At 45.3% G+C, this 121,896-nt stretch overlaps 1 protein-coding gene across 1 annotated transcript; it reads left to right on the top strand.

Moving 5' to 3' along the window:
• Nucleotides 1–307: 307 nt before the first annotated feature.
• Nucleotides 308–71,398, top strand: SLC12A7 (solute carrier family 12 member 7). Its single transcript, XM_082316688.1, has 24 exons — nucleotides 308–500; nucleotides 17,120–17,214; nucleotides 19,101–19,223; nucleotides 21,574–21,720; nucleotides 22,472–22,526; nucleotides 24,649–24,779; nucleotides 30,496–30,737; nucleotides 33,190–33,401; nucleotides 37,601–37,768; nucleotides 39,192–39,290; nucleotides 40,031–40,088; nucleotides 42,592–42,766; nucleotides 45,873–45,991; nucleotides 47,710–47,808; nucleotides 49,740–49,859; nucleotides 52,057–52,161; nucleotides 54,457–54,625; nucleotides 57,457–57,652; nucleotides 57,983–58,152; nucleotides 58,303–58,434; nucleotides 60,129–60,236; nucleotides 65,550–65,731; nucleotides 69,859–69,992; nucleotides 70,446–71,398. Exons 1-24 carry the CDS (start codon nucleotides 383–385, stop codon nucleotides 70,535–70,537), a joined length of 3,249 nt encoding a protein of 1,082 aa, XP_082172814.1. The 5' UTR covers nucleotides 308–382; the 3' UTR covers nucleotides 70,538–71,398.
• The last annotated feature ends 50,498 nt before the right edge of the window (nucleotides 71,399–121,896 follow it).

Raw genomic sequence — 121,896 nt, 5'->3', positions numbered from 1 at the left:
CTCGACTCAGGGCAGACACCTCTTCCCGGCAACGCCCCGGCGCTCCTCTTCCCCTCCCGCCGACGAGCAAAACCTCCCACCGACCTGCCTCCGTCCCGAGCTGGAAGTTGCGCGTATGTAAATCAGACCTAGTCACAGCACCCCCTTCTTCTTCTTCTTCCTCCTCCTCCTCCTCGGCCCCGGGCCCCGGCCTCTCATTTCGGAACGGCGGCCGCGGCGCCGTCAGTCAGGCGGTGAGGGGGCGGGGGCCGGCACCGAGACAGCGCCCCCGCCCCCTGCTGCGTGAGGAAATGGCTCTCACGTGAGGGAGGCGGCAGCGCCAGGCTTACCCTGCCCGCTGCCCGCGGAGGAGGCGTCAGCGGGTCCCGGGGCGGTCTGCGCCATGCCGACTAGCTTCACGGTGGTGCCGGTAGAGGCGCAGGGCGAGGAGCGGGGGCCGGCAGAGCGGGATGGGCAGCGGCAGGAGGAGGAAGACGACGACGAGAGGGACCGGGGATCCGGTGAGACAGGGGGGAGCGGGGAGGTGCCGGGGGCAGCGCCTTAGGGCAGCGCCGGCGCTTTGTGTGCGGGGCCGCCGCGTGGGGCGGCCCGGCTCGCCGCCGGGGGGCTCCTGTAGCCTGTGGAGAGGCCGCATCGCCTCTCCGCAGCGGGCGGTGCCGGGGCTACCTGCCCAGGTGGAGAAGCGCGCCTTGGGGGAGGGCGAAAGTCCGGCGCCTGGGGTGGCTGAGGGCTTGTTTCTCTTTGTTTCCATAAGCCGTCGCCGCTGGCCGAAAGGAGGAAGCGCACCCGGGCGGCTCCGGCCGGAGGAGCGGAGCAGCCCGGGGGCGGGCGCGGCGCCCGCCCGGGCGGTGTGGGGCGATCGGTCTGTCTCCCGCTTGTAGAGGGGAGCGGGAGTAACTAGTGCAGCTGGCAGTTCGGCAGGCAGTCGTAGAAGCTCTATTTAAAAGCCAAGTCCTGCTGGAGCTCATTAGAGAGAGAGGTAGGAGGGAAGATTCAGACTCTCGAGAAGAGTACAGTCTTAACCTGGCTTGCTCCAGGTGTTTGTCCAGCCGTGTGCTTTTGCACCAGCGACCGTGCCTTGGGTTGAGTAGGTGTTTGCTACCTGATGGCGTGGTGTTAGGAGCCTTGCTAGGCCTCGCCCCTGAAGCTTCCTGAGGGAGCAGAATCAAGCCTGAGGTGGAGCTCGGGCATCGCGAGTGGGGGTCTGGTTAGGGCAGCCTCTTCTGCAGCGGGATGAGTGGTTCTCAACAAGCGGTGGTGGGGAAATGAGTGCTTTTCTCGCTCGGATGATAAGGCACTGCTAGGAAAGCAATAGCTCTTTCTTCCTTTGGCTCAGAAGCCCTTAACACTTCCTCTTTCTGAAGAGTGTTGCAGCGGCAATACCAAGTATGGTGCTTAAATCACTGCTAGCAATTCCTCATAATGGTGGCTTCTGCTTTTTGTGGTATAAGTCACAGATAAATAAGGCTAATACCATGTGATATGGGATGTGAATGTAAAGAGATGAAAACAGATACTTGACAAACCTAATATATTTACATTATTTTAATTTCTTTTTGCATAAAGATTCCCTGCTAAGGAGGAAGGTGATCCAGTAAAACACTGAGCTGACAAAGTTGGGTTGTTTTCCCTCCGACCTTTCTCTCCTCAAACCCCTACCTGCCCGTAAAAGATATATACTACATGTAGTTGCATTTCCTTTGGTAATGTGTTCCAAGTGTTCTAATAACTACCACTTTTTTTCCAAACTAAATGGAATAGGAAAAACAAAATAGTATGAACTGTGGCAACGGTTTGTTTCCTGTACTGGATGGATGACACCAGTACAGCATTAATCTGTTTGGGCAGTTTTCCTTATGGTAGAAGAGCTAGTCAGAAAGGTATGGAGTGTGGTGTTTCATCAGATGGCATCTCAAAATACTGAACGTACGTACAGGCATAGTTAGACAGGAGTTGTTAGACCATGTGTATATACGAAGCATCTGGAAGGCTTGGAACATTTGGAAATCTTGGGAGGTGAGGGGAAGAGTGGAACTGGCACTCTTGTAGTGGCTTATTTCTAACCTTCAGGATTGTGATCTAAAAAAAAAAAAAAAAAAAGACTAATTCCTCATGTGATTAAGTAGAATTTGTGTGGACTAGCAGTTATATTTGCAAAATATGTTTAAATTGTCTACTGTTCCGGATCTATATCACTTGAGAGGATGAATTTATGTATGACTTTCCTGTTAATGTGCCTGTAAAATAGGGAGTAGACTGGAAAACACTGAAAAGAGAAAGCATTGACTTGTAAACAAGTATAGTCAGAGAGCTCTGACTTAATTAAGAGATTAAATGCTATACTTGGAGACAGAGGTTTGGGAGGTGAACGACATATTTAATGTTGCCTCTGGTATTATATGGATGTTTGTGGTATGTAAACCTGTAATGTATAAAATTGTTAAGTTAATGCTGTGTAATCAAATAATTCTCCTTGACTCATTCTTCTGAAAACTTTGAAGAATTCTAAAATATTACTACAGCTAAAAGCTGTTGTACTTAAGCCTATCTAAAAACCTGCTGCTCAGAGAAGGAGCGCTTGCCTTTCCCCCTGCTCCAACCTTGAGAAAAAGGCTAAGGAGTAAAACATTTCCTTCCCTGCCCTCCTTCACATTGCTGGGTTCCCTTCCTTTTTCCTACACTGGACCTTGGTGCTCATCAGGCACTTCACTGGGCTGGTTCAACATGCTAAACTGGCAGAAAACTAAACAGAGGGGAAAAACATGCTTTGTCCCTGCAGAGGGAAAAATGTGCTTCCCCTGTTTTGGAGTTGATGTGACTGAGTGCTGCAAAAAGTCTGAGAATGGCTAGAGTTGTGTCAAGGTGGGAGGGAGGTAAAGCTGAGAGTGGAGATGGAAGTAAAAAAAGAGGGAGAATGGAAACTTCTCCTTTGACTCACCCTTGGCCTGTATAGATCAGCTATAATATTGTTCCAATTGTTTAGGAGTCTAGAATTTTATCAGTTTTGATTGAATTGTCTGGCTTAAAAACCAAGTGGTTGTTCTGGAATTTCCTTGACTGCACTAGTACTTTTTTTTTAAAAAAACAAAACAAAAACCAAAAACAAACAAACAAAAAAACCAACAAAAAACCTCCACCAAACCCACAATGCTATAATGTAGTTCTGGTATCTTATTAGCAAGGCACTTATCAATTATTCTGTGCATTTATTCCTTTTCACACATTCTTATCTGTACTCATCTGTGTGATAATGGAGCTGGGATGTTCTTACTCTGTGCTCTTTACTCCTTCATAATGATCTGAAATTCTATAGCCTTGTATTTTCTGGTTAGGTGACACCCTCACATGTGTGAAGGAGGGGAAGACTTGGGTGAGTGGCTATTTGGCTGGATTATAGCACTGGCCAAAGTAGTACCTGGGAAGAGTAGGGAGGCAGAGTGGAAATTAATGCTTGGATGGAACAACATAGTTGAGGGTCAGAGCCTGCTGACTCAAATAATGCACACATGCTTTCTGCTACTTTGTGCCTGTGTCTTTTAATGTGTTTATAATACACTACAAGAGAAACTTAGTCAGGAAATAGTAACTGGTTGAAGAAGAGAAGGAAAAAGGAGTCTGTTGTAGTCAGTAATGGAAGTTTTATGATAAATTCTGGCTTTGATTTGTGTTGGGTTTTTTGTTTTCTTCACACATATCAGTAGTGACTGTCTATTCGACAGACCATCAAAACTTTGTAAAATTGACCAAATCTCTATTTCATTAGCAGCTCTTCATGTCAGGTGTTTCAAAACATAACTAGTATTTTTAGCATCCCATAGTATTATTTGCCTAGCCACAGCAGTGTCTTATTTAGAAATCAATACGAGAACTAACTCCTACAAAATCTTTTTTCAAATTGAAGACCCTCAAATACAAGGAATATCAATGACAAATCTGGTCATCTACTAAGAAGTCGTCACATAACTAAAGAAGCACGAATGTAGTGAATTTCTGTAAAATGCTAATTCCTGGAAAACCAGAAGATGGTTGAGGCAGGTGTATATATATGCAATGGAGGGAAGACAGGCTAATCTCACTGAGATGTCTAGTATATTTTCAGTCAGCTTCTGCTCAAACACAGAACCAGTCTGTAGTTCAGAACTTACTGTACAGAAAAAGACAGTATTACATGTCCCCTTTATCCCATTGCAGTTTGTCCAGTTTTCTGTACTCTGAAAAAATGCAAACTGATGCCTTCACTTTTTTTTAACTCCACAGGTTAGTTATCCCTCTCTGCCCTGTTCATGTGCTTAGCCAGTAGTGTGCACAGCATTTCCCATACTGGCTAAAGGCTCAGGTCTAGGGATATGCATGGGAGCATGGGTTGGCAAATATGGTACCGTTTTCCACATGCTCTTCCAGGCTCCAACAACTTGTGGGCCAGAAAAAGATGAGCCTTCTATGAAATTGGATTTGTTTCTCATTTTTTGGTGAGTTTAGATTTTTAAGTTCTAAATTTGTTTGTATTCTAAATACACTCAGTGAATTTCTCTTCCATTCTCTTATACAGTCAGGAATTAACATATGTTTTTGGCACCTCAGAAACTGTGGCAGTAAGATCTGCTGCTCAAAGGCAAATTACCTCTTGTTTGTTTGTTTTCTGATTCAGCCATCAGATTAAAGGCATCAAATCATGCTAGTACTTGTCAGGTGCTTCTCCAGATCACTCAAGGTTTTTATAAACTTTGTCCAATCTTAACCCTATCACCTTTTTTTCCAAACTGAAGACTCTTATTTAGCCATTCTTTACGTGGAAGCTATTCCATACTTATTGATCTACTTTCTTTCTTTCTCTGAACTTTTTCTACTTCTGTTCATTTTGAAATGGGGGAAGTTCTAGAATTGCATATGCTAATCAAGTTGTGAACAAACAGTGATTTCCATCTGCTTCCCCCCCCTCCCCGTTGTTTGTCTAACATGGACTTTTTTCCCTTTTCATTCCTGATGTTCAGGCTGTGGTTTGAAAAGCAATTATTGAACTAGTGCTTTTATGAAACAATCATAACCAAAGTATCTTATTCATGAGAGGTAACGATCAGTTGGAGCCCAACTGGTTTAGGATTATTTTCCTTCCTGTATGCATATATCTACTCTTAAATTTCTACATCAAATTTTGCCTGTTGGTTTAACGTTCATTTAGTCTTGGAGATTGGCAGCCCTCCACAGTTGGCCTGTGCCTTTACTATCCTAAATAACTTGAAATAGTTTCAAACTGTCACATCTCTGGTCACCTCACGTTTTTTATTTTTGTTGCTGTTTATTAATGTGTGGAACAGCATGTGTCCCAGCAGAACTTCAATGACCATTTCCATCTCTGAGAGTAGACCGTATTTGTCTTCTATTTTCTTACTCAGTTATTTACCTATGGCTTATCTAATATCTTCTCTTTTATTCTATGGCTGCTTTATTTCCTTAAGTTTGTTCAGAGAAGGACTTAATCAAAAGTCTTTTGGAGATCTTGGCAGACTGTATAAATTAGGTTTCCATTATCCGTGTGGTTGTTGATTCTTTCAAAGAACTCTTCTAGGCATGTGAGACAATCTCCCTTTACAGAAGCCAAATTAGTTATCCTCCCCCACCACCCCAATGTCATATTGCATAATACAATCCTGGAATGTAAAATATTATTCCTTTTGCAGATAAATGCATATCTGACATTTGTTCACAGGCATGGGAATTACACATAGGGATTTTCTTTGCTCTGAGGTGCGTTGGCTGTCCAGGTCAACTTCTGCTGTATGCCTAGCTCTGCCGAAGCGCTCTACTTGATCCTTTCATGGTTTAATACAGCTATATGTATCACTGTGAATATAAGTGTTTCTGTTGGCTATTGATAGTCCCAAGGGAAATGGGGGCAAATAAAGGAGGTAGTTAAGGATAATAAACTAAATAACTTCACTGTGGAGTAAGTGGTTATTAGCATTTTGTAACTGTTTAAACATTTCTTTTAGGCTGTTGCAGTTTTGACCTTTTTTTGTGAAGGAGAGGATCTTAATGCTTGAAATGGAAAGAAAATTATTATTTTTACTCCATTGTGTTAATTTCATGTGAATGAAATGCTAACATTCTCTTACTGTGCTTATTGCCAAAGAGCTAACTGTAAATAATGCTAGTCATAAAACAACTTTAAAGTAGAATATTCCAGGAGAAGGTAACATCAAATATAGTGATATCAACCCTTATAATTATAACTTCTCTGATCCTGTAATGAAAATATTATTACTGAGATTTTTGATCTCTTATTGCTGATTTTTCTTTTGGTGATAATACTTTTACAACCGTCAAAATGTGGCAAGTAAAGATCTTCTGGTCTGTTCTTTTACTGTTTTTCATAACAAAACTTTGCTTGTACTGTTTTGTTATCTTAGAATTTTAAGATGACTGTTATTGTGTTAAAAGCTCACAGGTAAGCACTGTGAGGTTGCCTTCGGTAAGGGATATAGTTTGTTAATGCATAGCGGATTTTATTACTTGCTGCTGGGAAAAAAAGTATTTCTATTATTTCTAGTGCTACTGTTTGTGAACTGGTTTAGGGAGCCAAATCGGCAGGAAACTAGCTATGGCAGAAAACCCATTGTTTTTAAAAAGTTGTTTTAAGAGGCTTTATTTCCTTGAATGAGCTCATTGCAGAATAACAGTGTTGTTCCACCCCCACCCCAACACAGAAAACCACCCCTTTTGGCAGGACTGACCTGATTAACTTTTCCTGCATCTTTGAACTATGTTGTTGCTTTACATAAAAATAGATACCAAAGCATGGGCAATGAAACAATTAGCGCTATTTGTATTTGTTCTTTAGACTAATGAACTATAGAATGTTATCACAGGGGACTTATTTTCTGAATCCGAGTAGAAATATGAAAGCTTGAGGGTTCCCGCCTTAATAAAATGTGTTGCTTGGTTTAAATGAATTCTCCTACCAATTTTTTTTCTCCACACAATCCTGTGGCTTATATGGTATTTTTTGCATAATCAGATAGTATTGCTTTTCCTACTTGATTTGATGTACCAGTTGAACAAGGAGCATTTCTGGTACACACTGTTATTTGTATGCCATGGCTTTGTGAACTGTCCAGACCATAGCTAGCAGAATTTTAATTCTGCTGGTAGTGTAGATTATCCTGTCAGGTTTCTATTTACCTTCCCCTACCCCAAGGTAGTATAGGTTTGGAATATGTTTTCCTTGGCTCTTTGCACCTTTGAAACAGTGGTGACAGCAAAGACAAATTTGGTGGAGAAGGTGTCATCACTCTCAGCAGTGGTTGTGAACACTTTTTCCTTCCCCGCTGAAAGAAAAATACATGGTGAAGTGAATTGGATTTATATGCAAGGTTTTGGTAGCAAGGGGGCTGCAGGGATGGCTTCTGTGAGAAGATGCCAGAAGCTGCCTCCATGTCAGATAGAGCCAGCTCCAAGATGGGCCAGCTCCAAGATGGACTCACTGCTGGCCAAAGCTAAGCCCATCGGTGATGTTGGTAAAAAAGGGTTAAAAAAAAAAAAAAAGCTGTGCAACATCAGCTGGGACAGAGAAGTGACAATATGTGAGAGAAACAAGTATGTAGACACCAAGGTTAGTGAAGGAGGAGGTGCTCCAGGCACCAGAGCAGAGATTCCACTGCAGCTTGTGGTGAAGACCATGGGATGCAAGTTGTCCCCCTTGCAGCCCATCGAGCAGATATCCACCCTGCAGCTCATGGAGGACCCCACGCTGGAGCAGGTGGATGTGCCCTGAAGGAACCTGCAGCCCATGGAGAGCCCACACTGGAGCAGGCTCTTGCCTGTGGAGAGGAGTCCATACTGGAGCAGGTTTTCTGGCAGGATGTGTGACCCCATGAGGAGACCCATTGTGGAGCAGTGTGTTTGTGAAGCACTGGTGACCCCATGGAAGGGACCTGTGCTGGAGCAGTTCTTGAAGAACTGCAGCCCATAGGAAGGACCTTTAGAGAAGGTAATGAAGGACTGTCTCCCGTGGGTGGGACCCCACGCTGGAGCAGGGGAAGGACATGAGGAGGAAGGAGCGGCAGAGGCAGCACATAATGAACTGACCGCAACCCCCTGTGCCGCTTGGGGGGAGGAGGTGGAGAAGTTGGGAGTGAAGCTGAGCCTGGGAAGAAGGGAGGGGTGGGGGGAAGGTGTTTCTAGATTTGTTCTTTTTTTTCCTCATTATCCTACTCTCTTATTAATTGGCAACAAATTAAATTAATTTTGTCAAGTCTGTTTTGCCCATGATGGTAATTGCTGTTCTCCCTGTCCTTTTCTTGACCCACAAGCTTTTTAATCTTACTTTTTCCCCCTGTCCTGCTGAGAAGGGGGAGTGATAGAGTGACTTGGTGGGCACCTGGCAGCTAGCCAAGGTCAGCCCACCACATGAAGTCTATGAAAAATGCAGTCTCTCTGATTTCATATGCAAATTTTCAAGTAGTTGCAAAATTGGATGAAGTTTTGATGCACTAGGTTGTGTAACACTAGATTCTTGCTGTGCTGCCCTGACCCTGCTTTACAAGAGGTATAACTGTTTCTTTGGCAGCTTCTCAACCCTCAACATTGCTATCCTTGAGTTTTAGGGCATCAAAAGTGTTACCTGCTTATTTTTAAAGATCTGACAGTAATCCTCAGAAATGGATTCATGAGCAGTTAGCAGTGTACGAACTTAAAGATGGTCCCTGAATAACTTTGCTCTTGAATCATAGCTATAGGAAAGCATGGCTTAATAATGTCTGTGTCAATTGGACAGTATTTATGATCTGCTTCCTGATTTTGACAACTAGCATTCTTAATTAGTACCTTAATTATCTGTATCCTTTAGCTAACTCATAGCAACCAAAAATAAGCAGCATTCAACCTGTTTAGGAAATGATTCTGGGAGCCTTTGGGAAGTGAGATGTTGAGTGGTAACTGCTTTGCAAAAATTAGTTGGTTTTTTTTTTTTTTTTTTTTAAACTCTTGTATCTTTTGAAAAAAAAAATCCTCTCTCTTTCTGGAAGAAGAAATGAAAAACTTGTTCTGTTTCTTGCCTTCTGACAAGGGGCACACAAGTTTGAAATTTAAAAATTAAAAGCATCTTCTTACAAGCTTACTTTTTGAGGACATAAAACCTTTCAGCAGATTAATTCCAATCTTGAAGAATAGGAAGCTTGTGTATTTTTCTTCTAGTTTCAGAAAGGAAAGTTTAGAACATCCTTGAAAATATGTCAGAACTTAGCTTTGTTACCTGTAGAACTGTCCTGATAGAAACTTACCAGGACATAAACAACCTCATAACTTGTTGCCATTGATTAGTGACCAGTCCTATCTCTATCCTTCTGCTGGCCTTTCTTGCTTTGTGGAACATCTGCTGACAGCTTGCACAAGCCAATTTATTTTGCGAGCAAGGAACAGGAAGCTGTCCCTGGGGGGAAAAAAAAAAAAAAAATTGAAAAATCAAAATGAGGAGGTACAGAACTTTGCACAGTTGACCATGCTTGTGGCATAGGTGTTAGGATCACAGAAAAAAGTAATTTTGGATGCAATTCAAAGATTTGACCGCAGGAACTAGTCTGTTCTAAGCAATAACATCAATTTAATAGAACTGAAACAGTTTGTTTGAAGTTCTTTAAGGCTGGTATAGAATGTGTGAATTAGATTAATGCATAAACTAGAAAACAGTGATATATCTAATTTGAAAGAGAATTAACAAATTATGCAGCCTGTCTTAGAGGACCCCTTTATAATTTCAAAATACTTCTTTTTAAAAGGAGTGCTTGCAAAGTTACTAGAATTATATTTTAAAGAGTTTATCTGCTACATCTTAAGTACAATTAATGTAAGCTCTTTCTACATAAAATCAATGTTTAGCAGCTGTACTTATGGTTAGCTTGCTTAACATCTGCTAATATGTACTTGATGCATAAAATTGGCAATTTTAATAGTAGATAGATCTTTGGAATAGATTAATACTACTTGTTGCTAATGTGTACTGATCTGCTTAGTGGAAGCATTTTAAAGTGAACCTATTTGATGGAAAAAGAACTTTAAATGTATTTATTATTAGGTGAAGACGTGGGATGTTTTAGTAACTTGATCCTGCCCATTTCACTAAGTATGGTGTTTGTTGCTGACAGAAATCCTCCAGCTTAATTCTCTTTAGAGTTCTGTGACTGTAGTTTGGCTGTGTCATGTGCAGGCTTCACACTGCATGAAGCCTTAATGACTTGTTTCAGGATTAATCCAATACTAGTAAGAAACAGGATTTGAGGTCTTACATAAAGCTGGGAGGAAGCAACTGTCAGTTTCCTGTTTTAATTCTTGATACGTGAAGAATCAGCAGAGGGGAATGACTTGATTTTCCTTAATAATGAGTGAACAAGATTATGAAGAAAGTGGGCCAAATCCAAGTGAGTTTCTTTAAAAGACAATACTGTGGTTCTAATGACTCTTTTATTGAAATAGTAGGTTCAGTAGTTCCAGCTATATTATAAAGAATTTATAAACAGCTTTTGCAGTGTGTTTTCATTAGAAGTAGGCTGTGCTTGATTATAATGGTAGCCTAAGTAAAGGAAGACTAAAATTTAGTGATGTTGATAAGGTAAGTGATGGATGTAGTATTAGATTCCCCCATTATGTAAAGGGGTTTACAAGGAGCTTAAGTACACTTTGTTCTCCTTTTCAAGATAACTTACATAAATTGCGCTAGTCATTGATAACAATAATGCAAGAAATTGGTGATATAGTAAATATATTTAGACATTTCTTTACTAAAAAAACCTAATAACCTGCAACTTTGAAGTAGATTGCACTGAATTCTTAAACCCATCTGACGCAAAAATCCAGAGGCAAGATGTGTTCAAACAAGGTTATTAATGCCTTTTCATAATTTGGATTAAAGCAAGGTAGTGGCTTTTGAAAACTTAAGTTTATGCTAGAGCTCTAAAAAATACTTCTATATATTTTTGGATTAGAAGTGGTAAGAAATTTAATTTTTTTTTTTAAGATTGAGTTCTCTTTAGTTGCCTGCCAATCAAAAATTTGAACATATAGGAAGTAAATGTGCATGATAAGAGAAGATAGAATTACAGTTTTTGCCACAGGCAGCTTTCTTGGATGTGACACTTCTGTACATCAGCTTTAGTGACTATGTATTTTTACCTAAAAATTTATTTACATGAACAGTAAATGATCGTTTACCCTTGTGCAAACAGGATCTTATCTTCGTATTCTCAGTTTGTAGTGGTTTGTTCTTAATGTGACCAAATACTAACTTAATGAAAACGTTACCGTAGTTTTTATTAAAAACTGTTATTTTTCACCTGTATCTGGCTAACTGGAACCTACTTCAAGGTACATGAACTGTGATTAAGAGTTGCCCTTTGGAAACTATGAAAGGTTAGGACTTTTTTGTGAAGTATTCTTCAACTGAGTTCTGCTTTAGGCAGCAGCGTATAAAGTTAGAAATTTCTAGTGGGAAGCAAAACTTTTTAGTTTTACACATGTGCTTGTTTAGAGAACAGCTATACCTTATCATAGCCAAGCTATCTTATTTGAGGCCATGTGGTTCAAAAGTTTTAGATCATTCTCACTTCTTTGAACACCACCTGTATTCTTTTGCCATATAAAAGGAATCTGCTTTTATTTTTTCAGATAGATGTTAAACTGTTACAGCATGACAGGAGACAGATGCTTGCCTTTTTTTCTGGACAAAATGTGTTTGAATACAAAGGCAAAAAGGAATATTTCTTGAATGTGGACAATAATGACAGACATAGTGTGGGACGGTGAGGAAGCAGTGAATCTGGAAAGGATTTAGGGGTCAGACTGGAATAGAATGGCATGAGCTTGGTTTAATACTGTGGTAAAGAGGGCTAACATGATCCTTGGAGTAGAGAGGTGATGATTATACTTCTATAAATAGCATGATTGAGACTGGTGTTAGAAGCCTGTATTTGATTTTTAAAGTTTGAATGGGTTTTTTTTGCATAACTTAAAAACTGGAGAGAATGTTGCTACAAAAATGATTAAAGGCTAGGAAAATGTTTTATGAACTTAACTGTTCCAGTTTTTCAAAAAGAAGCTTGAGATGATTTGATAAGTATAGTTACCTTGACAGATAGAAAATACTAAGTGCGAGTGGTTAAATTTGGAGGGTGTTCTAGGATGTTACAGCTAGACATTTGAAAGGAGCCAAATTTAAATAGAAGTAAGGAACAACTTGTTGGAGATTTTTTCCAGTAATTAAAAAACCCTTAATCTTTATAGATAAATTGATAGGCTTTTTTTTATTTCAGCTCTGAAAACATCAAGAGACACCCTGGTCAAATCTTAGTGTGTTTTTTCAAAGTTACAGAGCCTAATGCAGAAATTAAGTTCTGCAACTTGTGGAAAGACAGGAAATCAGATTAGATGGTCCAATATTTTTGTCCTTAATCTCTTCAACAGGCATCCTAGTGCAAATTTAGGATCACTTAAACGATCATTTCCTTCTTCTACCCCAAGCCCTGCTCTACCACTTTCCCTAGGACAAGACATCTGTTATGCATTTTTTTTTTTTCATACTCTACCTTTTTTGATTTGGAGGGGAACCAACCACGGTAGTTCTATGATTTAGTAATACTGGCATCAGTGCAAAGGAAGTGGTTTTGTTTACACTGATTGCTCGTTCCTACACTGATGGTGTCTCTAGTGACAGCACAAGCATTTGTGTAGTGAACACACAAGCTTATCTGGATTAAAAGTAGCAGCAAGAATAAAAACAAAAGCAAAAAAACCCTCTCTCCCAACTCAGCATTAATCACACACCACTGTTAACATTTATAATAAATAGTTTTGTTTGCGTGAAGGACAGTGTGATACAGGGACACAAATGGGTGAGTAGTAAGTGTGAGAGGGGCATGAGAGGGCCACCTCTTTGGTGGAAAAGGTGGTTTCTGCCTGTTTAAGCTATCCTGTTGGGTTCTGTCTTACATTGTATAAAATGGGCCAGTTTGGATCAGCTTAGAAATTTTTAACTGGTGACATACCTTAAAGTATTCTACCTGTCAGTGTTTGTGAGGATCACTGCTCTGAAACTTCTGAGGAATATGAATTTGAACAAAGTGCTGTCTTTTGTCTCTATGACCAACACTTTGAATTGTGATATGCAGACATGTTTCTGATACAAGTTTTGTTTGGTGTGTGGAAATGTTAATAAGAAATCATCTGATTGCATTGGCAGTTCTAAACTTGAAGCTAGCACAACTCTGGGGTGGTTTGTGATAACTTGTGTGGGTTACACTGCATTGGCAGTTAGGGAGCTGGGGTGTATGGGAGTGCACATTTTGATCATCTGCACGAACACTCTGAATATTACTTCCCATACCCGAGACGTGTCTCCTGCCTTCGCTGTGTGCAGCTGTATATCTCATGTAGAAAAGAAAATGTGATTTGTTGCAGCTAATTTCCATGTAAATATAGCTACACCCATCACAGTGCTTGCGTATCTGTAGAAATCAAGAGTAGGAATTTTTGCATGTCCTCTCAACATAGAAAATACCAGACAGGCTTCTAGGAAAGGTACATTAGTTATGGCTTTAGTTTGTTTGCTGGTCCATCAGTAAGCACAGAGTTGTGCTATGGTATGTGAATATTCCATAGCAGATTAAAAATAGTAATTACAATAACTTCAAAAGAATATAATTTTCAGAGGGGGAAACAGATTTCTTTCTAGAGCTTAGGATTTGATCGCCTTATGTTGGGTGGAATGGAGTGTCACATCAGCAGGTGGGGTTTTTTTTGGTGTGTGTCATAAGACAGAGCAAACATACCATAATTAAACGCATAGAAGAATTTTTTGTTGTTTTATTTTGCCTTTCTCATGGACCTTTTAATACCCGTGGTGGTCCAAGATGAAATACTGGCTTGGATGGACTACTAATCTAGTCCAGATTTAAGATTTTTGCCTGTAAACCCTCATAACTTGAATTACTTTTGGAAATCAAGGAACAGTAAGTATAGATTTTTGGAGTGCTTTAATTGGATTCCAGAAGACATGTGCGGCTTAGAGGAATGTCTAAAATGACATTGGAAGTTACGATTTTTATTGTATGTTTAACTCTCCTCCACACCTGAGAAGAGCTTGAGTTGACACAATTGGAAAGAAGCCTGAGGGAAAGGCAATTTGTTTGTCAAGCACAGGAACAGGCTGCCCAGGAAAGTGGTTGAGTCTCCATCCCTGGAGGCATTTAAAAGATGTATAGATGTGGTGCTTAAGGACATGGTTTAGTGGTGGACTTAGTACTGTTAGGTTAATGATTGGATTCTGATCTCAAGGGTCTGTTCCAACCTAAATGGTGCTATGATTTTATTATCTTTAAGCTTCCTCATAGAACTCAAGAGAATAGGGTTAAAACATAAAGCTGTAAATGCTTTGAGACTTACTAGTAGAATGAAGTACCTATTTCTATATTCCATGTTACCTCAGTGGAAGCAACTGAAATAGTTTTTTTCTATTTGCTCCATTCCACTTGGTGCACCAGAGATGATATTTACAGTGTTTGTGAAATGTGTAAATCCTGTCTTTTTTGTTTAAGTTCTGGTTTTCTAATGAATCCCTTCTTTTGAAGAAGGTATGAGCTAAAGTTTGGGATAGTAGCTTACTGCGCTAACCTAACCATAGGTGTTGGCTGTGTGATGAAGTCCTAAAACTAGTTCTTTCTGCTGGATGGTGTAATACATCTCAATTTAAGTTACATGTTTGTAAGGCTCACTGTATCTCTAAGCATACTGCCAAAGGTGTTGTTTTTGTAATTTACAGGTAATATGATTTTGTTGGCAGCAATACTGAAAACTCAGAGGAGCTTGAAGGTGTTCATAATTGTAGGATTAGTCAACAAACTGCAGATGAGAGAGTACTTGTTGGTATATTTTTGTGGTCACTTTTTCAGTATTGATCCTCTTCCAAATAAAGTTAAAATAGATAATGCTGATCACATCAAATACTAGAAAAATGCTGTACCAAACATTCACAAAATAGGAAAAGAAACAACTGTATTAAAGAAAGAGGAGACTTCTATAGAGTCTGGTAGTGACAGGCTATTTTGAAGACTAGCATTAGAAAGCTTTAAAATAGGTAGAATATTGGTTGGAAACACTGAAAAATTATTTGAAGAATAGGAAACTCAAGTTCTGTGTTTTTCCATTTGAAGTCTGTTAGGTGCATTTGACAAGACTTGTTTGTTAGAGACATTGTGCTCTGAGCTTTTTCCTGTTGGAGCAAAGCCAAGTAACTTTGTTTAGAAATACAAGCATATAAAGGAAGACTTCACTATTCTCCTACCTACCATTTAAAATACTTAACGTACAGTGCTGAGATGCTGATTTTTACCTCCAGAACTGGTAAGACAAAACTATATCCTTTAACCTCAGAACTGATCCACGTTATTAATTTGGCTACCCTTTTGATGTTTTGATTAGTCTAATGATACTCACTGAAGTAGTAGCTCCAGTGACATTATACTCTGTATGAACACAAAATAATACTTGAAATTCCCCAGGTCACTTTTTTAAGAGTAATCCTTTCTGAAGGGATTGGAAGTACCCTGAAGGGAGTACTAATATTTAGCTAAGAAGTACAGCTACCAGCTGTCAATAGGCAAGAAAGTCAATAGAAGTGTGGTCTTCACAAGGCAAATATGAAGCAACCTTATTTTTATTTTAACTTGGGAATGTGCCTTGTAATGAACGCTTTGTAAAAACTTCAGCAACAAGAACTTGGTCGTTTCAAGGAACGGAGCTAAAAGAAAAACAATGTCCCAAAAATCTTGGGAAGAAAGTGCAATTGTTGGAGGAGGGGGACCTAGCCAGGCTGTAGGACTTGAAGCAACAGGGCACCAATTATAAACTGTAAAGAAACAGAAAAATGAAAGCTGGAGGATATGGATAGAAGGAGATATATTGGATAAGAACAATATTTGTGGAAGAATTCATCAACAGTTCGTCTCTGCATTGTGGAATTAATTCTAGAGTCCTAACTGAGTCTCTTATGATGGTATGTGGCTTCTATGTCATGATACCAGTAAGTAAGTAATGCTATGGAGAGTGGTAGGAAATCTGTCACTCATCTGCTTGAGGGACCAAGATCTATTTCTTTCTTTATTGCAACCAAGATAATACTTTGTGCTGAGACTGGTGTCCATGTTTGCAAGAGCTTTGTTTTGGGACTTCATGTGGGGAGAAGTGTCCTGGAGGGGGGAGCGTGGAGGACACAGGGAAAAGAGTACAACTTGTTCTCCAGCTTAATTCTGTAGTGAAGAGACTGTGTAGGTGCTATTGCTGTGACTTGTGAATATAAGGGCAAAAGCACAGACAGGCAAAGTGGCATAGGCAAGGACTTGAGACTATTTGGAAATGCCAGTGCTGTGTCAGTATTGGCATGTAACAGCTTTTGTATTGTGTGGGCTGGAAGGCAGTGAAAGTGATGCTTGGTTTGTTTTTTTTTTTTTTTGAGAGGTGTGCCAGAGCAGGTTAGGGGAGCTATAGCTTAATGAGGTTGATATTTCAATAAGGAATAGAATAAATATAGCATGTCATGGAAGAGTCCCCATAACCTTTACAAAATAATTCCTTTTACATTGTTTGTTCATAAATTCCCGCCTCAACTACTGGAGTTTTTTTGAGAGAGTCAGTAAAGTAATGATAGGTAATCATTAAAGTAATTAATGTTAAATCAAGTAATCATTAAAGTAATTAATTAATCATTAATGTAATGATAGGTTGGGGGGGTTTGTTGTTGCCCATAAGGTTTATGTGAAGTTCTATTATCAAGTCTTTTTAAGTAAACTAGAAAGATGGGGTAGGGGAGAAGGGAGACATCAGTATATGTATTAGAGAATAATAAGTAATAGTTAAGAGGCAGAACACTATACAAAGATTAGACTGTTAAAGTAAACTTAATTTCCTTAAATGTGGACGTTGAGTCCACGTGTCTGGGGACAAAGACAGTGTTTGGCACCCACCTCCAGTGTTATCTAGAACCAGTTCTTAAACCAGTGTCTTCTGACTATTCCTTTTATAGTATACCTTGTCTTTTTTTTTTTTCCTTTTGTTTCTAATTGTTACACTTTTCCACCAGGGGATGGGATTGCCAGGGAAAGTAGTCCATTTATTAACAGTGCAGAGATGGACAGAGGAAATGTGTATGAAGGAAAGAATATGGCGCTCTTTGAGGTAAGTTAAATAGCCCAAAAATGTATTTAACCTTCCACTGAGGCTCTGGTAGTAAGATGAAAACAAGAAAACCCCTGTTTTCTTTCTCTCTTGAAATTTAGTGGAGGAAAAATCAATTTTGATAACTTTTCAGTAGTTTGGTTCCTGCTAACATTCCATTTCAGTGGGTTTGAACGATGTAATAAAGAAAAAAGCTAAGATTTTTTTTTTTCTTCTATATTTTAGTTTATCAGTGTAGGCAAGAACAGTAAATTTTGGTATACATTGATGTGAAGATAGGAAATAAGGCTTCTTGCATTTAAAATTTTTGGACTAGAATCTAGAAACTGTTGTTAGAGAAAGCTGCTGAAATTTAAATCTAGTGGTTCTAACAAAGCAGTATCCAGTTTTAAAATGATTAGCAAATATGTTGAACAGGAGAAACACAGACTTCTCTTAAAGCAGCAGAACTATAAAACAAACTGTGATAGGCCATGACTTAGTTATATTGTCCAATTACAGTGTAGAGCATACCATAGCTATTTCTACTTTCTAATATAGACATCTACTTTATAATGCAATTTTAATAGCTGTTTAATTCACTGAATTATTGCAATAACTTACAGAAAAAAAGTAGTGTATTGATATGGTATATTTAAGTGCCACTTTTGCAATGAAATAGTATTTTTAGTAAAGTTTAACCTAAGTTGTTCTGCTCTACCAGCATCAACTAGTCTTGCTTTAATGCTTCCTGTTAACAATAAACAAGGTCCTTCCAACATTGTTTACCAATTGTTTACCATTGTTTACGGCCATCTTGCCGTTGCATTCTACCCACTATTTTCTTGTCATCCTCTTGTGCTCCTCTCTTCTTCTCTGTGCAAAGATACTTGAAAGGGACATGATCTTTCAGTTCTTTCTTTCTGCATGACCCAAATAATGTATTTTTACTATTTTTCACTAAGTCTTAGATGATTGTGCTAAGGATTGAAGTAAGGTCATTAATTGTCTGTCTTTGTTATGTATGGAATTTCTTACTGTTTATTGACAGAAACCATGGTAGTGGAGATTTGTCAATGAATTTCTCTCCTGCAAGCTCTATTCCATAAAGCAATGTCCAAAACTTCCTGTTGTTCAAATTAGCTGTTGTATTTCTCAGTGTGGCACACTGACAAATTGGCCATAATTTGTCCCTAATCTCCTTTGAATACATGCTTGCGTTAGTTATTTTGAATGGTGGCTCACATTAAATCCTCAGCTGCTGGTATAATGATGATTGTCTTTTACATATCTCAGATTATAGACCATACTGTTATCGTGTCACCTTGAAAGCCTTCTAGTGACTTCACCACCGTTGCTATTGTAGTGGTGAATCTTTTTTGGTAGTATATATGTCTCATAATATGTTTCCTATGATCTCATTCTTCTCATGTTTTCATGAAATATGTAAGCCTGCAACAGTAAGCTTGAGAGTGATCCTTAAGTATCTTGGTGCTTGAGAGAATCATTTGAAGCCACTCTCTAGACACAAGCAAGCTGCTGGAAAAACACCCTAATGACTTGACCCTGCAGTACAATCCACTAAGAACTGTATTGTGATAGGAATAGATTTGTATACTTAACTGTCCTTCTCTAGATTTCTCTTATATTCCAGCTGTACAAGCTACGTATTGTAAGATAGTGTAAAAAAAAGTGAAAGAAATATTGCAAGATAGCCATGTAGTGTTAAACTTCTAGAAAGATTTAGAACTCTTGTTGGTTGAAAGCTGACTGGTATTTTGTCATGATAACTCTTGAATTTGGGTGAATCAGGGCTGACCTGATGAGTAGGTGTTTGAAGTAGTATCATAAAATCATGCCTTTTAAAAAAGCTATTTAATAATGCAGTATTCTTAAAATCCCAACAGGAAGAAATGGATAGTAATCCCATGGTGTCATCTCTTCTTAATAAATTAGCAAACTATACTAATCTGACTCAAGGTGTGGTGGAACATGAAGCAGATGAAGACAGCAAGCGAAAGGAAGTCAAGGTATTTAAACTTCTAATAAGTTATTGAGACAAAGCTAGCCATGAAGAGGAGCATTTTTCAACTTAAACAGAAAATATGTGGATGCTTAAAAACAGGAACAAGATTTGTAATACTGTGTTTAAAACTGAAGTGTTTGCAGTAGGACTTGTGTTAATTCAGTTTTCTTGTTAGCATGTTTTAGCAAGATCTTGCTGTAAAAGCCCTAGATAAAAAGCATGCAAAGCTAGGACTTATTAAAATTTTAATACTTTTAAATTTAAAAATGCTAGAGCTAGTGTTTTTAAAACTTAATGGACACATTCCAAGGAAACATTTTATTGCATATCTCAAAAATATCATATTTATCAGGGGGAGGGGTGGGGTGGTGAAGAAAGGCAAAGGCTCTGTTTGGCACATCCCTAAATACACTTGCTAGAAGACAGCAAGTGAGTTCTTCAAGGGTTGTCTACTGGATACCCAAAGTGCCTATTTAGGCCTCTGTAGAAATGGAACGTATGCAACAGTTGGAGTCTGCAATGAGATGTTGGATTGTTCCCTCTCCGAGCAGGGAGCTGTTTCAGAAGGAGAAAGCTTGGATCAAAACCATGGGACCTGACAGAGTACAAGATCTCCCAGGCAAAAAGGGATGATGAGCTGGAACTGGTTGAGCATGGTGACTAAGAAACTTAGGGTAGATACTGGGAAAAGGAGAGTACTGGGTGTCACTTGTCTTTGTGTAGGAGAAGGGGTGCTGCTACTGAGTTTGTGTGCTGAGCCATGGAGAAAGGAGGAGAAGCACATAAGAATGAATAGAAGGAAATGAACACGTAGCAGAAGAGACGGGTATGAAAAGGCGCTTGAAAGTAAGGTTAGAACTAGAGCTTGTTTGATGGGAAGAGAGGTTTATGGTATAGTACCTGAATATTTGCAATAGAACTGCATTAGTTTTGTTTGCATTAGGGCTTGACTAGTATAGGAAGTTGGTACCGGGACAATGGGCAAGGGTGAGGGATGAAGTCCAGCTGTCTTAGCTTTTTGCTTATCCTGCATTTGTTTGTGTGGGGGGGTTTCTTTTTGTTTGTGTCATTATGCTTGTTCTGTATTTGTTATCATTTGAAGATACAACTTGAGATATGAGAACCAACACTGATCAACTCACACTTTCCTTAGTGTGATCCCTGTCCTCTGACCAGCTACTGTGCAGAGGTTTTTGTTAATGCAACAGCATTAGTCCCCCTGGAACTGACTAGCCAAATGAACACAATGTCCTCGCTTGCACTTAACTTCGTTTGAGCACCATCTGGTGGCCTGAAAACACGATTTCTATGCGTGTGTCTCTTTTTTTTTTTTTTTTTCCCCTTCTGTTCCATGTCTGAAATTAATTGATGGTTAAGTAGTAGCCTGGCAGAGTAGGATTTTTAATGACGTAATTGAGACAGTAACATTGATGTTTCACAGGGATATTGCCCAAGATGCTAAAAATAAAGATTATAGTCTAAATGGCATTCCATGGTTCCTTGGAATTGGTATTGGATTTCCATGGTACTTGGAAACTTAGTGTTTTCTTAATATTTTTGTTAACTTATAAAGCACCAATGTTTGCTTATTTATTTAGATTGATTGCCTTTTTTCACAACCTGAGTTGTAACTTAAGAAGAGCTTCTGTATCTGGAAACCTACTGTGTATAACAATTGCTTCTAAGTTGAGTATTTCAAGGCCTGATTTCTTAAGTGTAGAAGGCTGGAACTTTAATGATGAAGGCTGAATGCTTTTGTGTGTGTCTTTACCCATGATGATCAGCAGCAAATAAAAAGTACAAACAAATATACTGTGTAGTGGCAGATTTTACAACTTTTGCAAAATCAAATTGTAGTCAGCTCTGCATTTCTTCTGGCCTTGTCATAATACCTTGTCTGTCTTTTTTTTTTTTTTTTTTTTCCTAATTGAAAACACTTATTGTTGAATATAATTTTGTGGGCCAGCTGCAGGGCAATTGGTGATCAACTTTTTGCAGAATATATTTGGTATTTTAATTATGGCAGTAACTGCTCTTCAATGGCAGTCTGTAACTGGTATTTCAGAAGAAAGTTTGTAAAGTTTCAACAGATAAAGGGGCATCCTACCCCTATCAAGGTTTCATTATAATTCCTACGGAACAAGAAGGTTTGCTGTCACAAATAGTCTTCTGTCTTTTCAGGAATCTTTCTGCATAAATAGCTTATGAATATTTGTAAATCTGGACACTCTGAAGCTACCATTCGATTTCACTTGGCATTTGTTCATGGAGGATTTGTGATGTTTGCGGAAGAAAGTGCTTATGGACTTAAATTGTTTAGTGCAAAGGAATTAAACTTCTGACTCTGTTCCCAGGTTCCACGTATGGGCACTTTTATTGGTGTATATCTGCCGTGCTTGCAAAACATCTTGGGAGTCATCCTTTTCCTACGTTTAACATGGATTGTGGGAACAGCTGGAGTTCTCGAGTCTTTCATCATTGTGTTCATGTGTTGTGCTTGTGTAAGTTAACCTTTTTCTTTACTGTTGGCCAAATCTTCTGTTACAAGAGTACTACTGCCTTCTAATATATGAGTAATAGAGAAAGATTTCTCCATAATGGTTAAGTATCAGTGCAATTGAGAGACATGGGGAAATATATATATATATATATAATATATATATATGCACTGAGTGTCATGTGTCATTCTAGCCTGTATGGAGTTTCTTCTGAGTTGATCACCATAAGCTTTTGTTTGAAGTATTATATGGTTTTTATTAAATCAGCTTTTAGCAAATATTTCATGATTTACATTGAAATCTGAACTGTTCTGCTTTTCACAACTTCAGAACAAACTGAAATATAAACTACAAATCAAGCCACAGAATTATGTCCATAAATTAATGTTTTGGAATGTGAGACCACTAGTAGATGATACTGTCGTAACAATGACACTTGATCAGTTTGTCACTACTATTTAATTGGAATAATGAACATCTTATTTCAAGTATATTCAGTGGTCTGTGTTCTTCCAGTTCTTTTTAAAGACTGTCTGAACTATCTAAATTAACTGAATCTTCTACTGAAAAATTTAATACTTAATTTATATGGATATCCCTAACCAAAGATATGATTTTTGGTTGCTGTAACATCTTATTTAAAAAAAAAATAAAAAAATAAAAAAAATCCTAGTTTCATTTGATCACTTTGTCTTGCCCCATCTTTCAAAAAACTTTCAGTATTTTAAATTTCCTCTATTTTGTCTTTCCACAGACTATGCTAACTGCAATTTCAATGAGTGCAATAGCAACAAATGGTGTAGTACCAGGTAATGAAGAATTTTATATTAGATGGTGAATGGTCAAATGATGGAAGTTTAAAGCTGGGATAAGAAATTACTGTAGTCTGAGATACCAGAAGTAATGCTTTTGTCAAGTGCATACTTTCTTTTAACTGATTTATAAATGACTTTTTAAGGTGAGATGCAATCTTCTAGCTGGACCTTCTGGGAATTATGAACTGTAGCACGTTTTTGTCATCATCATTTGATTCTGCTTGAATGAAAGATAAGATGTTTATAATTTGAACTAATGGAGACTTGGCTTCATGCAAAGCAGATATCTTTACAAATTTACAAATAAGGCTGCTCCGCACCCCCCCCCCCCCCCCCCCCGAATTTGCCTAGGCTCCATTTCTAAACACTGGAGTTTAGTAGCTATGTTGTTTTCTGCAAGAATAACAGGCAGTCTGCTGGTAGAAATCTTTTTCTATATAAGCTCATCTCCTTAAATTTTCAGGATAAATAGATGAATTTGTTCCTCTTCGATTATGAAGCCAATTTTTTTAGATGCAAAATCAGTTAGCCTTTGAAGCTCTTATCCTTTTCATTTTATCAACACATTAATTGATATCATCAGTGTTCAGACATTGTTATGGACTCTGAACAGTTTAGCTAATGAAGTTAAAATAATTCCTCGCTTACAGAGCTTCTCCAGCTTAGTAAGGGGTTCCAGAACTGATGCATAAGTTGATGGGCAAAAGTAAATGCTACAACCTGTGCAGGATGTAGAATAATTGCATTTCATGGATACAGTACCATAAATGAAATATAAATACAATAGAAAATTTTGTTTCAGATATTTATATTTTATAATGAAATGTAGTTATTCTAATTATTTATTTTAGTTATTCTGGACACTATTCTGCTCTTTTCCCCACTCATATTTTTTAAAGCTCATTGTAAAGGTTTTGCTTAACATCCAAGTGTCACAGAAATCTTTGAAGTTGGCAGTTCTTACACTAGACAAGTCTTCATTTTCACTTTTTTTTTTGTTGGTGCCAGTTTGTTAGAGAAATGTTGCTTCTGCTGGAATATATGGAGGAGGCAGAAAGCACAGATAGGAACTTAGGATTGAAAGAGACCATCTGAGCAGCAGGATCTTGTCTCTTGCTGTTAAATGCAACAGCATTATATTTAGTAAAAGGATTGGTGATGCATCATAAATTTTTTTTGTTAGTTTCTCATTTGTTCATATTGAAAAGCAGCTTCAGACTCTGCCTTTTGATTAGACATGTACTACTTATTTGCAGACTGATTTTTATACAAGGTGGGTGTATGTTTATTTAAAGTAAAGCACTTCCTTTCTCTGTCTCCTCTTTCTTCCTCAGTTGTCATGAGTGGGACAAACATCATGAATTTAAGGTGGAGAGGGAACCAGAGAGGAGCATGCCTTGAGGGGATTGGAGGGGCAGTCTAGATAAAGAGCTTGAAACTTAGAGCCTTATTGAAAGGGAAATGGTACAGTGGAAATGGGAGGGGTAGCTTATGACTTAAAGAAAGATGATGCATGTATATGGGAAATATGAGTGGGAGGAATTGAAAAATTCAGGGCAAAGTGAGTAGTATATGAGTAGACAAGAAAAAGCCATCACTACCTAACACTTTTAAATGGTACTGAAAAAAATACTTGCAGTGAAAGTGATAATGGTTTCATGTACAGGAAAGAAAGAATGCATGTTAGTGAGACAAATTCTGTTTTGTCCCTGTGTCACAAAGAAATCATTCTGGAAGTTTATTGTTTGATTGTGAACAGCTTGAGGTTAGAGACTGAAGATTGATTCACATCTCTTTATATCTGTATATCCTTTTCTTAATTTACTTTTAGGTTGTTTACCTTGTGGATTTTTCCTCTTTTTCTTTGGTGTTTATTTTCTGTTTCCCAGAAAATGCACATGGGGATATTCACTTTGAAATGTACTTTCTAACTGTCTAGTTGGTATAGACAGTGAATACAGTTTTGGTATGAACATGTCAATGGAGATGCATGCAGTAGTTATCTTGATTATGTTGACTGAACGATGCAAATTTTTGTTCTCCACTGCTGTCCTTAATCTCAAGGGCTGGAGTCTTTTTTTTTTTTTTTTTTTTTTTTTTTTTGTTAAATTCACAGCTGGAGGCTCTTACTACATGATTTCAAGATCTTTAGGGCCAGAGTTTGGTGGAGCAGTGGGACTTTGTTTCTACTTGGGTACAACCTTTGCAGGAGCAATGTACATTCTTGGTACCATTGAAATTTTATTGGTAAGTACTAGTTTCTCTTAAGATTAAATGTATTTGGGCTGTTTTGGGAGATCGCTGAGGAATGCACTTGGCCTAAAATGCATTCTAGTGCTGTGATTTTTTTCATGTTTTGATGCTGTATTTCCAGTATGTTAATATTTATTCTTACTCGTGACTGTTTGAAAAAGTTCAAAAAATTCTGAACAACACCACAAAAATAAATTAAAGGCTGTTTGATATAAGTTTGTTCTACTTAAAGTAGGAACCAAACAGAATTTGGTAACTGACCTTTATGAATTTTTACCAGATACAATATATGTGTTGTCACCTTTTCATAACATGTTCTGAATACCAAATGTCCCATAAATTATTCCTGTGCTACTGTATGCCTACAGAGTTGCAAGGAAAACTATATTAATTTCAGTAAGACATAGCTTTAGTTTTGGAATTTTAGGTATAGGACCAAATTGGAGATATAAACTGGAGATGAAAAATAAATAGGAAATATTTCAGTAGATTTTGCAGAAAAGAACATCAGATCAACAGGTAGGCTTTGGAGACATGTTAAGTTGGTACAAAAATCACTGAATTTAATCTTAGAACGACAACTTTGGTATAAAAAATGACAAAAAATGCCACAAGAAATGATGCAGTCCTTAGTGAAATGTCACATTAGATTGCAGATTAAATCGTAGTTGACAGTGCCTATTTTCAGGGCCTCTGAAATGTCATATGGATTTATGATGCTAAGTCAGTTATTTTAGTTTTTTTTAAACAAATAGATTTTTTGTAAATGTGAAGGAAGGAAGTTATTTTTTAAATGTTTGTCTGCATATGTTTATGGTGCACCAGAGCAAACTTACAAAAGATTTGGACCCTAAATTATGGTGCTTTTGTGTTGTCTGTCCTCCTCTCCTTTTCCAAACAAAAATGCACAGATGCACATAACACTTCTTTTAGGTCACCTTAGACTTGGAATTTAAAAACTAAAGATTCCATCTTGAGAGTCAGGTTTTTTTGCTTTGGAGTCTCCCTTTTCTTCAACTCTGAATGACGTCTCACTCATATTTTTTTTTTTTTTTTTCCTTTCATCTAACATGAGAAGATTTTGATTCCTTTCCTTGTGACTCTCAAGTTTTACCATGAAATCCACATCCTTGTTATTACCCTTTTTTTTTTTTTTTTTTTTTTTTTTTTTTTTTTGTGTCTTCTTGCTGTAACTTCTCAATATATATCTTGTTTCATTTTTCCCAGGCTGTATGCCTTTGAGCCCTGAATCTTTTAGTGAGCTCTTCAGGGTAGCTGCCACTCACTTTCTATCTACTGGAATTAATTTTCCATTTTACTGTTCTAGTTTTGAGATCGTGAGTATAAGATTTTAAATCTGGCAACTACTTTATAGTAAGCAGTCAACACACCTAGGTGGCTCTACATTTCTGTTGAAATTGCTGCTTACTCTAGGTAAGTATGGCATAAGTCCTTTTAAGCCATGTTTTCTTAAGGTCTAGGAGGATTCCTCTCCTTCCAAATGAAAGTCTGTGGGCTTGGCAGCAGACAAGCATTCCCAGGATAACTCACAGAAACTTTTCAGCTTCTACAATGCTTGGCACTGTCATGTGCACTGGGGAAAGCTGCTTCCCGATAAAAGGTTATGGAGAACATAAAGGGCATATCTCCTGTGAGGCAGGAATTAAGGATCTATCCCACTTGCTCCTTTTCAGACTACTGGCTTTGAAATTTTATATTCATAGAATCATAGAATGTCCTGAGTTGGAAGGGACCCACAAGGATCATGAAATCCATCTCCTGTCCCTGCATAGGACAACCCCAAAAATCATACCGTATGTCTGAGGGCGTTGTCCAATTGCTTCTTGAATGTTGTCAGGCTTGGCGCCATGACTGCCTCCTGGGGGAGCCTGTTCCAGTGCTCCACCACCCTCTGGGTGAAGAATCTTTTCCTAATGTCCAACCTACAATGCCCCTGGCATGTCTTCCTGCCATTCCCTTGGGTTCTATCACTGGTTGCCAGGGAGAAGAGATCAGCACCTGCCCCTCCTCTTCCCCCTGTGAGGAAGCTGTAGACCATGATGAGGTCTCCCCTCAGTCTCCTCTTCTCCAGGCTGAACAGACCAAGTGACTTCAGCTGCTCCTCATATGGCTTCCCCTCTAAACCCTTCACCATCTTTGTGGCTCTCCTCTGGACACTCTCTAGTAGCTTCGTGTCCTTTTTGTACTGTGGCGCCCAAAACTGCACACAGCACTCAAGATGAGGCTGCACCAGTGCAGAGTGGAGTGGGACAATCACCTCCCTCGACCAGCTGCAATACAGTGCTGGATGCACCCCAGAACGTGGTTAGCCCTCCTGGCTGCCAGGGCACACTGTTGGCTCATGTTTAACTTGCCGTCGACCAGAACCCCCAGATCCCTCTCGGTGGGGCTGCTCTCCAGCCTCTTGCTCCCCAGTCTGTGTGTACATCCAGGGTTGCCCTGTTCCAGGTGCAAAATGCAGCACTTGCCCTTGTTAAACTTTTATATGGTTGGTGATTGCCCAGCTCTCTCATTTGTCCAGATCTCTCTGCAGGGCCTGTCTGCCCTCCAGAGTGTCAATGGCTCCTCCCAATTTTGTGTCATCAGCAAACTTAGATAGTAATCCTTCAAGTCCTTCATCCAAGACATTTATGAAGATATTGAAGAGCACTGGCCCTAAGATGGATCCCTGTGGGACCCCGCTAGTGACTAGTTACATCCCCCGATGTAACCCCATTGAGCCTGACCTGTCAGCCAGTTGCTCACCCATTGCATTATGTGTTTATCCAGATGTATGTTGGACATTTTGTCCAGGAGGATACTGTGAGAGACAGTATCGAAGGCTTTACTGAAATCCAAAAAGATTACATTGACTGGCTTCCCTTGGTCAACTAGGTGGGTAACCTTGTCATAGAATGAAATCAAGTTTGTCAAGCAGGACTTTCCCCTCATGAACCCGTGCTGGCTGGGGCCAATGAGTGCGTTGTCTTTCAGGTGTTTTTCAATAACTCACAGAATAAACTCCATGATTTTGCCAGGCACAGAGGTGAGACTGACAGGCCTGTAGTTACCAGGGTCATCCCTCTTGCCCTTCTTGAAGACTGGGACAAAGTTTGACAGCTTCCAGTCAACTGGGACCTGCCCAGATTCCCAGGAGCGTTGAAAAATCATTGGGAGAGGTCTCACTATGACATCATCCAGCTCTTTCAGTACCCTTGGATGAATCCCATGGGGCCCCATTGACTTATAGGGATCCAGCTGGAGCAGCAAATCCGGCACAAGTTCGGGGTGGGTTGGTTGGTTTATCATTCTCACAGTCATGGTTCTCTAGCCCAGGACTCTGGGGGTCCCAGAGCCCATCATCGGTGTTGAAGACCGAGGTGAAGAAAGCATTAAATGCCTCTGCTTTTCCTATGTCCCTCTTCGTGAGGTGACCATGCTCATCAAGTAACGGGCCAATGTTATTTCTGGCCTGCCTTTCACTATTAGCAGTACTGGCCAGCTTCGGCTCTAGTTGAGCTTTGGCCACATGTATTTCCTCTCTGCAGTAGTGAACAGCATCTCTGTAGTACTCCCATGTTGCCTGACCTTGCTTCCACTGGCCATACATTTTCTTTTTTTGTCTTAGTTCTCGCATAAGATCCCTACTCAGCCAAGCCAGCCTTCTACCTTGCTTGCTTGACTTCGGACATTTTGGAATTGCCTGCTCCTGTGCTCTTAGGAGGAGGTACTTAAAAAGTGACCAGCCCTTATGGACCTCAGCACCTTCAAAAGTTTTTTCCCGGGGACCTTACTAAGTAGCTCCCTGAGCAGCTGTTATTCCTGTACAGATGCTGTGGAAGACTGCACGTATGGCAGTGGCCCAGCTACTGTGGCTTTGCCTCATCCAGGAGGTGCCAGACAGTTATTGGTCATCATATCAGAGACTGTGCAGATATGCACAGGAGGTACAATAAGGAGGAATTCTGAAATTACTTACTGTGAACCATGTCATAAATTCAAAAAAGCCTGGATTTGAAATTAGAGACAGTCCTCACTCACTACTGCTAGCTTGTGAGATCTGATCTATATTAACGCTAGCACCATGTCACATTGTGAATTGAATTTGGTGCACTGTTCTCCCTACTTAAGTCATGCGGGTTTTGTGTATTGCTAATAAACATATATGGGGTTCAGCTATGGAATTCAAGGTAAAGAGCCTCCCAGGATGTCATATCTTGGCAGATGATCTCAGAAAAGACCCCTGTCATAGCCACAAAAGGCACAAGTATTGGTGTTTGGTCTGTTTTTCGTTTGTTTGGTTGTTTTTTTTTTTTTTTTTTTTTCTTCCCCCTCCTCCACTAAGAGATGGATTATTTGGAGGGGCAGAAATTAGTTGTCTGCCTGTGGCTTTCCCCAGCGAAGGCTGTGAACAGCAGGGCAACAAAGCACACAATAAAACCTTCTGGAGTACCTCCATAGAGAGCCTGACACTTCGGCAACATCACAGTGTAGGATTTTCTAATAATGATATGTAAATACACTATCTGTAATCAGTTTTTCATTTTGCTTTTTTTGTTTTCTTTCATGGTGATGTGAACAATTTTTATCTCTTCTAGCATTCTAGTAAATATTAATTTACTAGATTTAAATTTAATTTAAAATTAATTAAATTTAAGTAAAATTATAGTGAAGTATTGTCTATGTCTATTATTGGATTTTGGTTCTGAACATGTCAGGATAGCCTCCTGCTCAAAGTTTCTTCCTGCCTTAAGAAGTTAGATTATTTAAGAATAGTCAGTTTAGCAGTTGTTTTGAAGGAGTGGAGTTGCCTCAAGCCCCAGTACTCCCCTAATAGCTAAGCAGAGATTTTTTTTTAGTAAAGATGTTAGAAGAAGGAATAGAGAGATCTTTATTGTGTAGTGTAGTACACAGATGTCTCAGAACTATTGGTCAGAGTTTGTCTCTTCATTTGCATTTATCCGTATAAGTCCTATAACCTGTGTTTCCAACTTCTTTTCAGGTAGAACCTAGAACAAAATCATATGAAATTGAGATCTGTAAGAGAATCCTGTTTGAAATTACAGTAGTTTAAATTGTCTGTTTTAGCACAGGACTAAGCTTTGTCACACTAACCTTAAATTGTGCTGTTGCAACTTCAGATTAAAAATTAAGGTAAACTCACCATAAAACATTTTTCAAAGTATGATGTTTAAGGTATCTTTGTTTGAATTTTATGAAATATAGTGCAGGGACTATAGTACTGGAAACATTTTTTTATTATGCTTTTGTTTGACTCTTCATATTTTGTTTCAATCAATGGAATTATCAATCAGCAAATGCTTCAGATGAATCTAGGATATATGTTTTGAGCTAGGTTTTGGTTTTGTGTTTTTGTTTTAATTTTTGTCAGTACCTTCCCCTCCAGGTCCTTACTGGTTTTTCCTGTCTGGCAGAGACATGAATTTGAGGAGTGGAAATTCTTAAAGGGGAGAGAAGAGGCTGGATCAAAAGCAGTACCTCACTCTCAAAACTAATTTTTCTTCGTCCCTGCCTCCCCCCTTCCTTTTACCTCTACACTTTCCAAACGCCCATGTCATCTGGTTGAGCTTGTTTGTGAAAGAGTAAAACCGATATTGTAATAGAAGTTTAGATTTTGAAGTTCAAGTAAATGATTTCTTAATAAAATGTTTGTTATTACATGTATGATAGTTGGTCATATCTCTTGCAGACCTACATTTCTCCAAGTGCTGCTATATTTAAAGCAGAAGAGGCTGGTGAAGAAACAGAGGCTATGCTGAACAACATGAGAGTTTATGGAACATGTATTATCATTCTGATGGCCATAGTAGTTTTTGTGGGAGTAAAGTATGTCAACAAACTTGCACTGGTCTTCCTTGCCTGTGTGATTCTTTCAATCATTGCCATATATGCTGGAGTTATTAAGACTGCTTTTGACCCCCCTGACTTTCCGTAAGTGCAATATCTTTAAGTAGTGTGGGTTATTTAAAAAAAAAAAAAGTAGTGTGTGGAGGGAATAGCTACTGTAACCATTTCATGCTTTAAGCTAAACTTCAAGCACATTGGCTTCAATGGTAGGTTTTATGTGTTTTGCGCAATCATGTGCTCATTTGTTATTCTGAGTTACCTATCTGAATCTTTCATTGTTGATAAGACATGATACTCTGGAAAATGTTCTTTGGTACTTAAAGTTACTGCCTGTTATTCCATCCACACCTAAAGACCAGGAAGGTGTTTTTTGCTGACAGTAAATATAGCTGCTTTATCTAAAGAATGAAACTAAAAAACCTATAGAATAAAGTAAAAACTTCAAGAAAACATTGGAGCTATGAACCATAGTTAAAACTTTTTGTTATGAGGAAATTTTTGAAACTTCCATTTCTTCCTACTTAAAACAGAGACACTGCAGTGTTAAACTGACTTGTGTTTGTGAAGGCTTTCTACCTTCTTGTTAATAAAATCGAATTTTATTTTTGTCACACATGGCATATTGCTTCTCAATGCCTTTAGCTTGTACCTCTCTTAGCTCACTAAGAATTATTTCTTTTGTCCAGTTATCAGTATGTGAGTAGCATTTTTGTGCATCTTTTTCTTTTTGGAGAGAAAACAATGATACTGCTTCACACACAAACAGAATAGCCTGGTAACTTTTGTTATGAAGTGCCATCTGTTCTGCAGGACTGAAGTTGTTCTTTGCTTTATGATTGTTACAGATTCCATAGTACATTGAAGTGTTGATAATTGTGTTATGAATTGAGCATTAAAGCAGTATTTGTGGACTGTACTGTAAAATGATATCAAGTCTTGTATTGAAAAAAATAAGTGTGTTCAAAATTGACATTTTTCTGAAGAAAACTTGCATTTCTAAGGCACTGTAACTTCCAGTAGGGAAATACTTAAATCTTTTAGTCACCTATATAGGTAAAAGAGGGTTTACCTGGATATGTGGCATACATAAGACTTATTATCAAGTTCCTGGAAACCTTATCTGTGGCTGCTACTGTGATATATTATTGTTTGGGGGCGAGAGGGGGAATAAAGACAGGTTATCTTCCAATAAATATAATTGTTCGCATTTTGGCCAGTCTGCCTCAAAATGGGAAACTCAAGTGTGGTTTTATATTATGGTAAAGCTGATCTGGTGGTGAGCTGGTCACCAAAAAGACCAGTTTCCACTTAGCTGGTTAGTTAGGTTGGCATCACTAACCTCCGTTAGGTTTGGCCATTTTATAGATGGTAAAATAGCTTACCTCATGATCTCCAGTTTACTCAAACAGGAAGAAGTTTCCATGGGTTGAATCAACTCACCCTGCTGCTATAGGGTCACCAAATCAATAGCAATTAAAAAGAAAAATGAGCAAGGCAAATGGCAAGATAATCTTTTTAAGCAGCAGCTTTCTCTTAAACCTGCTCAACTTCCGTGTGATGCCATACCCTGAAGCTGTACTGGTGTCCTGTACTCTTCTCGAGACATCTGCTCTTAATTGCTATCAGAAACAGGATATTGCACTAGGTCAATATTCTGCTTGGCTTAGTATACTTGTTCTAATGCCAAGTGCTATGTTTTTACTGTTTGTTATCAACTTCTTAACTGAGCTCCTTCAGAAGTATTAGATGTGTACTATGTCTTCTTTGACTAATCTGCCTAACACGTTTTATTTGATGTTCCTTTTTTTCATCTTCATAGATACTATATAAAATCTAATTGTTAAGCAAGCCTGGAATAGATATCTCCTAAACATATTTTTTGTTGCTTAGCAAAGAAATGGTCCTAGATCCTTAATATTCTTTGCTGTTAGGAATTTGCTTTTTGCAAACTGTTCTGTTCTCTAACTTTCTTTCATTTCTGAGTGTTTTAATTGCTTCCTGCTACATGATTCTTTGATTTGTAATCCTATCAGTGTTTTCAAATTTTGCTGTTTAACCCTTCTGGCTTATTTCCTACCTTTTGGATTTTAATATTTTTGGGGGCCATCTAAAATATTTATTTGCTAGAAAAGGGCGTGACATACTTGCTTAATCTTACTTTTGTATTTTCTTGATCAGGCTCATTGTTATATTAAGTATATTAAGTATTACTTAATTTCACTTTTTTCTTGTAGGACTGAATGAATCATGATCTCTGTTATTTAGTGGCAAAGCTGCTTGAGTTGACTGTGTTTTCCAAAGAATAAATCGGAAGGCAAAATAGCTATTAATACCTTAAAGTAGAAATGTTTGATTGGTGTTTTAAAGATTATTGCTGAGTTTTATATGCAGACTATATACTGTTTTAGTAGATGTAGTATAGACCATAAGATAGGTACTATAAGTAACAGGTTTCTGAAGAAGTCTAACAGACAAAAAATGGCTTAAGGCACAACGCTATATTTAAGAATCACTGCTTTTATTTTTTGTTTTATAGTATCTGTCTCCTTGGAAACCGTACATTGTCAAAACGCAGTTTTGATGTCTGTGCCAAATTTACTGAAAGCAATAATGAAACAAAGACTACAGCTTTGTGGCGCCTATTCTGTGATAGTTCTTTGCTTAATGCTACATGTGATGACTACTTTAGTCTCAATGATGTAACAGAAATTCAAGGGATTCCAGGAATAATGAGTGGAGTTCTAACTGGTAAGTGGGAAAGCACAGTGATTTAAAAATTTTTGGACAGTATTAATTTTGCCTGTAGTATTCAGTGATGTAGTGGTCTAGCCTGTCACTACTGCTTTAGCTCTAATCTGTTTATGTGAAAGTTTGCTACCTGGAGCATGCTTTCTCCTATAAAGTTTCCATCTGGTTTTAGAAGCTTAGTATCAAATGCTTTAATTTCCCGTTTATCACAGCTGATTTTTTTTAGGTATTTAGCTCTTTTGTATGCCAAATACACTTACTGAAATAAGCTGTTCATTAATACATTCTCAAACTCTCCTGAGGGAGAACTTGTTTCCAATTTACAGGTGGTACATTGAGGAATGAAGTCCTGTGGCTTGTCCAATGTAATACAGCAAGTTAGTGATGGGTTTGGAGAAAAGCAGTCTTTCTAGCTTCCAGTCTAGCATTTGAACAGGAGAAGTTCTACAAAGTGTATAGATTTTCTTCTGTTCACATTCCTGTACAGTTGTGGCAGCTTGGGATTCCAATTGCACTGGGTCATAAGATTCATTTTGAACATGTAATGAATTGTATTGTATACAAACAAAGAATGTTTCTGGGGATGAAATGGGTGTTCTGATACCTCTCCCCTGCTTTCCCTTAAAAAATAGCATTTGATTTATATAAATATGCAACTCTACATAGGGACACGAGGCAATCACCACTGCCATAGTAATTCAGTTTAAAATATCAAATATAAAGTGTACAAATACATAAAAAGATACTAGATGAAGTATAAGCTTCTTGGAATCTAAATTTGTATGTTTAAAAAATATCACTCCATTTCCTTAATGAAAAATTAAATTACTTTGAAATGTTTGTTGCAACAAATATGACTTAGCGTTTGTGGTAAATTATAAAATGCATAGAACAAGCATATCTACAATTTTTCCTGAATATGTTTACATTTCCTGCCCCAGCTCAGAAGACAACTGTGTGTTCTAATTTTTTGCTGTAGTGGAAGCTTTAAACTGCTGGTTTGCTTTTGGAGGTTTCAGGCTGAGTACTAATTTTTCTTCTTTTGGAAAAATGTGCTCTGGTTCTGTTCACTGATTAATATTTCTTTGAACTAGTACTACTGTATAAAAGTGCATTTCACTATTCTACTGTCAAGTAATGCTAAGATCTCTAACAACCATTGAGAAGTCTGCTGAAAGCTCAGCGTGAGGGATACACCTTCTGGTGTTCATTGCTTGATGCTTACCTCTAGTGAATTTCATCGATTGCTTTCTGTTCAGTCACTGAGTCTGATATGGTTTTTCCGTAGTTCTTTGCGGTTGTTTTTGCTTCTGCAACTCTGAATAACTGAATATTACCAGTAAGCTTTCTCATCTTGGTACTAGCTCTCTTTTCCAGGCTGTTTGAGTGTACTGAAAAGCACTGGTTACATCCTGCTACTGATCCTTGTGGAAGTCCACTGATGGCTTTCCTGCATTACAAAAATGTATTTACTTTTACCCTTACCTGCTGTTTTCTATCTTTGAACCATTTTTTATCTGTGTGAGGAGTTTTCCTCTTATCACATGGCTACTATAGATTCCTTAGGTGAGGAATCTTTCAAAAACATGGGAAATCCAGGTGGACTGAATTAAGTGGATTGCCTTCATTTATGTTTCCCTCAAAGAACTTGAATACTTCTGACAACTTTCTTTTACAAAAGCTATGCTGAGACTTCCCCACTTCCTCAAATCTCAGGAAAAAACTGTGAATAGATGCTGGTTTTGTCAGAACCCAACACCCATGTGTTTTGTGTTTCTATCCGTTGCTATTGTTGCTATCAACTGTTCATGTGCAGATGCTATTTGTGAGCCTTTAGTTTCCTGATCTTTCTGAAACTCTCCTAAAAAGTTGTCCTTACGTTTGTCATATTTCCGTCCTTGGGTAGCAATACAACTTCAGGTAAACTCATAGTTAGCACCTTAGGTCTTTCAGTGTTGGGGGTTTCAGGCTGAGTACTAATTTTTCTGCTTTGGGGAAAATATGCTCTGGTTCTGTTCACTGATTAACATTTCTTTGAACTAGCACTACTGTATAAAAGTGCATTTCACTATCCTAGTGTCACGTAATGCTAAAACTAAATTAAGTGGATCACCTGTCCTGCTTGCTGAGTGTGAGCACGCATTCTGATACCTAATGTAAGCTTGAACTTGACTGGCAAATATTTCTCAAGGAGAATTTTCCTCCACTGATGGTGTATGTTCTGCTTTGTGTGAAAACTTTGCAGCTGCAGACTTTTCTTGAGCTGTGGCTGGGAATACTCAGACACCCTGCCTGGGTGTCTCAGGAGGCGTGTGCTAGGTCCTCACACCATTTACTGGGCACTTGTGTACAAGAGATGCATATTTACTGTATACCTTCCATGAATGTCGTCCTAACAATAATAAATCATTCTACAAATAGCTGACCAAACATGCCCGTGAATGTGGCCCTAACAATAATGAAATAATTCTGGAAATAACTTTCATCAACATCATTCTGCTTAATGGTAGCGTGTTGCTGGGTTAGATGCATTGTACCAGATCTTATTTATATGTTCCTAAATGTTGCTAGAGGAGCCTCAGTAACCCATGAATGGTCCTAGAAGGGAAACCTAGCTCCCTGCAAATGTCTGGACTCTTCTGAAAAGTGACTCTTTTTCCTCACCCTAACTTTCAAGTCCACTTGGATTATTGCTTTTGGGAAAAGGAGCATAGGAAATTAGTGTAGCAAAGCTCTGTGTGACATCTTAAGAAAGGGGAAAGTGATTTCTATTTTACAAAATCTCTAAGCTGATTTTACCCACTCATGCTGGCATGCACCCTTCCACAATTAGAGTTGTATGAATTGGAGTGCTCAGGCCATTGTCAGTTCTGTTGTCGTACTGAATAAAGGACACAGGCTGTTGAGTCCTCATTAAGTATTTAGTGCTTTTGATTGGCAATGGCAAACTGATTTCTGGACTTTATTTTTATGCTCCATAGGGAGTATATGCTAATTTGGACATCTTGTCTTATTTTATGTCACTCCTCAAATCTTTGCTAAAATTCCTGAAATTACAATTCCTTCTTTTCCTTAACTCTTCTTTTTATGGCTTTGGTCTTATCTCTAGATCAGTTTGTTATTCCTCTTCATTTGAATGAACTAATACACACAACATTCTGTAGCAATTAATACTTACTTTCCTTTTAAACTTTGTTCTGCTGTCTCTTACGTTCCTCATGCGTGCTTCCATATATGCTTACCAATTGTAAGATTTCTGTTACAAATCTGGATGTGAGTACCCTATCTTTGGCCTCTTATGGAGATTCAGAGTCAATCTCCTATTGTGCTCAAGGTAAACTTTTGCTATTGTGAAGGATTAGAATACTGTACTTAATTCCCTTAAGTTGTACTGGATGGCTGAAAATTGGCTATCAGATCCATCATCCTGGAAGTCCATGGGAATTGTTTATTTCTGTGGCGTAAAATCGTTTGGCTCTTCGACAGTGATAGAGAGTATCTACTTTGTTTCCTCACATGTGATAAGACAACTTGTCTCATTTTAAAATAAGAATCAGTGTTGGATGTTCTCACCATCTTGTCAACGGGCACAACCAGTGTTTCCACAAATGTAAGCATTCAAAAGCTACTGGTTCTTTGACCTGTCAATCTTCATCGAACAAGCATCCTTAGTTTGTTGGGGAATTTGAGCCACATTCTGCTGTTTTTTGCTTGCTTTGTTTTTTGTTGGTTTTTGTTTGTTTGTTTTTTAATTTATCAGTTCTCTTCTGGAGTCTGGTTACTACGCTTTTGTTACCGTGTGGAATACCTTCACTGTGAACAGCTGAGTGCTGAACTATTGTCCAGGGTTATTCCGTACAGCAGGTCTCAAAGAACTCAAATTACTGCTAAGTAGCATTTCTTTTTTGACCTGCTCCTCAAAATATAAGAACAAGAAATATGAATATATGCTAAGATTGCCTGAATCTGGAGATAATACTTTCCTTATTTTTTCACAGTACATCCTGATAATACATCTATATGTCTGCAATGTAAGTGGACATTCTACAAATACATTAGAATTTAATTCTATAACTAATTCTTGTATGATGCATCCCATACACTACTGCATTTCTACTGACATACAGTGGGAATGTCCACCACTTACAATTGGTATTCATCGTATTGTTGCTGCTCTTGGTTTTTTTTGCCCCTTGTAGATAATCTTTGGAGTACCTATTCAGAAAAAGGATCAATAGTTGAGAAAAAAGGTCAGCCATCAGTTGCTGGATCAGAAGAGACAAAAATGAGTGGACTCCCTTACGTTTTTACAGACATCATGACCTACTTCACAATGCTTGTAGGGATTTATTTCCCATCTGTGACAGGTAGATACAACTCTTTTTTCTTGAATGTACTTATAGCTGAAAAAAGACTTTTGTGTGTGTGTGAACATTTTTTTGATGACACACGATATTGCTGGTCTGTGTGTCCAAGTTTTACGTAGCGAAAACTTTCTGGTGCTAGAGAGACAGCGGGTGGCTCGTTATTTTAGGGGGTTATAGTACTTAAACAAGGAATCGGTTTAAGTGCTATTTTCTATGTCTGGAAAGAAAACAAAAGCACCATGTGTTACTAAATGCTTATTCAAGATGAGATGCATACCTTTAAAATATTTTAATCTTCAAATGCATGAGAGAACAGTTTAGTTTTTAAGTATTGAGATGATTGTTTCAGGTATTTAAGCCATGAACTGCCTGTGATTTGTTTAAATGTCCAATTTTTTTTTTTTTTTTTTTTTGCAACTGTAACTGGTAGAGACTTTTTTGTCAGGCTTAAAGGTTAGATTAGTTGTATATCATTTTCCTCAGGTCACATTCGACTGAAATAACCAGAGACATTTTTCTTCAAAACTCCTAGCTTAAGCAATTGTAATATCAAGTAACAAAACAGAACTCTGATATGAAGTTGCAGCAGTGTTCACTAATAGAATACCAGGTGGCGATCTGCCTTCGTATTCTTGTCCCCCACTTTTCCCATTTCTCTACTTCAGGCTCTTTTATCAACATCTCATCATATCTGAGCCTGTGGTTGGGGTTTCATTGTATTGAGTTTGGCAATGCTTTTGCACTGGAATGTCTTGACATTAGCTTCCATGTTTTTGCCTCCAACAGTGGTCAGGGCAATTCTAGGAAAGATGGCAGAATTAGTCAGTAATTGTATGTTTTTGTTTTTGTTTTTTTTTTCCCTCCTGTCACTGTATGTACTAGAAACTATTTTTGTTCTCTTGATAGATTCAAACAGGGATGTGTACGTGTGATTTCCTAACCATTCTTCTTGTATTTCCTGGCTGCTCCTTTCTTTTTTGTTTCTATATCTTTAGTTTATTGATTTTTCTTGCATGTCTTATTATGTATTGTCTGTTTAGTAGAAAGTTAGTGCATTTGGTCACAGTGGCTAAAATTGCTAAATCCACATTAGTTTATAACCTCCATCCCCAGCATTTTGCTACTACTGTAGAGTTGCCTCTGAAGTTATATTTGAAAAATATTTTTTTCATGTTTTTGTCTGTCTCTTTCCTGGGCTGTCTGGAATTTGTTCAGTCAACAATGGGTGGTAACACAAATTTCTGAATAAAATGAAGGTATAAATTGAGGATTTGTGCAGAATTACAATACATATCTGTAGCCTGCTCCATTGGTAATGGTGTGTTAAATCAGGCTTAAAGTTAAATGTTCCTTTTCTATTAGTTATTTACATGGAGTTAATATTAATTGGTTTTATGACATATAAACTTGGTCTCTTTTTAAGGTATTATGGCAGGTTCAAACAGATCTGGAGATCTTAAGGATGCTCAGAAGTCTATTCCTACTGGAACAATTTTGGCAATTTCAACTACGTCTTTTATTTGTATCCTTTATGCTGTGACTTTTTTTTTCTAGTGTGTGTTCTGTAGGTATAACAGTATAGGTTTTTTCATTGAAAAGTCATTAGAGTTGCCCCGAGTATAAAATGAATGAAATCTAAACTGAAAAGAAATATTTTGTATTTGTCTAAAATATAATATTATTTCTAAATATTATTAAAAATAGCTCAAATTTTATTTGTATATATATTTATATAGAGAGAATATTCTATATATGAATATATATGTGCTTTAAATTCCAAGATATAATTGGTGGTTTTAGTGAAGTTTTTAGTATCATGCTTCAGTTGGCAGATTGCTTTGTTGTTACACTTAGTACGGTACACTCAATGAAAATCTTAAAGCAAACTACCAGCAATAGAAATTGTTAGTCCTTCAATACCTAGAAGACACAAATACTTATTTGTGTGAGAAAATACCTGTTCTGTTGCATAATGTATGAACTGGCTACTTCCAATACTTCACAAATCAACTATGCATCAAATGCAGTTGTAGAGAACATAAACTAAAAAGTTTTAGCAGGGAAGAATTAAAAAAACAGCCACGAAACAACCAGAACAAAAAACCGAAAAACAACAACAACAACAAAAAAACAAAACCCAAAAACCCCACCACTTCATTGTCATGGACACTTTCATTTCATCCCTAGGTGAAAAATGGTGGCTTTTCTCTCTCTATGTATATGATTATTATTAGTGTAATCTTCCTTCAGTCTCAGTAATAGATCTCTCCTGTATAGTGTTGTTTGGTGCCTGTATAGAAGGTGTGATATTGAGAGATAAGTAAGTCGTATTCAACTTCTAATTTTATAGGGAGTATGTATGATCATGGGTTATGTTAATGGGACTTATTAACGGCTCTTCTGGGAAATATCTTTGTGATATATTTTTTCTTTTGCTTAGGTTAAAACTGGAGAGAAAGTGTATCTGTTAAACTGAGATGGCTGCAAAAACTGGTCAGGTTGTCAGGCTGTATCTCTTCAAGAAGTAGAAGCAGAATCTAACATTTATGTTTGAAGTGGAACTGCCCCTAATAAAACGTTCTTGAGAAAGAAAATCATAGTTGCTATTTATGGAGCTGATGGGTGCGGGTAAGGGGAGTGGTACTACTTTGGGAGAAGTAATATGCTCCCTGAGGAACAAAGACAGAAAAAGATTTCTTAACATTTACAGGACAAGGAGAATTCATGAGAGAGACTGCAATGCACCATCAGGCTTATAATTTCCACTGGATTGTATGACTGTGTTTTTGTTTTAAAATATCAATTGTAGATCAGGAGTCATGTCAGTTTTCACCCATGTAATTGCCTGAGGATATTTGAGGCACAATATGAAGCAGGAAGGGAATAAATGTAATGGAGTTAAGCATGAACAGAATCTCCAGATTTTGATAAATTTTCTTCTTAGGAGAAGTTAACCAAGATGAATCTGTTGGTGGGTTTCACATTTTTGTTTCCTTGCTGGTGTCTGTTTCTCTTTTCTGCTATGGCCCAAGTATACTTTTGGTGATGAAGCAGTGGCATTGGGGTATTGTCTCAGCATCATCTCCGTCACCTTTCAAACATCTTATTTCAAAACACAATCTTTTAGCCTAGAAGGAAAACCATAAGTTAAAAGCTGGATTCCTATCAAAGCAAGAAGCAGCAGAGGATCATTTTTACTTTAAAATGTTATTGCTGCATTAGCGAAAATCTCCAATTTAATTTTCTTCAAAATAAATATACAAACCAAATCAAGCTGATGCTTAAGAAATAGTAAATTGGTTCTGAATTATAAATTAATGCAGAGCCAATATCTATAAACTCACATTTTTGAAAGTGACATATTTGAAATTTACTGGGTGGGGGGGAATTTTGCAAGGTGTGAGGGCACGTTATCTGTCACTAGAGCAGGATGCATTGTAGCAAGAGCATGTTCTTTCGTTTACACTGCTGCCAGTTATTGTTTGGCTGAAATCCAGAATAACAGTAAAATATATGGATTTTGGTCTGGTTTGAAGACTTTTTTTTGGGGGGGGATTTGTTTTTGGTGGTTTTTCTTTTTTTCCCATTATGGATTGCCATATCTGCCATGGGGAAAAAGTAGGTAGGTTTCAGTCTTTGATCTTTTCAAGTTGTTCCTACTCCATGTTTAAATAAAACACAGGCATTAGAATTTACATCAAGAATGAATGTGCAGCTGTATAAATGTAGTTGTAGAAGCATAATACCTTTTTTCTCCTATATTTTTTTAAAGGGCATGGTTTTCCATTTTTCCATCTGCTGAAAATAGTATGTAGCCATGCATCCAAGCTTGGGCATATTCAAGAATTTGAACATTGGCTTATTATATTAACCTGATTACTATGTTTCTTGACCCTGTTTAAGAGCAAGTCTGAAAAGAGATAAAGCATTTAATTTTTCTTCGTTTGTAGCCTCTTCTTTTCTTTGGTGTTTATTTTGAAAAACACGAAAACAAAATAGAATCATGGTATCATAGTGTAGATAGATAGTCTTAAAATTGATTTTGGCCGCTTACTAACAAAACTAAGATGAACTACAAGTTTACTTACTTTTAATACAAAAACATCAGTTTGGAGGGGGCAGAGCGGAAGAAAGAATCTTTTTGTAGTTTACCCAAGATGTCCATACATGAACATAAAGTTAATTATCTAGGGGAAAAAAAAGCAGCAGTGGCATTGGATGGGACACTCAAGATTGTAATGAAAGCACCTCTTCCTGACTTCTACCCACTTATTTGCCACAGTCATTTAAAAATTGCATCAGGTAGCATGACAGTCAGAAGGTGTGTGGATAACTTCAGAAGGTTGTGTCTAGTAGTTTCTGTGTTTATTTGTCCATATGTCAGTGTCACACTATTAAAAAGAAAGGCTAATACTTTGTTTAGCAAATCTCCTACTTATGCTCCAGGGTATACATGTATTACTTGTAGAACAGACTTTGGCAATCTAGTTCTTAGCAGTCACAAGGATCTAAAGGATGCATATGTAAATACTTCTGCTATTGCTGTTAATTCTGTAAAGTTTGCCAAGATACCTGATAATTGCTGCATGTTTGTTTAGAGGCAGCACTTATAATGAATCAATTATAATATGTTTTCTTTAAAACAGCAGAATAAAGAGAAATTGGTTGGTTGGGTAATCCTGTAGCGCATACTGTGACATGGTGTTTATTGTTGAAAAGTACTGTTGTTCAAAAAAATTGAAATGTGGGTGTTGAAGCTATAGTAAAAGTTATTTTAATGCTAGCTGATTTTTTTTTTCTTTTGTTTTTTCCCCTTCCCTAAGGTTTGGAGAAGCAGTTAATGGAAATCTAGTGGTTGGTACACTGGCGTGGCCTTCTCCATGGGTTATTGTGATTGGTTCATTCTTTTCAACATGTGGTGCTGGTCTCCAGAGTCTCACTGGTGCACCCCGTCTGTTGCAGGCCATTGCAAGAGATGGCATTGTACCGTTTATTCAAGTGAGACTTTTTTTTTTTTCTTTACAGTACTTCAAATATGGCTTATATTTTTGACCAAAAAAATGAGGTATTATTTCTGCTATTCCTATAGAACTGTGAGGAAAAGATTTGGAGCTCTGTTCTAATTGTGTACAACAATAGATCAAGCTATTGTAGGACAAAGTTTGAAATTGGATATTTCTGTGCAATGCAATTTAATTATTTTTCTTCTTACACACAAAAGTTAGTGGTTCAAAACTGAGAATATAAGTCTTCTAGAAATAGAAATAAATTAACTAAGATGCACCTAACAACTGAATTTCTTGATTCCAGGCTGTGTTTACAACTTGTGTTTGTGATCAGGGTTGATCTAATCTCACTATGGAACTGCATGATACTTCTCGTATCGTAGAGCTACAATTCTACTTTTTATTCATTTTTGTGAACTAAATGAAGTCAACAAAGATGTAACAATAGAATTCTATCCCATGACTCCAAAGATTAAGATTGTTCTGACATCCCTATGCATGTTTTAAAAATAAATAAATCAGATTTTTCTCAAAGGAAGTGAGTAAGGGAGCTGGCAAACAGAAGAAAAGAGAACTCTTGCTGGAAGATACTTAACAGAATTGGTGGGCTGCATCTGCAAAAACTAGACAACTAGACTTGAGTTAAAAAAAATAAATAAAGTTCTAAAGGATGATAATATCTAGAGAGCAAAGCTGTGATTTCTGTCGTGAAGTTTGAAAGCTTACCTCAAATTGCCAAGATAATCAACAGTTGTACAGCACAATGATAACCTATCAAAAACAGGTTCAAGTATAAAAAACAGGATTATGTCTAAGTAACCATGAATATTTTGGGAACAGAGTTGGGAGACAGTTGTCAAATATTCTTGATCAGATGTGTGTTCTAGGTCACTGTCTCACATCTGAGGTTGATATAGTATGTTATGTTAAAAACGCACTATTATTCTTGGTGAATAACTTAAGACTCTACACAGAGATATTTATAATCTATCTTCAGTGAGGGCTAGGTATACAATAGCAGCAGTCGGGTTTGGTTCCTGAGTTTAGGGAAAGCCTACAATGAGTCAACACATTGATGTGTGACTTGAGAAAATTCCTCAGCTAGGATGTGCCTAGGACTATTATGAATGATGGGTTAGCTGGAGAATTTGAGTGGGGTTGGGGGGGAAGCATCTGAGGAGGAGGGAGACATGCACATGTGTGGGAATGGGAAAATAAGAGAGGAAAGGACTTGTGTGAAGAGGGAGGAGGAGTGCACAGGCAATGGGTTAGAGGAGATGGTTGGAAAAGCTGAGAAAAGCAAAATGGAAGGGGTAATGCTAGTGGCTTTGGGGGGGGTGGGTTGTCTTTTGTGTGTTGTAGAGGGTTTTGTTGTGTGGGTTTTTTGTTTTTTGGTTGGTTTTTTTTTTTTTTTTTTTTTTTTTTTTAGAGGCAGATCATACTGCTGTTACCAACTTTTTTATCAGTCTTTAATCACGTGGTTCCATTCCACTGCTGCTGCTTCCCTGGTCTGTCTGCTAGTGCCTAGTCTCAGTAGGGCTACATCCTTGATATTTTCTCTTAGGTCCTCTTCTCTTGGGCTGGAGGGGAGAATAGTCACTGGAAATGTACATTAGTATTGCTGCTGGGAGCAGGAGCCAGAAGAGTTAATGAATCAAGGAGTAAACAAGTCAAAAAGACAGCAGCTGCTGCTTCTGCAGCCCCTCTGCTGCCTGAATGCTCTGCCAGCAGCACTTGCAGCAGTGCTACTGCTAGCAGGAAATGCAACTGCTGTATCTGATTCTACTGGCTTGAGGTGCTCTGCACCTACAGTATTGGCAACCTGTTCATTGAGAAAGTTACATCAGCATTCCCTTGGTTTAGGAGCATCTTTTCTACTAGGGGTGGAGAAAGATGGTGAGGATGTGTAAGAATATCAAACACGCTGCTCCTTTGTTTCACATTTGAGAGGGGTGGCATGTTCCCTGACTTGCAAGACCTGTATCTGTAACTGGAAGTAAATACACTAAGTATGCTGGGGTGGGGATACGGAGTCATGATGGTGTTTGACTTGTGAGTGGGAAGGGGTTGTAATGCAGTAAACTGTAAATGCTTAGTTGTATTGAGAGAGACAAATGAAAAATTCCACTTTTGTCCAAAGTAAAAATTTGGTACTTGGTGAGAGGGTGATAGTATGATTCTGTCTTATCAGGGTTAGATTTGAAAGGAGTGAAGAATCGGAAGGAAAAAGTTTACGTGATTTGGGAAGTGAGGGAAAGGGAATCCAGGAGAAGCAGGATGTTTGAAGAGGGATTTGAGACTTGAAAAGTGCTTGCATTTTTGGAGTGATATAGCTGCTGCATGGACAGTTAAGGAAACTAGAAAAAAAATCAAGAGACTTGAAACATGAGCAGAAAAGATGTCATTTTAATATAAGGGAAGGAAGATTGATGGATGACAGGAAGCTATGGGAAGAAAATGGTATAGAGAACGAGTGAGGTGAAGAACCTAGACACTTGGAAAGGAAGCCATTATGGAAAATGGGAGCGAGGGTTTAGTCTTTATAATTGTACGGAGGAATATGGAGGAAAATAAATACGGCTGGAACTTCAGGTGAGGCATTTTGCCACCTGTCACCAGTGTAGCTTCTCATCAAAGGAAATTACCACATGCAAAATGATTTTTGGTAGGGCTCTGTGCAGGATTGTAGGCTTGCTTAGGTCCTTTTTAAAGGTCAATATTTATGCACATAAGTACTGAGTTGATGCCTGTTTTGTATGTTACAAAAAAATACTACCCTCAACTGTATTAGCTTTTTATAGACTAAGCATAAATCTCTGCACGTGGACTTTAAGTTACTTAAGATTATTTCAACAGCAACTGCAACAGTACTCTAATGTTATGTGGTCATTGCTTATTTTAGTAAACATTTTAAATAGTGGAAATGTGTGTTTTTGCACTTTTGTTTGTGGCTTTTTGTAGTATGGATTGCTTCATTTTCCTTTGTAACTAATGACTGGTTTTGGTTCCAGTTACGGTTAGTTAGTGATCTGCACCATATTTCATAACCGTATAATGAACAGCTTTCCCTAATCTTACTGTTTACTGAATTGAACTAGGTATTTGGTCATGGAAAAGCAAATGGAGAACCAACTTGGGCTCTGCTCCTCACTGCTGGTATTTGTGAAATAGGAATTTTGATAGCCTCATTGGACAGTGTAGCACCAATTCTTTCCATGTAAGTATGAATGTGGTAGTTTGTGTTCTTAAATTAAATAGTATTTTATTTTTAAATTAAGTCAGTAATGTTTTTCTTTTTGAAATAATACATGCTAGACTTTGTCTTCTAACAAGTTATATTCCTATTTGATCCTGGAGATAATATGAAGCTGTCATGGTTTAACCCCAGCCAGCAACTCAGCACTACACAGCCGCTCGCTCACTCTCCTCCAGTGGGATGGGGGAGAGAATCGGAAGAGTAACAGTGAGAAAACTCATGGGTTGAGATAAAGAGAGTTTAATAGGTAAAGCAAAAGCTGCGCACGCAAGGAAAGCAAAGCAAGGAATTCATTCACTACTTCCCATGGGCAGGCAGGCGTTCAGCCATCCCCAGGAAAGCAGGGCTCCGTGACGTGTAATGGTTACTTGGGAAGACAAACGCCATCGCTCCAAACATCCCCCCCTTCCTCCTTCTTCCCCCTGCTTTATATGCTGAGCATGATGTCATATGGTATGGAATAGCCCTTTGGCCAGTCTGGGTCAGCTGTCCTGGCTGTGCCCCCTCCCAACTTCTTGTGCACCTGGCAGAGCACAAGAAGCTGAAAAGTCCTTGACTAGTGTAAACTCTGCTCAGCAACAACCAGAACATCAGTGTGTTATCAACATTCTTCTCATCCTAAATCCAAAACACAGCACTATACCAGCTACTAAGAAGAAAATTAACTCTATCCCAGCTGAAACCAGGACAGAAGCAAAAAAATGTTTTGGCTGGAACCAATTTCTAGGCACAAAAAACTTTTTCCATGACAGAGTTCCTGAATGCTAGTAAAAATATGTTAAACTTTTAAACTTGGATTTAAAAAAATAAAAAAAAAAATAAAAAAAAATAAATTACTGACTTTGTCTTGGAAGTTTAGGCCATGCATATGGGTTGACCCCAGTAGGCAGCTCAGCCCCACACATCTGCTCACTCACTCCTCCCGCCCCCCTGCCCCAGTGTGGTGGGGGAGAGAATCAGAAGGGTAGAAGTGAGAACTCATGGGTTGAGCTAAAGATAGTTTAATAGGTAAGGCAGAAGCTCTGTGCACAAGCAAAGCAAAATAAGGAATTCATTCACTATTGATAGGCAGATGTTTAGCTATTTCCAGGAAAGTGGGGCTTTACTATGTGTTACTTGGGAAAGCAAACACCATTAAGTCCAAATGTCCCCCCCTTCTTCCTTCTTTCCTGGAGCTCTACTGCTGAGTGTAATATCATACAATATTAAATATACCTTTCATCAGTTGTGGTCAGCTGTGTCCTCTCCCCAAGACTATTTGCTGGTGGGGCAGCAAGAAAAACAGAGAAGTCCTTGATGCTGTGTAAGCACTGCTCAGCAACGGCTGAAAAATCCCTGTGTTATCAACACTGTTTCGGTTAAAAATCCAGAACATAGCACTATAGCTACTACAACGAAAATTAAATCTATCCCAGCCAAAACCAGTGCACCATGATTGTCAGTTATTTGCTATGTTTTCTCTGAAATCTTTGCTTGAGGATCTATATGATGCTAATACCATTTTTGAGGCCTAATATTCAACAAGTATTAATTTAATCGATGTCTTGTGTTCTATTGGCCGCTGTGAACACAGTGTACAAGTTCCTACCCTTTTTTTGGATTGTGTTCAGCCTTTTAATGCAAGTCTGTCTAGTTAATTTCCTACTGGAAAATGCTCTTTTTTTTTTTTTTCTTAACAGGTTTTTTCTTATGTGCTATATGTTTGTTAATCTGGCTTGTGCAGTTCAGACGCTTTTACGGACTCCCAACTGGAGACCTCGTTTCAAGTATTACCATTGGTAAGGAATATTCCTTCATTCCGAAGAGTTAAATCTAATTATGCAGCCCTAAATTGTTGATTTTCTTGCAATGATAGTATAAAATCTCCTTTCTGACTTAAATGAGTTATGATTCATGCACTGAATACGCTCAACAGCAACACTTGTTTTCATGTGTTTGGAATAGTGGATACTTGACAAAGTCAGTAAAGGTCAATTATACAAAAAGTGTGGGTGTGCATTTTGTTAAGTTTGTTTTTAAATGGCTTAAGAGTTCAAACACTTCAAACTAAAATGGGGAAACTTTTTGATTTTTTTTTTTAACCGACTGTTAAAAATACATATATTTAATTAATTAACAGTAATTCTATTGAGAGATTTTAGTGCTGAAATGGCTTGAAGACTAGAGCCTTTAGGAGATAAGCTGGCCTGATTCTAGGGTGTAAGAGTCGCTTATTATTTTTCCTTTTAAAGAATTGAGTGAAAATTAAACATCACAGTTTTAGCCCTGAAAAATCTTTTCGAATGTGCTCGGTAGGCACTTACTAGTTTGGCACCTAAACCTCCAAATACATTAGTGCCCATCTCCCAGACTATCACTGTAAACACCTAGTAGTATTTGCAGCATCAAGAACGAAAATGGGGGATTGCTGTCTTTTGGTTTGTTTTTTGGTTTTGGTTGGTTTTTTTTTTTTGTTCCACCTCCTCTGAATAATCTGATTGTGGAAGAAGTATAGTAGGAGGTACAAAGCAACCTAAAAGTGAAGGCAGGTGGATAAGATGGAGGGTAGCAAGAGGTACAGGATGGACTATGGTGAGGGAGAAAAAACAAAGGGTTGTGACATGGCAGCAGCAGAGTTTGTAACCATTTGGCAACAATTTCTCTCTGTATTTTTCCCAGAGAAATCAGTGAGCCAACTGACTCACTGTGTGGCTACATCATCACTTCTAACCAAAGCAGGTGTCAGAATGCTTGACCAGAATTGGGATGGGACTTTATTTTTTTGAGTGAAAGTAGAGTCTTAGGTTGACCAAGTCAAGCACGAAAGAGCAGCTGTTGTTCTTTTGGACAAACTACATTTAGACTGATGTCCTCAGAACAGGTGGAAAGCATTTCTTTGGTTTAAAACTGGATGCATTTGGACTCAATACTCGTATGGTACTAAAGAAGCAAACTAAAGGTACCACACAACAGTTGGGTCTGCTGACGCTCTTTGTCAATATAGTGAAAGCTAGCTCTAATTTGGAAATTGGATGTAAAGAAACCTGGAGTGTCATATATGACTAAAAGTATTCACAAAACTGTGCAGTTCTGAGCTGGCTTATATCTATCTTGAATAATAGCGTGGGTAAAGCAGGCATATAAACTTTAATCTGGAAATGCTTCTGTAACTTTTTCAGCTCACAGTTATTCCTTCTTTATAGCCTTTGAAAGATCCTTTTCTGTATTCTCTTCTACTCTCCTGTGTTCTTGCCGAAGAGACAGGCCACAAAAGAAGTGGAGAATATAATTGATGAATCAAACTTAATTTAAACTAATCAACTATTTTTGCTGGAAGTAACATAATGTTGCTTACTGTTGTTTGAGAATGTGGTTTTTTGTTTGTTTTGTTTTTTAGCTTAAGTTCAAATCAACAGTAAGTAAGTGCTAGCAATGTGTTTTGAAACTGACCTTACTTGCAGGTGCTGACAGAGTTTCAGAACTGACAAATGTAGTAAATCTATTGTTATATCTAGTTCAATTGTATTATTTATGTCACACACAAGTTCAGAATGTAATTTTTTTTTATAAACTAAAATTGGGACAATGTATTTTCATTTGTGTAGTAGCTATGAAATGGCCCTTGTCTTTGAAAGAAAGGCCTTTCTGAAAGTTAACTTAAATAAGAAATTGACTTTGTAGAACATTTGCATGCCTATTTAAAAAAATGGAAAAAAATGGTTTCTTTTAGGACTCTCTCATTCCTGGGGATGAGTTTATGTCTTGCCTTGATGTTCATTTGCTCTTGGTACTATGCTTTGATTGCCATGCTAATCGCAGGATGTATATACAAATACATAGAATATAGAGGGTAAGACCATATATCTTATTTATTCTATATTTAATATCTTTAACATTCAGCAAAAAGCACTTTTGTATAAAGCAGATACAACTGGAGTAATAGAATTGAGTATTCCTTGAAACAAGGTAAGATCCTGTCTCTGTTAAGGATTCTAAGTTTTCAGGTTCTAATTTCTCTGGAAACTCTGTTCCAAACTTCTCGACAGCCAGAACTAATCAAAATAAGAGCCAATAAGGCTGGGAAACTTCCATTTGAGCAGAGATTATGGTGTAAAGGTTCAGTGCTTCGGGAACATCACCTTTTAATATCAAGCAGCAACTATTACAAAACTAATACCTTACTATTAACTTGTGCTAAAGCCCCAAAACTCTACTCTTTTGTGTGGACTTCAGTACTTTTTAGAGTGAATCATACTGAATAATCCAGAGCACCTACTGAAAATTATCTGTTTTCTGAAGGCCTAGGTAATCTTTAAATTGCAACTAATTTTGCATTGTATGCATTTGACAAGGGGCACATACAGAGCAACACCTGTAAGAAATGCTGTGCAAGTAGGAGACTAAAAGAGCATGCTGAGTTCATAAAAAACCAACCAAACAAACAAAAAAAAACCCAAACAAAAAAAGACCCAAAAAACCCCCAAAAACCCACCACCACCAAAAACCACACCCCCCCAACCAAAAAACACAAAATCAAAAAAAACCCCAAACAACCAAACCCAACAAAAAAAACCCAGAAGACCCAACCAAAAAACCCCCAACTAAACAACATATCCAAACATGAGAGGTGATTTATGATCAATAATGTGTGTGCTTTCTCTTTCTGAGGAGAGATACCCAATGCTGAAAGATTCTAGTCAAGAATAGACCTTGGAATACTATTTTTAGTAAGGTCTTGTAGCAGGAAATTAAAGCGAGACTAGTTGTTTTGATGAGTGACTAAACACAGGTCTTCAGTGGGTCAGCTGGTATAAACTGCTCCACCTTGTGGGTTCTCCATCTTTTAATATCTCCCTTTCCAGATTAGACGCTTTCCTGGATTGTAACAGCTTCATTTACTGGATTAATTATAAGGAAATTAATTTGCCTATTTTAGCTAGGAAGTCAGATCAGATGATAACAGTTCTGCTTGTGTGTGTGTGCATGTAGGCCTGCACATACATAAAATTATGTGTATGTCCAAATTCGTATACAGACTGTACAACTGTTGGCACATAGCCAGCACATCTACCGTGTAGAAGGAGATTCTTTTTTTTTGCAGAAGCTTAACTTCTTTTCTCCCTGCCTTTACAAATGCAGGGGCTGATTGGGCAGTGGGGAGGAACTCACCCTGAAACGTTCTAAAAACTGTTGTCTGGAGAAAACCTCAGTTTTATTTTAATTTTTGGATAACTAAGTAAAAGAAACTTACATGACTGTGCTGCCTGTCAGCGTAGATTTTTAATTGCCACATTGTTCTTTAATAGCTTTTGAATTCAGTTTGGCTTATTTCATCTAAATTTCGAAAGAAGGCTAGAGGTAACAAAGTTCAGTGAGAATTCATGAATGGAAATAAGAGGGAGGGAGGGCAAGGGAGATGGACCCGTTGCTGTAGTAGAATCCCCACAGAGGAAAATAATGTGTTGGCCTAACAGTTCTTTCTGATTTGGTTGGCCACCTGGCATATAGCATAGCTTTGTATTGGGAGAAAGGAGTGGAAAACGTAGAGAGATCAAAAGTGGTCAGGAGGGCAGATAAATCTTTAGGCTCAACTGCAAGAGAAGCTGGGAGGGAAAGGAAGTGGAGAAAGCTGTAGTGGTGGTGTTGGCGGGGAAGGTATAACACACTAATCCATACAAAGTCAAGTTTCACTTACTCATTCTGCTGCTTTAAAACAATTCCTTTTAAGTAGCCCTCACTTATTCATTCTAATGCTTAAAAGCAACTTAAGTAGCTCTCATGATTACAAAAAAGCTTCTGAAGTATGAATAAATGAACCCATAATAAAAATTAATAAATACTTAATAAATAGTTCTCTTGAAGGGACCTGAGACTGCTTCATCGTGGTTAGTCTTAATTCTTGATTTAAATCTACAAGATGAGGTTTTTTTATGCATTCATGAAAAAGTGTCATTTTTTTATGCCCGTTACCCTTCATGTGAGAAAAGTCACTTAATTTGTAAAAATAAATGGGACCCTGTTAATTGAATCTCTTCTGCACCCTGAAGAGCGGAAAAAGAATGGGGTGATGGAATCCGAGGACTGTCTCTGAATGCAGCTCGCTATGCTTTGCTTCGTGTTGAAGACGGTCCTCCTCACACCAAGAACTGGAGGTAAGTCCCACGCCTTCCAAGGTCACATAGCTCTTGAAATATGTAAACCTATTGGGAATACTGCTGGTAAAGCTAATGGCCAAAGTGAAATTCACCATTAAAATAATGTTTTAACTTGGGCATGGCACTGATGTCACTGCAGTAGTAGTATTTTACCACAATAGAATGCAACTTACGGTAAGCATGTAATCAGCTTTGCTGGGAATATGGGCAACTCGAACTTAAATCCCTGTGCTGTTGACATAGTTTTCCATGTGCTGTTGACATAGTTTTCCAAAGTGCAGAAGAATTTTAACGTTTGATTGTTTATAGATTTTTCAGATTCAAAGGAACAATTATTAGAGTCCTGCTGTCTCTATAGAAGAAACGCTTCAATTCCATAAGTTTGGGGGTTTTTTTTGCTTCTATATATGTTCCCTCTGAAATACATTGTATAAATATACAGAGGATCCATTATTTGTTTAAATTAAATTTTTGTGGCAATGTCTTATCTAACTTCATTTGATAGTAATGCTTTCTAAATTGCTTAGATATCATTAACACAAAATCAAGCCTTTGCTGCCCATTTGTGTGTAAGGGGTTAGAGGTCGGCTACTATTTTTGCAATATATTCTTTTTACTTGTTAAACTACAGATTTTCTCAAAGCCAACACAAAAAGTTACTTAGCATTTAAAAACAAAAGAACATTGGCACACTTCTGATGAATGTAATGCAGATCAGAAGAGCTCTGATCAGTGGAACACACAGAAAAGAAATTGTCATTAAATGTGTTACTGTCACAGAGCAGTGACTGTAGTTAAAGTATCCCTGGGTGCATGCACATGCCATGTTCTGTTCCCCTTCAGTGTAGTGGCATTAGTTTACCATTTGTTATGGGACTGATGCACGTAAGCAGTTACTATGGAATACTCTTGTCTTTTATCTGTGTCTGAACTTGGCATCTCAGATGTAGTGTTGACTAAGAGCATTCCTGTTAAATGTCTGACATCACATCACGTTAGTTCCAGGTGAGTTATCCTCCTGTTGTGTCAATGTAATTGCTAGAACCTTCTTGTTACGTCTTAAAGTGGACTGGTTTTGAGGTGGGAAGTACGCTCCAACTCTTCGTCGTGCTTTTGAATTTGTAGCAATGACAGGAAAATTACAAAACGTCGGTTTGGGAAGAGTAAGCAGACTGGATCTTGATTAAAGGAAACAGAATGCATCCTCATCAAGTATGCAGTTGAAACTGAACTAGGGGTGCTTATCAGTACTTCTAAGGGTATGACTGTCCTTTTGGAAGGCCCTATGCAGGTAGAGGAATGGGTCAACAACAACATCATGAAAATCCAGAAGGACAAGTGGGAAGTCTGGGACAGGCTTGTCCAGTGTGATGGTACAAGGCTGGGAACCTGCTCTGGTGAAAAGGACCTGTGATTCCCAGTAGATAGTAAGCCAGCAGCGTGCCTTCGCAGTGACATGCTGGACTGCTTCAACAGGAGCATAGCTAGTATATTGAGAAGAAAATATACTGGGAAATAATATTCCTCTTTGCTCAGCACTCATTAGAATACATCTAGAATATTTCATCCAGTTTTAGGCACCCTGATATAGGAAAGACATCAGTAAGCTGGAGCGAGTTCAGCAGAGGACCAGTGAGATGATGGTTGGGGTACAGGAGCATATCTCCTGGGGGAGAGGCTGAGGGAGCTATGCTTATTCAGCTTGGAGGAGGCTTAAGGGGAGCCTAAAAGCTGATATAACTAACTAGTAAACATCCAACACCTGAAAGAAGGTTACTGAGAAGATGGAGTCTGACTCCTTACAGCAGTATATGGTAGGAGAATGAGAGAACATGATAAAGTGGACAAAAAAAAATAAAAATTGAGATGACCAAAATTAAGCACTGAAGAGGTTACCCAGAGGTGATAATATCTCTGTCTTTGGAGGTTTTCAAAAATCCAACAGGATGGAGCTCTAAACAATCTGGTGTGCATTCAATGTTTAACTGCTTCAAGCAGCAGGTGATGACCTTGTAAGGGTGATAACTTTTGATTCAATAATTTTCTTGGTAAAACTATTCCGTAAGGTAGCTTTTCAGAGTGATGGTATGGTGGTCATGTAGGTATTCTGTACCTGAAATGTTGTTGCTGTTGCAAATTATGACTTCCTTGCTTGATAGTTGAATGTTTTCCATTGAATCAAGTACTTAATCTGCATTTTTATTGATTGTTAATTTTAATTCTCCAATTCTTTCTTGCTTTTCTATATGTATATGTATATGTTTAACTTTTTTTTTTTTTTGGGGGGGGCAGACCTCAACTTTTGGTCTTGTTAAACTTGGATAGTGAGCAGTTGGTGAAACACCCTAGATTGCTTTCTTTCACCTCTCAGTTGAAGGCTGGTAAAGGACTGACTATTGTGGGCTCTGTGCTTCAGGGAATCTACTTGGATAAATGTACAGAAACTCAGAAAGCTGAAGAGGTATGTAAAGGACAGCTTACAAACACTTGTAACTTCCATTAGTATTTAAATGTTGCATCTGGATAACTCATAGCTTGAATTAGAACAGACTGTTGTAAAGTATTGAATAAAACATAAATTTTTACTATCAGCACAATCAATGATTATATATAAAGAATAGCTTGGTGTGTATAGCAAAATGTTTTATAAAATTTCCCGATAGGATGAGACAATGCTGATATTTCTTAGATTTATATTTTCTTTAATATTGAGAGCCCTGGGGCTCACAATCAAATTACATTCCTGAAAAAGCCAAGTGATAGGTTTTTAACAAATTACCTTATAAAGAAAACAGATTTATTTAAGAAAAAAAATTAACATTTATCTAACAAATGCAGTTGTGCTCGGCATAATTTCACCCTCTGGATGTATACATGATACTATTTTCTATGTTGTCCTAGAAATATATAGCAGAGCTAGGATTAGGAGCAGTCTTTGCCGGAATCCTACTCTGTAGCTTAACTGTAAACAGCATCCTTCTTGAGATCCTTTACTTTTTCTCTTTTTTTCTTCCCTATTTACCCTGTATCTGCAGAGAAGGTAGGATGCGGTAGGAAAAAAATAGTAAGCTGTCATGTAACTTAAGATGACATCTAACTTTGCTCACAAACACAAGTGAATTTAATTTGAATGTTTCTCTCTTTTTTTCCTGACAACTTGTCAGTATTTGATTGTGCTACCTGATTGGAAATACATAGACATTTGTGGGGGAAGCTCATGAAAATACCTGAACTTAATTTTAAATTGTCCCCTGAAGGAAAAAGGGAAGTTAATAGACCTGAAGATCTGAAGATCCATTGTTCATACAGCTTGGACTTTCGATGCAAAGCAAGCTTCCCTTTTTGTTCGGTCTTAAAACAACTTGTGTATTTCTTTGTTTGTTTAATCCAGTATTGGGGTAACTCGGTATAGATAATTATATTTGCTTACCTACACAAACTCTCCTAATCCTGACTCTATAGAGTGGGGAAACATGTTTAGAAAATACCATGTTTTGCATATTTTATTGAATACTATTGAAAAATCTCTTTCCTTTAGAAAACTCCTATAAAGCCTACTCCAAAAGTAAGGCTTTGATTGCCATTGTGTCTTCCAAAAATGGTTAATATCTTCAGTGTTGTTGAAACGAGTATCAGTTGAAATGTTTACTATTTTGATCCAAGTTGTCTTCAAAGCTGTGTGAAAACACCTGTGATTTATTCAGACCTGGTATCTCTAAAATAGAAGAGCATTGGAGATGTTGAAATGGACTTAACAAAGCCAACTGCCCTTTTTCTCCCAGCTTTCTTTTTTTCTCCGTCTTGGTATTCAGACTTGTCCCTAGTGGTTTTTAAAATAACAAAGTAAGAAGCCAGATGGCCTAGCTGATATCACATGAAAAGGCTACTTAGCTTGAAAACGTAGTAGAAAAAGTCTAGCAATGATCTGTTGGGAAAGCAATTGTTATTACGCTGTTATGATCAACAGCTGTGAGTAGAAAACAAGACCAAGAATACAATCGGGCCTCTGAAATAAAACAAAGAAAACCTTTAAACATAAACTGTTTACCCGTAAGGATTTGAAATGTTACCTATAGTTGGCTTAACTTGAAGTCAACTACATTTTTGAGAGATGGAACAGGAATGAATTTAAGGGAGACTTAATCCCTGGGTTCTCTAAAAGTCAGACCTGGTGTTAAGATCGAAGAAACTATTGCTTTTAAAATGGAAGTGAAGATGACTTGTAAAAGTTTGAGCATCTGGAGGCCTCATTGGTTTTTGAAAAATTTCAACTAGAAAATTTGTAGGAAATCAAGATTTCTCCTGTCTGTCTTTTTGAAAGAAAAAAGCATCTATTTAAACTGATAGGCCCTCGCAGATACTGTTTGCACAGACAGACTTGTTAGCTTTGCTACCAAATTCTCTGAAGACAGTTTTACTCTACTAAGCAGAATTTCTGATGTGAAGCCACACTGAGCCAGTGCCAGGCATTCTGTGATCAAAGCTGTTCCTGATGGTTTTTTGATAGTTTTGATGTGCTGGTTTTTCCTTCTGAAACTGTGCTGATCTCCCACACAAGTCATTGATAATGATGGGGTTTTTAAAGTGGTGCCATCAAAACACAGTAAATGCCAAAGCTGATGTTCCCTAGTCAACCTTGATACCGTTTTGAATGCTACTTTTAAATTACTTGGTTATGTGTCTGTATGTTTGTCAGTGTTTAAATGAAAGGGAGCCATGTTTAAATTAAAGGGGTGTGGGAGATTTAATCTAGTCAGTTTATCTTGTCATTATTCAGCCAGCGATTCCAATTGTCTCCGACACATCTATTTTTTCATGTTGGGAGCCGATAAATAAAGAATCAGCCTCTTAAAGTTGTTTAGAAGAAAAGGCCGCCAAAGCTCCTTAAAGTCCTTGGCATCGCGTTTTTCCAAACTCTACCAATTCCAAAAGAAAGGACTTGTCATTCCAAACATTCGGTGCTTTGTCAGTCAGCAGTTTTGACTTTACCTGAAGCAGTGCTACTTTATTTATGTTTGTCAATGTGGTGTTACTCATATCTTGTTCATTCTTCTTTGGAAATAAAAGGCTGAATAATTAAAATAGTGAAAAACCTGTGTGGTGTCTTTTGAGGAGGTGGGTGTTTTGGGTTGTAGTTGTCAGTCACGTTCGCTCTTTTGGAATTAGCGGTTTCTTGATGTTGGTTGTACGTCGTAGCTAATGTTTTTCTCTTATTTAGTGCTGTTACTCCTTATGGTGTTTACTACCAGTGTTGGTGACTGTATTCCCTCATGTGTAATCTTCCTTTTGCAGAACATTAAGGCCTTAATGGGAGTAGAAAAGACTAAAGGATTTTGCCAGATTGTGGTGTCTCCTAATTTCAGAGATGGAATATCCTATTTGATTCAGTCAGCTGGTCTAGGAGGGATGAAGCACAACACAGTCCTGATGGCATGGCCGCAGTCATGGAAGCAGACAGACAACCGTTTCTCATGGAAAAATTTTGTTGGTATGTGTTTGTTGACTTTCTCATATGCATTTGCACTACAACTATGTAACTAAGGTATTTGCTGTGTGGAGGAAATACGATACTGAACATCCAGTGGACAACTGAATATTTCCCCACATCTGATTTCACGTGGAGTGGGTTTTCTCAGCTCTCAGCCCCTTCAACAATGGCTTCAACAATCTCCTTAGCAGGTTAGTCACTAAACCCAGGATGTTCCTCTTTTGCCTCAGCAGAATCTGGGAGGATTTAAGCTTTTTAACTTAAAGCAAAAACAAAAGCTGTGAATGAATACCAAAAGTTCTTGATCAAATGTCTTGTTTTCCCTTGCAGACACTGTACGAGAAACAACAGCAGCTCAGCAAGCACTATTGGTGGCTAAAAACATTGACTTATTTCCAACAAATCAAGAACGTTTTACTGAAGGAAACATAGATGTGTGGTGGATTGTTCATGATGGTGGTATGCTGATGTTACTGCCTTTTCTCCTTCGACAGCACAAGGCAAGGACAAGAGAAAATGGCTGGGATTTAATTTTCTAGCAATGAATAGTTCCAAGGGTTTCTAATGAAATACTCTTTCACCTTGGTAGAATTATGCATGGTGATAGCAATTGCTGTGTTCCGCATTGTTATAATGTATCTTTTTGACAGGTTTGGAGAAAATGTAAAATGCGTATCTTCACTGTCGCTCAAATGGATGATAATAGCATTCAAATGAAGAAAGATCTTCAGATGTTCTTATATCATCTTAGACTGAATGCTGAAGTGGAAGTTGTTGAAATGGTATGTTACTGCATATTTTTTTAGGTGCAATTGAGACTAAACTTGGGAAAAGGGATTTAGCATTTTTGAAAGTAAAAGGTGTTAGCCCAACTATAAAAAGGGAAAGACTGCAGTCCCACCCAGTACAAGAAGTTTTTTAAAGCAACATTATCTTACCATGTCACAATGCTAGTGTACGTAGTAGTGAGTTTAATGGTTTTGTCAAGTAGAGTTGAGCCATTTTGATGTGTTAGTGCCTACTTCATTTATGAGGACTAGTCCATAGAGAGAGTTCATTCAGGAAGGAAAAAACTTGAATTTTTAGTAGGCAGTGAAATGGAAGGCTGAATGTGCTTAATCCATGGCATCCAGCATGAGAGAGGATGAACGCGTCTGTCTCTCCAGCTGCTGTACGAATATCTCTCTGGAATAAGGAATCCCTAGGCCCCAAAGAGAGTATGTCTGTGGTTTTTGGCATTGCTGGCCTCTTTGGCACTGAACAGCAAGACAGTATAGCTACAGATTCGCAAGTCAAATAGTGACAAAATGAACTTTGTAACTTTTTTCCCTTTTTAAATATTGGTCATAAACTGCTAAAGAGAAAGAATTGAAGCTGTAGTCTGTCTAGACCTGCTTTTTTTGGCAACTAAGGAAAAACTTCATTTCCAGCACTGAAAGGTAACTAGCATAATGTCCAAAGTAAGACAAAAAAAAAACAAACAACAAACCGCCAACCAAACCAAACCAAAAACCCTTTTAAACTCATTCTGAAGTGGGATGAAGAAGATGGGTCAACTGGTTCAAAACTTCTATCACCACCAGTTCCTGGAATGAACAAAACGTATCAAAAAGATTCATCATGCTGATCAGCCATAAAGCAAATTTTAAGAATAATTTAAATTACTTATGAAAAACCTGACTTATGAAAAATTTGGTTAGTAAAGATAAATCCTTTTACTTGCTTGCTTATTTATTTATTTATTTATTTATTTTAGTTTTGTTTTGTCAAAGACTAAAATGCTGTGGCATGTGCAGGTGAAAGAAGACAGAGTGCCATAAAAAAGGCTCAGCCTTGGTTGGATTTTGAGCAGAAGATGGTATAGGAAGCACAATTCATGTTTTTCTTATGTGGGTCGTATTTAACCCTGAGACTCTTCCAAAAGATGAGACGCGCGTTACGAGTCAGTGACAACACAGATGACTGCTATAGATTTTTACATTCTATTTTAGCTTTGAGCTGATGTGAGAATATACGCCGGAGTTTCTTCATAAATGCTTCTATTTGTAACATTTCTCACTGGTGAAAGGACAAGGTGTTATTTTGTGGCTCTAGACAGTTTTTAAGGAAACAAGTTTGCACACATGCTCAACAGCCTGCAATGCAGACCCAGTTTAAATAAGCGCTTTCAGCCCTTTATCTTTTCTGCAGCCTCGTTGGAACAGCGCAATAGGAAGTCCGCCCCAAGTAGCTCAAATTTAGATAAAAATCACATTGGTATAGTAGGATAGTCCATTGTACGAGATTGCTGTTTGAAGATGAAGTTTTAATAATGAGGACAGAAATGATTGATCAGTTATATGCTTGGGATTACTCTAATGCCAGAAATACATCCAGGACTGAATGAATGCAGGAATGACTGTGGTACACTGTCTAAATGTTGTTCTTTTGAGTAGTACTTTTCTTCTGACATTTCTAATGCCAATCTCTTTTGCAGTTTGAAAACGATATTTCTGCGTTCACATATGAGAAGACACTTATGATGGAACAGCGATCTCAGATGCTAAAACAGATGCAGCTATCAAAGAACGAAAGGGAAAGAGAGGTAGGGACTTCAGCTTGGCAAGATGTTCTGTGAAAAATCTGAAAGTGGTATTTCTTGGCCGTGGCTTCTGATCAGTTTCTAACTAGTCAAAAGCTTTTATGATTGCATTCTATGTTAGCTTCTCTACAGTAGGTTTTACTTGCAAGGTTAAAATAATGTGGGCAGGAAAAAAAATCCTTTTTTATTTGAACAGATGTTTAGAGTTTTCCTGTTCTTGTTAAGATTAGTGCAGGTATATACTAGCAAAACATTTGAGCGTCAGTGTGGCATATATCCAGAGCATTTCCAAACTTGACATATATCAGTAGCTAAGGTTCGTGATTATTGGTCTTGTTCAATTCATACTGACTGTTTTATAGTTTCTGCATTATTTTGAATGTCTTATGTATCAACTAATTGTTGTTTCTGGAGCCAAGATTAGGCTGACTAACGTATGATCCTATGATATCCAGATGGGAATGCTATGTTTGCTGCTCCCCTACCCTCACCAATCCCTGGTGGTATTTTACATGTTGTAGTGACAAGCTTCATGCAGCTGTATTTTTGTGAATGTTTGTAACTTTTAACTATTTTTCTTTTTCTCTTTTGGCTTGTGCTTCTACCCCTTCCTTTATTCTGTTAACTATCCCATTATTATCAACACTTTTTAGTGATGCAAAAAGTATTAAATACTTTGGCTTTGCTATCACTTACAGTGTTTTACCTCCCATGCCAAATAAGAGGTCTCTATGGTGTTTAACTGCTCGTTCATAAAATAACTAGAGTTTTTTCTCGTGGCTTTTTTTGTCTACTGATAATTGAAACTCGTTTTATGCCTAAGCCTTTTTGTGTTAATCCTAAGATTCTATGTGGTTCCTTTTTTTTTTTTTTTTTTTTTTTTAAAATCTCTCCTTGTTTATTCCTTTTTCCATTTCTCAGGATTTTTTTTTTAAGGTTCCTAAAGACACCTTGTAGTGCTACAACATTGTGCTGCTGTAAATCCTCTTTCTTCTCATCTGTGTCGTGGTAGTTTTGTTTTGATCTGAGCCTGCCTAACATCTTTTCAGTAAAAATCAAGCTCTCCTGTACTCCTTACTCACCGTTTTTAAATTTGTCTTATTTCTGTATTGAACACTGGTGTTTTTCCAGTGGCGTTTGAGTGATTAATCATTCTACAGTAGGCTTTTAAGGATTTAACTTCCTCATTGATGCTTTACGAGTAGCCCAAGGACGTAAGGCTCTGTAGTCTATAGCATATAAATTGTAGTGGAGACAAAATAATTTCTTCTCAGCTCTGAGTTGGTTGGATTTTGCACTACTTCAGAGTGTTGTTTGCTTGGAAGTTTTCATTTCTTCTTCCCCCACCATGTTTGTGTGTTTGGTGTGTGCGGTTTTCTTTCTTGTTACTCACTTTTATCTGAATATAACCATCACCATTATAGCTTCAGTTTGTTCCTTCATAGCAGGCAGGGTAAAATCAGAGATGTTCAAAATGCCATTGAATTTATTTCACAGTCTGAAGTAGGATTCTTGATAATTCCAAGAACATCTAATACTTATTTCCTGCCTTGTCCAAGAATAAAAGCCATATCCATATGTTGTTTTTGATTAGGATATCTTAATCTACCTTGTTCTTCTTTATTTTCAGCAGAAAATGTTGTTTCATTATGTCTTCACTTCCGCTGGAGCTACGAGTACGTGCACTCCGTGTGCCAGGCGCTTTCTTAATCTGAGCACATTCTCTTAAATGAGCTGAGCAATCTCCTCCAGTTTTATGATGACCTCCAAAACATTTATTTCATTAGTATCACTAATTCAAATTAGTTTGCCTTTCATTATCTGTCTCCAGACGTTCAAATATAACCCTGATATTCCAGCTTTGAATGGTGCTTGTAATTTTGTTTCCTATTGCCACCAAGATTAGTATTTTATCCTCATTTTTGTGCTTGTAACTCTTCAAATGAGGTCCAAACCTTTGCAAAGAAGAGAATTTGGTTTTGTACAGTGTTCTTTTGCTGTTTCGCTCATAGGCATGCTCTTATCCCTGCGGAATCACCCTCACACTCCCCTCATCTGTCACTTTTTTTAAATGGAACTTTATTTGATCTTTCCCCTGGGTTTTCTTGTGGAACTGGGGCATGCGGACTCATCAGATTTTTGTTTCCTTTTTTGAGAAACTTGGCTGATTTGCTTCTATTCAAGTGTAAATATAACACATGCCTGCAAAGCATAAGATAAGATCTGTAGACTTACGTGCAACTGCCAAACATTTATTTATTTGACAATAGTAATGCGAAGATGAAAGAAAACATAGAGCCTCATTAGCTTCCTTGCTGCCCTTGTTGGCTTCCTCCTCTGGTTAGTCCTGACTAATTACTGTTGGGCCAGTCAGTAATACTGCTGGAGCTGTGAGAAGGCAGTCATCCATCCCGCCAGTACTTTGCATTGGGTGGCACAGCGCAACTGCTGTTGTGCAGATTGCTGCTGCTAGGCAAGATTGGCAGAAACATGGTTACATGTAGGTGAGGAGCACAATTACAGTTTGTGAATCAGTGTTTGGAGTCGGAAAGTAGTTTTCTCATCCGCTTAACTTTTTTTTCATACTTTTGATTGTAACTGAATAAAATCAATTAATCTGAATCATCACATATATGAAGGAATGTGACCCTCACAAAAAAGTGAGTATTTGAGGTTGCCATATAGACTAAAGGATTCAATTCACTTCATGTTTTCACAAATCTCTGTAAAGAGACTTCATAACTAACTGCTAAACATTTCAAAAAGAGTGTGTATATATATGTAGTATTTTATGTAGTATATATAAACAAATGGCATGTTTGTGAAAACAAACCAAGTGTATAACAAGCTACAATACCAAATCTCATCTATTTAAATGAAGACAATTTTTATTTTGAATTATATGATCATCTGCTTTTTTTCTGTAGACTGTTTTTTGTCATTGGTAACATTTTTATCCCAGATTCAGAGCATCACTGATGAGTCTCGAGGCTCAATCAGAAGAAAAAGCTACTCCAGTCCACAGTCCATTGGCCAAGATGCACAGGCACTGCTGACTAATGATTATCGAGAGGAGGAGGTAGTTGGATGTAGTACTGGCTAGATGCATTTTTCTATTGCAACACTTGAAGTGCCGCTATTGCAAACTGAACTGCAAAATGAACAACTTGATCATTAATAGTTATGGAACACTTCTTCATAAATTCTAACTTTACTATTTTTCTGACTTCATTATCTTACCCTGTATTTTTTTCTCTAGATGATGCTTCTGTGATGTCAACTACATCCTGTTTTTCTCACACTTATTTTTCATAAAAGAAACTCTTATGTTTCTGAGTGCCTGTTTTTCTTAAGAGCCAGAAGCAAAGATAGTTCTCTGTCTTCTGTCTCTCAAAAAGTCTTGATAATGGGTGTTTCGTTAATAAGCGCATTTCATACTTTACACGAAGCATTGCCTTTCTTTATAGTTCCCATATTGAAGTACTGAAGCTTCTCAGAGACCATATAGATATACCAGGGCTTTGTAAGGCGATTTCTATGCTTATTGACAAGCCATTATTAACCCATAAATGTCATTACTATTTTCTGCATGGTAAGTTTAAAAGGAAATGGACTGATGTAATAAATGGTTTTAGTGTGCACTTGAAGTGTTGCTCATATCTAAAGATGTGTAGCCTAGTTTTTAGAAATGCTGTATACCTTTGTGTTTCCGTTTGTTCATGAAGTAGAGAAAAACATGTTGTATTCCATGTAATTAATTTGGTGTCAAAATAGCACTAAGAAAAATGTGCTTTTGTTGTCTTTGCATTTTATAAATGTGTGCTATGGGTCCAGAATTTCTCTTGGCCTCACTGTCTTTCGAAAAATGGTGAACTTTCTTCCATTGAAGCATAGTTGTACTGAATTCATCTTATAGCTGTTAGTTGGAAATTTTGGTTCATTGGATACTGCTGTATGGCATGTATAGTTTCTGCATGTATTTGTTAGTTTTTTGCATTCTCATGATAGAACGGTATTCACATAACTTCTGGTTTGTAGTCTTGTCTTGTGATTTAACCTTCAGGGGAGATATGAAGACCGTCAAACAAATAGATGTTTATGTGAACCTCAGAATTGAACTATAGGATTTGGGAATCCTCACGAATAGGGACTAGGGAAATAATTTGGAAAAAATACAGAAGCTCTTAGCCATTTAAAACCAGCTGCAATTACAGTTTGTGAACCACTAGGGGAATCACTCTTCAGAGATAAAGTGGTTTTTCTCATCTGCTTTGATTTTATTCATGCTTTTGATTGTGACCTGAATGAAATTGATTTTTCTGAATCATCACATATATGGAGGGACATGACCATCACTAACATGTGAATAATTGAGGTTCCCAAATGGAAAATGAGCTTCAACTCCTGATTAAAGTTGTCTCTGAAGAGACTTCATAACTGCTAAAGATCTTAAAAACCAACCAAACAAAAAAACCAACAAAACAGAATGCCCCAAAACACAAGAACAATTCACTCCCACACCAATTCACTTATGATTTTAAGAGTATAAGGTACTGTATTTGTGTTGCTTTTGATGGAAATACAGAAGCCTATGGACAAAGTATTATGAGGGAAAGTAATTAAGTAAATAACGTGTTAAATACTTCTTCCCTCTTTCCTCAAGAGGAGCAAGGGGAATGGGAAATGGAGAACACGGAAGTGCATGTGCATGTGGGAACAACAATATTGCGTTCTTAAAGTTGTGATTTGAGTTTCTGCTATTATAAGAGAAGGTCCCTTCATGGTTAGATTGATTGGCTTTTGTTATGTAATGTGCACTTGCATGCATAAATAATCTAATGGAACATAGCTAGCCTTCAGTTCCACCAGTCCAATGTTGTGTTACTGGCATCATGAGAGTCATGCTGGTAGTTCAGCTAAAGGCATGTTAAATGGACAGTGTTTACAACAGTATCTGAGAAAATAACAATGTAACTGATGAAGAACTAGAGCACTGGCCTTCAAGTTTTCCACTGGCAAAACCCCCGGTGTAATAAAGTACCCTCAGGCTGGATTCGACTTCACTTTAGTTCATTACAAAAATAATGTCCCAGCCCAGATGTAATCCTGAAAATATAAACAAATAACTACATTTTTACAAGCAGTTTCATTTCATGCTGAAGTCAAAACAGTCTGCTATTTGTTCACAAAGTAAGGTGTCTTTTTCTGTATCTTCTTTTGTTACACTGCTGTGAAATTGCTTTTCAAAATTTTAATAATGTGTAATCCACAAATGTTCTTTTTGGCTGAATCTTGGGGTGATTGTTTTGTGGCCAGGCTCAGCTGATCCATGACCGAAACACTGCCTCGCACTCAGCTCCAGTGGTCAAAGCAAGTGTGGCTGCTGCTGTGCCGGAAAAAGTGCAAATGACCTGGACTAAGGAAAAGTTTGTAGCTGAAAAGCATAAAAACAAAGATTCAAATGTGTCTGGCTTCAAAGATATTTTCAACATGAAGCCGTAAGTATATATGCGGTGTTTGGAGTTTTGTATTTGATTGTGTGTATTTCAGTGTGTGGTTTTTTGGTGGTGGTGGTTGTTCTGGGTTTTGTTTTTTAAGAGATTCTGGTTTATTTAAAGCTGAGTACAAACATGATCTTTCCATGCACTTCATTTAAATGCCATCCTTATGAAACTAGCATGGACTTGGGTGGAGCAATGACTGTAGAGTCATTCACAAGAATGTTGTGAATGAAGCTTAAATATGACAGACTTTGAGCTGTAAACTCCACTTCTGTACCAGAAAGCATATATGTTAAAATGCTTAATGATAACTTTTGTCTTTCTCTCTTCCTGTGGGTAACAAATTACTAATTCCCCTATCTCATTTATTGTGTTTCGTTGGGGTGGAGGGGAGTACCAAAGAAGCAGATAGGCTCTTTCAAGATGTTTAGCTTATGTTTTGTTTTTTGGGTGGAGGTTTTTTTTGTTTGGGGTTTGGTTTTGTTTTGTTTTTTTTAAATGGATGTTCAGCCGTCATCCTGTAAATTAAAGCAATATAAAATTTGTGCTTATATGTACATCTTGTTATATTAAGTATTTCCTGTTGAAATATTCCTTAATGTCTTTCTCTTAAATAGAAGTCACTTAACAGATAAGAGCTACTGCCTGTGTTAAGCCTGATGCAGTAGACACAAAACCAATGTCAGAAAGGCATCAGCTTGTTTGCTTCCTCATGTTATGATTCAAGCACACATGTGCATCTTTTCTGAGTTCTGGAAGAATGCAGTTGTAAGCGTGGCCTAGACTATTTTCTGCACATGCCCAAAGCAAAACTGTGGATGTCAAGGGAAATTTTAATATATAAAGGAAACACATCTTACTCTACTGTCTAGAAGTCCTAGATTTTAGAAGGTACATTTAGAATCGGCACCTTAAAATCCTAAGTTGTTTTGTGGATTTGCTCTGAGCTCTTTAGAAACAGTTTGCCTTCTGCAAATTCCAAACATCGTCTTGCTCACACTCTAAAGCACTGTTTTTGTTCTGGGCTGCATTATACTCTAATTCTCGGGGGGCTGTTTTTGTTAATATCTTGGCAATATTTCCTATTACTTCTTTAGAATTGTGCAAGACAGACTTCCAATATTATTTTAAAACTACTATATGTGGTTGGGGGTGGAAATTACAGTTCAAACGTGGTGTGCCTGTACAATATATTAATATTGTGGAATTAAAAATGTACCTGATGGCATAAATATTTTTTTTTCTGTGCATTTGCTTCCCTTCCGTGTAGAGAATGGGGAAATCTGTAAGTCTAAATTTCATTTCACTTAAACAATGTAGGCTGTGTTCCCTGGTTCTTGTGGTCTTATGCATTGCATGTGTGTTTCCTAAATCATGATTTGCAGTATGTGTATTCTTTTGTACCTTGTTTTATATACTGTGACTTAGCATTTATCACTGAAAAATATTCTTCATTGTGACTTGTTAATGTTTACTTCTAAATATTATCAATGTTCCATTCAAGGTAAGTCACAGAACATATATTAGTTTCTGTAAGAATGTAAAACTTGATAGTACTCCTCTGCACTGGTGTAATATTTAGCTTTCTAATTAACTACATTTAAATGTGAATATATTTTTTGTTCTGGAAAAATAGCCCCCATTGTGATATAAGTACTTGGACAATAAGGATGAATTTGTTCACAAAGGGAACTTTCACATCTCATCAAATGCCAGTTCTTGCCTCCCTCCTACCAACCCATGCATGTGTAGGAATAACATAAGTTCAGATATACATTGGGTATGACAGCATACAAAAATGAGACACTACATCTGTATTTGTTCTTGGGTGGAACTGACTTGTGACTGCTCTGCTTTTTTTCAGAGCCCAGTGTTGTCTTCATTTTATCTAAAAAATTGAGCAGCTCATGAAAACTTAGAAAGCTTATTTTGTGTACCATGTATGATTTCAGTTCTACCAGTGACTGAAGGCTAAATGAAGTCAGCCTCAGTTCGCATTGTACACAATTTACTTTTAGTCAATTTGAACCTCTATTTCAGTGCTGAATTCTTGCACCATCACAGATTTACACCTTCCATATTTCCCCTGCATTTTGTCTTTAATTTAACAATGTTTCTACTTCAATATTTATACACCTCTTCAGTTACACACTCTTGCTTCTCTCTTCTTCCTAGTTGTTCTTTGGTCTTCTCAAGCTGCTGTTCTGCTTCTGAAAAACTGAGATTCAAGTATTCTTTTGTTCTATATATGGTTTTCGTACAGTTGGTTCTTAGGACAGGTGGCTGCTGTGACAGAAAAATACCCCATGAGGGACTGATAAACTCAGTTTTGGAGATGTCGTTGTCTTGGGGGGGGAAATGCAGAGGAGGAAGAAAAGGAGAATCATTTGAAACTGATGGGGCTGGTCTCCACTAGTCACTACACTTCAGGCCAAATGCCTTTTTTTTTTTTTTTTTTTTTCTTCTTTTTCCTTCCTAATTGTCCTTGCGGAATCAAAGATGAAAATACAACCTGAGACATGCTACTTCTAATAATATCTTGTTAACAGCTTTTCCATTCATACTAAAAAAAAAAAAAACGGGACTTAGTAGAACACAAGTACGTGTGCTCCCAGCATTCTCCATCTTTCTTAGTCCCTTGTGTTTGAATGAACCTGTATCTGGCTGCTGTTCTCAACTCCACACTTATTTATATAATCTGAGGGTGGTCTTGCATTGCTAGAAAATTCTAGGATTAAGTGTTGGTGTAGTCCCCTGGAATGACCTCTGGTAGTAGAACAAAGTTGAGCGCTTCCTTTTGTAAATTTTGGCCTCCTAAATGTTTTTCTTCTGGGAAATGATATCTCATTATTTTCTATTGCTTATTGGAGCTGAAACAGTGCTGGGGTTTGTCCTGTAATTTTGATTGCTGTTAGTGGAATTCAAAAAATGCCAGACTTGATCAGGCACTTCAGAGGATGTCTTATGTCCTTCTGCTACTAACCTGCCACTTCTCTTTCTGCCATAGGACAGTATATGAGCCCAGCTGAGCAGGGTACAGTTGTGCTTTTACTGTGAGACCACTAGTTACAGTGCTAGAAAATTGCACACAATGGAGTGATGTGTGTCTTATATCGGCATACCAGTATCTCCTTTTTGAGATATCCTGGCACCCTGTGTTTCTGAGGTTCCCTTTGAAGTGACTCACTTCACTTGTAAAGAATCTGCTTTTGGGCAGTGGATCTTTTGGATAAATGGGCTTAGGTAGAGTCTGGATATTTCTGTTGCATTGTAGTGTATGACTCATTTCCAGTCCTGGCTAGTTTTACACAGATGGCAGTTTTTCAGGAATGATAAGGAAACTGGTCTTTTGTTTTGTTCTGAAGAGCAACTCAATCATCCAAGGCAGATCCTAAAATAAGGAAATCTCTGAAGTCCTAGCAGTATCTTCCTCTTTTACACAAAATTACAACGATCATATTTGTGGACACGACAAGCAAAGCATTAGTTAATATTGGGGAGAGGCTCAATTTCGGTTCATTGCTTACTGCCTTACTCTTACGACATGAGAAACTAGTAATTTTTTCATGAATTCCATGCTGTTTCTGTATTTTCTTCACCAGGCTTATAGTAATCTTGTAATGTTTCCAAAGGAGCATGAAGGAAATCTTGTACTGTACAACATAAATACTGTAATCTTTCCAATGCGTTCTTGTAATTCCTTTGTTCTGAATTTCTTGTACAAATCCAGTTACTTCTTTTTATAATAAACTGGATTTTCAGTGTTTTCAACTAGTCAGCTTCTGTTGAAATGAAGTTTTTGCTTCTGTTGAAATGAAGTTTTTGCTTCAACTTTGTAAAAGATAACTAACAACTGGAAGATTTCTGCATTTTGGCAATCTGCTTAGAATTTCTTGAATTTGAGTTAAACTTTCTTTTCAAAGGAAAAACAATACCTAGGTTTAAAAGGTGTTTTATTTTCTCCAATTTATTTTGAATGTGTACAAATACTGGTGTCCATGAAAATAGCTTATTCTACATGCATATAGATTAAATTTATAAATTCATAAATACATAATACATAACATATGTATTTGAATTATAAGTATTGTGACAATACTCAAAAATGTTTGTTTGCATGCTAGGAATCAGTCAAATGTGAGAAGAATGCACACCGCTGTGAAGCTCAACGGAGTAGTACTTAATAAATCACAGCATGCTCAACTAGTTCTCCTGAATATGCCTGGACCCCCTAAAAACAGAAAAGGGGATGAAAACTGTATCCTCTACTATATTGCTTTCATATTTCTTGAAATTGGGTGTTTGATTTTTGTGGTTGTGCCATTGTCTACTTGTCAGGATAACCATTAGTTAACGATGGTAAGCATAAGTTTGCCTTTAAGAAAACAACTTTTTCTCAAACAGTTTTAAGAAATGCTGGTAGTGGTGGGGGTTTTTATTGAATTGATATAAAGCATTGTTCAATTTTTAACTTATTTTAAAATCTCTATCTTTTCTGTAGGTGAGTAGAGCAGAACTAGAAATTTCCCCCAAATTAGGCCTTGCTTCCACTTGAGGAAGCAGGTGGATTACATAATGGGACAGTGAAGGGTGACGCAAGAAAACTCCTTGATGAGCTTGTTGAACTTGGTTTTTGCATTATATGTCAGACTTTTTGAGAGATTAGCGGCTATTTTTTTTTCTGAATAAATTCCTTGACTTCATATTTCAGACATGGAGTTTTTAGAAGTTCTGACAGAAGGTCTGGATAGAGTTCTCCTGGTCCGAGGCAGTGGACGTGAAGTGATCACCATTTATTCTTAACCTGTTTGCGTGTTTTGTTCAAACCCCACCCCTCAAAAAATGAGAAAACAAAGTTATTTGCCATAATTTGAGCAGCTTCATTAAGAGTTCTAGTGCATTGAAAATTACCTGCAAGCTGAATCTTCTGATGATGTGTTCTGGTTTTTCTATTAAAAAGTTATATTTAAATTATATTTGAAGAAGATAGATTTATGTAGACAATATTTCTGCAGTGAATTAATAAATGGTGGATGGGTTAGGATATTTATATGTAGCATATTCTGACACTTGTTAAATTGTGGTGAAACACAAGAAGAGAGATGGTAATGCAATGGTATTTTTAAACATCTAGAAATGTAAGCAACCTTTTGTGATTTTAATCATTGTACTGCATCTAAATAAAAGGGAAAGGTTTTAGGAAAAGTTGGCTTTCTCCCTTACCAAAATGCTGCTATGTTGCTTCTGCTGGGATTAATCCTGGTTCAGGAAACTTCATTCAGAAAGGCATACAACCTTGTATATTATGTGCATACAGTGTTTCCCTGAAGTTGATGATTTGACACACTTGTTTTAAATAACATTTCTGTATTTAAAATACTTACTCAGGTAGCTGAAGCTTCCAGGTGACAGTAACATTAAATTGACAAGTTGTGTGGGTTGTTTTTTTATGAGCTACTAGCAATTATAGTGTATTGCACAATTATACCAGTGAAACCTAAGAGCATCCAACACCCAGGAAGGCTATGATGCAGTAACTCCACCTGGTTGCAAATATAATTGTAACAATTGATAAACCGCAGCAAGCTGGTTAATGAAGTGCAGTCTCTTGTTTTCAAATATGTATATTTTGAAAATGTTGTATGTGCTGCTGCTTAAAATAAAATCTGCTTTTCTGAACCGAATGAACTGTTAAGTGTTTTTAATTGAAAACTGTTGAACAATTTAGTTTAGGTGCTCAATAGAAACTTTTTCCTTCTGTCAGAAAGCTGCCCCTTTTTGGACACTCTGTTTAGTTTTGTAAATATTGTTTAAGACCTAAAGTGTTTGTCGGGTATCAGAAGAATGGTTTTATTTAAACATATATAAACTATTCTTTTATAATACAATCAACATCTGTGTTGCTCAGACTGGGACAGCAGTGATGCAGGGCCCAAATACCTGACTAGGCTCAAGGCCTGTCCTTTTATCATAGTTCTCTCAGAGAAAGCAAAATAAAGTTATAAACAGCACAAGCTGAAAGCAGCCATTACCAATCCCTGTAGTTGCAACTACAACCACAGCAACAGAGGGAACACAAAGATAATCAGATGACCCAGTGAACTTCAGATGGCTCTCAAATGCTGCTGCGGCACACCAAAAGGCACTTGGAAAGGCATGCTGCACACCAGAAGGCACCCACAGACCACTGGGTGTGGGTGTAGGTTTAGACTTTGGGTTAGGATTAGGTTTATGTGTAGGCTCTCAGAGGTACCCTGGGAGCACACCAAAGACACTCCAGGGGCCCTTAGGTACAATGAAAGATACCTGGAGGCCCTGTGGACTGACCAGGAGGCAGCTGAAGGTGCTAGATTTGCACAGCATATCAAGAAGTGCATGAAAAGGCATTCTCAGACCACTGGGGAGAAGAGAAATGTAATCAGGTGCCCTGGGTGCACACCAAATGGCTCTTGGCTTCTCCTGGGATACATTAAAAGGCACTCAGAGGGCCATGGTGCAGGGCCATCAGCAGGCATTCATAGACAACTGTGGGTGGTTTATGGTAACAGTGATGGTAAAGATTCAGTTTAGGAATAGGTAGCTGGAACAGAAAGCCCCTGATATGCTTCTTGTGCACTTGAAACAACTCCCAGATATGCCTGAAGTACACCAAAAGGCTTTCTGAAGGTGATGATGTATAGCAGAACTTACTAGTACACCACTATGGGTGTCTTGGGATTAGAGTTAGCATTAGGTTTGGGCAACAATGCCTCTATGTCTTACCTGCTTTGTCGGGCGCACTTCGAGTGCTTTATGTATAGCCAGAGGACCTCCAAATGTCTTTCACTGAAACCTATGTGCCTCTGAATGCCTTCTGGTGTGTTTTGGGGACCTCCAGAGTGCATGTCAGGTCCCTGTTTGCTTTTACTTGCTTTCCAATTGCTTTTCCTCTCACCAGCAGGATTGAGGAGAACACCAGCTGGCCCCCCCGCCATGGCCTTGACTACTACCCCCACCAGCCCTCCCCTGAGCTGTAAGTTAATTTTGATGCTGTCCACTTTTCTCCTGGTAGCTCTTATTTTTGTGGGGATACAAACGATACTCAAGCATTCAAACATTTTAAACTAAGTTTGGAAATTTTTTTTTTTCTTTTTTTTTTTTCTTTTTTTACTGGAAGGAAAAAGTTGAGCTGATTTGGAAAGTGAGGAAAAGGGAATCTAGGAGAAGCAGGATGTTTGAAGAGGGATGTGAGACTTGAAAAGTGCTTGCACTTTTTGGAGTGATATAGCTGCTACATGGACAGTCAAGGAAACTTAAGGGAAAAAAAAAAAACCTAAGGAGATAAATAAAGGAGCAAGAGTATGACATATTTAGGAAAAAAAAAGACTATAGAAAGGCTATAGAGGCTACAGAAAGAGACAGCGCCAGCGTTTGTGGGGCAGTGAATGGGGTTGCCTGGCTACTTGAAGAGCAGCAAGAGCTTTTGCTCGTGTCATCTCTGAGGTGGGAGGAATCCCTGGACGTTGGCAATTGCTGAGCTGGGCTCCGGCTGTACTCAGCGGCCCAGGCAGAGAGATTGTATTGGACTTTGGGAGGCTGCAGAAAGAGGGAGCCCCACCGTTTGTGGGGCTGTGAATGGGGTTGCCTGGCTACTTGAAGAGCAGCAAGAGCTTTTGGTCGTGGCCCCTTTGGTGTGGGAGGAATCCCTGGACGTTGTCAGTTGCTGAGCTGGGCTCCGGCTGTACTCAGCGGCCCAGGCAGAGTGATTGTCTTGGACTTTGGGAGGCTGCAGAAAGAGACAGTGCCAGCGTTTGTGGGGCAGTGAATGGGGTTGCCTGGCTACTTGAAGAGCAGCAAGAGCCTTTGGTCGTGGCACCTTTCAGGTGGGAGGAATCCTTGGACGTTGGCAATTGCTGAGCTGGGCTCCGGCTGTACTCACTGCACCAGGCCCATAGTCTTGGACTTTGGGATGCTGCAGAAAGAGTCAGTGCCAGCGTTTGTGGGGCTGTGATTGGGGTTGCCTGGCTACTTGATGAGCAGCAAGAGCTTTTGGTCGTGGCCCCTTTGCTGTGGGAGGAATCCCTGGACTTTGTCAATTGCTGAGCTTGGCTCCGGCTGTACTCAGCGGCCCAGGCAGAGAATATTGGACTTTGGGAGGCTGTAGAAATAGATAGCGCCAGCGTTTGTGGGGCTGTGAATGGGGTTGCCTGGCTACTTGAAGAGCAGCAAGAGCTTTTCCTCATTGCACCTCTGAGGTGGGAGGAATCCTTGGACGTTGGCAATTGCAGAACTGGGCTCCGTCTGTACTCAGCGGCCCAGGCAGAGTGATTGTCTTGGACTTTGGGAGGCTGCAGAAAGAGACAGCCCGAGCGTTTGTGGATCTGTGAATGGGGTTGCCTGGCTACTTGAAGAGCAGCAAGAGCTTTTGGTCGTGGCCCCTTTGGTGTGGGAGGAATCCCTGGACGTTGGCAATTGCTGGGCTGGGCTCCGGCTGTACTCAGCGGCCCAGGCAGAGTGATTGTCTTGGACTTTGGGAGGCTGCAGAAAGAGGGAGCGCCAGCGTTTGTGGGGCTGTGAATGGGGTTGCCTGGCTACTTAAAGCGCAGCAAGAGCTTTTGCTCGTGGCAACTCTGAGGTGGGAGGAATCCTTGGACGTTGGCAATTGCTGAGCTGGGCTCTGACTGTACTAAATGGCCCAGGCAGAGAGTATTGGAGTTTGGGAGGCTGTAGAAAGAGACAGCGCCAGCGTTTGTGGGTCTGTGAATGGGGTTGCCTGGCTACTTGAAGAGCAGCAAGAGCCTTTGGTGATTCCTCCCACACCAAAGGGGCCACGACCAAAAGCTCTTGCTGCTCTTTAAGTAGCCAGGCAACCCCATTTAGAGCTCCACAAGTCTTGGGGCTCTATGTATAGCATCCCAAAGTAAAATAATATCTGCCTAGGCCACTGAGTAGGCCTGGAACCCAGCTCAGCAATTGCGAATGTCCAGGGATTCCTCCCACACCAAAGGTGCCATGACCCAAAGCTCTTGCTTGCTCTTCAAGTAGCCAGGCAACCCCATTCACTGCCCCTCAGACGCTGGCGCTGTCTCTTCCTGCAGCCTCCCAAAGCTCAAGATTATCTGCTTGGTGCGCTGAGTAGGCCCAGAGCCCAGCTCAGCAATTGCCAACGTCCAGGGATTCCTCCCACACCAAAGGGGCCATGACCAAAAGCTCTTGCTGCTCTTCAAGTAGCCAGGCAACCCCATTCACAGCCCCACAAGTCTTGGGGCTCTCTCTATGTATAGCATCCCAAAGTCAAATAATATCTGCCTGGGCCGCTGAGTAGGCCTGGAGCCCAGCTCAGCAATTGCGAATGTCCAGGGATTCCTCCCACACCAAAGGGGCCACGACCAAAAGCTCTTGCTGCTCTTCAAGTAGCCAGGCAACCCCATTCACAGCCCCACAAGTCTTGGGGCTCTCTCTATGTATAGCATCCCAAAGTCAAATAATATCTGCCTGGGCCGCTGAGTAGGCCTGGAGCCCAGCTCAGCAATTGCCAACGTCCAGGGATTCCTCCCACACCAAAGGGGCCACGACCAAAAGCTCTTGCTGCTTTTCAAGTAGCCAGGCAACCCCATTCACAGCCCCACAAGTCTTGGGGCTCTCTCTATGTATAGCATCCCAAAGTCCAAGACTATCTGCCTGGGCCGCTGAGTAGGCCTGGAGCCCAGCTCAGCAATTGCGAATGTCCAGGGATTCCTCCCACACCAAAGGGGCCACGACCAAAGGCTCTTCCTGCTCTTCAACTAGCTAGGCAACCCCATTCACTGCCCCACAGACGCTGGCACTGTCTCTTTCTGCAGCCTCCCAAAGTCCAAGACTATCTGCCTGGGCCGCTGAGTACAGCCGGAGCCCAGCTCAGCAATGGCCAACGTCCAGGGATTCCTCCCACACCAAAGGGGCCACGACCAAAAGCTCTTGCTGCTCTTCAAGTAGCCAGGCAACCCCATTCACTGCCCCACAAGTCTTGGGGCTCTCTCTATGTATAGCATCCCAAAGTAAAATAATATCTGCCTAGGCTGCTGAGTAGGCCTGGAACCCAGCTCAGCAATTGCGAATGTCCAGGGATTCCTCCCACACCAAAGGGGCCACGACCAAAAGCTCTTGCTGCTCTTCAAGTAGCCAGGCAACCCCATTTAAAGCTCCACAAGTCTTGGGGCTCTCTCTTTGTTAGCATCCCAAAGTCAAATAATATCTGCCTGGGCCGCTGAGTATGCCTGGAGCCCAGCCCAGCAATTGCCAACGTCCAGGGATTCCTCCCACACCAAAGGGGCCACGACCAAAAGCTCTTGCTGCTCTTCAAGTAGCCAGGCAACCCCATTTAAAGCTCCACAAGTCTTGGGGCTCTCTCTATGTATAGCATCCCAAAGTAAAATAATATCTGCCTAGGCCGCTGAGTAGGCCTGGAACGCAGCTCAGCAATTGCGAATGTCCAGGGATTCCTCCCACACCAAAGGTGCCATGACCAAAGGCTCTTGCTGCTCTTCAACTAGCCAGGCAACCCCATTCACTGCCCCACAAAGGCTGGCGCTGTCTCTTCCTGCAGCCTCCCAAAGTCTAAGAATATCTGCTTGGTGCACTGAGTAGGCTCAGAGCCCAGCTCAGCAATTGCCAACATCCAGGGATTCCTCCCACACCAAAGGGGCCACGACCCAAAGCTCTTGCTGCTCTTCAAGTAGCCAGGCAACCCCATTCACAGCCCCACAAGTCTTGGGGCTCTCTCTATGTATAGCATCCCAAAGTAAAATAATATCTGCCTGGGCCGCTGAGTAGGCCTGGAGCCCAGCTCAGCAATTGCGAATGTCCAGGGATTCCTCCCACACCAAAGGGGCAATGACCAAAGGCTCTTGCTGCTCTTCAACTAGCCAGGCAACCCCATTCACAGCCCCACAAACGGTGGGGCTGCCTCTATCTGCAGCCTCCCAAAGTCCAAGACTATCTGCCTGGGCCGCTGAGTACAGCCGGAGCCCAGCTCAGCAGTTGCCAACGTCCAGGGATTCCTCCCACAGCAATCGGGCCATGACCCAAAGCTCTTGCTGCTCTTCAAGTAGCCAGGCAACCCCATTCACTGCCCCACAGACGCTGGCACTGTCTCTTTCTGCAGCCTCCCAAAGTCCAAGACTATCTGCCTGGGCCGCTGAGTACAGCCGGAGCCCAACGCAGCAATGGCCAACGTCCAGGGATTCCTCCCACACCAAAGGGGCCACGACCAAAAGCTCTTGCTGCTCTTCAAGTAGCCAGGCAACCCCATTTAGAGCTCCAGAAGTCTTGGGGCTCTATGTATAGCATCCCAAAGTAAAATAATATCTGCCTGGGCCGCTGAGTAGGCCTGGAACGCAGATCAGCAATTGCGAATGTCCAGGGATTCCTCCCACACCAAAGGGGCCACGACCCAAAGCTCTTGCTGCTCTTCAAGTAGCAAGGCAACCCCATTCACAGCCCCACAAAGGCTGGCGCTGTCTCTTGCTGCAGCCTCCCAAAGCTCAAGATTATCTGCCTGGGCCGCTGAGTACAGCCGGAGCCCAGCTCAGCAATGGCCAACGTCCAGGGATTCCTCCCACAGCAAAGGGGCCACGACCCAAAGCTCTTGCTGCTCTTCAAGTAGCCAGGCAACCCCATTCACAGCCCCACAGACGCTGGCGCTGTCTCTTCCTGCAGCCTCCCAAAGTCTAAGAATATCTGCTTGGTGCGCTGAGTAGGCTCAGAGCCCAGCTCAGCAATTGCCAACGTCCAGGGATTCCTCCCACAGCAATCGGGCCACGACCAAAAGCTCTTGCTGCTCTTCAAGTAGCCAGGCAACCCCATTCACTGCCCCACAAGTCTTGGGGCTCTCTCTATGTATAGCATCCCAAAGTAAAATAATATCTGCCTAGGCTGCTGAGTAGGCCTGGAACCCAGCTCAGCAATTGCGAATGTCCAGGGATTCCTCCCACACCAAAGGGGCCACGACCAAAAGCTCTTGCTGCTCTTCAAGTAGCCAGGCAACCCCATTTAAAGCTCCACAAGTCTTGGGGCTCTCTCTATGTATAGCATCCCAAAGTAAAATAATATCTGCCTAGGCCGCTGAGTAGGCCTGGAACGCAGCTCAGCAATTGCGAATGTCCAGGGATTCCTCCCACACCAAAGGTGCCATGACCAAAGGCTCTTGCTGCTCTTCAACTAGCCAGGCAACCCCATTCACTGCCCCACAAAGGCTGGCGCTGTCTCTTCCTGCAGCCTCCCAAAGTCTAAGAATATCTGCTTGGTGCACTGAGTAGGCTCAGAGCCAAGCTCAGCAATTGCCAACATCCAGGGATTCCTCCCACACCAAAGGGGCCACGACCCAAAGCTCTTGCTGCTCTTCAAGTAGCCAGGCAACCCCATTCACAGCCCCACAAGTCTTGGGGCTCTCTCTATGTATAGCATCCCAAAGTAAAATAATATCTGCCTGGGCCGCTGAGTAGGCCTGGAGCCCAGCTCAGCAATTGCGAATGTCCAGGGATTCCTCCCACACCAAAGGGGCAATGACCAAAGGCTCTTGCTGCTCTTCAACTAGCCAGGCAACCCCATTCACAGCCCCACAAACGGTGGGGCTGCCTCTATCTGCAGCCTCCCAAAGTCCAAGACTATCTGCCTGGGCCGCTGAGTACAGCCGGAGCCCAGCTCAGCAGTTGCCAACGTCCAGGGATTCCTCCCACAGCAATCGGGCCATGACCCAAAGCTCTTGCTGCTCTTCAAGTAGCCAGGCAACCCCATTCACTGCCCCACAGACGCTGGCACTGTCTCTTTCTGCAGCCTCCCAAAGTCCAAGACTATCTGCCTGGGCCGCTGAGTACAGCCGGAGCCCAACGCAGCAATGGCCAACGTCCAGGGATTCCTCCCACACCAAAGGGGCCACGACCAAAAGCTCTTGCTGCTCTTCAACTAGCCAGGCAACCCCATTTAGAGCTCCAGAAGTCTTGGGGCTCTATGTATAGCATCCCAAAGTAAAATAATATCTGCCTGGGCCGCTGAGTAGGCCTGGAACGCAGATCAGCAATTGCGAATGTCCAGGGATTCCTCCCACACCAAAGGGGCCACGACCCAAAGCTCTTGCTGCTCTTCAAGTAGCAAGGCAACCCCATTCACAGCCCCACAAAGGCTGGCGCTGTCTCTTGCTGCAGCCTCCCAAAGCTCAAGATTATCTGCCTGGGCCGCTGAGTACAGCCGGAGCCCAGCTCAGCAATGGCCAACGTCCAGGGATTCCTCCCACACCAAAGGGGCCACGACCAAAAGCTCTTGCTGCTCTTCAAGTAGCCAGGCAACCCCATTCACAGCCCCACAAGTCTTGGGGCTCTCTCTTTGTTAGCATCCCAAAGTCAAATAATATCTGCCTGGGCCGCTGAGTAGGCCGGGAGCCCAGATCAGCAATTGCGAATGTCCAGGGATTCCTCCCACAACAAAGGGGCCACGACCAAAAGCTCTTGCTGCTCTTCAAGTAGCCAGGCAACCCCATTCACTGCCCCACAGACGCTGGTGCTGTCTCTTCCTGCAGCCTCCCAAAGCTCAAGATTATCTGCTTGGTGCGCTGAGTAGGCCCAGAGCCCAGCTCAGCAATTGCCAACGTCCAGGGATTGCTCCCACACCAAAGGGGCCACGACCAAAAGCTCTTGCTGCTCTTCAAGTAGCCAGGCAACCCCATTCACAGCCCCACAAGTCTTGGGGCTCTCTCTTTGTTAGCATCCCAAAGTCAAATAATATCTGCCTGGGCCGCTGAGTAGGCCTGGAGCCCAGCTCAGCAATTGCGAATGTCCAGGGAAACCTCCCACACCAAAGGGGCCACGACCAAAAGCTCTTGCTGCTCTTCAAGTAGCCAGGCAACCCCATTCACTGCCCCACAGACGCTGGCGCTGTCTCTTCCTGCAGCCTCCCAAAGCCCAAGATTATCTGCTTGGTCCGCTGAGTAGGCTCAGAGCCCAGCCCAGCAATTGCCAACGTCCAGGGATTGCTCCCACACCAAAGGGGCCACGACCAAAAGCTCTTGCTGCTCTTCAAGTAGCCAGGCAACCCCATTCACTGCCCCACAAGTCATGGGGCTCTCTCTTTGTTAGCATCCCAAAATAAAATAATATCTGCCTGGGCCGCTGAGTAGGCCTGGAGCCCAGCTCAGCAATTGCGAATGTCCAGGGATTCCTCCCACACCAAAGGGGCCACGACCAAAAGCTCTTGCTGCTCTTCAAGTAGCCAGGCAACCCCATTCACTGCCCCACAGACGCTGGCGCTGTCTCTTCCTGCAGCCTCCCAAAGCCCAAGACTATCTGCCTGGGCCGCTGAGTACAGCCGGAGCCCAGCTCAGCAATTGCCAACGTCCAGGGATTCCTCCCACACCAAAGGGGCCACGACCAAAAGCTCTTGCTGCTCTTCAAGTAGCCAGGCAACCCCATTCACAGCCCCACAGACGCTGGCGCTGTCTCTTCCTGCAGCCTCCCAAAGTCTAAGAATATCTGCTTGGTGCGCTGAGTAGGCTCAGAGCCCAGCTCAGCAATTGCCAACGTCCAGGGATTCCTCCCACAGCAATCGGGCCACGACCAAAAGCTCTTGCTGCTCTTCAAGTAGCCAGGCAACCCCATTCACTGCCCCACAAGTCTTGGGGCTCTCTCTATGTATAGCATCCCAAAGTAAAATAATATCTGCTTAGTCTGCTGAGTAGGCCTGGAACCCAGCTCAGCAATTGCGAATGTCCAGGGATTCCTCCCACACCAAAGGTGCCATGACTAAAGGCTCTTGCTGCTCTTCAACTAGCCAGGCAACCCCATTCACTGCCCCACAGACGCTGGCACTGTCTCTTTCTGCAGCCTCCCAAAGTCCAAGACTATCTGCCTGGGCCGCTGAGTACAGCCGGAGCCCAGCTCAGCAATGGCCAACGTCCAGGGATTCCTCCCACACCAAAGGGGCCACGACCAAAAGCTCTTGCTGCTTTTCAAGTAGCCAGGCAACCCCATTCACTGCCCCACAGACGCTGGCGCTGTCTCTTCCTGCAGCCTCCCAAAGCCCAAGATTATCTGCTTGGTCCGCTGAGTACAGCCGGAGCCCAGCCCAGCAATTGCCAACGTCCAGGGATTCCTCCCACACCAAAGGGGCCACGACCAAAAGCTCTTGCTGCTCTTCAAGTAGCCAGGCAACCCCATTCACAGCCCCACAAGTCTTGGGGCTCTCTCTTTGTTAGAATCCCAAAGTCAAATCAGATCTGCCTGGGCCGCTGAGTAGGCCGGGAGCCCAGATCAGCAATTGCGAATGTCCAGGGATTCCTCCCACACCAAAGGGACCACGACACAAAGCTCTTGCTGCTCTTCAAGTAGCAAGGCAACCCCATTCACTGCCCCACAAAGGCTGGCGCTGTCTCTTCCTGCAGCCTCCCAAAGCTCAAGATTATCTGCCTGGGCCGCTGAGTACAGCCGGAGCCCAGCTCAGCAACGGTCAACATCCAGGGATTCCTCCCACACCAAAGGGGCCACGACCAAAAGCTCTTGCTGCTCTTCAAGTAGCCAGGCAACCCCATTCACTGCCCCACAGACGCTGGCACTGTCTCTTTCTGAAGCCTCCCGAAGTCCAAGACTATCTGCCTGGGTCGCCAAGTACAGCCGGAGCCCAGCCCAGCAATTGCCAACGTCCAGGGATTCCTCCCACACCAAAGGGGCCACGACCCAAAGCTCTTGCTGCTCTTCAAGTAGCCAGGCAACCCCATTTAAAGCTCCACAAGTGTTGGGGCTCTCTCTATGTATAGCATCCCAAAGTCAAATAATATCTGCCTAGGCTGCTGAGTAGGCCTGGAGCCCAGCTCAGCAATTGTGAATGTCCAGGGATTCCTCCCACACCAAAGGTGCCCTGACCAAAGGCTCTTGCTGCTCTTCAACTAGCCAGGCAACCCCATTCACTGCCCCAAAGACGCTGGCGCTGTCTCTTCCTGCAGCCTCCCAAAGCTCAAGATTATCTGCCTGGGCTGCTGAGTACAGCCGGAGCCCAGCTCAGCAATTGCAACGTCCAGGGATTCCTCCCACACCAAAGGGGCCACGACCAAAAGCTCTTGCTGCTCTTCAAGTAGCCAGGCAACCCCATTCACAGCCCCACAAGTCTTGGGGCTCTCTCTTTGTATAGCACCCCAAAGTCAAATAATATCTGCCTGGGCCGCTGAGTAGGCCTGGAGCCCAGCTCAGCAATTGCCAACGTCCAGGGATTCCTCCCACACCAAAGGTGCAATGACCAAAGGCTCTTGCTGCTCTTCAACTAGCCAGGCAACCCCATTCACTGCCCCACAAAGGCTGGCGCTGTCTCTTCCTGCAGCCTCCCAAAGTCGAAGACTATCTGCATGGGCCGCTGAGTACAGCCGGAGCCCAGCTCAGCAATTGCCAACGTCCAGGGATTCCTCCCACACCAAAGGGGCCACGACCAAAAGCTCTTGCTGCTCTTCAAGTAGCCAGGCAACCCCATTCACAGACCCACAAACGGTGGGGCTGCCTCTTTGTATAGCATCCCAAAGTCCAAGAATATCTGCCTGGGCCGCTGAGTAGGCCTGGAGCCCAGCTCAGCAATTGCGAATGTCCAGGGATTCCTCCCACATCAAAGGTGCAATGACCAAAGGCTCTTGCTGCTCTTCAACTAGCCAGGCAACCCCATTCACAGCCCCACAAACGGTGGGGCTGCCTCTTTCTGCAGCCTCCCAAAGTCCAAGACTATCTGCCTGGGCCGCTGAGTACAGCCGGAGCCCAGCTCAGCAATGGCCAACGTCCAGGGATTCCTCCCACACCAAAGGTGCAATGACCAAAAGCTCTTGCTGCTCTTCAAGTAGCCAGGCAACCCCATTTAGAGCTCCACAAGTCTTGGGGCTCTATGTATAGCATCCCAAAGTAAAATAATATCTGCCTGGGCCGCTGAGTAGGCCTGGAGCCCAGCTCAGCAATTGCGAATGTCCAGGGATTCCTCCCACACCAAAGGGGCCACGACCAAAAGCTCTTGCTGCTCTTCAAGTAGCCAGGCAACCCCATTCACAGCCCCACAAACGGTGGCGCTGCCTCTTCCTGCAGCCTCCCAAAGCTCAAGATTATCTGCTTGGTCCGCTGAGTACAGCCGGAGCCCAGCCCAGCAATTGCCAACGTCCAGGGATTCCTCCCACACCAAAGGGGCCACGACCAAAAGCTCTTGCTGCTTTTCAAGTAGCCAGGCAAACCCATTCACTGTTCCAAAGACGCTGGCGCTGTCTCTTCCTGCAGCCTCCCAAAGCTCAAGATTATCTGCTTGGTGCGCTGAGTAGGCCCAGAGCCCAGCTCAGCAATTGCGAATGTCCAGGGATTCCTCCCACACCAAAGGTGCCATGACCAAAGGCTCTTGCTGCTCTTCAACTAGCCAGGCAACCCCATTCACAGCCCCACAAACGGTGGGGCTGCCTCTATCTGCAGCCTCCCAAAGTCCAAGACTATCATCTGCCTGGGCCGCTGAGTACAGCCGGAGCCCAGCTCAGCAGTTGCCAACGTCCAGGGATTCCTCCCACAGCAATCGGGCCATGACCCAAAGCTCTTGCTGCTCTTCAAGTAGCCAGGCAACCCCATTCACTGCCCCACAGACGCTGGCACTGTCTCTTTCTGCAGCCTCCCAAAGTCCAAGACTATCTGCCTGGGCCGCTGAGTACAGCCGGAGCCCAGCTCAGCAATTGCCAAAGTCCAGGGATTCCTCCCACACCAAAGGGGCCACGACCAAAAGCTCTTGCTGCTCTTCAAGTAGCCAGGCAACCCCATTCACAGCCCCACAAGTCTTGGGGCTCTCTCTTTGTATAGCATCCCAAAGTAAAATAATATCTGCCTGGGCCGCTGAGTAGGCCTGGAGCCCAGCTCAGCAATTGCGAATGTCCAGGGATTCCTCCCACACCAAAGGTGCCATGACCAAAGGCTCTTGCTGCTCTTCAAGTAGCCAGGCAACCCCATTCACTGCCCCACAAACGCTGGCGCTGTCTCTTCCTGCACCCTCCCAAAGCTCAAGATTATCTGCTTGGTCCGCTGAGTACAGCCGGAGCCCAGCCCAGCAATTGCCAACGTCCAGGGATTCCTCCCACACCAAAGGGGCCACGACCAAAAGCTCTTGCTGCTCTTCAAGTAGCCAGGCAACCCCATTTAAAGCTCCACAAGTCTTGGGGCTCTCTCTTTGTATAGCATCCCAAAGTAAAATAATATCTGCCTAGGCCGCTGAGTAGGCCTGGAACGCAGATCAGCAATTGCGAATGTCCAGGGATTCCTCCCACACCAAAGGTGCCATGACCAAAGGCTCTTGCTGCTCTTCAACTAGCCAGGCAACCCCATTCACTGCCCCACAGACACTGGCGCTGTCTCTTCCTGCAGCCTCCCAAAGTCTAAGAATATCTGCTTGGTGCGCTGAGTAGGCCCAGAGCCCAGCTCAGCAATTGCCAACATCCAGGGATTCCTCCCACACCAAAGGGGCCACGACCAAAAGCTCTTGCTGCTCTTCAAGTAGCCAGGCAACCCCATTCACAGCCCCACAAGTCTTGGGGCTCTCTCTATGTATAGCATCCCAAAGTAAAATAATATCTGCCTGGGCCGCTGAGTAGGCCTGGAGCCCAGCTCAGCAATTGCGAATGTCCAGGGATTCCTCCCACACCAAAGGGGCAATGACCAAAGGCTCTTGCTGCTCTTCAACTAGCCAGGCAACCCCATTCACAGCCCCACAAACGGTGGGGCTGCCTCTATCTGCAGCCTCCCAAAGTCCAAGACTATCTGCCTGGGCCGCTGAGTACAGCCGGAGCCCAGCTCAGCAGTTGCCAACGTCCAGTGATTCCTCCCACAGCAATCGGGCCATGACCCAAAGCTCTTGCTGCTCTTCAAGTAGCCAGGCAACCCCATTCACTGCCCCACAGACGCTGGCACTGTCTCCTTCTACAGCCTCCCAAAGTCCAAGACTATCTGCCTGGGCCGCTGAGTACAGCCGGAGCCCAACGCAGCAATGGCCAACGTCCAGGGATTCCTCCCACACCAAAGGGGCCACGACCAAAAGCTCTTGCTGCTCTTCAAGTAGCCAGGCAACCCCATTTAGAGCTCCACAAGTCTTGGGGCTCTATGTATAGCATCCCAAAGTAAAATAATATCTGCCTGGGCCGCTGAGTAGGCCTGGAGCCCAGCTCAGCAATTGCGAATGTCCAGGGATTCCTCCCACACCAAAGGGGCCACGACCAAAAGCTCTTGCTGCTCTTCAAGTAGCCAGGCAACCCCATTCACTGCCCCACAAAGGCTGGCGCTGTCTCTTGCTGCAGCCTCCCAAAGCTCAAGATTATCTGCCTGGGCCGCTGAGTACAGCCGGAGCCCAGCTCAGCAATGGCCAACGTCCAGGGATTCCTCCCACACCAAAGGGGCCACGACCAAAAGCTCTTGCTGCTCTTCAAGTAGCCAGGCAACCCCATTCACAGCCCCACAAGTCTTGGGGCTCTCTCTTTGTTAGCATCCCAAAGTCAAATAATATCTGCCTGGGCCGCTGAGTATGCCTGGAGCCCAGCTCAGCAATTGCGAATGTCCAGGGATTCCTCCCACACCAAAGGGGCCACGACCAAAAGCTCTTGCTGCTCTTCAAGTAGCCAGGCAACCCCATTCACTGCCCCACAGACGCTGGTGCTGTCTCTTCCTGCAGCCTCCCAAAGCTCAAGATTATCTGCTTGGTGCGCTGAGTAGGCCCAGAGCCCAGCTCAGCAATTGCCAACGTCCAGGGATTGCTCCCACACCAAAGGGGCCACGACCAAAAGCTCCTGCTGCTCTTCAAGTAGCCAGGCAACCCCATTCACTTCCCCGCAGACGCTGGCACTGTCTCTTTCTGCAGCCTCCCAAAGTCCAAGACTATCTGCCTGGGCCGCTGAGTACAGCCGGAGCCCAGCTCAGCAATGGCCAACGTCCAGGGATTCCTCCCACACCAAAGGGGCCACGACCAAAAGCTCGTGCTGCTCTTCAACTAGCCAGGCAACCCCATTCACTGTTCCAAAGACGCTGGCGCTGTCTCTTCCTGCTGCCTCCCAAAGCTCAAGATTATCTGCTTGGTGCGCTGAGTAGGCCTGGAGCCCAGCTCAGCAATTGCGAATGTCCAGGGATTCCTCCCACATCAAAGGTGCAATGACCAAAGGCTCTTGCTGCTCTTCAACTAGCCAGGCAACCCCATTCACAGCCCCACAAACGGTGGGGCTGCCTCTTTCTGCAGCCTCCCAAAGCCCAAGATTATCTGCTTGGTCTGCTGAGTACAGCCGGAGCCCAGCCCAGCAATTGCCAACGTCCAGGGATTCCTACCACACCAAAGGGGCCACGACCAAAAGCTCCTGCTGCTCTTCAAGTAGCCAGGCAACCCCATTCACTTCCCCGCAGACGCTGGCACTGTCTCTTTCTGCAGCCTCCCAAAGTCCAAGACTATCTGCCTGGGCCGCTGAGTACAGCCGGAGCCCAGCTCAGCAATTGCCAAAGTCCAGGGATTCCTCCCACACCAAAGGGGCCACGACCAAAAGCTCTTGCTGCTCTTCAAGTAGCCAGGCAACCCCATTCACTGCCCGACAAACGGTGGGGCTGTCTCTTCCTGCAGCCTCCCAAAGCCCAAGATTATCTGCCTGGGCAGCTGAGTACAGCCGGAGCCCAGCTCAGCAATTGCCAACGTCCAGGGATTCCTCCCACACCAAAGGGGCCACGACCAAAAGCTCTTGCTGCTCTTCAAGTAGCCAGGCAACCCCATTCACTGCCCCACAGACACTGGCGCTGTCTCTTCCTGCAGCCTCCCAAAGCCCAAGATTATCTGCTTGGTGCGCTGAGTAGGCCCAGAGCCCAGCTCAGAAATTGCCAATGTCCAGGGATTCCTCCCACATCAAAGGGGCCACGACCAAAAGCTCTTGCTGCTCTTCAAGTAGCAAGGCAACCCCATTCACAGCCCCACAAAGGCTGGCGCTGTCTCTTTCTGCAGCCTCCCAAAGTCCAAGATTATCTGCTTGGTGCGCTGAGTAGGCCCAGAGCCCAGCTCAGCAATGGCCAACGTCCAGGGATGCCTCCCACACCAAAGGGGCCACGACCAAAAGCTCTTGCTGCTCTTCAAGTAGCCAGGCAACCCCATTCACAGCCCCACAAGTCTTGGGGCTCTCTCTTTGTATAGCATCCCAAAGTCAAATAATATCTGCCTGGGCCGCTGAGTAGGCCTGGAGCCCAGCTCAGCAATTGCGAATGTCCAGGGATTCCTCCCACATCAAAGGTGCAATGACCAAAGGCTCTTGCTGCTCTTCAGTTATCCAGGCAATCCCATTCACAAACCCACAAACGCTGGCGCTGTCTCTTCCTGCAGCCTCCCAAAGCCCAAGATTATCTGCCTGGGCCGCTGAGTACAGCCGGAGCCCAGCTCAGCAATGGCCAACGTCCAGGGATTCCTCCCACACCAAAGGGGCCACGACCAAAAGCTCTTGCTGCTCTTCAGGTAGCCAGGCAACCCCATTCACTGCCCCACAAAGGCTGGCGCTGTCTCTTCCTGCAGCCTCCCAAAGCCCAAGACTATCTGCTTGGTGCGCTGAGTAGGCCCAGAGCCCAGCTCAGCAATGGCCGACGTCCAGGGATTCCTCCCACACCAAAGGGGCCACGACCAAAAGCTCTTGCTGCTCTTCAAGTAGCCAGGCAACCCCATTCACAGCCCCACAAGTCTTGGGGCTCTCTCTTTGTATAGCATCCCAAAGTCCAAGAATATCTGCCTGGGCCGCTGAGTAGGCCTGGAGCCCAGCTCAGCAATTGCGAATGTCCAGGGATTCCTCCCACATCAAAGGTGCCATGACCAAAGGCTCTTGCTGCTCTTCAACTAGCCAGGCAACCCCATTCACAGCCCCACAAAGGCTGGCGCTGTCTCTTCCTGCAGCCTCCCAAAGCCCAAGATTATCTGCTTGGTGCGCTGAGTTGGCCCAGAGCCCAGCTCTGCAATGGCCAACGTCCAGGGATTCCTCCCACACCAAAGGGGCCACGACCAAAAGCTCTTGCTGCTCTTCAAGTAGCCAGGCAACCCCATTCACAGCCCCACAAGTCTTGGGGCTCTCTCTTTGTATAGCATCCCAAAGTAAAATAATATCTACCTGGGCCGCTGAGTAGGCCTGGAGCCCAGCTCAGCAATTGCGAATGTCCAGGGATTCCTCCCACACCAAAGGTGCCATGACCAAAGGCTCTTGCTGCTCTTCAAGTAGCCAGGCAACGCCATTCACTGCTCCACAAAGGCTGGCACTGTCTCTTTCTGCAGCCTCCCAAAGTCCAAGACTATCTGCCTGGGCCGCTGAGTACAGCCGGAGCCCAGCTCAGCAATGGCCAACGTCCAGGGATTCCTCCCACACCAAAGGGGCCATGACCAAAGGCTCTTGCTGCTCTTCAACTAGCCAGGCAACCCCATTCACTGCCCCACAAAGGCTGGCGCTGTCTCTTCCTGCAGCCTCCCAAAGCCCAAGACTATCTGCCTGGGCTGCTGAGTACAGACGGAGCCCAGCTCAGCAATGGCCAACGTCCAGGGATTCCTCCCACACCAAAGGGGCCACGACCAAAAGCTCTTGCTGCTCTTCAAGTAGCCAGGCAACCCCATTCACAGCCCCACAAGTCTTGGGGCTCTCTCTTTGTATAACATCCCAAAGTCCAAGAATATCTGCCTGGGCCGCTGAGTAGGCCTGGAGCCCAGCTCAGCAATTGCGAATGTCCAGGGATTCCTCCCACATCAAAGGGGCCATGACCAAAGGCTCTTGCTGCTCTTCAACTAGCCAGGCAACCCCATTCACAGCCCCACAAAGGCTGGCGCTGTCTCTTCCTGCAGCCTCCCAAAGCCCAAGATTATCTGCTTGGTGCGCTGAGTAGGCCTGGAGCCCAGCTCAGCAATTGCCAACGTCCAGGGATTCCTCCCACACCAAAGGGGCCACGACCAAAAGCTCTTGCTGCTCTTCAAGTAGCCAGGCAACCCTATTCACTGCCCCACAAACGGTGGGGCTGTCTCTTCCTGCAGCCTCCCAAAGCCCAAGATTATCTGCCTGGGCCGCTGAGTACAGCCGGAGCCCAGCTCAGCAATTGCCAACATCCAGGGATTCCTCCCACACCAAAGGGGCCACGACCAAAAGCTCTTGCTGCTCTTCAAGTAGCCAGGCAACCCCATTCACTGCCCCACAAACGCTGGCGCTGTCTCTTCCTGCAGCCTCCCAAAGCCCAAGATTATCTGCTTGGTGCGCTGAGTAGGCCCAGAGCCCAGCTCAGCAATTGCCAACGTCCAGGGATTCCTCCCACAGCAATCGGGCCACGACCAAAAGCTCTTGCTGCTCTTCAAGTAGCCAGGCAACCCCATTCACAGCCCCACAAGTCTTGGGGCTCTCTCTTTGTATAGCATCCCAAAGTCAAATAATATCTGCCTGGGCCGCTGAGTAGGCCTGGAGCCCAGCTCAGCAATTGCGAATGTCCAGGGATTCCTCCCACACCAAAGGGGCCACGACCCAAAGCTCTTGCTGCTCTTCAAGTAGCCAGGCAACCCCATTCACTGCCCCACAAAGGCTGGCGCTGTCTCTTCCTGCAGCCTCCCAAAGCCCAAGACTATCTGCCTGGGCCGCTGAGTACAGACGGAGCCCAGCTCAGCAATGGCCAACGTCCAGGGATTCCTCCCACACCAAAGGGGCCACGACCAAAAGCTCTTGCTGCTCTTCAAGTAGCCAGGCAACCCCATTCACTGCCCCACAAAGGCTGGCGCTGTCTCTTCCTGCAGCCTCCCAAAGCCCAAGATTATCTGCTTGGTGCGCTGACTAGGCCCAGAGCCCAGCTCAGCAATTGCCAACGTCCAGGGATTCCTCCCACACCAAAGGGGCCACGACCAAAAGCTCTTGCTGCTCTTCAAGTAGCCAGGCAACCCCATTCACAGCCCCACAAGTCTTGGGGCTCTCTCTTTGTTAGAATCCCAAAGTCAAATCAGATCTGCCTGGGCCGCTGAGTAGGCCGGGAGCCCAGATCAGCAATTGCCAACGTCCAGGGATTCCTCCCACACCAAAGGGGCCACGACACAAAGCTCTTGCTGCTCTTCAAGTAGCAAGGCAACCCCATTCACAGCCCCACAAAGGCTGGCGCTGTCTCTTCCTGCAGCCTCCCAAAGCCCAAGATTATCTGCTTGGTGCGCTGAGTAGGCCTGGAGCCCAGCTCAGCAATTGCCAACGTCCAGGGATTCCTCCCACACCAAAGGGGCCACGACCAAAAGCTCTTGCTGCTCTTCAAGTAGCCAGGCAACCCTATTCACTGCCCCACAAACGGTGGGGCTGTCTCTTCCTGCAGCCTCCCAAAGCCCAAGATTATCTGCCTGGGCCGCTGAGTACAGACGGAGCCCAGCTCAGCAATTGCCAACGTCCAGGGATTCCTCCCACACCAAAGGGGCCACGACCAAAAGCTCTTGCTGCTCTTCAAGTAGCCAGGCAACCCCATTCACTGCCCCACAAAGGCTGGCGCTGTCTCTTTCTGCAGCCTCCCAAAGCCCAAGATTATCTGCTTGGTGCGCTGAGTAGGCCCAGAGCCCAGCTCAGCAATTGCCAACGTCCAGGGATTGCTCCCACACCAAAGGGGCCACGACCAAAAGCTCTTGCTGCTCTTCAAGTAGCCAGGCAACCCCATTCACAGCCCCACAAGTCTTGGGGCTCTCTCTTTGTATAGCATCCCAAAGTCAAATAATATCTGCCTGGGCCGCTGAGTAGGCCTGGAGCCCAGCTCAGCAAGTGCGAATGTCCAGGGATTCCTCCCACACCAGAGGTGCCATGACCAAAGGCTCTTGCTGCTCTTCAACTAGCCAGGCAACCCCATTCACTGCCCCACAAACGGTGGGGCTGTCTCTTCCTGCAGCCTCCCAAAGCCCAAGATTATCTGCCTGGGCCGCTGAGTACAGCCGGAGCCCAGCTCAGCAGTTGCCAACGTCCAGGGATTCCTCCCACAGCAATCGGGCCACGACCCAAAGCTCTTGCTGCTCTTCAAGTAGCCAGGAAACCCCATTCACTGCCCCACAGACGCTGGCACTGTCTCTTTCTGCAGCCTCCCAAAGTCCAAGACTATCTGCCTGGGCCGCTGAGTACAGCCAAAGCCCAGCTCAGCAATGGCCAACGTCCAGGGATTCCTCCCACACCAAAGGGGCCACGACCAAAGGCTCTTGCTGCTCTTCAACTAGCCAGGCAACGCCATTCACTGCCCCACAAACGGTGGGGCTGTCTCTTCCTGCAGCCTCCCAAAGCCCAAGATTATCTGCCTGGGCCGCTGAGTACAGCCGGAGCCCAGCTCAGCAGTTGCCAACGTCCAGGGATTCCTCCCACACCAAAGGGGCCACGACCCAAAGCTCTTGCTGCTCTTCAAGTAGCCAGGAAACCCCATTCACTGCCCCACAGACGCTGGCACTGTCTCTTTCTGCAGCCTCCCAAAGTCCAAGACTATCTGCCTGGGCCGCTGAGTACAGCCAAAGCCCAGCTCAGCAATGGCCAACGTCCAGGGATTCCTCCCACACCAAAGGGGCCACGACCAAAGGCTCTTGCTGCTCTTCAAGTAGCTAGGCAACCCCATTCACTACCCCACAAACGCTGGCTCTGTCTCTTCCTGCAGCCTCCCAAAGACCAAGATTATCTGCTTGGTGCGCTGAGTAGGCCCAGAGCCCAGCTCAGTAATTGCCAACGTCCAGGGATTCCTCCCACTCCAAAGGGGCCACGACCAAAAGCTCTTGCTGCTCTTCAAGTAGCCAGGCAACCCCATTCACTGCCCCACAGACGCTGGCGCTGTCTCTTCCTGCAGCCTCCCAAAGCTCAAGATTATCTGCTTGGTGCGCTGAGTAGGCCCAGAGCCCAGCTCAGCAATTGCCAACGTCCAGGGATTCCTCCCACACCAAAGGGGCCACGACCAAAAGCTCTTGCTGCTCTTCAAGTAGCCAGGCAACCCCATTCACAGCCCCACAAGTCTTGGGGCTCTCTCTTTGTTAGCATCCCAAAGTCAAATAATATCTGCCTGGGCCGCTGAGTAGGCCTGGAGCCCAGCTCAGCAATTGCCAACGTCCAGGGATTCCTCCCACACCAAAGGGGTCACGACCAAAAGCTCTTGCTGCTCTTCAAGTAGCCAGGCAACCCCATTCACAGCCCCACAAAGGCTGGCGCTGTCTCTTCCTGCAGCCTCCCAAAGTCCAAGACTATCTGCTTGGTGCGCTGAGTAGGCTCAGAGCCCAGCTCAGCAATGGCCAACGTCCAGGGATTCCTCCCACACCAAAGGGGCCACGACCAAAAGCTCTTGCTGCTCTTCAAGTAGCCAGGCAACCCCATTTAGAGCTCCACAAGTCTTGGGGCTCTCTCTATGTATAGCATCCCAAAGTAAAATAATATCTGCCTAGGCTGCTGAGTAGGCCTGGAACCCAGCTCAGCAATTGCGAATGTCCAGGGATTCCTCCCACACCAAAGGTGCCATGACCAAAGGCTCTTGCTGCTCTTCAAGTAGCCAGGCAACCCCATTCACTGCCCCACAGACACTGGCGCTGTCTCTTTCTGCAGCCTCCCAAAGTCCAAGACTATCTGCCTGGGCCACTGAGTACAGCCGGAGCCCAGCCCAGCAATGGCCAACGTCCAGGGATTCCTCCCACACCAAAGGGGCCATGACCGAAGACTCTTGCTGCTCTTCAACTAGCCAGGCAACCCCATTAACAGCCCCACAAACGGTGGGGCTGTCTCTTCCTGCAGCCTCCCAAAGCCCAAGATTATCTGCCTGGGCCGCTGAGTACAGCCGGAGCCCAGCTCAGCAATTGCGAATGTCCAGGGATTCCTCCCACACCAAAGGGGCCATGACCAAAGACTCTTGCTGCTCTTCAAGTAGCCAGGCAACGCCATTCACTGCTCCACAAAGGGTGGCACTGTCTCTTTCTGCAGCCTCCCAAAGTCCAAGACTATCTGCCTGGGCTGCTGAGTACAGCCGGAGCCCAGCTCAGCAATGGCCAACGTCCAGGGATTCCTCCCACACCAAAGGGGCCATGACCAAAGGCTCTTGCTGCTCTTCAACTAGCCAGGCAACCCCATTCACTGCCCCACAAAGGCTGGCGCTGTCTCTTTCTGCAGCCTCCCAAAGCTCAAGATTATCTGCTTGGTGCGCTGAGTAGGCCTGGAGCCCAGCTCAGCAATTGCCAACGTCCAGGGATTCCTCCCACAGCCAAGGGGCCACGACCAAAAGCTCTTGCTGCTCTTCAAGTAGCCAGGCAACCCCATTCACAGCCCCACAAGTCTTGAGGCTCACTCTTTGTATAGCATCCCAAAGTCCAAGAATATCTGCCTGGGCCGCTGAGTAGGCCTGGAGCCCAGCTCAGCAATTGCGAATGTCCAGGGATTCCTCCCACATCAAAGGTGCCAAGACCAAAGGCTCTTGCTGCTCTTCAACTAGCCAGGCAACCCCATTCACAGCCCCACAAAGGCTGGCGCTGTCTCTTCCTGCAGCCTCCCAAAGCCCAAGATTATCTGCTTGGTGCGCTGAGTAGGCCTGGAGCCCAGCTCAGCAATTGCCAACGTCCAGGGATTCCTCCCACACCAAAGGGGCCACGACCAAAAGCTCTTGCTGCTCTTCAAGTAGCCAGGCAACCCTATTCACTGCCCCACAAACGGTGGGGCTGTCTCTTCCTGCAGCCTCCCAAAGCCCAAGATTATCTGCCTGGGCCGCTGAGTACAGCCGGAGCCCAGCTCAGCAATTGCCAACATCCAGGGATTCCTCCCACACCAAAGGGGCCACGACCAAAAGCTCTTGCTGCTCTTCAAGTAGCCAGGCAACCCCATTCACTACCCCACAAACGCTGGCGCTGTCTCTTCCTGCAGCCTCCCAAAGCCCAAGATTATCTGCTTGGTGCGCTGAGTAGGCCCAGAGCCCAGCTCAGCAATTGCCAACGTCCAGGGATTCCTCCCACTCCAAAGGGGCCACGACCCAAAGCTCTTGCTGTTCTTCAAGTAGCCAGGCAACCCCATTCACAGCCCCACAAGTCTTGGGGCTCTCTCTTTGTATAGCATCCCAAAGTCAAATAATATCTGCCTGGGCCGCTGAGTAGGCCTGGAGCCCAGCTCAGCAATTGCGAATGTCCAGGGATTCCTCCCACACCAAAGGTGCCATGACCAAAGGCTCTTGCTGCTCTTCAACTAGCCAGGCAACCCCATTCACTGCCCCACAAAGGCTGGCGCTGTCTCTTCCTGCAGCCTCCCAAAGCCCAAGACTATCTGCCTGGGCCGCTGAGTACAGACGGAGCCCAGCTCAGCAATGGCCAACGTCCAGGGATTCCTCCCACACCAAAGGGGCCACGACCAAAAGCTCTTGCTGCTCTTCAAGTAGCCAGGCAACCCCATTCACTGCCCCACAAAGGCTGGCGCTGTCTCTTCCTGCAGCCTCCCAAAGCCCAAGATTATCTGCTTGGTGCGCTGAGTAGGCCCAGTGCCCAGCTCAGCAATTGCCAACGTCCAGGGATTCCTCCCACACCAAAGGGGCCACGACCAAAAGCTCTTGCTGCTCTTCAAGTAGCCAGGCAACCCCATTCACAGCCCCACAAGTCTTGGGGCTCTCTCTTTGTTAGAATCCCAAAGTCAAATCAGATCTGCCTGGGCCGCTGAGTAGGCCGGGAGCCCAGATCAGCAATTGCGAATGTCCAGGGATTCCTCCCACTCCAAAGGGGCCACGACACAAAGCTCTTGCTGCTCTTCAAGTAGCAAGGCAACCCCATTCACTGCCCCACAAAGGCTGGCTCTGTCTCTTCCTGCAGCCTCCCAAAGCCCAAGATTATCTGCCTGGGCCGCTGAGTACAGACGGAGCCCAGCTCAGCAATTGCCAACGTCCAGGGATTCCTCCCACACCAAAGGGGCCACGACCAAAAGCTCTTGCTGCTCTTCAAGTAGCCAGGCAACCCCATTCACTGCCCCACAAAGGCTGGCGCTGTCTCTTTCTGCAGCCTCCCAAAGCCCAAGATTATCTGCTTGGTGCGCTGAGTAGGCCCAGAGCCCAGCTCAGCAATTGCAACGTCCAGGGATTCCTCCCACACCAAAGGGGCCACGACCAAAAGCTCTTGCTGCTCTTCAAGTAGCCAGGCAACCCCATTCACAGCCCCACAAGTCTTGGGGCTCTCTCTTTGTATAGCATCCCAAAGTCAAATAATATCTGCCTGGGCCGCTGAGTAGGCCTGGAGCCCAGCTCAGCAAGTGCGAATGTCCAGGGATTCCTCCCACACCAGAGGTGCCATGACCAAAGGCTCTTGCTGCTCTTCAAGTAGCCAGGCAACGCCATTCACTGCCCCACAAACGGTGGGGCTGTCTCTTCCTGCAGCCTCCCAAAGCCCAAGATTATCTGCCTGGGCCGCTGAGTACAGCCGGAGCCCAGCTCAGCAGTTGCCAACGTCCAGGGATTCCTCCCACACCAAAGGGGCCACGACCCAAAGCTCTTGCTGCTCTTCAAGTAGCCAGGAAACCCCATTCACTGCCCCACAGACGCTGGCACTGTCTCTTTCTGCAGCCTCCCAAAGTCCAAGACTATCTGCCTGGGCCGCTGAGTACAGCCAAAGCCCAGCTCAGCAATTGCCAACGTCCAGGGATTCCTCCCACACCAAAGGGGCCACGACCAAAGGCTCTTGCTGCTCTTCAAGTAGCTAGGCAACCCCATTCACTACCCCACAAACGCTGGCTCTGTCTCTTCCTGCAGCCTCCCAAAGACCAAGATTATCTGCTTGGTGCGCTGAGTAGGCCCAGAGCCCAGCTCAGTAATTGCCAACGTCCAGGGATTCCTCCCACACCAAAGGGGCCACGACCAAAAGCTCTTGCTGCTCTTCAAGTAGCCAGGCAACCCCATTCACTGCCCCACAGACGCTGGCGCTGTCTCTTCCTGCAGCCTCCCAAAGCTCAAGATTATCTGCTTGGTGCGCTGAGTAGGCCCAGAGCCCAGCTCAGCAATTGCCAACGTCCAGGGATTCCTCCCACACCAAAGGGGCCACGACCAAAAGCTCTTGCTGCTCTTCAAGTAGCCAGGCAACCCCATTCACAGCCCCACAAGTCTTGGGGCTCTCTCTTTGTTAGCATCCCAAAGTCAAATAATATCTGCCTGGGCCGCTGAGTAGGCCTGGAGCCCAGCTCAGCAATTGCCAACGTCCAGGGATTCCTCCCACACCAAAGGGGTCACGACCAAAAGCTCTTGCTGCTCTTCAAGTAGCCAGGCAACCCCATTTAGAGCTCCACAAGTCTTGGGGCTCTCTCTATGTATAGCATCCCAAAGTAAAATAATATCTGCCCAGGCTGCTGAGTAGGCCTGGAGACCAGCTCAGCAATTGCGAATGTCCAGGGATTCCTCCCACACCAAAGGGGCCATGACCGAAGACTCTTGCTGCTCTTCAACTAGCCAGGCAACCCCATTAACAGCCCCACAAACGGTGGGGCTGTCTCTTCCTGCAGCCTCCCAAAGCCCAAGATTATCTGCCTGGGCCGCTGAGTACAGCCGGAGCCCAGCTCAGCAATTGCGAATGTCCAGGGATTCCTCCCACACCAAAGGGGCCACGACCAAAAGCTCTTGCTGCTCTTCAAGTAGCCAGGCAACCCCATTCACAGCCCCACAAGTCTTGGGGCTCTCTCTTTGTATAGCATCCCAAAGTAAAATAATATCTGCCTGGGCCGCTGAGTACAGCCGGAGCCCAGCTCAGCAATTGCCAACGTCCAGGGATTCCTCCCACACCAAAGGTGCCATGACCAAAGGCTCTTGCTGCTCTTCAAGTAGCCAGGCAACCCCATTCACTGCCCCACAGACACTGGCGCTGTCTCTTCCTGCAGCCTCCCAAAGCTCAAGATTATCTGCTTGGTGCGCTGAGTACGCCCAGAGCCCAGCTCAGCAATTGCCAACGTCCAGGGATTCCTCCCACACCAAAGGGGCCACGACCAAAAGCTCTTGCTGCTCTTCAAGTAGCCAGGCAACCCCATTCACAGCCCCACAAACGGTGGCGCTGCCTCTTTCTGCAGCCTCCCAAAGTCCAAGAATATCTGCCTGGGCCGCTGAGTACAGCCGGAGCCCAGCTCAGCAATGGCCAACGTCCAGGGATTCCTCCCACACCAAAGGGGCCACGACCAAAAGCTCTTGCTGCTCTTCAAGTAGCCAGGCAACCCCATTCACTGCCCCACAGACGCTGGCGCTGTCTCTTCCTGCAGCCTCCCAAAGTCCAAGACTATCTGCCTGGGCCGCTGAGTACAGCCGGAGCCCAGCTCAGCAATGGCCAACGTCCAGGGATTCCTCCCACACCAAAGGGGCCACGACCAAAAGCTCTTGCTGCTCTTCAAGTAGCCAGGCAACCCCATTCACTGCCCCACAAGTCTTGGGGCTCTCTCTTTGTATAGCATCCCAAAGTCAAATAATATCTGCCTGGGCCGCTGAGTAGGCCTGGAGCCCAGCTCAGCAATTGCGAATGTCCAGGGATTCCTCCCACACCAAAGGGGCCACGACCCAAAGCTCTTGCTGCTCTTCAAGTAGCCAGGCAACCCCATTTAGAGCTCCACAAGTCTTGGGGCTCTCTCTATGTATAGCATCCCAAAGTAAAATAATATCTGCCTAGGCTGCTGAGTAGGCCTGGAGCCCAGCTCAGCAATTGCGAATGTCCAGGGATTCCTCCCACACCAAATGTGCCATGACCAAAGGCTCTTGCTGCTCTTCAACTAGCCAGGCAACCCCATTCACTGCCCCACAAACGGTGGGGCTGCCTCTTTCTGCAGCCTCCCAAAGTCCAAGACTATCTGCCTGGTGCACTGAGTAGGCTCAGAGCCCAGCTCAGCAATTGCCAACGTCCAGGGATTCCTCCCACACCAAAGGGGCCACGACCAAAAGCTCTTGCTGCTCTTCAAGTAGCCAGGCAACCCCATTTAGAGCTCCACAAGTCTTGGGGCTCTCTCTATGTATAGCATCCCAAAGTAAAAAAATATCTGCCTAGGCTGCTGAGTAGGCCTGGAACCCAGCTCAGCAATTGCGAATGTCCAGGGATTCCTCCCACACCAAAGGGGCCACGACCAAAAGCTCTTGCTGCTCTTCAAGTAGCCAGGCAACCCCATTCACTGCCCCACAAACGGTGGGGCTGTCTCTTCCTGCAGCCTCCCAAAGCCCAAGATTATCTGCCTGGGCCGCTGAGTAAAGACGGAGCCCAGCTCAGCAATTGCCGACGTCCAGGGATTCCTCCCACACCAAAGGGGCCATGACCAAAGGCTCTTGCTGCTCTTCAAGTAGCCAGGCAACCCCATTCACTGCCCCACAGACACTGGCGCTGTCTCTTTCTGCAGCCTCCCAAAGTCCAAGACTATCTGCCTGGGCCGCTGAGTACAGCCGGAGCCCAGCCCAGCAATGGCCAACGTCCAGGGATTCCTCCCACACCAAAGGTGCCATGACTAAAGGCTCTTGCTGCTCTTCAACTAGCCAGGCAACCCCATTAACAGCCCCACAAACGGTGGGGCTGTCTCTTCCTGCAGCCTCCCAAAGCCCAAGATTATCTGCCTGGGCCGCTGAGTACAGCCGGAGCCCAGCTCAGCAATTGCGAATGTCCAGGGATTCCTCCCACACCAAAGGGGCCACGACCAAAAGCTCTTGCTGCTCTTCAAGTAGCCAGGCAACCCCATTCACAGCCCCACAAGTCTTGGGGCTCTCTCTTTGTATACCATCCCAAAGTAAAATAATATCTGCCTGGGCCGCTGAGTACAGCCGGAGCCCAGCTCAGCAATTGCGAATGTCCAGGGATTCCTCCCACATCAAAGGTGCCATGACCAAAGGCTCTTGCTGCTCTTCAACTAGGCAGGCAACCCCATTCACAGCCCCACAAACGGTGGGGCTGCCTCTTTCTGCAGCCTCCCAAAGCCCAAGAATATCTGCCTGGGCTGCTGAGTACAGCCGGAGCCCAGCTCAGCAATTGCCAACGTCCAGGGATTCCTCCCACACCAAAGGGGCCACGACCCAAAGCTCTTGCTGCTCTTCAAGTAGCCAGGCAACCCCATTCACTGCCCCACAGACACTGGCGCTGTCTCTTCCTGCAGCCTCCCAAAGCTCAAGATTATCTGCTTGGTGCGCTGAGTACGCCCAGAGCCCAGCTCAGCAATTGCCAACGTCCAGGGATTCCTCCCACACCAAAGGGGCCACGACCAAAAGCTCTTGCTGCTCTTCAAGTAGCCAGGCAACCCCATTCACAGCCCCACAAACGGTGGCGCTGCCTCTTTCTGCAGCCTCCCAAAGTCCAAGACTATCTGCCTGGGCCGCTGAGTACAGCCGGAGCCCAGCTCAGCAATGGCCAACGTCCAGGGATTCCTCCCACACCAAAGGGGCCACGACCAAAAGCTCTTGCTGCTCTTCAAGTAGCCAGGCAACCCCATTCACAGCCCCACAAGTCTTGGGGCTCTCTCTTTGTATAGCATCCCAAAGTCAAATAATATCTGCCTGGGCCGCTGAGTAGGCCTGGAGCCCAGCTCAGCAATTGCGAATGTCCAGGGATTCCTCCCACACCAAAGGGGTCACGACCAAAAGCTCTTGCTGCTCTTCAAGTAGCCAGGCAACCCCATTCACAGCCCCACAAAGGGTGGCGCTGTCTCTTCCTGCAGCCTCCCAAAGTCCAAGACTATCTGCTTGGTGCGCTGAGTAGGCTCAGAGCCCAGCTCAGCAATGGCCAACGTCCAGGGATTCCTCCCACACCAAAGGGGCCACGACCAAAAGCTCTTGCTGCTCTTCAAGTAGCCAGGCAACCCCATTTAGAGCTCCACAAGTCTTGGGGCTCTCTCTATGTATAGCATCCCAAAGTAAAATAATATCTGCCTAGGCTGCTGAGTAGGCCTGGAGACCAGCTCAGCAATTGCGAATGTCCAGGGATTCCTCCCACACCAAAGGGGCCATGACCAAAGGCTCTTGCTGCTCTTCAAGTAGCCAGGCAACCCCATTCACTGCCCCACAAAGGCTGGCGCTGTCTCTTCCTGCAGCCTCCCAAAGTCCAAGACTATCTGCTTGGTGCGCTGAGTAGGCTCAGAGCCCAGCTCAGCAATTGCCAACGTCCAGGGATTCCTCCCACACCAAAGGGGCCACGACCAAAAGCTCTTGCTGCTCTTCAAGTAGCCAGGCAACCCCATTTAGAGCTCCACAAGTCTTGGGGCTCTCTCTATGTATAGCATCCCAAAGTAAAATAATATCTGCCTAGGCTGCTGAGTAGGCCTGGAACCCAGCTCAGCAATTGCGAATGTCCAGGGATTCCTCCCACACCAAAGGTGCCATGACCAAAGGCTCTTGCTGCTCTTCAAGTAGCCAGGCAACCCCATTCACTGCCCCACAGACACTGGCGCTGTCTCTTTCCGCAGCCTCCCAAAGTCCAAGACTATCTGCCTGGGCCGCTGAGTACAGCCGGAGCCCAGCCCAGCAATGGCCAACGTCCAGGGATTCCTCCCACACCAAAGGGGCCATGACCGAAGACTCTTGCTGCTCTTCAACTAGCCAGGCAACCCCATTAACAGCCCCACAAACGGTGGGGCTGTCTCTTTCTGCAGCCTCCCAAAGCCCAAGATTATCTGCCTGGGCCGCTGAGTACAGCCGGAGCCCAGCTCAGCAATTGCGAATGTCCAGGGATTCCTCCCACACCAAAGGGGCCACGACCAAAAGCTCTTGCTGCTCTTCAAGTAGCCAGGCAACCCCATTCACAGCCCCACAAGTCTTGGGGCTCTCTCTTTGTATAGCATCCCAAAGTAAAATAATATCTGCCTGGGCCGCTGAGTACAGCCGGAGCCCAGCTCAGCAATTGCGAATGTCCAGGGATTCCTCCCACATCAAAGGTGCCATGACCAAAGGCTCTTGCTGCTCTTCAACTAGCCAGGCAACCCCATTCACAGCCCCACAAACGGTGGGGCTGCCTCTTTCTGCAGCCTCCCAAAGCCCAAGAATATCTGCCTGGGCTGCTGAGTACAGCCGGAGCCCAGCTCAGCAATTGCCAACGTCCAGGGATTCCTCCCACACCAAAGGTGCCATGACCAAAGGCTCTTGCTGCTCTTCAAGTAGCCAGGCAACCCCATTCACTGCCCCACAGACGCTGGCGCTGTCTCTTCCTGCAGCCTCCCAAAGCTCAAGATTATCTGCTTGGTGCGCTGAGTACGCCCAGAGCCCAGCTCAGCAATTGCCAACGTCCAGGGATTCCTCCCACACCAAAGGGGCCACGACCAAAAGCTCTTGCTGCTCTTCAAGTAGCCAGGCAACCCCATTCACAGACCCACAAACGCTGGCGCTGCCTCTTTCTGCAGCCTCCCAAAGTCCAAGAATATCTGCCTGGGCCGCTGAGTACAGCCGGAGCCCAGCTCAGCAATGGCCAACGTCCAGGGATTCCTCCCACACCAAAGGGGCCACGACCAAAAGCTCTTGCTGCTCTTCAAGTAGCCAGGCAACCCCATTCACTGCCCCACAGACGCTGGCGCTGTCTCTTCCTGCAGCCTCCCAAAGTCCAAGACTATCTGCCTGGGCCGCTGAGTACAGCCGGAGCCCAGCTCAGCAATGGCCAACGTCCAGGGATTCCTCCCACACCAAAGGGGCCACGACCAAAAGCTCTTGCTGCTCTTCAAGTAGCCAGGCAACCCCATTCACTGCCCCACAAGTCTTGGGGCTCTCTCTTTGTATAGCATCCCAAAGTCAAATAATATCTGCCTGGGCCGCTGAGTAGGCCTGGAGCCCAGCTCAGCAATTGCGAATGTCCAGGGATTCCTCCCACACCAAAGGGGCCACGACCCAAAGCTCTTGCTGCTCTTCAAGTAGCCAGGCAACCCCATTTAGAGCTCCACAAGTCTTGGGGCTCTCTCTATTTATAGCATCCCAAAGTAAAATAATATCTGCCTAGGCTGCTGAGTAGGCCTGGAGCCCAGCTCAGCAATTGCGAATGTCCAGGGATTCCTCCCACACCAAATGTGCCATGACCAAAGGCTCTTGCTGCTCTTCAACTAGCCAGGCAACCCCATTCACTGCCCCACAAACGGTGGGGCTGCCTCTTTCTGCAGCCTCCCAAAGTCCAAGACTATCTGCTTGGTGCACTGAGTAGGCTCAGAGCCCAGCTCAGCAATTGCCAACGTCCAGGGATTCCTCCCACACCAAAGGGGCCACGACCAAAAGCTCTTGCTGCTCTTCAAGTAGCCAGGCAACCCCATTTAGAGCTCCACAAGTCTTGGGGCTCTCTCTATGTATAGCATCCCAAAGTAAAATAATATCTGCCTAGGCTGCTGAGTAGGCCTGGAACCCAGCTCAGCAATTGCGAATGTCCAGGGATTCCTCCCACACCAAAGGGGCCACGACCAAAAGCTCTTGCTGCTCTTCAAGTAGCCAGGCACCCCCATTCACTGCCACACAAACGGTGGGGCTGTCTCTTCCTGCAGCCTCCCAAAGCCCAAGATTATCTGCCTGGGCCGCTGAGTAAAGACGGAGCCCAGCTCAGCAATTGCCAACGTCCAGGGATTCCTCCCACACCAAAGGGGCCACGACCAAAAGCTCTTGCTGCTCTTCAAGTAGCCAGGCAACCCCATTTAGAGCTCCACAAGTCTTGGGGCTCTCTCTTTGTATAGCATCCCAAAGTAAAATAATATCTGCCTGGGCCGCTGAGTACAGCCGGAGCCCAGCTCAGCAATTGCGAATGTCCAGGGATTCCTCCCACATCAAAGGTGCCATGACCAAAGGCTCTTGCTGCTCTTCAACTAGGCAGGCAACCCCATTCACAGCCCCACAAACGGTGGGGCTGCCTCTTTCTGCAGCCTCCCAAAGCCCAAGAATATCTGCCTGGGCTGCTGAGTACAGCCGGAGCCCAGCTCAGCAATTGCCAACGTCCAGGGATTCCTCCCACACCAAAGGGGCCACGACCCAAAGCTCTTGCTGCTCTTCAAGTAGCCAGGCAACCCCATTCACTGCCCCACAGACACTGGCGCTGTCTCTTCCTGCAGCCTCCCAAAGCTCAAGATTATCTGCTTGGTGCGCTGAGTACGCCCAGAGCCCAGCTCAGCAATTGCCAACGTCCAGGGATTCCTCCCACACCAAAGGGGCCACGACCAAAAGCTCTTGCTGCTCTTCAAGTAGCCAGGCAACCCCATTCACAGCCCCACAAACGGTGGCGCTGCCTCTTTCTGCAGCCTCCCAAAGTCCAAGACTATCTGCCTGGGCCGCTGAGTACAGCCGGAGCCCAGCTCAGCAATGGCCAACGTCCAGGGATTCCTCCCACACCAAAGGGGCCACGACCAAAAGCTCTTGCTGCTCTTCAAGTAGCCAGGCAACCCCATTCACTGCCCCACAGACGCTGGCGCTGTCTCTTCCTGCAGCCTCCCAAAGTCCAAGACTATCTGCCTGGGCCGCTGAGTACAGCCGGAGCCCAGCTCAGCAATGGCCAACGTCCAGGGATTCCTCCCACAGCAAAGGGGCCACGACCAAAAGCTCTTGCTGCTCTTCAAGTAGCCAGGCAACCCCATTCACAGCCCCACAAGTCTTGGGGCTCTCTCTTTGTATAGCATCCCAAAGTCAAATAATATCTGCCTGGGCCGCTGAGTAGGCCTGGAGCCCAGCTCAGCAATTGCGAATGTCCAGGGATTCCTCCCACACCAAAGGGGCCACGACCCAAAGCTCTTGCTGCTCTTCAAGTAGCCAGGCAACCCCATTCACTGCCCCACAAAGGCTGGCGCTGTCTCTTCCTGCAGCCTCCCAAAGTCCAAGACTATCTGCTTGGTGCGCTGAGTAGGCTCAAAGCCCAGCTCAGCAATGGCCAACGTCCAGGGATTCCTCCCACACCAAAGGGGCCACGACCAAAAGCTCTTGCTGCTCTTCAAGTAGCCAGGCAACCTCATTTAGAGCTCCACAAGTCTTGGGGCCCTCTCTATGTATAGCATCCCAAAGTCAAATAATATCTGCCTAGGCTGCTGAGTAGGCCTGGAACCCAGCTCAGCAATTGCGAATGTCCAGGGATTCCTCCCACACCAAAGGTGCCATGACCAAAGGCTCTTGCTGCTCTTCAAGTAGCCAGGCAACCCCATTCACTGCCCCACAGACACTGGCGCTGTCTCTTTCTGCAGCCTCCCAAAGTCCAAGACTATCTGCCTGGGCCGCTGAGTACAGCCGGAGCCCAGCCCAGCAATGGCCAACGTCCAGGGATTCCTCCCACACCAAAGGTGCCATGACTAAAGGCTCTTGCTGCTCTTCAACTAGCCAGGCAACCCCATTAACAGCCCCACAAACGGTGGGGCTGTCTCTTCCTGCAGCCTCCCAAAGCCCAAGATTATCTGCCTGGGCCGCTGAGTACAGCCGGAGCCCAGCTCAGCAATTGCGAATGTCCAGGGATTCCTCCCACACCAAAGGTGCCATGACTAAAGGCTCTTGCTGCTCTTCAACTAGCCAGGCAACCCCATTAACAGCCCCACAAACGGTGGGGCTGTCTCTTCCTGCAGCCTCCCAAAGCCCAAGATTATCTGCCTGGGCCGCTGAGTACAGCCGGAGCCCAGCTCAGCAATTGCGAATGTCCAGGGATTCCTCCCACACCAAAGGGGCCACGACCAAAAGCTCTTGCTGCTCTTCAAGTAGCCAGGCAACCCCATTCACAGCCCCACAAGTCTTGGGGCTCTCTCTTTGTATAGCATCCCAAAGTAAAATAATATCTGCCTGGGCCGCTGAGTACAGCCGGAGCCCAGCTCAGCAATTGCGAATGTCCAGGGATTCCTCCCACATCAAAGGTGCCATGACCAAAGGCTATTGCTGCTCTTCAACTAGCCAGGCAACCCCATTCACAGCCCCACAAACGGTGGGGCTGCCTCTTTCTGCAGCCTCCCAAAGCCCAAGAATATCTGCCTGGGCTGCTGAGTACAGCCGGAGCCCAGCTCAGCAATTGCCAACGTCCAGGGATTCCTCCCACACCAAAGGGGCCACGACCAAAAGCTCTTGCTGCTCTTCAAGTAGCCAGGCAACCCCATTCACAGCCCCACAAACGGTGGCGCTGCCTCTTTCTGCAGCCTCCCAAAGTCCAAGAATATCTGCCTGGGACACTGAGTACAGCCGGAGCCCAGCTCAGCAGTTGCCAACGTCCAGGGATTCCTCCCACAGCAATCGGGCCACGAGCCAAAGCTCTTGCTGCTCTTCAAGTAGCCAGGCAACCCCATTCACTGCCCCACAAACGGTGGGGCTGCCTCTTTCTGCAGCCTCCCAAAGTCCAAGATTATCTGCCTGGGCCGCTGAGTACAGCCGGAGCCCAGCTCAGCAATGGCCAACGTCCAGGGATTCCTCCCACAGCAAAGGGGCCACGACCAAAAGCTCTTGCTGCTCTTCAAGTAGCCAGGCAACCCCATTCACAGCCCCACAAGTCTTGGGGCTCTCTCTTTGTATAGCATCCCAAAGTCAAATAATATCTGCCTGGGCCGCTGAGTAGGCCTGGAGCCCAGCTCAGCAATTGCGAATGTCCAGGGATTCCTCCCACACCAAAGGGGCCACGACCCAAAGCTCTTGCTGCTCTTCAAGTAGCCAGGCAACCCCATTTAGAGCTCCACAAGTCTTGGGGCTCTCTCTATTTATAGCATCCCAAAGTAAAATAATATCTGCCTAGGCTGCTGAGTAGGCCTGGAGCCCAGCTCAGCAATTGCGAATGTCCAGGGATTCCTCCCACACCAAAGGTGCCATGACCAAAGGCTCTTGCTGCTCTTCAAGTAGCCAGGCAACCCCATTCACTGCCCCACAGACACTGGCGCTGTCTCTTTCTGCAGCCTCCCAAAGTCCAAGACTATCTGCCTGGGCCGCTGAGTACAGCCGGAGCCCAGCCCAGCAATGGCCAACGTCCAGGGATTCCTCCCACACCAAAGGTGCCATGACTAAAGGCTCTTGCTGCTCTTCAACTAGCCAGGCAACCCCATTAACAGCACCACAAACGGTGGGGCTGTCTCTTTCTGCAGCCTCCCAAAGCCCAAGATTATCTGCCTGGGCCGCTGAGTACAGCCGGAGCCCAGCTCAGCAATTGCGAATGTCCAGGGATTCCTCCCACACCAAAGGGGCCACGACCAAAAGCTCTTGCTGCTCTTCAAGTAGCCAGGCAACCCCATTCACAGCCCCACAAGTCTTGGGGCTCTCTCTTTGTATAGCATCCCAAAGTAAAATAATATCTGCCTGGGCCGCTGAGTACAGCCGGAGCCCAGCTCAGCAATTGCGAATGTCCAGGGATTCCTCCCACATCAAAGGTGCCATGACCAAAGGCTCTTGCTGCTCTTCAACTAGCCAGGCAACCCCATTCACAGCCACACAAACGGTGGGGCTGCCTCTTTCTGCAGCCTCCCAAAGCCCAAGAATATCTGCCTGGGCTGCTGAGTACAGCCGGAGCCCAGCTCAGCAATTGCCAACGTCCAGGGATTCCTCCCACACCAAAGGGGCCACGACCAAAAGCTCTTGCTGCTCTTCAAGTAGCCAGGCAACCCCATTCACAGCCCCACAAACGGTGGCGCTGCCTCTTCCTGCAGCCTCCCAAAGTCGAAGACTATCTGCCTGGGCCGCTGAGTACAGCCGGAGCCCAGCTCAGCAATTGCCAACGTCCAGGGATTCCTCCCACACCAAAGGGGCCACGACCCAAAGCTCTTGCTGCTCTTCAAGTAGCCAGGCAACCCCATTCACAGACCCACAAACGGTGGCGCTGCCTCTTTCTGCAGCCTCCCAAAGTCCAAGAATATCTGCCTGGGCCGCTGAGTACAGCCGGAGCCCAGCTCAGCAATGGCCAACGTCCAGGGATTCCTCCCACACCAAAGGGGCCACGACCAAAAGCTCTTGCTGCTCTTCAACTAGCCAGGCAACCCCATTCACTGCCCCACAGACGCTGGCGCTGTCTCTTCCTGCAGCCTCCCAAAGTCCAAGACTATCTGCCTGGGCCGCTGAGTACAGCCGGAGCCCAGCTCAGCAATGGCCAACGTCCAGGGATTCCTCCCACACCAAAGGGGCCACGACCAAAAGCTCTTGCTGCTCTTCAAGTAGCCAGGCAACCCCATTCACAGCCCCACAAGTCTTGGGGCTCTCTCTTTGTATAGCATCCCAAAGTCAAATAATATCTGCCTGGGCCGCTGAGTAGGCCTGGAACCCAGCTCAGCAATTGCGAATGTCCAGGGATTCCTCCCACACCAAAGGGGCCACGACCAAAAGCTCTTGCTGCTCTTCAAGTAGCCAGGCAACCCCATTCACTGCCCCACAAAGGCTGGCGCTGTCTCTTCCTGCAGCCTCCCAAAGCCCAAGATTATCTGCCTGGGCCGCTGAGTACAGCCGGAGCCCAGCTCAGCAATTGCGAATGTCCAGGGATTCCTCCCACACCAAAGGGGCCATGACCAAAAGCTCTTGCTGCTCTTCAAGTAGCCAGGCAACCCCATTCACAGCCCCACAAGTCTTGGGGCTCTCTCTTTCTATAGCATCCCAAAGTCAAATAATATCTGCCTGGGCCGCTGAGTACAGCCGGAGCCCAGCTCAGCAATTGCGAATGTCCAGGGATTCCTCCCACATCAAAGGTGCCATGACCAAAGGCTCTTGCTGCTCTTCAACTAGCCAGGCAACCCCATTCACAGCCCCACAAACGGTGGGGCTGCCTCTTTCTGCAGCCTCCCAAAGCCCAAGAATATCTGCCTGGGCTGCTGAGTACAGCCGGAGCCCAGCTCAGCAATTGCCAACGTCCAGGGATTCCTCCCACACCAAAGGGGCCACGACCAAAAGCTCTTGCTGCTCTTCAAGTAGCCAGGCAACCCCATTCACAGCCCCACAAACGGTGGCGCTGCCTCTTTCTGCAGCCTCCCAAAGTCCAAGAATATCTGCCTGGGACACTGAGTACAGCCGGAGCCCAGCTCAGCAGTTGCCAACGTCCAGGGATTCCTCCCACAGCAATCGGGCCACGACCCAAAGCTCTTGCTGCTCTTCAAGTAGCCAGGCAACCCCATTCACTGCCCCACAAACGGTGGGGCTGCCTCTTTCTGCAGCCTCCCAAAGTCCAAGACTATCTGCCTGGGCCGCTGAGTACAGCCGGAGCCCAGCTCAGCAATGGCCAACGTCCAGGGATTCCTCCCACAGCAAAGGGGCCACGACCAAAAGCTCTTGCTGCTCTTCAAGTAGCCAGGCAACCCCTTTCACAGCCCCACAAGTCTTGGGGCTCTCTCTTTGTATAGCATCCCAAAGTCAAATAATATCTGCCTGGGCCGCTGAGTAGGCCTGGAGCCCAGCTCAGCAATTGCGAATGTCCAGGGATTCCTCCCACACCAAAGGGGCCACGACCCAAAGCTCTTGCTGCTCTTCAAGTAGCCAGGCAACCCCATTTAGAGCTCCACAAGTCTTGGGGCTCTCTCTTTGTATAGCATCCCAAAGTAAAATAATATCTGCCTAGGCTGCTGAGTAGGCCTGGAGCCCAGCTCAGCAATTGCGAATGTCCAGGGATTCCTCCCACACCAAATGTGCCATGACCAAAGGCTCTTGCTGCTCTTCAACTAGCCAGGCAACCCCATTCACTGCCCCACAAACGGTGGGGCTGCCTCTTTCTGCAGCCTCCCAAAGTCCAAGACTATCTGCTTGGTGCGCTGAGTAGGCTCAGAGCCCAGCTCAGCAATTGCCAACGTCCAGGGATTCCTCCCACACCAAAGGGGCCACGACCAAAAGCTCTTGCTGCTCTTCAACTAGCCAGGAAACCCCATTCACTGCCCCACAAGTCTTGGGGCTTTCTCTTTGTATAGCATCCCAAAGTAAAATAATATCTGCCTGGGCCGCTGAGTAGCCCTGGAGCCCAGCTCAGCAATTGCCAACGTCCAGGGATTCCTCCCACAGCAATCGGGCCACGACCCAAAGCTCTTGCTGCTCTTCAAGTAGCCAGGCAACCCCATTCACAGACCCACAAACGGTGGGGCTGCCTCTTTCTGCAGCCTCCCAAAGCCCAAGATTATCTGCCTGGGCCGCTGAGTACAGCCGGAGCCCAGCTCAGCAATTGCCAACGTCCAGGGATTCCTCCCACAACAAAGGGGCCACGACAAAAAGCTCTTGCTGCTCTTCAAGTAGCCAGGCAACCCCATTCACTACCCCACAAAGGCTGGCGCTGTCTCTTCCTGCAGCCTCCCAAAGTTCAAGATTATCTGCTTGGTCCGCTGAGTACAGCCAGAGCCCAGCCCAGCAATTGCCAACGTCCAGGGATTCCTCCCACACCAAAGGGGCCACGACCAAAAGCTCTTGCTGCTCTTCAAGTAGCCAGGCAACCCCATTCACTGCCCCACAAACGCTGGCGCTGTCTCTTCCTGCAGCCTCCCAAAGCTCAAGATTATCTGCTTGGTGCGCTGAGTAGGCTCAGAGCCCAGCTCAGCAATTGCCAACGTCCAGGGATTCCTCCCACACCAAAGGGGCCACGACCAAAAGCTCTTGCTGCTCTTCAAGTAGCCAGGCAACCCCATTCACAGCCCCACAAGTCTTGGGGCTCTCTGTTAGCATCCCAAAGTCAAATAATATCTGCCTGGGCCGCTGAGTAGGCCTGGAGCCCAGCTCAGCAATTGCGAATGTCCAGGGATTCCTCCCACACCAAAGGGGCCACGACCAAAAGCTCTTGCTGCTCTTCAAGTAGCCAGGCAACCCCATTCACAGCCCCACAAAGGCTGGCGCTGTCTCTTCCTGCAGCCTCCCAAAGCTCAAGATTATCTGCTTGGTCCGCTGAGTACAGCCGGAGCCCAGCCCAGCAATTGCCAACGTCCAGGGATTCCTCCCACACCAAAGGGGCCACGACCAAAAGCTCTTGCTGCTCTTCAAGTAGCCAGGCAACCCCATTCACTGCCCCACAGACGCTGGCGCTGTCTCTTTCTGCAGCCTCCCAAAGTCCAAGACTATCTGCCTGGGCCGCTGAGTACAGCCGGAGCCCAGCTCAGCAATGGCCAACGTCCAGGGATTCCTCCCACACCAAAGGGGCCACGACCAAAGGCTCTTGCTGCTCTTCAAGTAGCCAGGCAACCCCATTCACTACCACACAAACGCTGGCGCTGTCTCTTCCTGCAGCCTCCCAAAGCTCAAGATTATCTGCTTGGTGCGCTGAGTAGGCTCAGAGCCCTGCTCAGCAATTGCCAACGTCCAGGGATTCCTCCCACAGCAAAGGTGCCACGACCAAAAGCTCTTGCTGCTCTTCAAGTAGCCAGGCAACCCCATTCACTACCCCACAAAGGCTGGCGCTGTCTCTTCCTGCAGCCTCCCAAAGCTCAAGATTATCTGCTTGGTGCGCTGAGTACAGCCGGAGCCCAGCCCAGCAATTGCCAACGTCCAGGGATTCCTCCCACACCAAAGGGGCCACGACCAAAAGCTCTTGCTGCTCTTCAAGTAGCCAGGACACCCCATTCACTGCCCCACAAAGGCTGGCGCTGTCTCTTCCTGCAGCCTCCCAAAGCCCAAGATTATCTGCTTGGTGCGCTGAGTAGGCCCAGAGCCCAGCTCAGCAATTGCCAACGTCCAGGGATTCCTCCCACAGCAAAGGGGCCACGACCAAAAGCTCTTGCTGCTCTTCAAGTAGCCAGGCAACCCCATTCACAGCCCCACAAGTCTTGGGGCTCTCTCTTTGTTAGCATCCGAAAGTCAAATAATATCTGCCTGGGCCGCTGAGTAGGCCTGGAGCCCAGCTCAGCAATTGCGAATGTCCAGGGATTCCTCCCACACCAAAGGGGCCACGACCAAAAGCTCTTGCTGCTCTTCAAGTAGCCAGGCAACCCCATTCACTGCCCCACAAAGGCTGGCGCTGTCTCTTCCTACAGCCTCCCAAAGCTCAAGATTATCTGCTTGGTCCGCTGAGTACAGCCGGAGCCCAGCCCAGCAATTGCCAACGTCCAGGGATTCCTCCCACACCAAAGGGGCCACGACCAAAAGCTCTTGCTGCTCTTCAAGTAGCCAGGCAACCCCATTCACAGCCCCACAAACGCTGGCGCTGTCTCTTCCTGCAGCCTCCCAAAGTCCAAGACTATCTGCTTGGTGCGCTGAGTAGGCTCAGAGCCCAGCTCAGCAACTGCCAACGTCCAGGGATTCCTCCCACAACAAAGGGGCCACGACCAAAAGCTCTTGCTGCTCTTCAAGTAGCCAGGCAACTCCATTCACTGCCCCACAAAGGCTGGCGCTGTCTCTTCCTGCAGCCTCCCAAAGCCCAAGATTATCTGCTTGGTGCGCTGAGTAGGCTCAGAGCCCAGCTCAGCAATTGCCAACGTCCAGGGATTCCTCCCACACCAAAGGGGCCACGACCAAAAGCTCTTGCTGCTCTTCAAGTAGCCAGGCAACCCCATTCACAGCCCCACAAGTCTTGGGGCTCTCTCTTTGTTAGCATCCCAAAGTCAAATAATATCTGCCTGGGCCGCTGAGTAGGCCTGGAGCCCAGCTCAGCAATTGCGAATGTCCAGGGATTCCTCCCACACCAAAGGGGCCACGACCAAAAGCTCTTGCTGCTCTTCAAGTAGCCAGGCAACCCCATTCACTGCCCCACAAAGGCTGGCGCTGTCTCTTCCTGCAGCCTCCCAAAGCTCAAGATTATCAGCCTGGGCCGCTGAGTACAGCCGGAGCCCAGCTCAGCAATTGCCAACGTCCAGGGATTGCTCCCACACCAAAGGGGCCACGACCAAAAGATCTTGCTGCTCTTCAAGTAGCCAGGCAACCCCATTCACTGCCCCACAGACGCTGGCGCTGTCTCTTCCTGCAGCCTCCCAAAGTCCAAGACTATCTGCTTGGTGCGCTGAGTAGGCTCAAAGCCCAGCTCAGCAATGGCCAACGTCCAGGGATTCCTCCCACACCAAAGGGGCCACGACCAAAAGCTCTTGCTGCTCTTCAAGTAGCCAGGCAACCCCATTTAGAGCTCCACAAGTCTTGGGGCTCTCTCTATGTATAGCATCCCAAAGTAAAAAAATATCTGCCTAGGCTGCTGAGTAGGCCTGGAGCCCAGCTCAGCAATTGCGAATGTCCAGGGATTCCTCCCACACCAAAGGGGCCACGACCCAAAGCTCTTGCTGCTCTTCAAGTAGCCAGGCAACCCCATTCACTGCCCCACAGACGCTGGCGCTGTCTCTTCCTGCAGCCTCCCAAAGTCCAAGACTATCTGCTTGGTGCGCTGAGTAGGCTCAGAGCCCAGCTCAGCAATTGCCAACGTCCAGGGATTCCTCCCACACCAAAGGGGCCACGACCAAAAGCTCTTGCTGCTCTTCAAGTAGCCAGGCAACCCCATTTAGATCTCCACAAGTCTTGGGGCTCTCTCTGTGTATAGCATCCCAAAGTCAAATAATATCTGCCTAGGCCGCTGAGTAGGCCTGGAACCCAGCTCAGCAATTGCGAATGTCCAGGGATTCCTCCCACACCAAAGGGGCCACGACCCAAAGCTCTTGCTGCTCTTCAAGTAGCCAGGCAACCCCATTCACTGCCCCACAAAGGCTGGCGCTGTCTCTTCCTGCAGCCTCCCAAAGCCCAAGATTATCTGCCTGGGCCGCTGAGTACAGCCGGAGCCCAGCTCAGCAATTGCCGACGTCCAGGGATTCCTCCCACACCAAAGGGGCCACGACCCAAAGCTCTTGCTGCTCTTCAACTAGTCAGGCAACCCCATTCACTGCCCCACAAAGGCTGGCGCTGTCTCTTCCTGCAGCCTCCCAAAGCCCAAGATTATCTGCTTGGGCCGCTGAGTACAGCCGGAGCCCAGCTCAGCAATGGCCAACGTCCAGGGATTCCTCCCACACCAAAGGGGCCACGACCAAAAGCTCTTGCTGCTCTTCAAGTAGCCAGGCAACCCCATTCACTGCCCCACAGACGCTGGCGCTGTCTCTTCCTGCAGCCTCCCAAAGTCCAAGACTATCTGCTTGGTGCACTGAGTAGGCTCAGAGCCCAGCTCAGCAATTGCCAACGTCCAGGGATTCCTCCCACACCAAAGGGGCCACGACCAAAAGCTCTTGCTGCTCTTCAAGTAGCCAGGCAACCCCATTCACTGCCCCACAAAGGCTGGCGCTGTCTCTTCCTGCAGCCTCCCAAAGCCCAAGATTATCTGCTTGGTGCGCTGAGTAGGCCCAGAGCCCAGCTCAGCAATTGCCAACGTCCAGGGATTCCTCCCACACCAAAGGGGCCACGACCAAAAGCTCTTGCTGCTCTTCAAGTAGCCAGGCAACCCCATTCACAACCCCACAAGTATTGGGGCTGTCTCTTTGTATAGCATCCCAAAGTAAAATAATATCTGCCTGGGCCGCTGAGTAGGCCTGGAGCCCAGCTCAGCAATTGCGAATGTCCAGGGATTCCTCCCACACCAAAGGGGCCACGACCAAAAGCTCTTGCTGCTCTTCAAGTAGCCAGGCAACCCCATTCACTGCCCCACAGACGCTGGGGCTGTCTCTTCCTGCAGCCTCCCAAAGTCCAAGACTATCTGCTTGGTGCGCTGAGTAGGCTCAAAGCCCAGCTCAGCAATTGCCAACGTCCAGGGATTCCTCCCACACCAAAGGGGCCACGACCAAAAGCTCTTGCTGCTCTTCAAGTAGCCAGGCAACCCCATTCACTGCCCCACAGACGCTGGCGCTGTCTCTTCCTGCAGCCTCCCAACGTCCAAGACTATCTGCTTGGGCCGCTGACTACAGCCGGAGCCCAGCTCAGCAATTGCCGACGTCCAGGGATTCCTCCCACACCATAGGGGCCACGACCAAAAGCTCTTGCTGCTCTTCAAGTAGCCAGGCAACCCCATTCACTGCCCCACAAAGGCTGGCGCTGTCTCTTCCTGCAGCCTCCCAAAGCCCAAGATTATCTGCTTGGTGCGCTGAGTAGGCTCAGAGCCCAGCTCAGCAATTGCCAACATCCAGGGATTCCTCCCACACCAAAGGGGCCACGACCAAAAGCTCTTGCTGCTCTTCAAGTAGCCAGGCAACCCCATTCACAGCCCCACAAGTCTTGAGGCTCACTCTTTGTATAGCATCCCAAAGTAAAATAATATCTGCCTGGGCCGCTGAGTAGGCCTGGAGCCCAGCTCAGCAATTGCGAATGTCCAGGGATTCCTCCCACACCAAAGGGGCCACGACCCAAAGCTCTTGCTGCTCTTCAAGTAGCCAGGCAACCCCATTCACAGCCCCACAAGTCTTGGGGCTCTCTCTTTGTTAGCATCCCAAAGTCAAATAATATCTGCCTGGGCCGCTGAGTAGGCCTGGAGCCCAGCTCAGCAATTGCGAATGTCCAGGGATTCCTCCCACACCAAAGGGGCCACGACCAAAAGCTCTTGCTGCTCTTCAAGTAGCCAGGCAACCCCATTCACTGCCCCACAAAGGCTGGCGCTGTCTCTTCCTGCAGCCTCCCAAAGCTCAAGATTATCAGCCTGGGCCGCTGAGTACAGCCGGAGCCCAGCTCAGCAATTGCCAATGTCCAGGGATTGCTCCCACACCAAAGGGGCCACGACCAAAAGCTCTTGCTGCTCTTCAAGTAGCCAGGCAACCCCATTCACTGCCCCACAGACGCTGGCGCTGTCTCTTCCTGCAGCCTCCCAAAGTCCAAGACTATCTGCTTGGTGCGCTGAGTAGGCTCAAAGCCCAGCTCAGCAATGGCCAACGTCCAGGGATTCCTCCCACACCAAAGGGGCCACGACCAAAAGCTCTTGCTGCTCTTCAAGTAGCCAGGCAACCCCATTTAGAGCTCCACAAGTCTTGGGGCTCTCTCTATGTATAGCATCCCAAAGTAAAAAAATATCTGCCTAGGCCGCTGAGTAGGCCTGGAGCCCAGCTCAGCAATTGCGAATGTCCAGGGATTCCTCCCACACCAAAGGGGCCACGACCCAAAGCTCTTGCTGCTCTTCAAGTAGCCAGGCAACCCCATTCACTGCCCCACAAAGGCTGGCGCTGTCTCTTCCTGCAGCCTCCCAAAGTCCAAGACTATCTGCTTGGTGCGCTGAGTAGGCTCAGAGCCCAGCTCAGCAATTGCCAACGTCCAGGGATTCCTCCCACACCAAAGGGGCCACGACCAAAAGCTCTTGCTGCTCTTCAAGTAGCCAGGCAACCCCATTTAGAGCTCCACAAGTCTTGGGGCTTTCTCTTTGTATAGCATCCCAAAGTCAAATAATATCTGCCTAGGCCGCTGAGTAGGCCTGGAACCCAGCTCAGCAATTGCGAATGTCCAGGGATTCCTCCCACACCAAAGGGGCCACGACCAAAAGCTCTTGCTGCTCTTCAAGTAGCCAGGCAACCCCATTCACTGCCCCACAAAGGCTGGCGCTGTCTCTTCCTGCAGCCTCCCAAAGCCCAAGATTATCTGCCTGGGCCGCTGAGTACAGCCGGAGCCCAGCTCAGCAATTGCCGACGTCCAGGGATTCCTCCCACACCAAAGGGGCCACGACCCAAAGCTCTTGCTGCTCTTCAAGTAGCCAGGCAACCCCATTCACTGCCCCACAAAGGCTGGCGCTGTCTCTTCCTGCAGCCTCCCAAAGCCCAAGATTATCTGCTTGGTGCGCTGAGTAGGCTCAGAGCCCAGCTCAGCAATTGCCAACGTCCAGGGATTCCTCCCACACCAAAGGGGCCACGACCAAAAGCTCTTGCTGCTCTTCAAGTAGCCAGGCAACCCCATTCACAGCCCCACAAGTCTTGAGGCTCACTCTTTGTATAGCATCCCAAAGTAAAATAATATCTGCCTGGGCCGCTGAGTAGGCCTGGAGCCCAGCTCAGCAATTGCGAATGTCCAGGGATTCCTCCCACACCAAAGGGGCCACGACCCAAAGCTCTTGCTGCTCTTCAAGTAGCCAGGCAACCCCATTCACAGCCCCACAAAGGCTGGCACTGTCTCTTTCTGCAGCCTCCCAAAGTCCAAGACTATCTGCCTGGGCCGCTGAGTACAGCCGGAGCCCAGCTCAGCAATTGCCAACGTCCAGGGATTCCTCCCACACCAAAGGGGCCACGACCAAAAGCTCTTGCTGCTCTTCAAGTAGCCAGGCAACCCCATTCACTGCCTCACAGACGCTGGCGCTGTCTCTTCCTGCAGCCTCCCAAAGTCCAAGACTATCTGCTTGGTGCGCTGAGTAGGCTCAAAGCCCAGCTCAGCAATGGCCGACGTCCAGGGATTCCTCCCACACCAAAGGGGCCACGACCAAAAGCTCTTGCTGCTCTTCAAGTAGCCAGGCAACCCCATTTAGAGCTCCACAAGTCTTGGGGCTCTCTCTATGTATAGCATCCCAAAGTAAAATAATATCTGCCTAGGCTGCTGAGTAGGCCTGGAGCCCAGCTCAGCAATTGCGAATGTCCAGGGATTCCTCCCACACCAAAGGGGCCACGACCAAAAGCTCTTGCTGCTCTTCAAGTAGCCAGGCAACCCCATTCACAGCCCCACAAAGGCTGGCGCTGTCTCTTCCTGCAGCCTCCCAAAGTCCAAGACTATCTGCTTGGTGCGCTGAGTAGGCTCAAAGCCCAGCTCAGCAATTGCCAACGTCCAGGGATTCCTCCCACACCAAAGGGGCCACGACCCAAAAGCTCTTGCTGCTCTTCAAGTAGCCAGGCAACCCCATTTAGAGCTCCACAAGTCTTGGGGCTCTCTCTATGTATAGCATCCCAAAGTAAAATAATATCTGCCTAGGCCGCTGAGTAGGCCTGGAGCCCAGCTCAGCAATTGCGAATGTCCAGGGATTCCTCCCACACCAAAGGGGCCACGACCCAAAGCTCTTGCTGCTCTTCAAGTAGCCAGGCAACCCCATTCACTGCCCCACAAAGGCTGGCGCTGTCTCTTCCTGCACCCTCCCAAAGCCCAAGATTATCTGCCTGGGCCGCTGAGTACAGCCGGAGCCCAGCTCAGCAATTGCCGACGTCCAGGGATTCCTCCCACACCAAAGGGGCCACGACCCAAAGCTCTTGCTGCTCTTCAAGTAGCCAGGCAACCCCATTCACTGCCCCACAAAGGCTGGCGCTGTCTCTTCCTGCAGCCTCCCAAAGCCCAAGATTATCTGCTTGGTGCACTGAGTAGGCCCAGAGCCCAGCTCAGCAATTGCCAACGTCCAGGGATTCCTCCCACACCAAAGGGGCCACGACCAAAAGCTCTTGCTGCTCTTCAACTAGCCAGGCAACCCCATTCACTGCCCCACAAAGGCTGGCGCTGTCTCTTCCTGCAGCCTCCCAAAGTCCAAGACTATCTGCTTGGGCCGCTGAGTACAGACGGAGCCCAGCTCAGCAATGGCCAACGTCCAGGGATTCCTCCCACACCAAAGGGGCCACGACCCAAAGCTCTTGCTGCTCTTCAACTAGCCAGGCAACCCCATTCACAGCCCCACAAGTCTTGAGGCTCACTCTTTGTATAGCATCCCAAAGTCAAATAATATCTGCCTGGGCCGCTGAGTAGGCCTGGAGCCCAGCTCAGCAATTGCGAATGTCCAGGGATTCCTCCCACACCAAAGGGGCCACGACCAAAAGCTCTTGCTGCTCTTCAAGTAGCCAGGCAACCCCATTCACTGCCCCACAAAGGCTGGCGCTGTCTCTTCCTGCAGCCTCCCAAAGTCCAAGACTATCTGCTTGGTGCGCTGAGTAGGCTCAAAGCCCAGCTCAGCAATGGCCAACGTCCAGGGATTCCTCCCACACCAAAGGGGCCACGACCAAAAGCTCTTGCTGCTCTTCAAGTAGCCAGGCAACCCCATTCACTGCCCCACAAAGGCTGGCGCTGTCTCTTCCTACAGCCTCCCAAAGCTCAAGATTATCTGCTTGGTCCGCTGAGTACAGCCGGAGCCCAGCCCAGCAATTGCCAACGTCCAGGGATTCCTCCCACACCAAAGGGGCCACGACCAAAAGCTCTTGCTGCTCTTCAAGTAGCCAGGCAACCCCATTCACAGCCCCACAAACGCTGGCGCTGTCTCTTCCTGCAGCCTCCCAAAGTCCAAGACTATCTGCTTGGTGCGCTGAGTAGGCTCAGAGCCCAGCTCAGCAACTGCCAACGTCCAGGGATTCCTCCCACAACAAAGGGGCCACGACCAAAAGCTCTTGCTGCTCTTCAAGTAGCCAGGCAACTCCATTCACTGCCCCACAAAGGCTGGCGCTGTCTCTTCCTGCAGCCTCCCAAAGCCCAAGATTATCTGCTTGGTGCGCTGAGTAGGCTCAGAGCCCAGCTCAGCAATTGCCAACGTCCAGGGATTCCTCCCACACCAAAGGGGCCACGACCAAAAGCTCTTGCTGCTCTTCAAGTAGCCAGGCAACCCCATTCACAGCCCCACAAGTCTTGGGGCTCTCTCTTTGTTAGCATCCCAAAGTCAAATAATATCTGCCTGGGCCGCTGAGTAGGCCTGGAGCCCAGCTCAGCAATTGCGAATGTCCAGGGATTCCTCCCACACCAAAGGGGCCACGACCAAAAGCTCTTGCTGCTCTTCAAGTAGCCAGGCAACCCCATTCACTGCCCCACAAAGGCTGGCGCTGTCTCTTCCTGCAGCCTCCCAAAGCTCAAGATTATCAGCCTGGGCCGCTGAGTACAGCCGGAGCCCAGCTCAGCAATTGCCAACGTCCAGGGATTGCTCCCACACCAAAGGGGCCACGACCAAAAGATCTTGCTGCTCTTCAAGTAGCCAGGCAACCCCATTCACTGCCCCACAGACGCTGGCGCTGTCTCTTCCTGCAGCCTCCCAAAGTCCAAGACTATCTGCTTGGTGCGCTGAGTAGGCTCAAAGCCCAGCTCAGCAATGGCCAACGTCCAGGGATTCCTCCCACACCAAAGGGGCCACGACCAAAAGCTCTTGCTGCTCTTCAAGTAGCCAGGCAACCCCATTTAGAGCTCCACAAGTCTTGGGGCTCTCTCTATGTATAGCATCCCAAAGTAAAAAAATATCTGCCTAGGCTGCTGAGTAGGCCTGGAGCCCAGCTCAGCAATTGCGAATGTCCAGGGATTCCTCCCACACCAAAGGGGCCACGACCCAAAGCTCTTGCTGCTCTTCAAGTAGCCAGGCAACCCCATTCACTGCCCCACAGACGCTGGCGCTGTCTCTTCCTGCAGCCTCCCAAAGTCCAAGACTATCTGCTTGGTGCGCTGAGTAGGCTCAGAGCCCAGCTCAGCAATTGCCAACGTCCAGGGATTCCTCCCACACCAAAGGGGCCACGACCAAAAGCTCTTGCTGCTCTTCAAGTAGCCAGGCAACCCCATTTAGATCTCCACAAGTCTTGGGGCTCTCTCTGTGTATAGCATCCCAAAGTCAAATAATATCTGCCTAGGCCGCTGAGTAGGCCTGGAACCCAGCTCAGCAATTGCGAATGTCCAGGGATTCCTCCCACACCAAAGGGGCCACGACCCAAAGCTCTTGCTGCTCTTCAAGTAGCCAGGCAACCCCATTCACTGCCCCACAAAGGCTGGCGCTGTCTCTTCCTGCAGCCTCCCAAAGCCCAAGATTATCTGCCTGGGCCGCTGAGTACAGCCGGAGCCCAGCTCAGCAATTGCCGACGTCCAGGGATTCCTCCCACACCAAAGGGGCCACGACCCAAAGCTCTTGCTGCTCTTCAACTAGTCAGGCAACCCCATTCACTGCCCCACAAAGGCTGGCGCTGTCTCTTCCTGCAGCCTCCCAAAGCCCAAGATTATCTGCTTGGGCCGCTGAGTACAGCCGGAGCCCAGCTCAGCAATGGCCAACGTCCAGGGATTCCTCCCACACCAAAGGGGCCACGACCAAAAGCTCTTGCTGCTCTTCAAGTAGCCAGGCAACCCCATTCACTGCCCCACAGACGCTGGCGCTGTCTCTTCCTGCAGCCTCCCAAAGTCCAAGACTATCTGCTTGGTGCACTGAGTAGGCTCAGAGCCCAGCTCAGCAATTGCCAACGTCCAGGGATTCCTCCCACACCAAAGGGGCCACGACCAAAAGCTCTTGCTGCTCTTCAAGTAGCCAGGCAACCCCATTCACTGCCCCACAAAGGCTGGCGCTGTCTCTTCCTGCAGCCTCCCAAAGCCCAAGATTATCTGCTTGGTGCGCTGAGTAGGCCCAGAGCCCAGCTCAGCAATTGCCAACGTCCAGGGATTCCTCCCACACCAAAGGGGCCACGACCAAAAGCTCTTGCTGCTCTTCAAGTAGCCAGGCAACCCCATTCACAACCCCACAAGTATTGGGGCTGTCTCTTTGTATAGCATCCCAAAGTAAAATAATATCTGCCTGGGCCGCTGAGTAGGCCTGGAGCCCAGCTCAGCAATTGCGAATGTCCAGGGATTCCTCCCACACCAAAGGGGCCACGACCAAAAGCTCTTGCTGCTCTTCAAGTAGCCAGGCAACCCCATTCACTGCCCCACAGACGCTGGGGCTGTCTCTTCCTGCAGCCTCCCAAAGTCCAAGACTATCTGCTTGGTGCGCTGAGTAGGCTCAAAGCCCAGCTCAGCAATTGCCAACGTCCAGGGATTCCTCCCACACCAAAGGGGCCACGACCAAAAGCTCTTGCTGCTCTTCAAGTAGCCAGGCAACCCCATTCACTGCCCCACAGACGCTGGCGCTGTCTCTTCCTGCAGCCTCCCAACGTCCAAGACTATCTGCTTGGGCCGCTGACTACAGCCGGAGCCCAGCTCAGCAATTGCCGACGTCCAGGGATTCCTCCCACACCATAGGGGCCACGACCAAAAGCTCTTGCTGCTCTTCAAGTAGCCAGGCAACCCCATTCACTGCCCCACAAAGGCTGGCGCTGTCTCTTCCTGCAGCCTCCCAAAGCCCAAGATTATCTGCTTGGTGCGCTGAGTAGGCTCAGAGCCCAGCTCAGCAATTGCCAACATCCAGGGATTCCTCCCACACCAAAGGGGCCACGACCAAAAGCTCTTGCTGCTCTTCAAGTAGCCAGGCAACCCCATTCACAGCCCCACAAGTCTTGAGGCTCACTCTTTGTATAGCATCCCAAAGTAAAATAATATCTGCCTGGGCCGCTGAGTAGGCCTGGAGCCCAGCTCAGCAATTGCGAATGTCCAGGGATTCCTCCCACACCAAAGGGGCCACGACCCAAAGCTCTTGCTGCTCTTCAAGTAGCCAGGCAACCCCATTCACAGCCCCACAAGTCTTGGGGCTCTCTCTTTGTTAGCATCCCAAAGTCAAATAATATCTGCCTGGGCCGCTGAGTAGGCCTGGAGCCCAGCTCAGCAATTGCGAATGTCCAGGGATTCCTCCCACACCAAAGGGGCCACGACCAAAAGCTCTTGCTGCTCTTCAAGTAGCCAGGCAACCCCATTCACTGCCCCACAAAGGCTGGCGCTGTCTCTTCCTGCAGCCTCCCAAAGCTCAAGATTATCAGCCTGGGCCGCTGAGTACAGCCGGAGCCCAGCTCAGCAATTGCCAATGTCCAGGGATTGCTCCCACACCAAAGGGGCCACGACCAAAAGCTCTTGCTGCTCTTCAAGTAGCCAGGCAACCCCATTCACTGCCCCACAGACGCTGGCGCTGTCTCTTCCTGCAGCCTCCCAAAGTCCAAGACTATCTGCTTGGTGCGCTGAGTAGGCTCAAAGCCCAGCTCAGCAATGGCCAACGTCCAGGGATTCCTCCCACACCAAAGGGGCCACGACCAAAAGCTCTTGCTGCTCTTCAAGTAGCCAGGCAACCCCATTTAGAGCTCCACAAGTCTTGGGGCTCTCTCTATGTATAGCATCCCAAAGTAAAAAAATATCTGCCTAGGCCGCTGAGTAGGCCTGGAGCCCAGCTCAGCAATTGCGAATGTCCAGGGATTCCTCCCACACCAAAGGGGCCACGACCCAAAGCTCTTGCTGCTCTTCAAGTAGCCAGGCAACCCCATTCACTGCCCCACAAAGGCTGGCGCTGTCTCTTCCTGCAGCCTCCCAAAGTCCAAGACTATCTGCTTGGTGCGCTGAGTAGGCTCAGAGCCCAGCTCAGCAATTGCCAACGTCCAGGGATTCCTCCCACACCAAAGGGGCCACGACCAAAAGCTCTTGCTGCTCTTCAAGTAGCCAGGCAACCCCATTTAGAGCTCCACAAGTCTTGGGGCTTTCTCTTTGTATAGCATCCCAAAGTCAAATAATATCTGCCTAGGCCGCTGAGTAGGCCTGGAACCCAGCTCAGCAATTGCGAATGTCCAGGGATTCCTCCCACACCAAAGGGGCCACGACCAAAAGCTCTTGCTGCTCTTCAAGTAGCCAGGCAACCCCATTCACTGCCCCACAAAGGCTGGCGCTGTCTCTTCCTGCAGCCTCCCAAAGCCCAAGATTATCTGCCTGGGCCGCTGAGTACAGCCGGAGCCCAGCTCAGCA

Source organism: Platalea leucorodia (genome assembly GCF_965183815.1).
Source record: "Platalea leucorodia genome assembly, chromosome: 1".
NCBI classification, from domain to species: Eukaryota; Metazoa; Chordata; class Aves; order Pelecaniformes; family Threskiornithidae; genus Platalea; species Platalea leucorodia.
The sequence above is the reverse complement of the archived record's forward strand: the minus strand, read 5'-3'. Positions and strand labels throughout refer to the sequence as shown.

Coding starts and splice junctions, on each gene's coding strand:
- SLC12A7 (XM_082316688.1), top strand. CDS start 383: ATGCCGACTAGCTTCACGGTGGTGCCGGTAGAGGCGCAGGGCGAGGAG. Junction 58,435..60,128: donor AAGTGGAAGTTGTTGAAATG/GTATGTTACTGC, acceptor TCTCTTTTGCAG/TTTGAAAACGATATTTCTGC. Junction 69,993..70,445: donor CAGAAAAGGGGATGAAAACT/GTATCCTCTACT, acceptor TTCATATTTCAG/ACATGGAGTTTTTAGAAGTT.